We start from the raw sequence: 118,580 nt of genomic DNA, 5'->3' as shown, positions 1-118,580 counted from the left end.
TGGGCTCTTTCTCGGCAACGTTCCTGGTCGTATTCCTGGTGTCAGGCTGGTGGATGTCCTGGCGTATACTGCAGGTACACGAACGTGCTCTCTGGTATGCATACAGATTTACAATGTAGACTAAGTTGGGTACAGCCGCCTCCCGCTAGTACGAAGTTCACTGGAACCGCCAAATACGTCTGCCTTCTTGATTTGGTTATTCGGAATTTTGACTATTGCGGCGAAGTCGACCGTATACGGTTGCCATGATAGTTAGGATCGCAGCTAAAATGGAAGCCTGAAGCGTGCACCAATCAAACTGCTCACACGGCGTCACGTGCGCAACAAAGAAGGTTGAGGACCTCAAAAGATAGAGATGAGGACGCTGGCACGAGTCTCAAGAGGACCCAAGAGGAGGATCTCCAACCTCTTCCTTTTCCCACCGGGCACACAATAAAGTCTCTCTCTCTCTCTCTCTCTCTCTCTCTCTCTCTCTCTCTCTCTCTCTCTCTCTCTCTCTCTCTCTCTCTCTCTCTCTCTCTCTCTCTCTCTCTCTCTCTCTCTCTCTCTCTCTCTCTCTCTCTCTCTCTCTCAACTGGCCTGCCGATTTATCGACTGCGCGCTGCCTCAATTGCAATGGCACCGACATCAGTACAAAACACTTCTCTGTTATTGGACATTTCGGATTTCACCGAGAAAGGACGGTAACCTCGATGCATCTCTAAATTCCAATTAACCGATATAATGGGCTTCAGCTTCGAATTACCGAATAAAATTCTCAACTGGATTGCATGTAAAATTGCCGGGACTACACTACTTCTAATTAACCGAAAAACCCAATTAAGCGACTTTGAATTACAGAGAATTGAATGTATCACAGTTGGTACCGATGTAGTGTAGTAGAATGAGTCGTCCGGTTGAACTCTGCTCAAGCTTCGTGATGTCGATGCGTTCAGCTAGAGTATTCTGCGGACTCCTGTAGCGCGCCAAATCTATCACTGGCCTTGGTGATTTCTTTATTCAGGGCGTGCTTGTGGGCCCTCCTGATCGTGTTAATTTTGATCTTTTCATCGTCCCTAACATAATGGCAGGGGGAGGGTACTTGGACTATCCCGTTCAGAATGAATTAATTCGGCGGGCCGTGCACGCTAGTGGAGAGTGTCTTGATGGAATGGTATTGTGTCCGTTGTCCTGTATGCGGAACCAAATAGATTCTGAGACTGCACAATGGGGATCAGTGTACGCGGGGAGGGATAGAGGTATGTCTTGCACCCTCGGCTGGTTTGTCCATACGTAGTATCTCGGATTCATAGGGTGCGCATGCCAGCCCTCGAGGTTCTGCAATCACTTAATCAATGGTTTGCTGTGGGGTTTCTTGAATTGTACCATCACTACCTATCAGTAACCTCGAGAGTGACATCGTCGGCATAAAGGCTGTGGTGAACGCTTTTGATGCCGCTTAGTCTCTCGGGCAGGCCTAACATCGCTACATTGAAAAAGTAAGGTGAAAGGACTGACTGAGGCTTGGGCATGTTGGTTCATGACTTGAAGGAGGGGAACAGCGCAAACAGCTAGATTTGCGTTACCGGTTTCGGTATATATGACTGTTTCTTTTTTCTGTTTGAAAGTATGACCATGGTCCCAGCATTTGTTCATGTATCTTCACCCAGAATCTTCACCCAAAATTACGGAGGACTCCGTCTGGGCCACGGGCGGAATTAGGTCGAAGAGGCCACGAGTGATGCTGCGCAGCTCCGCTTGTGTGTTCGGGTGGTGAAGGTCAAAATTTGGGGACCCTGTAAATCAAAGAGGGGTTGTTTTCAATTTTTTTTTTGCAACGTAAGGGTTAGCAAGTTCTGTGACGAGGTCGCCATCAGAACCGGGGCATAGGTGCTTATGATGTTATTTAAATTGCGCTTCTGGGTGGCCTTGCTATTTGCAGGGTTAGGAAGGCACCGGAGGATACTCTAGGTCTCGGGCGTCGCAAGGAGCCAGTTTTGGCGGGTCATTTGGTTCAGGTATTCCTCTATTTGCCTATTCAGTAATACTATGCGCCTGCAAAAAATGCGGTTGCGGTGGCGGAGGAATTTTAGTGGGCCGGTCCTTGCCTCCCAAACATGCCTATTCCGCTTCAGCCTCTTGGAGATTCGCCTCCTTTGGTACTGCGACAAGATGTCGACGATGTCGCGTTTGTCATGGGTCATCATTGGGAGTTGCCTGAAAGTGTCCCACTCTGTGATGCGGATATGGGACCGCGATTTGGTTACAGATAGAGCGTTAGCATAGCGGCTAGCGTACACTACACGCTACCGGCTGCGGGTACTGGCACCTGACTGCGCATGTGTGCATTCATTCCGGTGAAGAGTGGCCCTCCTCGCCGTGCCTGCGCGCGCATGCTCAGTCAGATACGGGTACCAGACCCGCCACCCCCCACCCCCCTCCCCCCCTACGTGTAGAGTACGCTAGCCGCTACGCTATGTCAGGTCTTGGGTAGCGTCTGCGCTGACATCGCTGTTGCCTATTCCGAACGTTAATTTTTTTTTTCGTTGTATAGTGAGACGAACCGACAACTGGTGGACAATTAGGGTAACAGAGTGGATACCTAGGGGTGGGTTTAGAATAAGGGGAAGGCTTTTAATCCGATGGAGGGATGACATAAAAAAATTCGGGGATAAACTGTGGACTCGAGCAGCGCAGGACAGGAGTGGTTGGAGGTCAATGGGAGAGGCCTTTGTCCTGCAATGGAGGCTGATGATGAGTGTGGTGCGATTCCGACGCCCGTGTGAAAGCGTTCCATGGTTTCCCATCGTGCGCTAAGTTTCTATTAGGTCTGATCGAAATAATGAGTGGAGTATAGCTGCTTGCTGATAGTGTTAGCAACACGCGCTGCAGCAGAGAACCTTAAAACCGCTACTCAGTCTTTTTTTGCCATTAAAATTCCCTGTGGAAAGTTCACGGAGTGATTGATTGTGGGGTTTAACGCGCCAAAGTATACACCTGGGCTGTAAGGCGTGCTGTAATGCAGGAGCGCTCCAGATTAATTCTGACCACTTCAGTGTCTTTAACGTGCCCCGTCTTTAACAGGTGTTTTCCATTAACATCTACACCGCATATCTCCGACCACCTGCTCCCTAAACTGCACACACTGCAACTCCCCATTGACAACACTCCACTTGGTATGGCAGTGCCCTACTAACCCCTCACCCCCCCCCCCCCCCCCCCCACCCACCCAACCTACGAGCAGTGGGAGTGCGTGCTGCGCAGCTGCCAGCTCAAGGACCAGGCTGCACTGGTCGAACAGGCTAGGTCAGCGGCCGTGGCACGTGGCCTACCGGACTAGGATGGCTGCCCTTGCCCGTCTTCTTTGCACCCTTTTTACCCTCATCCAATTTTCAGAAATAAATGTTTTTTCTCTCTCTCTCTCTCTCTCTCTCTCTCTCTCTCTCTCTCTCTCTCTCTCTCTCTCTCTCTCTCTCTCTCTCCGCCTCCATCTGAAAAGCAGCCACCGCGACCGGGATCGAACCCGCGACCTCGGGCTCAGCACCACACCCCCTTAGCCACTGAGCCACCGCAGCCAGGGTGCAAAGTTCGCACGAGAATATATATTTAGCCGCACGGAAAAGGCATTTCCATGGGGCGAAGTGGGGCTATGAAAAAAAAAAAGAAAAGGACGTAACTGTGGCAGCCTAATTCGCTTGAACTCTAGAGGCAGAGTGTTTGGCTAAGTTGTACGTGCTCCAAATGCGACAAATTCTACCCCATGCGCGGACTGGGGTGCTTTAGAGTACCGCCACTTCGTGTACCCGGAAGCGTCTGGCGGCCATTCTGTTTCTGGCTTGCAGTGTTGCCACTTCTTCCAACGAAACCGCCGCCGGTTGTGACGGGCAGAGTGAGAGACTCCCAGAAACAAAATGGCTGTGCCCACATGTAAACAAATATCACGTGGTGCTGACCGACTAATGAAAATCCTGGCGGCACATAAAAATGAGAGAAAAGAGTGCCGATACTCTAAAAGCCTTTGTTTAGTGAAGGGTGCCTTGTTTCAGCAGACGTCAGCGAATCGGGAAGGACGGAGCAACGGAAACTGGAGCATCTTATTGTCCCTTTCTCGTGAACAAGAAGAAAAATGACTGCAGAGATATGGTGGCCTTGCAATAACTAAGTCACCGCAACAATCTACGCGACCTACATACCCTGCCAGTACCCGCTGCGTCAACTTCTGGGCAGCAGTTGCAAGGCCCACACGTATCGTTTCTGCTGACCCACGCTGTTATCTTCTGCAAACCACGGAAAACCCCGTTGGCGGATCATTGCGTTTCGCATGGAAATTCGGTACTTGTTCGGTAGAGCTGTATCTGGGCCCACTTTCTTTGTCTTAGTAGGTATCGAGGGGCGGGGCGGGAAGCCAGGAACTTTTATCGAACGCAAGCGAGTTTTTTGATACCCTCATTTTCAGACACAAAGAAGCGAAATCGTTACTGACGTTTATCGCATCGCGATGGACGGGCTTCCACGAAACTCACGAAAACATGATATTGCGCTATACTGATAACTTCAATACGACTGGGTGCTTCCCCTGCCGCTAGTCTGCATGGTTCTAGGTTCTGTGTAAGTCGCTAAAGATTTAACCATTACCGTAATTACCCGATTCTAACGCGCCCCCGATTCTAACGTGCACCCGATTTTCCTGGCAAAAAAACCCCGGAAAAACTGCCCCTCCGATTGTAGCGCGCACGGAACTTTGTGAGCAAGAAAAACGAATGCGAGAGAAACGGGCGATTTATTTCTCGAAGTAATGTCACTCATCTCACTCCTCGTCACTCTCCGCTAACCACATCTCGTCCTAGGTGGCGTCAAGCGCGTTCGCGATGCCACACTTCATAACGGACGTTCAACCATGGTCGATGGGATCGTGGCCCACGCCTCGCACACCCATCCTGCGAGCTTCTCCAGAGGTGCACGCTTCAGCCGACCGCTCGTTTTGAACGCGTGAGAGCCGCTGCTGCCACTGCTGTTATCGATCGCGCAAGTGGAACGATTTGACGGTTTGTGTGAACGCCGATAGAAAAGCTTAGGCACCAATGCTTCCTGCATCCGAAAAATCGTTGCTAAAAGCTTTGGCGCCATCTAGAGATGGCGATGGCGATGGGCGACACGAAATTTCCGTTGTTTTGGTAGTTTCGGTTTCGTATCCGATTCTAACGCGCATGCGATTTTACGACCTATTTTTCCGGAAAAAAAGTGCGCGTTAGAATCGGGTAATTACGGTAGTTGCGAGTATATACGCACTGTCGTTCGTTGTTCTCTCTTTACGTTCCGGCACTTGTTGAATTGTCGTCATCCGGCCAGATGTCTGCCAGATCCTAACTTATGTGTTCACGCAATGCCAAATTTGATGTTCCACTTCCGTTAAATAGATGCCGAAGGTGACGCACGAGCAGCCGATGAGCTTGTCGTTGAGCCGCCGTAGCGGAGGGGGGTGGGGGGTGGGGGGGGGGGGGTATGCACCCTTAAAGGTTTCACGTATATGCGACACCTTTAAGGGTGTGTTCTGAACCCTCCCGCCTTCCCCCTCCCAAAGCGTTGCGGCGGCTCAACGAAAAGCTTATCGGCTGCTCGTGGGTCACCTGCATACTCAGTGGGCAGACAAAGGAGCAAGAAGAGGTCACCCTGGCAGAGCAAACATTGAGGCAAGCCGCCTATCTACCACAACTCTTTATCAGGGGAGCAAAAAGTAAGCCCAACCGTTCTCTAAAGAAGTCCCTACCACCCGTACGTCGGCATCAGTGTTGCGGAATGGCCATCCCCATTTCATTCCAATTTCCTTCAGAGGGATTATAACTTGTCCCAATTCCATTCCTTCGAATTTCTCGGAAGGACAAAACTTAGCCCTTCCCACTCCTAAAATGGACAGGCAGTTCAATTCCATTCCTTTAATTCTGCAACGTAAAAACAGCCTCGTGGTGCTGTATCGAGTTACCGAGGAACGCAACATGAATCTAACGTTATCATACACGTTGAAAACTACAACAAAATGCAAAACGTGTCACTTGTCACCGAGGTAGGGGCGTGGTAGCAGCTTGGTGACATATCTTGTGCAGCACAACAATCTTTCCAATAAAAAAAGCGCAAAAATTCACCATGTGAAGGTGGTTGGAAAGCGAAGCTGTAAACGGCACCCACAACGATTACCCATGCGACGTCACCTGAATTCACACACGTGGTTCTACAAAGAGTGATTGATTGATTCATTGATTGTGGGGCTTAACGCGCCGACGCAACGCAGGCGATGATGCGCGCCGTAGTGGAGGGCTCCGGATTAATTTTGACCACCTGAGGATCTTTAACGTGCGCCGAAATCTCGTACACACGGGCGTTTTTGCTTTTCGCCTCCATCAGAAAAGCAGCCGCCGCGGCCGGGAATCGAACCCGCGACCTCGTGCTCAGCAGCGCAACGCCTTTGCCACTGAGCCACCGCGGCGGGTTTCTACAAAGAGTGAAACCAGAGACAAGTGAAATGCACTTAACCACACCCTTTATTACTTCAGAGATATTCTTTCCTAAGGTTAAATCAATGCACAATTCATGAACGGTGGTTCGTCGAGTTGTGAAACTTTTTTTTATATACAAACCCGTTGTTAGACGACCTCACTTCTCCGCCGCTGCCGCCGCCGAGGGAGGCGACGAGATCGGCGGCAGAGACGGAGAAGTGAGATGCCATGCGTTGGTGTGAGCTTTCTTTACTGGCTTTCTACAAGAGGGCCGGTGTGCGGTGGAGGAACACGGGAGAGACGTTGGGTAGTGATCACTGTGTGTTGGAGATGGTGGTGCCGCTGCGTGGGAGGGCACCGCAGTCACGAAAACAGCAGTTGACGGACTGGAGTGCGTACAGGGAAGCTCTGAGCGAAGTGCCGGGGGAGATTGGCGACATCGACGAGTGGGCAAGCGCAATCAACGAGGCGACGCGCAAAGCGACGACGGAGATCGAGGCGGACGACGAGACCCCGCAGGTGGACAGCCGACTTGCGCACCTGATGGAGGCGCGGAACTCGCTGAGTGAAAGATGAAAACGGCAACGACACAACCGGGCGCTGCGCAAGCGGGTGGCCCAGCTGAACCGTGAGATAGAGCGGCACAGCGCGGCTCTCTGCAGGCAGCAGTGGCACGCGGTCTGCCAGTAGGTGGACGGTCAAATTCATAAAAGTCGCACCTGGCAGCTGCTGCGCCATTTGCTGGACGAAAGTAAGACGAAGGGAACGCACCACCACATCTTGGCGCGCATGTTGCACAAGGCGAAGCAGGAGCTCGGCGAGGCCGAGGTCCGGAGGCGATTGAACAGCAAGTACCTGCCGGCCACCCCACCGGACCCCCTCCCGAGCTGGGCACGGCCAACAGCCAGCTCGACGCAGACATCGAGGAGTGGGAGGTCCGCGCGGTGATCCAAACAATCAACGGCAGATCGGCGGCGGGGCCGGACAAGGTGTCGAACAAGGCGCTGCGGAACCTCGGCGATGCGGCGGTGACTGCACTGACGGGCTACTACAACAAGTGCTGGCGCGCAGGCAAGCTGCCCAAGAGTTGGAAGGACGCGCGGAGGGTGCTGATCCCGAAACCGGACAAGCTGCCGCACATTGACAACCTGCGGCCGATCTCGCTGACGTCGTGCGTCGGGAAGGTCTTTGAACACGTGCTACTCAACCGCTGGCAGAGGTACCTGGAAGAAGAAGGGCTCTACCCCGACACAATGCTGGGCTTTCGGGCCAAGTTGAGCACGCAAGACGCGATGCTGTTGATCGAGCACGAGGTCCTGGACCAGCACACCCGTTCCATGGACAACAAGGCGGTGCTGGGCCTGGACTTGCAAAGCGCGTTTGACAAGGTCCATCACTCGGCAATCCTGAAGCAGGTGTCTCGACTGAACATGGGAGAGCGCACGTTCGCCTACATCAAAGACTTCCTGACCGACCGCACGGCGACGATCGTGGCGGGCGACATCGAACTACCGAGCAAGACGCTGGGGAGCGTGGGCACGCCGCAGGGCGCCGTGATCTCGCCGGTGCTGTTCAATCTGGTAATGATCGGAGTGGCCGAGCGTCTGAAGAGCCTCCCGGGAGTCAGCCACACGATATACGCTGATGACATAACGATATGGATGACGGGCGGCAGCGACGGCGAGATCGAGGCGTCGCTGCAGCGGGCAGTCGACGAGATCGAGGACCACCTACGGGGCACGGGACTTGTGTGCTCGCCGACAAAGTCGGAGCTGCTGATCGTGCCACCGCGAGGAGTAAGAAGGAGCAGGACAGCGGAGCCGGACATCACACTACGAACGAGCGACGGAACGACCATCCCGAGGGTGAAAACGCTGCGTGTGCTCGGGCTGCACATGGGCGCCGGGCGCAGCAACGGACTAACGGTTGCAAAGCTAGACGCGAAGGTGACGGCGGCGATCCGACTCATCCGCAGAGTGTCGACGAGATATGCGGGCATGAAGGAAGCCAGTCTGCTGAAGTTGGTGCAATCGTTTGCGGTCAGCCACGTATCCTACGTCGCAGCTTTCCACGACTGGAAGGCGGCGGAGCGCCAGAAGGTGGACGCGCTTATACGCAGGGCGTACAAGGCAGCGCTGGGGCTTTACACGTAGACTAGTACGAAGCGACTCTTGGAGCTTGGGGTCCATAACACGCTGGACGAGGTGGCCGAGGCGCAGTGGACGGCGCAGTGGGTCAGGTTAGCGAGTACCAAGACTGGGCGGTATACATACTGGAAAGAGTGGGATATCGCGGAGGGCTGCAGGGAAGTGCGGGCCGATCGCCGTTGCCGGTGCCGCCGATCCCGCGCCACATGCACCCAGAGGTGGATCGAGGGCGACGGCTGGCGAGGGCGAAGGCCCTCACGGCCACGCATGCGACGGACAACGGAGTACGATACGTCGACGTGGCGAGGTACCCGGACAAGCCGGGAGCCTACGCCGTGGCGGTGTGTGCGGCGACTACCGGAGAGCTATTCGAGCGTCATGCAGCGTGCGGGCGCGAAGCCCGGGACAAGCGGAGGAGCTGGCCATCGCGTTGGCCCTGACGGACCCACAGTGTACCACTGTCCCCGCGCGCGGCCAGGGTGTGCGGGGCCCTAAGACACAGAACGATGCCGGTCACCGTGAAGTGGTTCCCGGCCCACATGGGGCCGGTGAGCACCGGAGAGAACCGCAATGAGGGAGCGGACCGGGCGGCGTGCGCTCCCAAGTCGCGACGCGTGCCCGAGCCCCCGACATGCGGAAGACGAAGACCGCGACGAGGTGCTGCCGATCACCTCCTACCGGGAGGTGTTGGAGTGGTACCGGGAGGGCAGGCGAGTGTACCCGCCGCCCCACCGAAAACTCACGAGGCAGGAGGCGACAACGCTACGTCAACTACAGACCCGAGCGGTGTGGACACCGGTGGTTGCAAAACACGTGTGCCCTGAGGTGTACGCGAGTGATGTGTGCGCGGTGTGCGGCAAGGGCCGGGCGACCATGGCGCACATACTGTGGAACTGCAAAGTGAGCGAAGGGACTACGGACGCGTTGCCACCGAGCCTGGAAAAGGCGGTGGCGAAGGTTGACTACGACGCCCAGATCGAGGCCGTCTAGCAGACGTTGGTGGCCCTCGAACGACAGAGGCCGAAAGCGCAGCCCTGCGAAGGGGCGGTGCGAGTAGGCAGCTGAAGCCGAGCGGCCCGCAAACGTGACGTTTAGGCCGCGTCACAACTTGCCGGAAATAAAGATGTTTCTCTCTCTTTTTAGTTTTTATAACTCCTAGCGCATGCGCAAGGCGCGCACACGGCCGCTACACGTGCCGTGGGTGGAGCGCACAGCGGCGCGAGAGGTCGCGTGACTATATCAGGTGGCGTTTAGCGAGAAAGTCGGGGGTAAACCCGCAGCTGTGCTCGGTGAGTGCACCGTCTGTCTCCCCCGTCTCCGCGTGGGCTCCTAGCTCTATCGGTAAGACAACGGGCTCTCGCTCCGTTTCGCTATTCGTTCCAGGTTCAATTCCTGGCGGTTCCAGTAACTTCTTTTATTTGTTCGCGGGAGTTTTTTGTTGACACTAACGGTTACGATAGAACTCTTGGGGGGTAGAGCCAAAAATCTCCTCTTTAAAAAGGGAAGTATGACACTGCCCCCTTTCACATAAGTAGCGGGAGTACCACTGCTTATAGCTCTTGCATGTTAGCTTCTTCTAATGGTTTGTTCTTGCGCGACGAGAGGTGAAGCAGCTATTACCTTCATATCTGATTTTTCCGTTAATTTGCACTGTCTGTCGCGTGCTATCTTGCTATCCGCTTCACGTACCGTCAGACCAGCGCCTTTAGTATGCCATGGCTAACTCACAAACATGTCGCGCATACTTTGCTCACATGTACACGCACTTGAAATGCTTACTTGAATGATTTCAAATGAATTTAGAGCCATGAGAAGCAATATTCAGTACCAACGCGAGAGGCGGCAGGGCAGCGTCACAGAACACCGTTAACAGTTTTGCACGCACCGTAGGAAAGTCGCCATCGCATCCACGTTGACCTCCATTTCGCTTGCCTATGCCCTGGCATTACTTCAGCCCAATCCGTTCCATACAGGACATAAATTTATGACCCCCTCATTTTTCTGCGAGTAAGGTATGCCCGGAGCCTTCAGTGGACATTTCGGACCCGACAAAGTGCTCGGCTTTTTTTCCACATAACTGCAACTTGAGCGCACAAAAAACGAGGACTGAACGAAAGACACGAAGACCAGCGCAGACTGACTAACAACTGAAATGTTATTCATCACGCAACACACATATACCCTCTTTGACAACACCCGAGAATGATCAAATGTGTACGTATCACGTCATACACACAAGCACAAGAAAAAAAAAAAACAAGGAGAAAACGCTTTAAACTTTGCATTATCTCGTGTCGTCAACAACTTAATTTCCTTATCGGCCAGGGCTACTGACCGATAAGACCGCGTTTTCACAGCCCGCGTTTCAGTGTTATTGCAATTTTTTTTCCACATAACGCAACAAGTTGAACAAACGCACAATCGGCCGGGTTTGCTGATATTAAGCATGGGGCTGCTATATGTGTTAGGCCAAAAGCACTTGGGTAAGCTGCACTAAAGATCACTCATGCGCCACAACGTTTAAAGTGACAGAGCCATGGGCGTCCGGAAGGGGGGGCAAGGGGGGGCAACTGCCCCCCCTTGCAAATTCGGATATTTTTATGCACTACAAAAAAGCTGCACAGCTTGGTTGGCCCATAATAAAATAACTTTGCCCTGAAGGACAGAAGAAAGGAGAGAACGACACCGACGTTCTCTGCTTTGTCCCGTCCTTTAGCGCAGTGTTTTTTTTTAAATTATGTACGTGAACCAACTAGCACAACAATCCGCGCTACACAAATGATTAGCACACTCAGGTCCTGCGTATCCGTATGGAACGCCCTTCAGGACTGCTGTCAACATTGCACTTTAGACACTGACTAACATTGCCGGTCATGTGACGGCAGTGAAACAGGCTACCTGGGCTATTGAAGGTAGCGAACAATTCTGAAAGGTTTGACGTTTTTTCTTTTTTTTTCTTCAAAACTCTAGATTTATGCAGCCTTACCGCAAGAACTTCAGTTTTCGGACAAAGTTGCAGCTATATCTAGCAAAAAATCTTCATCGCTACACCTAGTAGGGAGAGCAGCGTAACATTCTCCCATGCCATCCCATCACCTTGTACACCCTTTCCTTCGAAATTGCGAAATGTCCGCACAACCCAAGCCCAGAAACAAAACCTATAAATCAGCCCCTCAAAACGCTTGTGCATGTACTGCATTGAAAGTCAGGGGGGCCAGTAGTATCTTTATTGTGAGAGTCATTTCAACAGACTTCATCACACATGTCATCTCGCAATTTGGCCAGAAAAACCCGAGGCGCCTGCAGCTGCTATTCAAGGAAGATTGACGGAGTGCAGTTCTATGTATGTGAATGTATTGTGCTGTGTGCTGGTGATCATTTGGCGTGAGTCGAGAACCCTCACGCAGCGAGACTGGCCACTCTTTACAAAGTGACAGTAACTCTTCGCATTTTCTTTATTAATTTTATTTCTTTGTTCGGTAATAAAATCCAATGTATATCCTCCAAGTCTGGTTCTAATTCGCTGTTTTTGCTTTGTGTAACTACAAATAGCGCCTTTTTGGTGCTATCCAACCGTACCTCCCCCCCTCCCCCCCGCTAATGGATGCCCCCCCTTGCAAAAAGTTCTGCGGACGCCCTTGGACAGAGCCATATCGCAAAGGAAGCTCTGGCAAATAAGTATGGTCAGGCAGTTTGTTTCCACTAACGAGCAGCCTATATATATAGTATTAGCCTCTTATCAAAATTTTGAAGTGAGGCCTATACCTGAATAGTGGCGATGCCCCAGCTTTCAAGCTGACGACTATCTTCAGTAATCAGGCGCAAAGGCCGCGTGCACAGAAAAGCAGCAACCAAACCACGAACTAGTTTGCGACAACTGGAGGAGAGGGCCGTAGTACATTCGGATCGAAGCGAAGGACAGTGTGGCATTGCTGAGAGCTGTCAAAGCACTCGCAGGCAAGGGCGCTGATGGAGACGGAACTGTCAGAAACAAACGCCCTTTGGCAGCTGTGTCTATACCAGCTGCCCATTTCCGGAGCAGAGCGGGTGGGTAGAACCGAAGCTCTTGGTTTCGGTTTTGCTCTTCTGATTGTGTATAGGGGACGGCAGGCAATCGGAGAGCGTCGACGTCGTTATCATTTGAACATTATATGCCGATGCCGTTGCTGGAGCCTCGGGGTCCCGCTACCAGGGGTTTATCTAGAATTTCGATTTTAGGGGGGCGTCGAAATCCTCCTAGGGGACTGTTGGGGGTTTGTGTATATAAAGCCCTGGGCGGGGTGATCCCGCGTGGTTGTGGAATCTTTTTTGGGGGTGTTGAAACCCTTCTGGGGTGGTGTTGGGGGGGGGGGGGGGGGACGTTAGGAATGTGTGTATAAATCCGTGCCCGCTGCAACATACAGTCGGCAGGTTGGAGCCGTATTCCCGGGAGACGCCTACCAGGTCGGCTTACAAGTCCCAACACTGCCCACTGGGCATAGAGGTGTGAGGGTGTGAGAAGAACGCCAAGCAGGCTCGTTGTTTCATGTTTCATGGCGGACGCTTTATAAATGTCCAAGGCACACGGCGCCTGCCACTGAGACGCCCGTCTGTCGTCGGCGCCACGGGCAGTTGTACAGTGAAAGCTATGCCCCAAAAAAGCCTGCCAAAGAACGGTGCCACCAGCCAGACGTGACGATTCACACCGAAGGGACATAGACCTGTGTTCATTTGTTCGAGGCAGTTCATCGTGGGTAGCCGGCGGTCCACGGCATGAACGGATTTCGCCCCAGCGACTAAGAGCTCCATGTTGCATCAGCAATCGCTACTGTAACCAAAAAGCTAAAGTAAATCGTTTTCAAACCGCACGTGGAGATAAATTTGCTCACAACTGGCATCGAAATAGTTCTTCACAGGTCCAGTGACCTCACCTTTTTTTTTAGTTAATGAAGCGGAATAATAAAAATTAGCTGTTGCAGAATGTAGGACGGCAGAAAATAGGTAAAAAATGAGAAGACAGTGAACTTGCTGCCCTTAATCAGTTTTATGCAGTATGTACATCAGATGAGGAATCAATGCTCTGACAGCGTTGTACACAAATGTCAAAGGAAGCCGGAATAAAACAACAAATATGAAAGAACTGGTGCTCCAAAAACCCCTTACTTCGAACATATTTCTTGTGGTCCAGCTTCTACACGTCTTCCAAAACACCTGTTCCTTTTCGCGCCCGCTTAAAGGCCAACTGCACTCAAATTTCACCTCAACCAAATTTATTTTTAACGTGTAGTAGGTAGCACGAAATCAGCTGGGACACGAGTGGTAGCCCCGTGAAACGCCTCATTAATCAGCCAGAAGCGTTTAAAAAAGCTCCGCCGCAGACCACGCTGCACCTGCCGACGGATCGCGTAAACAGCCATGACGTGCCTACATGCGACGCTCCGGCCGGCGGGGCTTCTTCCTCTGGCCAGCCACGCAGATGGAGAACCGGCCGAGTTCTGCTGCGCACGCTTCACCCATTTGCCGCCCCGTGCGCGCGTAGAGCTTGCGTGCAGGCTTGCTCCCGAGCTGCTGACCGTCCGGCCGCTCGCTGAGAGGCTGCAACGTCACCTCAATGGCCGCGCTCTCCTCGATTCCGGTTTCAAAATCGTCGATTTTTGCTGTACGCTTGCGGCGTCCACGCGCGTATTTCCGCTGTTGTATTTTGCATCTTGCTTTCTTTTTCAGCAGACAATACGTACGGAAACAGTGTCTTCAAGAGGTCGAAATTTTGAGTGCAGTTGGCCTTTAATTGCATGCGTAGGAGCTACTGTGAGCACTAAAGCACTTTTTTATACAGTACAAAACTTTCACAAGGATAGGAAAAAAAGGGTGTATTAAGGATAACCAAAACACTGAAAAACAGGGTTCAGAATTTGGAGTATGAACAGGCTTCCAAAATGCAAACTTAGTAGTCGGAAGGGGCCAGCGATGGTAATATCGCCGTCTGAAAATCACCATTGCATTCACATTGCGTTCCGAGCAAAAGAGCTTAATTCCATTCCCGCTCCAGTTTTTCAAGCGCTGTTCTCATTCCGTTCCCATTCTATTCCGGTATCTCGAAAAGGTGGAATGAATCCGGAGTCATGCAATTCCGGAGTAGTCACTCTGCAACACAGGTCGGAATTGCATAGCGATACATGCTACTTCATGCATACGACTTGTCTTCATCATTGTACAGTCACTGCTCATAAGAGAGAGAGAGAGAGAGAGAGAGAGAGAGAGAGAGAGAGAGAGAGAGAGAGAGAGAGAGAGAGAGAGAGAGAGAGAGAATACATTTATTGAGCGTCTAAATTCGGAGTGGCTCCTTATTCACTGGAGCCCATATGACGTCATGGCCACCTGCGCCCGGTCGACCAGCACTAGCTGGGCGTCAGTGAGGAGCTGGACATCACTCTCCCGTTGCTCCCTAAAAGAGGGGGTGGGGGAAATGGAGGAGGGGTGGATTTTTTTTAGCTAAAGTCGCATTCCCCAATTATGCGGCGGAGTGATCTTGGTTTTTTTTACAAAATTTGCATTCGGCCGAGTATTGCTCCGGGAACATGAGGTGTAGCCTTGTTGGGTGGGGGAAGGATCCAGATTGAATGAGGCGAAAGACTCTGCTGCTCCTTAGAGAGGCTAAGACATTTGAAAAGAAAAAAGCGGTTAATGCGTCGCAGTCACCTAAGTAAACAACGTCGAGTTGACCTGCCGCGGTGGCTCCACCTAAGTAAACAACGTCGAGTTGACCTGCCGCGGTGGCTCAGTGGCTAAGGCGTTGCGCTGCTGAGCACGAGGTCGCGGGTTCGATTCCCGGCCGCGGCGGCCGCTTTTCTGATGGAGGCGAAAAGCAAAAACGCCCGTGTGTACGATATTTCGGCGCACGTTAAAGATCCCCAGGTGGTCGAAATTAATCCGGAGCCCTCCACTACGGCGCGCCTCATCGCCTGCGCTAGAGTGACCTGCGCTGCGTCGGCGCGTTAAACCCTACAATCAATCAATCAATCAATCAAACAACGTCGAGTTACATAAAACGTGAGTGCCACCAACAACTAGGCGAGCATTATCTCTTCGCAGCAGATAAACAATGTGACATAGCAGGCAAAAATGGTGCCGTGGAAGTGATCAGTACATCAAAAACTTTTAGGGGGCGCTGGCTGCAGCAGGAGTTCTCTGGGAACGCCTGCGATCCATACAATTTTTTCATCGGCCTACCTTCTGTACACTGTGGCGTGGTAAAGCCAGAAAAACGTATGGCTGCACTTCGCCTCTAATGTATAAAACTTTTAAAGCAAACTGTTAAACAGCGGCCGCCAGGGGCACTGCTTACAACAGGAGTTCCTCAGCAGAAATTTTCACTGCAAAAGGGACCCCTCAATCGGCCCCGAACGACACATCACTTGGTTCTAGTCCACTGTAACTACGCTATGGTTAGTCAGAATATACAACGACTAAGTTAATGCGTAAACAACTACAAGGGACCAGCAACGGAGGTCATGTGTAGGCGCCAGTCCGGGATTCCATCAAAGGCCGACTGCACGCAAAATTTCAACCTCTTGAAAACCTAAATCTGTTCAGAGCCCCGGGAGCCACGCCTGCGCAGTGGTGGAGCATGACGTCAGCCGCGATGAACCGGCGCGCGGTGTGCCGTGTGCAAAATAGCCGTTCCACTAATGTGAAAGCTGTCGGAAGAGCAGAGCAGTAGTTCACCATAATGGGCTGTAGCGGCGTTATCCGCTAGCTCAGTTACCACCCCATGCAATCCAAATTTCCCGCCTTCGCAGTGCTTGTGCGCCCCCTGCCTGAAACTGCTCCAGCGAGAGTTGTCTTGTTTATGTGCATACTTTATTTTCGTATTGTTTGGCGTCATTTCGAACGTGCCATTTTTTTTTCTTGCGCGGCTGGAGCCTTTCTACGGCATTTCGAACGCGCCATGTTTTTCTTGCGTGGCTGCTTTAAAAAGCAACCCAACGAGCGTTCCTAACTATAAACTATAACTATAACTATAAATAAATGAACGCGAAGCTGCTGGTTTTTCCTGAAATGTGCCTGCAGTTTTCTTAGCGCTAAACAACGGGGAGTTGTATAAGCGCGAGCGGTTCACGAGGTTCGAACGGTTATGACTATTTAAACCGCGTGGTTTCCGAAGCCTCAGCTAGCATGACACCCTCGCGGCGGTACACGTACAGGCTCTACTTAGGTCGATCCATTATCTCACTGCACCGACTGATTCCGGCAGTCGCTTGATATCGATCGTTAGTGACCTACAACGACAATTAAGGCGAGCCCATGAAGTGCTCTGTATTCAATAGACGATGCCGCATCGCGTGGCGGGTCTTGGTACACATGTTGCGCGAAGGTGAAGTGTTATGAGCAAATCAACGTCTCAACACAACTCCCCGCAATATCATTTTTTTTTTCGGGTCTCCCTCCTCGGATGCCTTGGATGCAGTTTGCCCCTGGAGAAACATTTTTCGCAGTGTACGCATGAGCGCATGTTTTCAAGGCAACTGTAGCTCAGCGCCTACACCAACGAGCCAGAATTATTGAGCAGACGCAACAGGGCTTGCTCCGGCGGCGCGATAACGTCACGGCGCCGGGCACTTACCGGGCACTAAGCCTTGGTCCCAAAAATTACTACCGGGTACGGCACCGTCGCGCCGTCTGTCGCGAGCTAGGCGCCAAAGGGGAAACGCACGCGGCTTAATTTCCGAAAAGGCTCGCCGGTTCAAGGTCAGTCAGTGCAAAGCCAGCTGCCGGCAATGCCGGCTTTCTCTTTTTGCGAACAGAAGACAATAGCTGGGATAACTCAGAAATAATGACGGCACGGCGTCTGGTAACAGGACGCGGGCTTTTTAGGTTTGTCTAGGACTTCGGCACCAAGCTCGCCTATGCCGCTCTCGTGAGCACAATGAGCACGAGCCCACACTTCCAACCGTACCGGGTCACTGAGAACATTAAAGGTAATTACCTTTTCTTTGCAGGACGCGTAGCCACTGTTGCAGTTCGGCTCGACACATTTCCGCCCCATTCCCAGGAGGCACGGACGGAAAACACTTACCTGTTTGCAACATGAAAAGCGCGCGCAAATCTGAGAAGCCGGCTGAGAAGCTGAGAAACCATTCATGGCGGGAAGGCGGTGTCGGCAGACGTCGTCTGCTCGGGGATTCCTTCTAGTACTTCGTTTCAAGCGCGGTGCGGCACGTAACTAGATTAATAACTGCTGCTAGAATGTCCAGCACTTCTGTTTATTTACTTCAGAGGAAGAAATCTGGAAATTGATACGGTATATTCGATGATATTATAAATTTTGTGCGTCGCGTCCGTAGAAGAACAAGTAAACTATGGCAACGCGCTCGACGCGTCATCTGTTGTGCTTGTGCGCAAGCTGCATTTCCCCCTCGCCAAACAGTGACATTAACGTGCCGCTCGCCCGCACTGTCCCAGCCCAGCAGATTCCCCTCCTCAAATACTTCTTTCTCCGTGGACAACACACTACATTCACATGGCACTCTGCTGGCGCCTACAGAGAATATTTTTAGAAAACAACATGCTTTAAATAGAATGTTTGACACGCGCGTTGCAAAGCTGCAAGGAAATGTGTAGGCAAAATGTGTAGGCAGCACCAGCCCTTGCTTGAGCGGGAAATATGCTCTTACTGCAGTGTTTACGGAGTAGATGTAGGGCACACAAGCACACTTGGCAATCCTACCGGCAGCATGTATTTGGCGATTTTAGCTGCCTCAGACGAAAGTGCCGAACGATTTTCGCAGAGAATGAGCACTGTTTGAAACTGTGTCATGGCGCATCACAAGATAGTGCCGACTGGGCACCGCACTTCTAAAGCGACCCACGGTGGCCTGTTTAAGTTGTTTTGGCAATAATATTGTTTATTACGAAAGGACGTGCAGCTAGCGTGATATACAATGAACGCACCCCATTCACCTGGCAGTTAAAGCTCCCGCAGATTTCTCTGCCAGTGACAAGAGTGGTGTAGACTGTGAACAAACATGTAGGCACCCAGCCTGGCTTGCACCCATATCATGCGCTTTCAAACATCTTTTACCAAGACTGAAGGCACAAGACCATCCGCAGCTAGCGCAGTCTTGTCTCTAGCATCTATGGTATTTTCTGCTGCATCATTCTAAAGGTCACAGTGGCACATAACAGTCCTTTTGCAAAATTTTGAAACTGAGTCGCATCCACGTGCAGGTTGTGCCCTTGAAAGACTGCCATTTCATCATAAATACCGTACGCAAATTGCATTGCAATATTGGGGAGATATCTGCGCCTTATACACCGGAACGTATGGTTGTACCCCACATGTCTCACTTAATTTAACAAAACTTGTTGGGGGGCTAGTTGGTTCACGATTCTTAAAAATGTTTAGCGCAAAAAACGAAAGACGGTACACAAGAAAGGAGACAGGACGAGCACTCGTACTGTCTTCTTTCTTGTGTATTGTCTTTGGTTTTTTTTGCACTAAACATTTTTACGGATGTCTCTCTTCTTGTGCTCAACAGCTTGAGTGCGAGAATTCATTGTTTTTTTTTTATTGCTAACGAGAATTTTGTGAAGACTTTGTCTTCGTACGCCACGTCATTATAGCCTAGTGCTAGTTGGAACACTGCTAGCTATGAAAAAACAATTTGCAGACACTTTATTCACCAGGCCGTCTTTTTTTCTTCTACACGCTGTTGTCAGAGCTGACGCCTGCCTCACCACTGCATCCACACATTGGTACAGTCGAGCCCGCTTATAACAAATACATTGGGAAACTGAGGTCAGTTCGTTATATCCGCTTTTCACTATATCTGGAAACAGAATCTATGTAGCCTATACAAATGCTAATGGGAAACGAAGATTTGTTCGTTATAGCCGCAATTTCGTTAAAACCGGATTCGTTATAAGTGGGCTATACTGTACCTCGGAGCCCTGTGTGGCGATATGTAGAAACTGCAGTGCTAAATGTGAACTTAACAGAAAAATAAACACCTTTACAGAGGCCTTCAGGGCTTCTATGTGCAACGCCAAAGTCGTAAAAAGAACGACACTCCTTACACTTCATATCATTATTGGTTTTTGGATGATATTTCATCCAGCTTTAAGACCAACAGTTAGGTTCCCAGTAGTGCCCCAGAAGTCTGTCTTTTTACATAGAACGGGCAATCTGCCTCCAGTTCAGCCATGTTTACTAAGCTGCCAGTGACTACAGTACAGACAGGACTCAGTGACGACACCTCACGAGGTTACGCCCAACAAAATAATAATCTATTTTCCACTCTTACATCACCAATACAGATAGGTCCACAAACAACCCTCTTTCTCCCAACCTGGGAACACACGCTCAATAATTAAGATGCACGCACAATCAACACACTTAGGAGATTTGTCCCGACCTTAAAAAAAAAAAAATGCACGCCCTGCTACAAGGGATGCCACCATAGGAACATAGCACATATTGAAAGCACAAACAAACTGAACAAAGATTTATGTACAACCAATACTTCTGTTTGTCAAGGCCCACCATATATCCAGCATTATGGGAGACATCAGACATCAACGGTGTGTCTAGAAAGCAGCTGCATTTAAAATGGAATGTTCACCTCTCCCATTGTGACGCTTAAGAAAATACGCAAAAATTCACCGCCGTGACGACAAAGTTCAGGTTTGATGACAATAGGAGAGACGGTTTCTCAGCAGTCAGTTTCCTGTTAAAACTGCTCAATTGGTTTCACAAAGCAAAAACTGCTCTGATTAAATCACCAATTGCAGTAGGTGCAGGCTGTCCTAAACATATCAATCTCAAGCATTTGCAAGTTTAAAGGAAATAGTACACAAAAAGAATCACCAGAATTATGTCGAGATGGCTTCATCACTGCAGTGGTAAGTCACGCAAGTAATGACAAGGATGCCGCGATGAATTCAATTTCGCTTTCACGAAAAACCACCATGCTTGCACTTGGGCACAACCGTAAGCTTGTATTAAAATAATATCCATTAACAAAATTTGGGGCATTTACTTTGAATGCGTGAAATAACTGGAAAAAAATTCTCAAAATCCAGGGAACCTTGCCAGAGCTTCGCCAGCAATGCTAACAAAGTGGCAACAAAAATGGCAAATGTTTGTGCACTATCTGCACAGCTACGATTGAATGAATGGACAGTAAGGTCAGTCGGCAGAGCTTCATAATCCATTCACTGTGTACCTCGAGAACATAACAAGAAAATTACTCACAACCACTCTTATACAGCGATAAAAACAAAAAATGAAAAACCATAAAGAAGCAATTTGGAACACAGACTGCTGCTCTGAATGTAGCAATTTGTTCAAAATTTAGGACACTGGCTAATGCAAGTAAATTTGAAGCATTTTGACTAAGAGATGAGATTGCCTCGTCGTAGAATGATGTTGCATTTCGAAGCTTTGTACCATCAACACCAACACTTGAGGGTAGCATCTCTTTGCGATGGGAACAGAGCAAACTAACAAGGTTCATTTTTTCACCGCAACGGCAAGCCATCTGAACTTGACATCATCATAGTGGCGCCTTGCCCAAACATTTTCGGGCAAGCAATTAAACAGATGGTGACAGATGTGAAAGAAAGAAAAATAGAGACAGTGCCAAATGTTAGAAAAGAAAAATTCCAATGCCTTTTAAAGCACACAGTGGGAGTAAAAATATCAGCACAGTACATGTTGGAGTGTCATGCTTTCAGGCGAGATTAAGAACAGGATAAAAATAATAATCGACTATAAAGCAGAAAAAAAAAACAAAAAAAAACAACAGCCCTAATTCAAAACATCAACCAATGTGTCGACTAGCAAGCAGGTCACGCTATTTGCAAACATCTTTGGCAAACTTTCTTACTCCACGCGACAGCTTGCTACAACCCCTGTGGAGCAGCTTAATAAAGACTTCATAATAAAAGAACAAAGCCTTAAACCATTATTGATAAGGTGTACAGCCTTCCACCAGGTTATGAAGTCATGAAGTCGTCGAGAATAAACATTTTGTAAGTGATAAAAAGTAAGTGCGTTTTATTATCTGCCTTGAAAAGGATGTTTGTTCCCACAAATGCTACTAATGTGAGAGACAAGATGCTGAAATGCCAAGCACCAAAACCACTACTCCGAGACGAGCCCTAGGAAGACCTACAGCTTACTCACTATATTATAATACACAGAACCGTCTTATAAACGATTTGTTCTTCATTGGCATCAAATCACTCTGTGGAATCTTCGTCTGGGCTTACACAGCATTTGGCGAACACGGAGGTCCCCTGGAATAAAAACTGCGTCTGACTATCATTTACAATTACATCAGGGCCCCACTTCCAGCAATAATCTTAATTTAAGTCACATCAATTATGCTTGCAGCGAGTCCTGCCCCAAATGATTGTGACGATTTCAGGACTTTTTTCTCGTGTAATTTTTTTCTAAGTGCATGGATGACAAAACACAGCAGCTTAGATATAAATATGGTTGTTACTGTGAATAAACAGTACCAGAAGTAATGGCTGAAATACCCCTGGCTAACCACTTGCCATCTTAAAGGAGCCATGAAGAGAAAATACAACTTTGTTTAATTTGAAAGAATTAGGATTCAGCATCCCACTCAGCTCCATTACAGCCACAAAAGATGTTTTTCTAACGAAAAAAAAAAGCAAGAAGTATTTAAAAGCTCTCAAATTTTGCGCCACAGTGACGTGTTATGAGCAAGAATGACGTCATACGGGCCAACAGTAAAACGTAATTTTCAGTGCGTTAACTGCACGTTAGCATTCAAGTGATGCGGTCAAGTGGAACTAGAGGCCCCATTACAGACGTCCAGTTATGTGTCATCGCGACAAGTCAGTTAGGCGGCCATGTGTCATCGTGACAAGTCAGTTGCGGGAAATCGGCTATGGGGTCGCGACTGCTTCACACGTTTTCTTTCATATCTCCGTTATTTGTTTGAAGAGTGGGACGATATTGGTATCATTGTTATCGGGACTAAGCAGTCTTTCTAATAAACCCAACTTGTATTTTGTCTTCATGGCTCCTTTAAGTGCCACCTGCCGTGCTTACGCGACGCCTAACGGCTCCACAAGTCTATAAGCAACATTTTCTGCCTAGCTACCAAAGTGAACAAAAAGAATGGTAATGCTAACAGCTTTTCTTTCTGTTCAGCTAAAACAGAACTGCATTGCTCTGAAGTTGAAATCACCATGACAAAGGTGAAGCAACTGCCAATCAAACAAATATAACTGCATGAGCAAACCATTTTTTTTAATAAACTTTTTTTTCTAACTGCATTTTTTTAGCTTTGAGCTGCACCTAAGAAACCACCAAAAACTATTTTTTCTCGAAAATGCCAAATTAACCCATCCAGCAACTGAACATCGTGACAAGGACACAAAATGCACATGTGGTAAGACCAGTCAGTCCCCGGAAGATTGGTTTTCACAATGCAAGCTGCCCTGTTTTTAAACCTCATTTTGTCATTCAAACAACGCTTTTGTTAGGACAACGAAATCATGTTTTTTCCGACAGCTGCTGTACGCTGGTGGTGCTTTCAAAAGTGTTGAAATAATAATAATAATAATAACAACAACAAGAAAAGCTTCTGCCAAGAACTTGTCATAGCAAGCCACTGCTCCCCCTCCCCCCTTCATGCTATCAGCACTCTAATACGTGTTGATGCTATCCACATAATCCAACCTCAACTTCAAAGTCAGGGAAGCCCAGGTATAGGCCACGAACTCTTGACAACAAAATACTTCGCAAACTTTTCGCAAAATATCGTGTTTTTGGAGCACCTCAGTTTTAGCCCCCATTTTCTAGAGCTGCCACTGTTTAATAAACTAAAGCTCTGGAAAAACCCTTAGTAGTTCGCTATACTGGACATAGATGGCGCTGAAGTGCCTACGCCTAATCAAGGCATGTTGGGCAAGTTTTTAGGCAAGTCAGTTTTCTAACGGTCTTAACAGCAGCCATCGCCAGTTTATTTTACACGCCCTTTTTGAACACACGGGAGTTACTAGTTGAAAAGATGGCTGCACTGGTTAGCGGTACCGCACTAGCCAATTAAAGTGGGTAAAATTGTTCTCAGTGCTCAAATACAACACTGCCCTGCCATGCCTAATGCTTAAACAAAGTAGCAGCACAAAAGCCAATTTGTTAATTTCCTGTCATGTTAATTGACATGTTAATTGCCTTTGCATCTCACATGATTGAAATTTTGCACTTCCAGTTAACTAAGTTTTTTGCTCTCGTTTTCCAAGCTGTTGTACATCTGTGCGTGCTGTTTTGCACACTCATTATTAAACATTCATAAGCCGAACCAATAAATTAAGGAATGCGCTAATAATTATAACACTAATAAAAAAGCAGTGTGAAACCGGTGATGCCGCTTAACCGTTTCATGGGGAAGACGAAATGCCACCTCAATACTGACATTGGAAATTCGTGTGCCCTTTAAAAACTTGTGCACACTCAGATCATGACTTGATTGCAATAAGCGGCATTGGTCAAGGGCCGAGGACATTGGATTTGATTTTAAGTAGGGAGCCTGCATACATAAAACATTCACCAATTACGAATTTCAGTGCTCTATTAAGTAAACAAATTTAACAAGCCCTGTAATCAGCCATAAGGCAAAGTTCCATGCGGCATTCTATATTTTAAAAGAGATAATTTTATTTACACATGGTGAATTGAGCGCAGAAATAGTTCCCAAACCTCAATTCTTAAGTAAGTTTGGCTCTTAAGTTTGGCTCACCAGTCTGCGGAAAGGCATACCAAAATTTTTACGTCGGGAACTTGTCACAAGCAGCGGTCTTCAACCTTTACAAATTATACATTAATTCAATATTATTTGAGAGCGAGAGAGAAAGCTTAAACTAGGTTCGGAAATTCTCAACCAACCATAGTGGAAAGCAGCATGTTAGTTCTAAACCTCAGAGAAAACTATGCTTACATAATCAGTCACCCACCCGTAAGCTTCACGGCTGCAACGTTCACTTCCAAGTACTGACGCAAAGCCCGCTTTCATGAAGAAAGAAACATCCTCCAAGACACGATCCTCTCACACGATGTCTACAAAGCAAGGAACAGCTTAGAGGGATGCCTTCTTTCGGTGAGCATTGTTGTGCGCAATGATCCGGCGCAGAACCAGAACCTTTTCGAAAGAGCCTGCATCATATTGCACTCAAGTAGCCGACCAGTTGCCAGACTCGGAAGGACGGAACGGCATCTCCCTGTTCCCCACTCGGCCCTCGGACCGGTCGGCGTGGCTGAATTCCTTCGAGAAATGCAGCATGTTGGCAACCACGAAAACAAGATGCCCAACAGTTATCTTTACACACACCTGAATCGCCCAAGCACACCTAGAACATCCTAGCGTGAGCCTCAAATGCTTGGAACCACTTCGATATCCATACGATTGCACTGGGACTGCTGGTGTCGAGAGTACGAGCTTAAGCCTAACGCTTCTCCAAGTAAGTATTTTCGAACCACCGCGAGCATTAATCGTTGTTCAAGAAGTTTAGGGAGACCAACGGCTGACACTACAGTGACCTCAAACGCTTCAGGTACCCTTAACGAAAGAGTGCGCCTGAAACTGTTCGTGAGGAAAGTATGCAACAGCTCTCCGTAGCACCCTAACTCATTCTTATTCCTAATAGCAAAACAAATATTTGTCTGCGTTATCTAACAAAATTGAAATAGTCTAGAACCTTACTGAAAAAAAAAAAGAAAAGAAGGAAGAAGAAAGTGAAGTTGTTTTTTTACGATGAACTACACAAAAACGACAGCAGGTGGCCCTACAGGCCATCTGCAACCAAACTTGTCCCAAAAAACACCACTATTGCATCAAATTACCCATGCTGCATTAAGACCAACGCTGCACTGATTCACAGCAAATTGTCATGCTTTTCTCTGAAAGAGAAGGAATTAAAAATGTCTGGAAGCCTAAGATGCCAGATATTCCAACCAATAGTGCCAAAAGCGGCGGCTAAATGGAGCCCCACACCAGTTTCTTGCAATCCTTGCCTGAGCTCCTCCCGTTCGGTCTACCAGGAACGTTTCAGATTATACTACAGATCAAGCTACTACAAAACTAAAGTCACACCTTCCTTTCCCCTGTGGCCATTATTTAAAGCGTCCCACAGGCAACACTCTTCCTGCTGCCAGAAAAATATGGTGGTCCTCTAGCGGTGTGAGCGACAGCCCACCTTCTGTAGCGCAGCTTTACGCAGAAGTCTCACAGAAGCATCGATACAGGTATGCTATTTAAAATAGTTTGGTAAGCTACAAGCACCTGCACTTTAGAACATGGCTAACCCAGCTGACCAACCAAGCATGGCCCAAACGGCATCCCAGCAAGACGCTGAGTGACACAGTTCAACACAACGTTGAGAGTCTCAATGTCTTCATTTGATGCATCGATTGTTCTGTATACGAATAAAGCTTTGGGAAAACAAGCACAAAGGTTACAGGATTGCTTGTACTGGAACCATCGTGGATAGACCGTCACGGTGACTACCGGTAAGTGCGTCGTCAGGAAGAAAAAAATATGCCTGTCAGTCCAGGGTTTGCAAGCCGAGATGGCTTGCAGACACCTCCGTGGCAAGTAAGTCCAAGCTCCATAGTTCACCCCCGTAAAGAGGGCGTGGTTCGCATCCAACGCAGCGCAACCGCAGATCGTCCCAAAGGAGGCGCCCAAACAGTGTCACACATACACACACGCGCACACACAGGCCCTTTGGAAGCACCCTGCCACGCGAGGGCGCGATGCCTGTGAACTGTTCGTCAATTTCAAACTCCAGTTGGTGTGGATGGTCTTGCGGTGTCCTCGTCGGCTAGTTGACTGGACACTACGTTGCACAAGGTTTCCGATTCTGTCAGCCTACGAAGCAGCCTAGGAAGCCACGCTTTGGGCGAGACTTCATCGAAGAAGAAACGCAAAGCGCAACTAAGCACTGTGCAGTTGCCTTCACCCGAGGGCTAGATTACAAACGATTCCACCCTGGTCTTCATCGCGGTATGCTGCTCCCGGTGAGTGCTGGAGGCACCCCCGCTCCCGCCTGTGGCTGGGGTGGCGCAATGGTGGTCTGGTAGGTGGGCCGCTGCGACGCCCCGCAGTAGTCGAATCCGACGACGCTGTCCGGCGACTGCAGCGACTGGGCGTACAGCGGGTTGATGTTGGCCGCGTCGAAGTGGGTGCTGTCGTAGAGCGAGTTGTTCTGCGCACACACCGCGGGTGACCGGGTTATGCCATTTCTGGACACAGTACACTGTTTGCCGAACTGACTTCATTTGTGCCAAGTTTCAACGCTTCAATGTTTCAATGCACAGGAGGCCGTTCGGCTAGGGGTTCTTAAAGCGATGGTAAATGGTTCCACATTAATTTACACTATTCATCTCAGCGTACAGGACAATGAAATCCAGTATGCACGCATGTCTTCATATCTTGCCTTTCTCAGAAATACAGCCGTAGCAGCCAAAATTCTGACCTCTGACAGCTATACAATGTTTTACATTTAGCCACGTTGGGTCCTGCTCAATGTACTCCCCGTTTAAGCAAACTTTAATGATTAAATCTGAGTGCAATATGTCAAACGCTTCACTAGGGTGATCAGGTGCACCAGAGTGGAAAGAAAAGCCAAGTTCTGGAGAACGCAGGAACTTTGATAATACGTCTCCATCAAAAAAAGTGGCCACTGCAGCAATTCAACCTGGTGACCTCCCTTTTAGGTGCGGAGTACCTTAGGACCGGACAATGTCCGTGTGCGTCCGTGCGCATAGCATTTACAATCGCAAAAAATCACCACACAGGCACCGGCAGGATTCGAGCCTGCGCCTGGTAGACCAGACAGAGTTAGTGTCAGTCGTCTTACCCATTGGGCTACGACCGTGAGTTAGTACCGTAGAGTCATACGGCTTACTCCCTCACCTGTAACGGTGCGGAGTACCTTAGGACAACCTCCCAATGTCCGTCCGCGTCCATCCGTGTGCACGCCACCATCGAACGAAAATCAAGCTAAATTCGATTTGAGCTGTGAGTTGCAGTTTCATTTAGGGAATAATCAAAGTGCAACTCATGGCTCGAATCGAATGACTGTTGGGGCGCAAATCGGATGTCATTTCCAGTCCCCGTACTCTGCACCCTCGCCGTCATCTACGGAGTGGAGATGGGGCCATTTTGCAACGTATTTTTTCCCAAAAACTAAAACAAGCGCAGCACAGGAACATTTTGAGCTAGAACTGAAATCTGTCCAGACCTACTGAAACCCCATTCAAGGCAACAATTAGTAACTCCAAAACATGTAGAAAAGGAACACATCTTTGGCCTTGCGTAGTGTGCAGGTGAGCTGAAATACTAATAAACAACATTTAATCATGAAACATCCAGCTAAAACCTTCAAACGCAAAAAGCAGCAATGTTACAGTGCACTGCCCTTCAGCAAAGCTCAATCTAGATACTTAGGTCTTCACTGCCTCTGCATACTACTCAAAGATCAGTAAAAGAAAAAAAGTGGAGAATTAGCAGTACTAGCACTGCCATGTTTGGGTTTCAGCTAGCACACGTGAAAGCGCTTACTGCCAGCTGCTCGAAAGCAAAAAAGACAACAGCTCCTCACGGTCATAGTATGACAGTGTACTCACAATGTTACTATCACACTACTGCCGATTGCACCATATGTGTAATTCAAGACTGTCCTTTTGCTGTCTCCTCTATTTTCAAGCTGAGGGGGTAACGCAGGCATACAAGCGTAGCCCAGTAAGAGCAAAACAGGTAGCGGCAAACTGCCGGCTGCGACAAATACATGTCAACCTCACACTCCTGTTTTCTAGGCCTCCAAGGCGGTTCAAGTCCACTTTTATACAGAAGGAAACCTGCACGTATAAAACATCCCAGGTGAAAATATACGTTTTTTTCTAGCTTCATTATTGAACCAGAAATTTCTTTTAGCTAGAAATATTCTAGCTAGAAATAGGCAAAATTTCTAGGTAGAAATTCAGTTTCTAGCTCATTTCTAGCTGGACTGAGATTTACATCCAGCTAGCATTTGTCCGTCCAGCTAGAAGAAAAAAAACCCCGCAAGCTGGACATAATCGTCTCTAGCTAGACTAAGAATTTTTCTACTTAGAAGCTGTCGATTCAAGCTAGAATCTACAAATCTAGTCAGAAATGAAGCCGGAAATTATGATTTCTTGTTAAAAATGCTCGTTCCAGTTTCATGCGGTCAGACAAGACTTCCCCGGAAAATGCAACACATTAGGCGTGAAATGGAACTAGGAGAAGTCGAACCTACTAAGTGTAAACAGTTAAACGCACCTGGCCCCCAAACTACAAGTCCACTGAGCTTGTCAGAGCAATACAGTGTGCTCTCAGCAAAGCACTAGATGTGCTTTACTGTGCAGACGACACCAACGCTCCACACTTTGTGCTGCACAAAAACTACGTTGTTAACGTTTCTGCACTTAAGTGCGGCAACGCTTGTTCGCCCCTCTAATTGTTGCCGGGAGTTGAACTTCCGCAACGGAAGCTGTCTATCTGAAAGTGGGCTTCACAAATTGGTCCAACGGCACCGTTGCCCCAGCTGTCTGCCCACAATATATTGTGATGACTATTGTGGACAGCTGTCTATTGTGGACTATTGCATATTGTGGACAGCTGCCTGTTCGCAATAGACTGTCCACAATGTACATCTGACCAACATATTGTGAACGAACGAGAAAGAAGCGCACATCTAGTGTTACCATGACGAAAGGGCAAGTGGTGTGTTGGAATAAGCAACCGCACAGACAAAACCCACTGTTCAATGGTGAGAAATTGGCTGGTTGCCTGCACGAGTGCCATCCAAGCATTGCCACGTGATTATGAGTGACCTTTTTTCCTCTTTTAAACAATCAAATTTTCTTCAAATTTTCTGCAGAAGACTGTAAAGTTGCCCCATCATAGGTGGTTGCTGGCAGAATTAAAGGCATACTTTTCCTCTTCCCTTCGAACCCAACCAGATAAAAGAAGCCACGCTAATGCACCAAACAATCCAATAGCGGTTGCCAGTGTCATTTGTGGCCAGCCCCATCAGAGCATTCAACTAAACACACTAAAGGAATGTGTTTAGCAACCAACTTTGGCTAATGCCCTTCACATTAGTTGGCTGACCAATGGCGTAACCATGTTGCATTGTTGTAAAAAGTACCATATTTACTCGATTATAAGGCGGTCCCGATTATAAGGTGAGGGTGCAGTTTGGAGAGACACCCCACCCTACCAAAACATATATACATATATATATATATTGTGGGAACGCGGCCTTAGCGCGTTCCCTTTGGTTCGGCTTCGCCACACCGCTTGCTCCTCGCGGGAACTTGCTCGGCAAGACGTCGGCGAGGGGGATCTACCTCCTCGCCGTAGGAGTTGTCTTTAAGCCGGCGAGCACGCGCGGGAGGCAAGCTGCGCGGGGGGGAGTTGGAGCTCGGGAAGCGAGGCGAGAGGATGCGCCTTTTGACCTCCCTCCTTCGAGGATCGGGCAAAAAGGAGGGCGACAATGGCTGCCATCGGTGTCCCAGCGAGGCAAACGTGAGCGCGCTGAGGCGGCGCCCCGGCGATGACTGTTGTCGCGGTGAGTCGAACCTCTCGATTCCCTTGAATTGCCCTGGCGAGGAACTAGATCCTCGCCGTCAACCAGCTAGCCTGCATGCTCTGTGGATGTTTATTATCCTGTAATAAATGTCAATGAGCGAAAACACTTGTCGCTTCCTTTGTTCCGTCGAGCCACGGCCCGCCGCGGCTGGCGCGGTACAGCGCGCAGCCGCGGGGTGGGGGCAGATAGCTTGCTAGCGGGGCGAAACGAGAAGACAGACTGATTAGTCTCTCTCGTCGCCGGTTTTGCTATTGCAGGGAAAAGTAAACCAATCTACTTTAACCCCTCTCCTCAACCCCACAATATATATATATATATATATATATATATATATATATATATATATATACAGCTGAGCTTTAAATATAAGGTGGGATATGACTTTGAGACTACGGATTTTGGAAAAAACCTCGCCTTGTATTCGAATAAATATGGTAGTCAAGCCGTAATGTAAAGCAGATAGTACTCTCCAAAATGAAACCACTTTTTTTATATATATAAATCTCATTAAAGTGCTCATTTTAGTTGAGCCAATGAAAAGTCCCATACCAGGAGAACGGCACAGGGACGACGACGAAATAAAAGGTAAAGACAGTACAGCGCTTGCACTCTTTTTCTTTCATACTCGTTGCTGTCCTCGTTAGTTTTCGTTGAAGAATGGGGCAACCATACTGCGCAGCTCGTTCAACTTACACTCAAACAGCGCATCAGCTCAAGCCCACTTGGAATGCTTGGGTTTGCCTCAACGTTTACTTTGACCCTTTCCTGAAAGGTCTCCATTCACAGGCCATGAAACATCGTCAGAGCTACGCTCCTTCTTTTAACATGGATTGCAACATCCTTTTGTGGATGCAGCCCTGTCAGGTGAATGCGCACACGTCACCTGCCTGGTAAGCTTCTGATCTACTTTTCAAACAACTTGGTTCGCCATCCATAACTGAATGAACCACTGCAGGTTGCGCTGAACATGTGCACCTGACATTTCCCCTCTCATCCTTGCCCATGAAACACCCAACTTGACGTCATCCTTTCACCACCTCAACAACAAGCTTGGGCCTCGAAACTGGTGCCATCTAGCTCAAAAGTGCGCTTACGCTGCCCACTTAAAAGAGTACCACTCCCCAACTTCTCTTTGCTCCTTTTTGAACGTTTGATTGAACGTTTATTACCATTTGTCACATGAAGTTTACAAACCCAGATTGTACAAACACCTTTGCTCCAATTTATATTCCCCTACTTGCAACCTTTCAGAATCCTTATCACAACGCCTTTGTGCCCGCAGTCAGTCTTAACAGACTTGATCATTACTACGGAGCCCGCGCAGTGCAACACACTTGAGTTGTCTTAAAGAACTCTCACTGCACGAGGCCTTTATCTATTCCCCCAGCAACACTGCAGTGTGTAATTCCTTTTAAAATAAGTGACCCACTGTGCACAGGCCAACACATGTTACTACCATGCCTCTTGCCCCCACAGAAATCCCATCGCTTATTTAGCGACAGTTTTTTTGCTCCATGGGAAGAACGCACTTTCATTAACATTCTCACATGCCACACCCCAACTACACTCCTTTGTCACTTCCCCATAACCTAGAAGAAAGAAGGAATAAAGAAAACGATAACTGCAACGTAACGAGAAAAATTAGTGCAAAATTGCTGGGCAAACAAAGCTGGGTAAAGCGTGAGCGGTGTAAAAGGCAGGGCTTCCACGAGGGAAGCAAAAAAAAAGGGCAGTTTTAACGACTGCAGCCCTACAGTAAAACTTCGTTACAAGAGACACTGTTACAAGAGACACTTGGTTATAAGAGACATTTGAATGAAGGCGGTTTGGTCGGTTTTCCTATGTTCGCCATGTTAGCAACTTTGCATACAAGAGACCTTGGTTACAAGAGGCACGTTTCCTGGGTCCCTTGAGTGGCTCTTGAAACGAGGTTTTACTGTACCACCAAACACAGGCAGTCAAACAAAGCGATGCAAAAACGCAAGAGTGCCAAACGGGGGGAAACAAAAGAGAAAGGGTGCACTTACTTGCCGCACAGCCGTGCCCCTTGGCCACCGTGGTGGGGAAATCAGGTTTCAGAGGGACAGGAAGTGAGGGGCATGCTGTGGGGAGGAGACGCATGCGAGCGGGCGTGCAACCGGGTTATTAGCCGGGGGAGGGGAGAGGTGCAGGGAAAGGGTTAGGGCACAGCTACTGGGAGCACGTGGCAGTGTAGCACTCGCTTCCTTAGAGGGGCCACGAAGACGAAACACAGGTTTGCTTCATTGAAAGAACTGCTTTGTCCCCGTAACAACAATAGGAATATCATTGCGAAGTTTGGATAAATAACCGAGATATCAAAAACAAATATGAGGCAGTGGCGACTCTTGGGCTACTTTCCAGCGATGTTGCTGTGATGTTACAGAATCGTGTTTGTGTGATTGGTCGCTGCCAACCAAAGCCATGACGAGGAAAGATGACCGGGCAATTGTAGTCGGGCCTTTGGTTGCATTTGGTTGTGTCACTCGGATGCTGACATGCTATTGACACCCTGATAACTACATTTTTAGTGCTGACACGTTTTGCGTCACATCTATCCGTATTACGTCACTATTGCAAAATTCCCGTTTTTCAATATATCTTGCTTTTTTTTTTTCAGTCAAGAAATGTCTTTGATGGCTGGAATAGAGGTGAGGGAGTTACCAAAGGATAGCTCTTTTTCAATTGAACGAAGCTGTATTTTGTCTTCATGGGCCATTCAAGAAAGGAGCAACAGCACTGAGCACAAAAGGTCAGGGAGCAGTGCCTGTCCCGTCGTAGTTTCGCTACAACCCTTTTGTGTCGCAAGATGCTGTCGTCAGGCTCAACGAACTGCTGCCACCAGGGCCACTCAGAGGTGGACTCAGCAACACCACCAAGAAGAGAGGAGGCCGTGGAGAAAGCTCTCGGTGAGGGCTGCCCCAGCCAGTCACCGACGGTCACCGCACCATTGATGCACGGCTTAGTGACCACTTGCGTCTCCCCACTTGCTAAATGGTTTTAATTTGATTGCAGGGTTTAACGCGCCGACGCAGCGCAGGCGATGAGGTGCGCCGTAGTGGAGGGCTCCGGATTAATTTTGATCGCCTGGGGATCTTTAACGTGCGCCGAAATCTCGTACGCACGAGCGTTTTTGATTTTCGCCTTCATCAGAAAAGCGGCCGCTGTGGCCGCGAATCGAACCCATGTCCTCGTGCTCAGCAGCACAACGCCTTAGCCACTGAGCCACCGCGGCAGGTACTTGCTAAATGGGACGATCAATACAGTGTGCCAATGTGCAGTTCATAATGCCTCCACCAATGGCATTAAAACTGAGTCAACTCCACACCTCTCCTCTCTAAAAGGTGATGCTGGGATGAGGGGAGGATAGGTGAGGATTGTGCAGAGAAGCGCTAACACCAACGCCACCAAAACTTTGAAGGAACAAAAGAAAAAAAAGAAATGGTTAGGAACAGCAGCAAATTAATAGTTCTGCCAAAACCAAATGTGCATGCGGGAAGCATAAGTAGTGCGCTTCAAACTTAACTATTAAAAACACGTACTTTTATTTCTGCAATTCGGATGCGTCACTTTGAGTGTGTTGAGTTACACTTGACAACATGGGAACAAAACACCACGGTAAGTTGTCACGAAACTTGTTTGTGAATCCCATCGAAACGTTCAATTAAAACATCTATATGACAACAAAGCTTGTAGGTCCTTTTTTTTTGTATGGCTTTCATAACACTTTGTGTGCAATGGGGGGATTTTCAAAAGAAATGACAGAGTATTTACGACTTTCTGAACTAGCTGCCACTACTGTACACTTTGCTCAGTGCTTTTGACCTTACACAGTGCCGTAACTGTACGCTGTTTTAAAATCTACATGGGCACATATCAGAAGCATTATTTTACCTCCCTCATCATTTAACTAGGAATTGTACCAGCCAGAAACTCCCTTCTACAGTGAAACGCTATGGCCATTTATGCCACTTTCTTCAAACACTTTTCCCTTCTTTTTTTTTGTCAAATTATATACAATAGACTCGCAATAATTCAAACTCGAAGAAACCCCAGGATTTTGTTGGCATCATCAGAAGTTCTAATCATGACTAGGGGCAACATGCAAATTTTGGTTGTTGTGAAACATTCCCATATATTTCAATAATACAACATTTGTACAAGATACTGAAATGCTATTCACACTTTGAAAAAATCACGAATCGATGACTGCTTCATCTTTGCGTGAGAGGAGTTCAAAACAAAGTTTTTGCGCGTGCGGTCTAGCTTCGACACATGCATTCAGGCAATTGACTTTATTTGAGGCAGTTAGTGATAAAACGACGCAAATGCGCAGCTAGAAGCGGCAAAGGTGGCAAATGTTTTCCGGCAAGGACAAGCAAAAAGTACGAACTAACCGAATTTACCCACTGGAGCAGTTTGAATTAAGTGGCTTAAAATACTGTAATGCAGAAGATTGGCGATGGTCCTGATGCTTCCAGAGAACACGGCCAATCTTCTGCATCACAATGCATTTAAAACATAGCGGGCCCACCAAAATTTTGAAATTTCTTCAAGTTAACCGAAAGTTTCAATTACCACGACTCTACTGTATATATTTTTAGTCTTTCATCTATGCTGCAACGTGTTTCAAGGCCAGTGTAATCTGTCCCAATTTTTATCATTCCCTCGATCAGTAGACCGCACGCTTAAGTCGAAACTAGATCCACGGCTAGCATGCTACAAAGAGCAGACTTCTCCCGAACAACTGCAACAAAATTTTCAACATTAACAAGACATCACCAGAGACGCAAGCTACAATAAAGGTGTACATATCAAGCGACATGCACTAGCATAAGCTACCCTTAATGCAAAAGCAAAAAAACAACAAAACAAATAAAATAACAACAACTTAACAATAAACAAGACACTGTGTTGCGATGCAAAGCCAGGGAAGCAATTGTAGCAGCGCACGTGCTTTGCATCAAAGCGAAACGTTAGTAACATTAACAAACTACACCCGTGAAGACGTTAGCGACTGTTAGCAGTCATTAAATGCAAGTGAAAGCAAACCTCCTGAACATTCAATAATCGTTCTCTCTCATTTTTTCCTGACATTTCCTAATAATTTGCCAGGTACTAAGATTTGGGCATCGAGGTGACAAAAATGCACAAGCAGATTATTTCATTATTCACGTTCCTTTAGCTTTGACAATTTTCCTGCGCAAAAAAGAAGAAAGCATCGGTCTTTGGAGTCAGTTTTTCTAAACAGAGATGCGCTGCCGATTTCAATGTTCACTTCAACAAAAGCTAGGTCTTCAAACATTCCAAAACTTACCACTGAACAAGTGCATTTATATAAGTAATAAATATAAATGTTTATTGGTTTTGTCATCAGCTTGCCATAGGCAGATTTAAGTTGAGCGATTAAATGCATGAGAGTAAGGCCTAACAATAGAAAGAAAAAAGGTATACCTATGTGCCACAATGGTAAAATGAACAATGCATGGTGCCCAATATAAATGCATAGAAAAAAATGTGTACCAATAAACAAATATAGTTCTATACAAAAATTGTTTTTGCCATCCATACAGTGTTGCTCGACAGTGTGTTTCTTTTTTTGATGTTCAAATTCGACATGACTCCAGGGGTCCTAATCTGAACAAACAGCAATAGGCTTTGAGAAATGATTTAAAATGAAATACTTTCTCTTGTATGAACTAACATATTCTCCATTAGAAGTGCAGCGCAATTTACCAAACAATCAAGTCAAATTACACTGTTTGTCAACAAACCCCTTTACTAAGTCTTCCTTGTTCATCACCGCAGTTTTAGCTGGGCTTTCAGGAAGCCTGCCAACACACTTCCATTACTATCATATTGTCCAAATACTGCACTAAATTGAATTAGTACAACCAACGCCAACAATCGATCGAAATCTTTTTGTTCTGAATACAAAAACCAGAAGCTTCTAGTTATTGCTTTTGCATAAAATAATTTCTGGTCGTCAGCCTGTATTCTATAAACCAGCCCATCCTTATAAATGAGCACAGTAAAATTCTTGTACTCCTCGAATAGAAATCAAGTTGACCCCAAAGCAGTGTTTGTTCGATCTATGACCTCCGGTCAATTAAAAAAAATTGCAGCAGAATTTCGCCGTCAAGGCTTGCAGAAGTGTGCAGAAGCAGCAATAGAACTTTTGTGTGAACAATGAACAAAAAAGTTTAATCCATACAAGCTATCATTTGAAGAAGCAGCGATAAGTTGGTGTGAACCAACGTTATATTTTCTGTCCTAGTTACCGATTTGCGGTTCTCAACTAAGTAACAAGTGGTTCCTAAACAAAACGACCAAAATATAAAAACTACCACAGGCCCCTACAAAAGTTGAAGTTTGCTCTAGGAAAGAACATTCCTACAGGCGTCATTTTGGGGGCTTACACGAACCAGTTAAGTAAATGGCAGCCAATTAAACCATCTCCTCACGACCGATTTTCTTTACGACAGCGAAACATCGAGGAATGAAGCAGTGCAAGAACGATTTTTCGTGACGAATATAGCGGCGCAGTGTCACAAGCCCTCACAAAATATTTTATGCAGTGCAGAATACAGCAATTTAAAATGAACAAAAAACAAGAAATGAGCAAGCACGTCGACTGCCTCGAAAAACTTCCTTCTAGCAAGTTTTTCAACATTTCTGTCCACCACGCAAACATCGCAGATGACTAGAAATAATGAGTGTGCAGTCACAGCAGTGGCAGCAGCAAAGCGCCGAATGTGTGTGCGGTTAGTCGACATGCAAGCCAGGTCAGGTCGGGTCAAGCCAAGCCAAAGCCGACAAAACGAGTAGGACGATACAAAGGCCGCCCTCAGATGTGCGCAATGTGCACCTGGTAAATGTAGTCCGAGTCGGTCTTGAGCGAGGAGCAGGACAGCTGGTGGGGCAGGCTGACGTTGTCGTCCTCCATGGGGTCGTCCGTCTGCGCCTTGTACGAGAACATGATGCTGGGCTGCGAGATGCTGCACGGTAAACAGATAACCCCCGATAATGTTGGAGACGATAATTACACGGTGAATATCACATATTGTTCACATCGACCGTTCGAAATGTCAAAATGTTCGACCGTTCGAAATGTCATACAAGCCCAACAGGAGTCTTCAAAACGTGTCTGGCTTTCATCTTTGCCACGATGGGTTTTAAGGGAAGAGCACTTTAGCAGCTCGCTTTGTCGTCGTAGCTCGCTCGCTGGACCCAAGTAGATCCACACGGCGTTCCGTCGTAGCGGCTGTCGTCGCGGCGTAATCAAGAGGATTCGAAAGCGAAGTGGTTTATGTAGTCATAAGCGTTCGAAACTTGTGAATCGCTGGTGCTTGTCATACGTTTTTACGTTGTTTAGCGCAAAGAAAACTGCAGGTACATTTGAAGCAAAATATACGTAATTAACCGGCAGCGCCCGCGTTCATTTAGTTAGGAACGCTTTTTGGGTTGGTTTTTGCGGTAATAAGCGAAAAAAAAAAGTGGCAGTGCAACGCCGGCGTGTGTGGGAGAAAAAGCAAGCACAAAAAGAACAGAACTCCTCCCGCTGGCGCAGTTTCAGGCAGGGGGCGCGTGAGCACTGCGAAGGCAAGAAATTTTAATTGCGTTGGACAAATTTACGTTGAATTCATCAGGAGAGGAATGAGACAAGACGGCGAAGAGCGTGATGGGTGGTAAGAGTGAGCGGATAACGGCGCCACAGCCCATAATGGTGAATCACTGCTCTGCACTTCCGTCAGCTTTGACATTGAGTGGAACGGCTTTAATTTTTTGGGTACAGCCCCAGTATGTTCATGCATTACCTTCCACCGGATGTGTGTTAAGTACACATAAAACATAAGACATCATGTGTGTGCTTAGAATGCGGGCTACTGTGTTTGTACTTCAAAAGACTGGGGAAGGCATACTTAGTACGCCAGGTGCCTCCTCCCCCTTCAAAGGCACGTACTCTTCCTTTCCATCTTCAACACTTCCCGCCATTTCTATATCCATAATTTTTGGCTTTGTTACTATTCTTCCATCGCAAGACTGCCAAGATATTTCAATGCAAGCCAACAGCTTGAACAAACAGCATTGGTAGTGGTTGTGGTTTGCAGGAGAGGAAAAGGAAAGGAAATGCGCTAGGGATATTTTGAGCTTCGGCAGGGAGCTCACCTGCATACAATCCAGTGCAGGGGAAGGGAAGTAGAGGGGTAGTGACATATTAAAGTGGAGAGAGAGAGAGAGAAACAGAGAGTGAGTGAGTGAGTTAGATAGATAGATAGATAGATAGATAGATAGATAGAGAGAGAGAGAGAGAGAGAGAGAGAGAGAGAGAGAGAGAGAGAGAGAGAGAGAGAGAGAGAGAGAGAGAGAGAGAGAGAGAGAGAGAGAGAGAGAGAGAGAGAGAGAGAGAGAGAGAGAGAGAGAGAGACCAGACTCACCTGAAGAAGTCAGCGAGGAATGTCTTGTACACGAGGGGGGTGAAGATGGTGAAGTAGAGGTAGCTCGTCACGTCCACCACGCTGTCGGAGAGGCGAGAAACAGAGAAGAAGAAACGGGCACACTATGAGAAGGAGGTCAAAAGGCAAGGGACGGCCATGATGTGCAAACACAAGCGAAAACAGCTCTATCTCAGCCAGAGTTTGCCTCCAAGGCACAGCAGTAACAAAAACTCAAGATGATGTGACACCCATGTGCATCGTTCGCTTCTAGGGAACTGTGCATGACGACGCCTGCCGCTGAAAACATTACGCGCAACAACTGCACGAAAATGTATCCCACACCTCCTCTTTTACGCGCAACAACTGCACAAAAATGTATCCCACACCTCCTCTTTTACATGTGATGAGACTTAACGACGAAAAGTGAGCTCAATGTTTTTAAGAGTTTTCGGCAATCCCAGTTGCGACACTAAACATCAGGCAGGTCTGCTAGTTCAAGTTTCTGTCAACAGATGGTAAGTGAACCCAAAATTTCAAAAACAGGAGAGAACTAACTCATGAGATGATTGATCGATTGATTGTAGGGTTTAACGCACGGACGGTACACAGGAAATGAGGCACGCCATAGTGGAGGGCTCTGGATTAATTTTGACCCCCAAGGATCTTAAAAGGAGCCATGAAGAGAAAATGCAAGTTGGTTTTATTCGAAAGATTTCGTGTTTTATAGTGCCCCCAGCGCTTGTCCGGATACAAACGGTGCTTTATTCACTGAGAAATTAAACAATTTAGGTTAAAATTTTGATTTTCCCGCTCAATCGTGCGTTTTCGTGGTCCCAAGTGACATCACTGAAACCGACCGCTCTGCAGCCTAGAGTACCTTCATTCACGCATCCGTCGTACAGGGTAGAGACACGTATACGCTGGCGCCGCCATTTTCGGTTGCTCGCTCGCCGCCGAAGCAAGTAATTGTGTCAAAACCGCGCTAAAATTATCGCCGCAACGCGGTTTACTGAAGAAGTTTGAATCATATTGTCTGTTTCGCGTTGCTAGGTCTCGTGCGAAACGAAAAGAATAACGCGTTGAGCCCGTTGACCCAATTGCGGCGGCACGGGACCGTTCAAAGGTTGTCTCCACCCTGTACAGCGGTGTTGGTTTGTTCCCGCGTTTCTTTACGTTCCGTAACCTAGATGGCGCCACCATACCGTGGCAAGCGTTTGGTTTGTTTTTGCCCGCATTTAAACCTGGCTTGTTTTTGTTCTGGGAGAAAATATTCGTTCCCTGAAACAGTGCTCGCTCGACAAATGGGGTCACGTAAGACACCGTTGCTTGCGTCAATCGGCCAGTGTCGTCTGAGACAACCCCAAGCCCCGAAGTGCTCTGCAGCGAAACCAAGCATGCTGCGCGCAGTACCAACAGCAGAACGCATCAGTACTTCTATGTTTACATGTGCTTTCGTAACTTCCACTGTTTGTCCCATCATTCTTATTGCTTTGTAAAGAATGTGCCCTAAATTTAAGCGCAAATCGCTCGTTCGTCTAGTTTGTAAGTTCTACCTAATTTGTGTCTGCTTCTGCCAGCCTCCACCAATCGCAGAGCTTAGCTCATGTGACGACATAGGTTCTGTTACGGGAAATGAGCTGGTGGGTCGCATGACCATTCCCGTTTTTCCTAATTATGTAGCTTATTTGAGCGAAGTTTACGTTAAAAGTGGTGTCAGTATGATTCTAACGAGACAATCTTTTGAATGAACTAAACTTGTGTTTTCTCTTCATGGCTCCTTTAATGTGCGTCAAAATCTTGAACACACAGGCATTTTCGCTTTTCGCCTCCATCAGACAATCGGCCGCCGCGGCCGGGAATCGAACTCACGTCCTTGTGCTCAGCAGCCCAATTCCATAGCCACTGAGGAGAACTCATGGGTCACTTTCTGATATGTGATAGGGCTTGAGGGAGTTTTTCAGGTGTATGTATTACGTGCGTCTCTTCCTTTCAGTCTGATCATGGGTGTACTAAGTGGTGGGAGGGTGGTTTCAGCAAAGGAAGCAAAAGAACTTCCAAAAGCAATCAGAAACACGTTACAGCCAATTTATATCGTGTTGTATGCGATTTTATCAAAACAATGTCATCGGCCTTGTCTTTCGGACATCCTCTCACCGCACTTATTGCAAGCTCTTTTGGAGCCTTCGACCATTTTAGCCATGGTAATTGCTTCCTGGTGGCAGTTTCTGCCTCATGAAAAATGCCACCCGCCGCACTCGTTACGAGTGACCTGCCAGTCGTCGTGTGACCTGCAGGCAAGTCCTGACTACCTGCACCAACAGAGATAGGCACTTTTACACTGGCGGTTTCAAAGCATTCACACAAACCAGGCTCTCCTGCCTAGAGAGGTTTAGGTCCACTATTGCAGCTGACACTTGATGGTCCACACACCCGCACTGCATTTTTGCGAGCAGAAATGCTTAGGAAACTTCTTTCGATTGTCACACAAACCCAACAATGATCAGGTTTGTTACGAGTGCGCTCTCGACACAGACTACGAGTACTTCAGCTTATGTGTGAAGCTGTTCCACTACTCCCAGGTTAAGTCAAAGGCACTGATTAATTTTAAACACTGACTTCTTTCACTCGCAGTCCACTTGCCAATGCCCGTCTGCTGCCATGGCTCAAGACTGGTACAAGAAGAAACACTGTCTGGCATGCCAATGCATCACTTTCGCCTTTTGACACACCAAGCTAGGAGCTCCTTTAGTCTTTGTTGAGTCAAAAATTAAATGTTGCAACATTTTTCTCGCACGATTACTGCAAGGGCCACAGAAATGCAGGATTCCCTCAGAGTTGCTTTATCATAAAACTGCCCTGATGAACCTGCCACGCATTTTTTGCCTAGCTTAAAACGTGGTTCTTGGCATCACGTGTGTGTACACTTCTGGGATGCCAGCATTGCTAGGCGATTTCCACCGCTACCGAATCTACCTCACAGAAAAACTTCACCGTCCCTTCCTGAAGAAAGTTGAGAGAAACGTGGAAGATTTCTCACAACAGAACTGCGTCAAAAGTGCGTCAGAACCTTCAGTAAACGTACGTCCAACCTTCACTGAAGGTGCATCCAATCGATCGTCAATTGATTGATTGTGGGGTTTAACGCGTCGACGCAACGCAGGCGATGAGGCGCGCCTGGGGATCTTTATTATGCGCTGAAATCTCGTACACACAGGTGTTTTTACTTTTCACCTCCATCAGAAAAGCGGCCGCCGCGGCTGGGAATCGAACCCGCGACCTCGTGCTCAGCAGCACAACGCCTTAGCCACTGAACCACCATGGCGGGTCAATCAATCGTCAAACCTTCCAGGACACGAATTGCAAATGAAAAATAAACCCATGCAATGACTTCTCGTGCCCTGAGTAAATGCATCTATGAATGATCTAAATGCGCAACGATACATGGTTTACGAGATAAAGGTGTACTATTGTACTCCTCCTTCATGATCGGTGCGTATATCATTGTCTTACTTAGAGCTGTTCCTTTTTTGTGATTCCTGAGTAACCATAGTGACACAACAGAAGCCTGGTTTCACGCACGCACTGCGTGTCCAGACATCCTATGAGAGCTTTTTGGTCCACCAACTTGTGTACGGGGAAATGCTTTAGTTTTTGACAGGACGCCATCAATCCCACTGAGAAACCTTTCGCTTAAAAAAAAATACACCAATTCTTGCGCCTTAACAGCTCTGCCTCAGTGACGCCCCACTGATTGTATGACTGTTTCACTGCAGTGTTTAGATATGCCCACATTATTGCCATGGCAGCACCGTGCAGTACACATTTGGCCTTTTCCTTGCATGACGAATTTCTCCGCCCCTTGCAAGCGTCTTTCAACACATAAAAAAAAAAAAATCGCGGTGGTTCAGTGGCTAAGGCATTGTGCTGCTGAGCACTAGGTTGTGGGTTCGATTCCTGGCAGCAGCGGCATCTTTCCTGATGGTGGCAAAAAGCGAAAACGCCCGTGTATACGAGATTTCGGTGCACGTTAAAGATCCCCAGAGGGTCAAAATTAATCCGGAGCCCTCCACTATGGCGCGCCTCATCGTCTGTGTTGTGTCAATGTGTTAACTCTTTCCTTACCGCGCCTATTCAATTTCGATCAATTTTATCGATGGATTCAAGTTGAAATTCCCGCGCCCCAACGCGCTCCATGGACGTGAGGCGCCATCTGAAATGAAGTTCAGGAAGCACACAACCCGTGTGAGTTTCGGTTTTGGTTTCTGGAGACCCGGTGGTTTTTGACCTTGCTGGGAAGATAAGCGAGCACCTAGCGATAGCGGCAGCCATGGCAGCGTCGTCGGGCGCCGGGTTTGAAAGGAGTCGTCGTGTTTCTCGCGATTCTAGCGTTGCTACAGTCGATTTTTCTGATGAAAGTGGTAGCAGTGGCCCTGAAGAAGATTCCCTATCATCAGAGTTTAGCACAGACAGCGATGAAGCCCTCAATCAACCTGGAACGTCTTCGTCAGCTCGACGGCGAGTTTTTTTTTCGGGATTTATCGCGTTTTTGAGCGCCTGCGAGGGGACCGAGCGTGTTGTCACTGTTATTATCTCTATCCGCAGGGTCTATACGTCCTATGGGCGCGATTCAATGCCTCCAGCTGCACAACGCGTGAAGTTTTGTCCAAGACGGAGACCAGGGGTCGATCTGGGCATGGCGCGACGAGTGCTAACTTTTTTTTTGCTGTGCTAACAATTTTTTAAGTGTACTGTTGAAACTTTTAGGATAGTTAGCTATATAAATGTGCCACAAAACGCATATCTTGAAATTTTTTTACTGACTAATTTGTGCCCCCCACGCTCACTTTTCCAAAAAATTTTTGCGGTAGTTGCAAAAATTTTGTTGTTTGGGATATTTTTTCTGCTACTGTGTTGCACACACACGTTTTATACTCATATCATTAAAAAGCGCATTTATTTGTCTACATTTTGGTATATTACAATAAACATGAAATTTTTTTTTATAAAACAATAAAAAAAAAAAAAATTTCCTGCACCTTATGAAAACGGGTCTTTTCCTGGCGGTAAGGAAAGAGTTAAACCCCACCATCAATCAATCAACCCTTCAAAATGGCTCGCAAGAAATGCGTTCAGAGTGACGCGTTCACATTCACAGGTTGAGCACCCACCAGACCCCCTCGCGGACGTCGTAGTAGTACAGGCCCGACCCGGTCGCCTGGGCCAGGTTGAGGAGGGCCAGGAACAGGGAGTACCAGTAGAAGCTCTGCTTGGCTGCACGTGAGAAAAGAAAAGTAGATGATCACTACTCTTTCCTCTCGCACAGTGCCGGTGAAGTGAGTCTCTGCCTCCACCAAGGTTACAGTGTACTAGAAGGTAAGGTGTGTCGTGCGGGGAAAAACCAATGGAGAGCGCGGGTCCCTTTTGCGATGAAAAAATTGTATGGAGAAGCAGGCATTCCCAAGATAACTCCTGTTGCAGCCAGCGACACCTGTAAGTTTCTAAATCAAATTTTTATAAAGCTTTGTGCCATGAAATAAAGAAATACGACCATTTAGGGCAATAAATAAGGCTTAATTTAACAAACAAAACTTCTGAAACCAACTGATAAGCAGCGGCCACCAGGGGCGCTGCTGACGACAGGAGTTCCTCAGCGGAAATTTTCATCGCAAAAGGAACACCCCTAATCGGCCCCGAATGACACACCTCTCTCTTCTAGTACACTGTACCTACATGCCACAAGATGATCGCAAGCAACTGCAGAGAAGTCTGCGAACCAGCCTTCCCTCCTACCAGACCATAGTTTCTTAGTAAGTATACTAGACAGGAAACTGCACCTGGGAATTCATGCCGTCGTGGGGGGTTATGGGAAGACCCCTGCTTCTGGCTTGGGCTTGGCCCAAAAATTGGATTTTTCAGCGGTTTTGGGGATTTGCTTTCTTCACTATGCATCAGCCCGTCTACGAGCTAAAAGGTAGCCGAAATCCTCCCTGTTCTGCGGTAGCCGTGAGCCGTAACAACTTTGTGTTCACTGAAAGAGCAGGCAGTGCGTGATCGTACCCAACACTGGTCATACCGGAGTTGAAGGAGCGCATGACTGAGCGGGTCATATGGAGCCGCGAATGTTGTAGCTGACAGAAAAAAGAAAGAAACTGTGGCGACCACTGCGCACAAACCTGCGCAGCCTCCGTCTCGTCACTGTTTAGCCCAGCGTGACACGGCCACTCGCTGCAACACGTTTCGGATAAGGGACAGCGACACCGCAGTTTCGCCGGAGGCTTACGTCACCACTGGGGTCGATAAAACCCAAGCCGCTAAGCTCGAGATTATGATTGTTCCTCTAACCTTTCGAGCGCAGGCCGGCATGCTTGCCCCGCTGCTGCTTCCACGTTAATAAACAGTTATGTTTTACGTTGGGATGCTGCCTTCTACCGACGCGGCACCCCACAAAACCAAACGCACTTCGATGAAGTCAAGACACGACAGATGCAGGCGCCTGCATCCGTTCTATCTTGTCTTCGTCCACAACTGTTCTAACGCCATGTTTTCTTTTTTCTTCAAGTGTGGAGCCACTCACTCAGCAACAAGTTTAGTTAAACTGTAGCTGACGGTCGGTGCACCGGTTCACTACGAAGGCGACGTTTTCGTACGCACGCTCAAAAACATTTTCAAGCTCTTCAAACAATTTATTCTTTGAAATAATGGTAAAATGTTCCTAATGAGTTCCCCCCCAAATTTTACCATTTTTGGTAACCACCAGCTTGGTCTGCAGAATAGTAGGCACAACAGTTCGACAAAAATACGCTTTACGTCCTGTTTTCTTAGCTTTAAAAAAGCGTGTTTCATTTTCCTTTTATATAATGACACACCATTGTTTGCATTTTTATGGCACTGTGTTCGAATATAGGGCCACTAAAACGTTTCAATCCAAGCCACTGACGAAACTAAGGCAAGCGCATGATATAATGGCGGCCCATGGTGACTCAGACAGCCTTGATATGAGCAGCACAGACGCTAGCCCAGATTCCTCTCCAGTGTATATAGTAAGAAGCTCTATGTACCAGACCACTCCAAGAGCTGCTCAAGTACTTATGAGCCTCGATAACTACCGTTAACATTTTGACGCGCAAAACTTTTCTCGCTTAACATTGTGAAAACATTTTTATGATTAAAAGGACTTCCGACATCCCAAATATCAAGTCAGAAAAAATTTGGTTCATTAGGACGGACACAATGACCCACTGGGCACTGGCTACCCAGTTGAACAAAAAAGCTAACTTCATCAGCACGATTTATGGTTGAAGTGAAGACAATAATGCAAAGTTTGATTGCTATAATTTGTAATAACAACGAAATTGCACAATTTCGCTTGCCTGTCACTAGGAGCCGCTGCGCTCGATGCGAGTTGTTGACAAGCATAAACAAAACTTTTTTTTTTAGCACATGGAAGCACCGCATTTTCACGCGCATAACCCACCCCTGCATATAATCCGCACCCCCACTTTCATTACGCCAGAAAAGAAAAGAAAAAAAAAATCCTCGCATATTGCCCGCACACTTGATACAGGAAAAGCTGCACCAAAGCTACTGCTCAAGCAACACATCACATACTATGTAGGGAGAAAAAGCGTATATATAGCCAGTAGAATACACTGACTGCAGGGGAGAAGTCACAATTCACTCAGTGTCACTGCTCTTGCTGGAGCAACCACTTGAGCCGCAGTCCTCACTGCTGTACACAAGGTCATCTTCCCGGCCCAACGCGCATTGCCGTGAAGCTGCACTCAAGAAAAAACCCCGCGTATTATCCGCACCCCTACTTTGCAACTGAAATTTTCGCATTTTTGGTGCAGGTTATACGCGCGAAAATACGGTACTGGCTGCCATCTCTTTTTTAATTCCTGAAGGTCCGGGAACCCTTGTCTCTCGACAGATGGTGTTAGACGTTGAAAAAACCCCAAAGTGCTAGAGACAAACGATATTGTTGGAGTTGTTTGCTCCTAAGCAACACTGAACATCAAAGGGCTAAAAAGAAAAACAAAGGCGAAAATGCTGGAGCTACTGTCTTAGGTGGAACAACACTTACGGACATGGGGCCAAGACACCCCCAGGCACTGTATGCACTGGGCATGACTGCGTGGGCTGTGGCAACATTGGCTACAATGAGTGCAAGAATGCAGTGCTTTTTCACTGTCTTTCTACCACATAGGGCCGTACACACCTGAAGAACCTAGAGAACACAGCTGCTCTCAGACTTTGTTGCCATTAGACAGACCAAAACCCCGTTGTGAAGCGATGGGAAGGTGACTTTGGCGAGCAGAGATAACTTATGTGCACATGATGATGGAGGTAGTGGATAGTTATGGTGGAGATATCTCCAGGTGATGGAGATAGTGGTACCACTGAATTGAGTGGCGGCAGTGACCGTAAAATAAAACCAGGGACATGCAGACAACAATTCTGGGCTACACTAAGGGAAATACTCAGACCGGTACCCTGCGCTGGTAACCTGCGCTGGCACCGGTACCCAAAACCAGTACAAAAACCTCAGGTGCTCGAACAGAAACAAAACAAACATACCACGCACCTCTCTTGCCAAGCTTTCTTTTTTCACCAAGGCCATAACTGAAAAAATAGCTTTGAACTAAGATGTTGGCAATGTCGGTAGACATTTTGGGTGAGAAGGGTTACTTCGCACACCAAGAAGTCTAAGTTCTTCACCACGGATCGATTGCTATGCTTGAGGAGGTCCAGCATGGACACCGCAGAAAGCAGGCACTGTGGCTCGCACGCAACAGATCGCATGTCCTTACCTAACCGGGCTGCCGCATAAGTTCAGAGACAATACAGCACACACACACAAAGAAGGGTGAATAGCCAGCTGCATAGCGGTCCACATTACCTGGTAGGGCAACGCGTTCTCGCAGGCCCGTCCAAGGCAGCAGGAACACCACCACATACACCTGCGGATAGGGAGGGGGTCACTAAAGTCACGCACACAACCAGCTTCCCCAAGTCGTCGACGCAGCAACGCCATCTTTAGAACCTCATCCTCAGAACACTTTCTACCAAATGCTCACACTGCGACCAATACCCCAACAATGAACACAGCCTCTGGACATGCCCGAACAAACAAAGCACCCTGAGATCTTCCCTGCAACCAATTCCTGCCACAAAGTGCCCTACTTACTGGGAGGCATGGGTCACACCGCCTAAGGAGCTTGAAGAGCTCTACTGGACCATGCTTGTAAACCACGTTAAAAACACGCCAGGACCATAGATAGCCAGGACTATAGATAGTCAGGACTAAGTCCCTGTAACCTAACCAAGAAGCCGAGCAGTCCTTTGGACACAGGTTTCAAAATAAATCTCTCTCTCTCTCTCTCTCTCTCTCTCTCTCTCTCTCTCTCTCTCTCTCTCTCTCTCTCTCTCTCTCTCTCTCTCTCTCTCTCTCTCTCTCTCCCTCCCTCCCTCCCTCCCTCCCTCCCTCCCTCCACGAGTCTTCAATTTGTTGCCTCGGTAGATCTCAGAGTGGGAGGATTGCGTGAGTTCGCCTTCCGTGGCACTCTTTGAGCGGGAGATTGCTTATCTGGCTGGATAAAAAGAAAGTTGTGTGTGTTTTATCACCTTTTACACCCGACGCCGCTTTTAAGCTTACTGTTTATCTCGTTTTTACTGGCGTATGAATACTTTCGTTTCTTCTATTTATTGCCGACTTTAATAAAATTTCACCAGTTGCTCGTCAGCGCTCGCGTCTGTTTGCCCTCTCTCTGTCCGCGTTTTTTCGCGCTGTTTTTCAAGGCGTCATGTATACCCAACTAGCCCAAAGTCTGGCTTTATTGCTCAGAGTGCGAGGAAGTTGACCTTTGACCTTTCCTCCCCAGTCGATGAAGCGCTGCACTAAGCAGAAAACCATGAACACTCACCGACTGCACCAGGTGGCAGCTGCGTAGTGCTCCAAGTAGTGGCGACCTCCTCTGCTAAGCATTACCCAATCGCGCCGGATTTGAATCACTGCTCATCGATGGCATCACACATGCAAGCTACTGAGCAATTACAGATGCACGACACTTCAAATAAGTGGAGAGACGTTCGTTTTCAGCGCCCACGGCACACTCATATGAACCTGACCGTCCTAACTGACGACCACCAGGAAAGACGAGACCCTGCTTCATGCCATGACAGCAAAATTTATGGGCTGCAGCGGTGTGCAAGCAAGTAATTCTCGCGCTGCTCAACCCTTATGCAATTGAGTTGTGTACCTTCCTGGAAACCTCAGAGAAAACTACTACCCCTTTTTAAAAAAAGAAGAAAAAAAGTGCTGTCACTAGCTAGCCAGCAAAAATTGCAAATAAAGTTGACTCTCGATAATTCGAATTCGGTTAATTGGAAGTGATGCTCCAATCCCAGAAATTTTACCTATACAGTGTAGACCATTTATAACGTAACCACTTATAGTGCGGGACCGGATATAACGCGGGTTTTTGTGACCCCCGGTTTGCCTCCCATAGAACTCAATGTATAAGCATACCGCTTAAGATGCGGTTGGCTGAACCACAATACCGTTTATAGTGCGGTTTTTCGGCGGGTCTGCTGATCGACCGGCGCAGCTGGGGCATCGTTTTAGGGTAGCAAAAGAAAAAAAAAGAAATGATGAAATCGGCCATCTGACGCAGCGTGCACCCCTTGCTCTCCTCTAACTTCGACACAGAAGAAAAAAATAGGCACCCTTCAGTTCGCGCGTACGTGATAACCACAGCTGTCCTTGCTTGATGCACCTCGCAAGATAGCGACCGACTCCCCGTCCGCGCGTGGCAAGTTGTTTGTATCAATCGTGAACTGCATGGCCCGTTTTCGCACACGAATTGTGCACATCGGCGTTGCGCGTGCGTGTTTTTCATGCTCACGTCTACGATTCCGCGCTCGCGGTGGCTTCTTCGCGTGGCAGTGGGAGGAGCCTGACGACTTGCACCAATGGAAAGACGCGCACCTAATGGCGGGAGATTCGAAGCGCCCCGAGCCGGCTAGCCGCGCCAGAGGTGTTTAGGCTAAAGTCCCTCGATCAGATGAAGGGACTTTAGGCTTACCACCGCGGTATTTTTTGATGGGGGCTTTCACAAGCAGCGTGGATGGCAGTTTATATTCCACTTTGCGGTCACATTATCAGCTCTTTTCTTGCATGAGCATCTTCGCTTGCGCCTCGTGCGGCATTTCAGCGAGCGGTTAGAAGTTGTCGCTGGAGCTGCCTGCACCGCTTCAAGGCCAGTGCCGACGCATGTTGCTGCCTCTTACTGCGCCGCACACATTACGCCAGTTGTATCTGCGCCGGCGTCGCCGCGCCTGCGGCGTGCGCTGCACGTTTTCGCGAGAAATCACTCCATGCGGTTCACGCTTTAGAACATTGTGCAGATAAGCCACCGCTCTTTCCGAACAAGCCAGCCGCGCGAAGGTTTCTACCACCAGTACGTTGCGCTGATAAGCAGCCGCCTTCGGCATCCTGAACACAAGGTGGGGTAAAAAAAAAAAAATCCCTCTGGCCTTTCTTATCATGTCCTGCGGCATCTTCATAGACGCAAAAAACGCAGCCATGGTCTTTCAAAACACAAACACAACAGAAGTTAAAGCTGCACTCGCCGTTTGTAAGACCGCGCTTTTGCAATGTGAGACCCTGCAGCAGCGGCTGATGTTAAAAATAATACGAAATAAAGACCCTGCCTTCGTTTTTAGGTGCTGTGCGTTTGGGTGATAAAAAATTTAGGATGACTTGAGAGGTATGGCGATTTGGTTGAATTCACGCACGTTTTGGTTATAGTGCGGATTTTCGCGGCTCCCGCGACATACGTTATAAGCGGTCTACACTGTAATTCATTGAAAAAAATCGTTTGATAATTTGACGCTAAAACCCAATATATCGGTTAATTGGAAGTTCTGAATAAAAACCAAGTTGACCATCATATCTCAATAATGTTCAATATTTTTAAGCGCCACAACACCACCGTGCCCTTCACTATGTCGCCGTCATCCCGACTAGGCAGCGCACAGTCGATAAAGCTGCAGGTCAGCTGAGGCTCGCGCCAGCGCACACATCCCTCTCTTTTCAGGTCCAAACCATTTAGTGCAGAGCACTTTAGGGAAGCGCCTTGTCGTCGTAGCTCGCTTGCTGGACCCAAGTAAAGCCACATGGCGTTCCGTCGTCGTGGCGTCCCACAGAGGCTTCGAAAGCCAAGTGGTTTATATAGTCATAAGTGTTCGAAACTCGTGAACCGCTGGCGCTTGTCATACATCTCCCCGTTGTTTAGCGCAAAGAAAACTGTAGGTACATTTGAGGCAAAATATACGCAATTAACCAGCAGCGTCGCGTTCATTTAGATAGGAATGCTTGTTGAGTTGGTTTTTACAGTAGTAAGCGAAAAAAAGCGGCAGTGCAACGCCAGCACGTGCGGGAGGAAAAGCAAGCACAAAGAGAACACAACTCCCGCTGGTGCAGTTTCAGACAGGGGGTGCACAAGCACTCTGAAGGCGGGAAATTTGAACTGCATTGGGTGGTAGCACTGAGCGGATAACGGCACTACCGCCCATTGTGGCAGATCACTGCTCTGCACTTCTGACAGCTTTCACATTAAGTGGAACGGCTTTAATTTTTTCATTGCGCAGAGCTCCATGTAAGCAGTTTGCTTTGAATTTAGCGATAAGTCTGAACTATCAATACAGCAAACTCTGTCGTACGCTCAAACTGCTGATGAAGTTGAGATTTGGAACAAAATCAAGGGAGACGTGTTGAAAACTTATGCCAATGCTGTTATTGTGCTTTCTGTTTAATTGGAGGTTTGGTTAATTCAAAGTAATTTGCTTCCCCCGTGTACTTCGTATTAGCGGGAGACGGCTGTAATGAGAAGGCTTGCTTGAAAGCCAAACACAAAGGATGCGTGAATACGTGAGTTTTGAATTCAAATCGAACATTCATTGTTTAAGCGACTCGAATCAAAGCCCAAATGCCTAACATTTGAATTTGTCGAGTAATTTTAAATTTTGAACACTGTTACCCTGACTAGAGGTTTGCTGGTCTAGGTAACTACGCAAATGTGAAAGTGACTCACACTAGCCATGTTTGTAAACACTATTGGGTAAAGGCATTTTTTTCCCTATCTAGTGGGTGCACATAATACGTGAAAAATCAGTTGAAACTGCATTCGATGCCGCACCCTCCACATCAACACACATTCTCGAACGGAAATATTTCCCAACTAGGGTACCCCACTGGGAATGCATGGATGCATACAGGGGGACGCAGAGCTTCATTGCAAAACCATTTCTCTTGTTGCCGGCCGACGGCTCAGGCCGGACAACTGCTGCACTGAATGATTCAGAACGATTCAAATTCCAAAGCTTATATTGTATCATTCAATTTTACACACACACACACGCACACCAACGGCGATCATGGCCGTACAGGCCCACGACACTCCGGAGATTTGATTTCAAGCAACCGAAGGAAGAAGAGCCCGTCCTTACCACTGCAAACAGGACTGAGCTGATGAACCAGAAGAGCATGCCGCCGTGCCCGAACAGCTCAAAGTTCTTGTCCGGCACGTAGAACTTGCGGTCGGGCATCACCAACTCTAGGACCCCCTGGTGGGGATGGGAGAAGGAGAGAGAGTGGTGAACACACTTGACAACAGCAAAAAAAAGCCCGGCCAACAGTCAGCAGGCCGTGCTTTTCAATGCTGAAAAACACCGGAGTTAGAGAGTGTCACCTGGGTTCCGGAGTACACCAACGCCACAAAGGACGTCACCATGAGCACCCTCTGGATGCTGGTACGGCTATCGAGGTGGCCTGGACCAGAGGGAGAGAGAGAGGGGAGAGAGATCTGAGATGAGACAAAAAAGCGCACGCCGAGCTCAGCGAGCACGCACCAAAGGCGAGGCCAAAGATGAGCACACTCATCTCGGTGGAGAGGAGGAAGAAGCGCACGGCCACCCACAGGATCTGCAAGGAAAGCACCGGGTGAAGACGTTGGGCGAGAGGAAATGCACACGCTGAATGAAAGGGCGTAGCAGACATACAGTGTGAACCCGACTACTGAAAGGTTTGTACAAAATCAGCGAGGATGCCAGTTTCACTAGAAATGGCCTCATCTTCGACACACACATGCTACAGAGCAGGCGACCTTGAAGTGACCTTGAAGTGACCTCACCACGCAACATTCAGGTGCTCGCCATGTGTGCTCCAAAACCAAGGCTCCAGGATGGTGAGCTAACAGGGCCTACAAATGCTAATCCCACTTAAAGAATCATCAATTTATGAAAACTTATTCTCTCAACGGATAAAGCATATTTTAAACAAATAGGGAACGCTTCCTCTCTTGAAACAAGGCCTACCTTGTCAGCCAACCCGCCAGCGGGAGCAGCAGCATTCACAGTCATGGACACGACGCACCGAATGACACTCATCACAGCATTTAGGGACACCTGCAACGAGATTTCATCCACATCACAAATTGCATGAAAGCACTCTGGCAGTGAAAAAGGTGTGCTGTCCTATTTGTCAAGGGAAAATCAATCTCTCCCACTCACACAGGTTGGTCATAACTAGGCCAAGCCAGCACACTTCATTGCGCGCGCAGTGACGACAACCGCTACTAAGCCACAGCACTTAAAGGGGCCATGCAGACAAAACACAAGTTTAGTTCATTCGAAAGAATGCCTCGTTAGAATCATATAACGCCAACTTTAACGCACAATTCACGCAAATGAGCTATAGAACTAGAAAAAAAGGGAATAGCCATTCGACCCACTAGCTCATTTTCCGCAACAGAACCTAAGATGCCACATGCCCAGCTGTGCGACTGGCTGAGGCCGGCAAAAGCAAACGCAAATTAGGCAGGGCTTATAAAAGCTTGCCAAACGAGCTATTCGTGCCTAAATGTATTGCGTATTCACATTACTGCATAAGAATGGTGGTGTAAACAATGAAAGTTACGAAAATGCACGTAAACATAAAAGTACCGGTGCGCACTGCTGTTGGTACTGGGCGCACTATGCTTGTTTTAGCTGCACAGCAGTCTGCCGCTTTGGAGTTGTCATACACGACACTGGCCGATTGGCGTAAGCAACGTTGTCTTACATGACCCGGTTTGTCCAGCATACCCCATGTTTCACGAAATGATTACTTTCTACTGTAACAATAACAAGTCAGCTGCAAATACGGTCAAAAACAAAGCAACGGCGGACAACGGTCCGCGACTGAGTATGTTGGCGCCGTCTGGGAGGACTGATGGTAAGCAAGGCTGCAGAGCCTGATGACGCACTGGAACTTCGTTTCAATACCCGCCCCGGTGACTTCATGGCAGATGTAACGAAAACACATGATTTGGCTGGAGAATCAAAATTTTAACCTGAATTGATTAATTTCTAAGTGAATACGGCATCGTCTGCTGCCAGAAAAGCACTGAGGGTGCTATAAAGCACGAAATATTTCCAATAAAACAAACTTGTATTTTGTCTGCATGTCCCCTTTAAACCAGGCACGAAATTTATGGGGCTTGCAACGACCAGAAAGATCAGTGCAATTCTGTGCAGTTGCGTTGCACAGCATTACAGCAATTATATCCCACGCACCCAACAGATTTTTGTGTGTGTGGTCTAACGGCAATACCAAACTCCAGCGAAAAAGCGAGCTTCTTGAAAAAGCAGACATTTTAGGCCTGTTAGGTACTTCAGTGTAAGTTCAAGAGCTTTCAGACAAAACCGCAGAACAGTATCCTCCTATATCCTATAACAGTATATCCTATAACAGTAACCAATGAAAAGAATAAGAGGAAATATGGGCTCGTGGGTTGGAATTAATTTTCTGAACAGCATGAAAAGATGAGGCAAAGGAGTGAACATACAGGACCAGAGGTGTTTGGAGGCTGAACACTTCATTCAGGGGAAAAAAACAAAATCCCGAAGGATAGTATGCAAGAGGTAAGTTAAACAAAAATAACAGTCTTGCCACATTCACATGTTCAAAGTAGGTAACTTCACAACTAAGGAGCTCCGTCAATGGGGTACCTACATACGGGTACATACCTATGCAGATGGAAAATACCGTACCTACACCCATATGTGGGTACCATACCTATGCAGATGGAAAAAGCTTCTATTTCTTTAGCATGGGTGCTCAAATATTGTGTTTGTGTAACACAACTCAAGCGCACATCTGCACCTAGAAAAACGGACAGACGTGTGTGAATAACGTATCTGTTTCAGAGTGCACATGTTCTGCTATCAGTCTGAAAAGCTGAACCTTGTCATGCCTAACGTGAACAAAGACGCCAGAGTTTCGGTTCGCTAGGTTTATGTTTTGCTCGGGTGTGGTCGTGGTTAAAAAAAAAATCAAGCAACCCCAAAGACATTGTTAAACAACGCTTAAGAAGAGGATGATAGAAGAGGGAACACACGACGGCGCTTCCCCCCGGAGGTGTCGTCTAGCTTTTCGCCCTCATCTTCAAGTGCTCTTTAACGATTTACGAGAACCAACCAGTGAAACAGTCGATCCTACTCAAAGGCTCCGATGCAGGAAATTTCGAAACCGTAAAGACAGGTACCGCTCCCACATGCATTTTTCTTCACCACTTGTGACATCACAAATTGTGAGCGGTGAATTACAATTGGCTACATCTTGCAATGAGAATGCAACAGAATGCGTTCAAGCTGCAGGTTGCATAACTGATGTCGTCTGCTTCAAATAACAGCCTTTCCTTCCACAGCACCCGTGTAGGTGTTTGTTGGGACTAGGTTCACCAGAATTAGGTGAAGAGTCAGAACTACTGACTCAAATTGTTGAATTCTTTTCAGAAGTGCGATGTCAAACAATAAGACCAAATGTCTAAACTAAACCGCACTTGCCGAACTGTCGTACACTGAACTAAAAGGATGATGACTTTCTTCATAGCCCCCCCTGTTCAACCAATCATCATGTCTCACCACAGAGGAAATACACATTTTGGCACAATGACTTTTCTCAACTTTCAAAATCACTGACAGTCTACCGACTGACTGACAGAGGAGCGATCCACTCACAAGGACGTAGAAGGTGGAGAAGATGGGGCTGCTGGTGGCGCGCAGCTTGAGCCGCGCCCTGTTGAACCGCAGCGCCATGAACAGCAGGAACAGCACGTTGGGGACGAGGATGCTCAGGTCCCATATCCTCACCCTGCAGACAAAAGGACGAGGAAGAAGACGGGGGAGGAAGACTATCAACAAGACGAAGACTAACAACCACCCAACACTTCGCAGTCAAAAAATCCGAGTTCGCGGCACCATAAGGACACTGAAAATAGGAAAATGAGTGTAAACCACTCAGACTATGCCCAAAGGCAAGTGATGACTGAACTGAAGCAGGTGGACCCTTAGATGTCTGAAACCTGAGGCTTCAGAAGTGTCTCCAAGGCAATGGCTCAAGACAATCGCTGCTGCTGTTGCTGCTTGGGGAAGTACCAAACCCCGAGACAAAAATTTCCCTGCCCACAACCCACACTCGGCAAAAATCAGGATATCGTACTCTAACAATTGCAAACAGGAACGTGCTCTCTGACTAGACTCTACTGGTGACCCCGGTGAAGACGGCTAGGGCAACACCTGGATTCGTGGACTAGGGTTCCATTCCCGCTATCATGCTCATTATGTGCTCTCTCCTCTGCTGCTGCTGCTGATGATGATGATAATTCCGTGGTTCTGGAAACCCTGTGGGTGTCCTTTCGGTTTTGCAATGAATATTTTTTAACATGAAAGTGTTTTATGCCGGGGTACAGCAAGACCTCACTGACGTCATATCCGTCATTGAAATGACATCACCAGAAAAGTTGTATTGATGCGGCGGCGCTAGAATTTGAGCACCTGATCACTCTGGCCGCAACGGGAGGTATGAAACGCTCTGCTGCCCGGGCTATTAACTCAAGCTTGAATAGCTGTACGAACGTGCCTTGTGTCCTCCACTATAACACTCTCCATTCAGATGGTGCTGCCATCTAGGAGAGGTGAAGCGAAGAAGTGCGTCATGACGCTAATGAGCGCTGATAGTTGGCGCTGCATTACGCGGTGGTGTTTATCGGCTGCCTATGCTGCGGGTGTGATGGCCCCGTGCACTGTGGAGGAATAACTTATTTCTCCATTGTGGCCCCGTGTAAAAGTACTGTTGCAGTATTGCATAAAGGCAACGATGCCCACTGATGAATGTCGCTCTCCTGACTGCTTTGGTGCGTCGAGAGACACGCCAGACACGCATTCACGGTCCGAGCTACAAACTCTGCCTCTCGCGTCTCACAAGCTGAGCTCGTCGCAACGCAAGCGTCTGCCGTACATGCCACGAAGCAGGACCGAAGTGGTCGCACCTTTGCCGAAGCGACTCACCAGCAGGACGTCGCTCGCCAAGCACACCCACAAGACTGCTGCCGACTCGCAAATCATGCTCCTTTCGCTGTAGCGGACAGCGACTTCACCAAACAGTTTGCAGAAAACCTGTTAAGTTTCGTTTGCACGGTTTGCGAGCGCCTTCGGTTTTAATCGGATTTACGCAATGCTTCGGCGTGTGTAATCCGGTGTGCAATGTTGATGCGTCTAACGGTGCCATACCGACGAAATATAAATAGCGATGTGCAAGTTCATATCTATGCACAATAAACATTCAACTGCTCCTATGAAGGCACATTTCACTTTCGTGTTTTACCTATTCCGACAAAAAGGGGACCAACCACATCTTTATTTTTTTTTTCCAGAGGTCGGCCCTGGCTTTTTAAAGCGTATCTTTGATCAAGCCCCGTTTATGTTAAGTAACACCTTTTTAGCCACTCTAAACATCCCGCATAATGTAAAAAGTAGGCTTATCCTTTTCTGGTTAAGGAAAAGCAATTGTACCCTCTGGGCGTCACTTGAGAGGCACTTCAACTGCCTTCACTAGGGATAAAATCGACGTTGGGAATAAAATTGCAAGAGGGAAATCATTTACTCCCCCTAAAGCAACAGCATATCTTTAATTGTAGTAATGTGTCAGTTACAAGTTATAAGAAAACAAATAAGGTGAATGGGGAATTTAGTAACAGTTAACCTCGGCAGACTTGACATGTGTTCTGTTGAGATGACTCAGTCGAAACTGAGCCTTATGCTTTGAACCATTCTAGCCAGTTTGTTTTGTTTGGAGCCATGGCTTGTCTAATTGCATCAAGTCTAGGAGGGGAATGTTGAGGGGGGGGGGGGGGGGGGCTGAGCTCCTTGTTTTTGACAGCAGAAGATGCTCAAGGCCCCTCTGAACTCCCCTCCCCACTTCCCCCCTTTCTGGAGTCCCTGTCTGCAACAACATTTTTGGAGACCACAGAACATCCATTGCGCTTCATTTGGCAATCAGCTCCTTTAGCGTTATTGTTAGGCCCGTTGGCAGAGGTTTTTCAAAGCACAGGCAACAACAACAACAACAACAACAAAAAAAAATTGGCGAACGCTGGGCAGTGTGTTTTCGAAGGTCGAGCTGGCGATGGCGGGCGCTCGTCACGAGGCGTACGCTCACGTGCGCTCGGTATTTTTTCGTTTTTTTCTTCTGGTAGCGCTCAATGGCAGAATGAAAAGCTTAAAGAAGTACTAAGACGAAATTTTCGTGTTACGTTTTTTTTTTCGCTGCTACGCGTGCCTACCAGCCCACTAATCATAAAATGACAGATTAGACGGTCGATCGCAGCGTAAACATTCATTTACGGCGTCGTTTATTCGTGTCCGTTTCGGTTTCGACAAAACGAACGCCGAGCGGCCGCCATGACAGGAGGTATCACGTGACGTCCCCATTCTTGCCGCACCGCTGCCGCTCTGGACGCGTGCGCCCAGATTACACCATCTTGACCTTTTCTAGATGGTGTTGGCCCAGACCGGCCGAGATCTTCACCGTTCCCACGCCCCCGGGCAGCATGACGTCAGTCCCAACACCATGACGTGTACACACGCCGGAGCAGCGCGCGCCAACCACAGCCAGCGCGTGGGCTTCGTCACGGGAACCCCAGTGACTGTGGCAACGCTTCTTTTTTTCGGCGGTGCCTTAACCTTTTCTCTTTTCTCTCTTTCTCTACCCTATACTATTCACCCCCTTCTATATTCCCTACCCCCCGGACTGGGTTGTATGCTGGTGAGCCCCCAGATGGGCTCAAAACTATCCCCAGTCCATTTCTTTTCTTTTTCAAAGCGAACCACTACCTACCTACCTACCTCGTCACGGGAGCCCCGCGTAGGCAGTTTGCGGCAAGTATCAGATGATGTCATGTCGGCCCGCTTTGGGCTTTCTTGTGCGGGCGAAAATTAAAATGGATTTAAAATATGTTACGCCGAACGGCTGCTGTTGAACCTTGCTGTGAGATATCTCCTGATAAAAATAAAGCATTTTATTTGAAATTTCGTGTAAGGCGCTGCTGTTAAAAGACCTTGTAAGGCGCTGCTGTTAAAAGAGCTATGTGAAAAAGCCAGTCACAAAACTTGCATTTCTAACCACGCCAAACAATTTTCGCCCTTTGCCGTAGCTGACATTAGACCAGCCAGCAGCAAAACTAGAAGACAAAATTAACGAACCAGTTCCACAATTTGGCCTTTAAGGTGTGTTCATAAAGTTCATATTTGAGCTACACACGCCGAAGTTCCACCTGAGTATAAGGTACGACGCGCACCGTTTTTATGGAGTGCTCCGGAATATCGAAATGCGGACACACGGGCGTTTCCGTTTTTAGCCTGCATCAGAAACACCAGCTGCCAAGAGTCAAATCCTAGACCTCGTGCACCCAGCCCTAGCCGGGTCTTCCCAAAATGGCGGGCTTCCGGGAACGCAAGGACGCGAAAATGGACAGCGCCCTTGCCTCCCGGCTGATTAGTTTCGAATTACCCCGTCAACAACCCACAACCAACGCCGCACGCACAGCGCGGTTGCCGCTTCGGCGCATGTCGACACCTCTCTTGAGAAAGGCTGAACGACTTCCGCGCCCAGTCTAGCGTGAAGCCAGCGCGTGCGAGCCCGCCGAAACGAAGCCCGCAGACTCGCAGAGTCGTTCCCGCCACGGACGTACAGACGTCTGGCCGACCGTTAGTTTTCGCTTCGGTACCAAGGGTAATGACGCGCAGGCGACCCAGTTTCGTCGATCGTTGTATAACGTGCTGATATGCGCGCTCGCAATAAGTGCTCCCCCGTCTACAAGACGCAGCGTTCGGGCGATTTATTTCCGTGCAGGGCCGCGGAAGGCATGAGAGCGCTTGGATAAGCAGCGCTAAAGAGCGTTAGACCACGTTCGGACGGCCCGTTCTACCTTCCGAATTGCCGTAAGAAATCCCCCGTTTCGCGCGGCGGTCACGGGGTACCTGCGGGGAACCACGGAGGAAAGAGAAACTCCATGGTGGGGTTTCCCTGCCAACTGTGCTCGGAATACGTACTGCGAATTGGTATCATTACTGAAGTTATCGGTTCTGAAATAGTCCATTCTCAGCGGCGAACGCAATTCGAAAACAGCATGAAATTTAGTTTTCTAAAAACAGATAATTTCCTTCCGTTCCAGCACCCGGCTCGATACCTGCTTGTGGCGCACGCGTCCGTTTCGTCAGCGCCCGTGTTTGTTTCTTGTCTTCCGTTCAATTTTTTTGCACTGTATTTTTTGCTATGGTTTCGTTTCACTCGAGCAGCTGGTGAACCTCAAAACCACGTAACCACTTTATTGCTCCCTCCCGCACGCTAAGTCTGGACTCGCTACCACGAGTCACCGTTCCCCTCGTACCTCAAAACGCAACCTGACAACGTAGCAGCGGAAACTCGGCGTCTTACTACACAACTGGAAAGAAAACTTAGGTCGGCTCAACGAGGCATAGAAAGAAAAATGATAGGGGGTAACGCTCAGGGTAAGAAGGCTCTTGGATCAGGGAGCAAACTCAGGGAGCAAATGTGCAAATATCAGGGAGCAAAGAAGATATCATCGTTGAAGAACGGAAAAAGAAGAGGGCTTGGGTTGGCCTTGTAGTGAGAAGAAATGACAACCGGGTCTAGGAGAAGGCCAATAACTCGATGGAGGGACGGAATAAGGAAATCTGGAGGCAAGGAATGGACTCGGGCAGCGCATGAAAGGAGTGGGTGGAGGTCAGTCGGAGAGGCCTTCGTCCTGCAGTGGACATAAGAGGGCTGTTCATGATGATGATGTGAAAACTACCTCGCCCGTCACAAGGCACCACTACTGAACGTCATAGATGCAGCCACACCTAACCAGCCCAACTACCTTCCGTCTTACGTAATGGCTGCAAAAATCCGCTGACACTGCGCGTATATCCTGCCTTCAACGCCAAACGGTTTCGCTGTCTCGCAGTCAGTCGTTGCAAAACCGCAACGACCGCAATACGGGAAGTGACGATCGACAACTCTGCAACAAGCGGGCTTTCCTGCACGACATCCAGAGCGTACAGTGAAAGTGCACGTTCAAACAAAGCAATGGCAGAGACGACCAGCGAGACCGGAGTGGTATAGTCTGGTATCACGCAGCGCTGCCAACATAAACTTCGGCGGACTGCCTAGCTAACGCCCTCACACTTATCAATGAAGCCCCTTCCAAATGGAGTGCAAAAGGCTTTGTTGAAAACATTCTCCTCTCCCTTGAGAGGGGTGGGGCGCATACCCTGGCAGGGGCTCATGCACTCTGGCTCATTAATTAAGGAATGTACGTCAGGCTATCGCGGATCGGCTGCAGCATCCCGCGCGCTGCACAGAATTAACTGGCCACACGCGCGGCACCGTATGCAGATAGCCAGGCTACTACTGAAGACTGCGGTGTACAGTAGCCGTAGCCCCGTTGGCGCAGCCCTCCGGAGACAATAGCCGGCGGGACTGCAGGGAGAGGAGGTCAACGCGGAGGAGCTCGACAACAACGCTGAAACCGGCCGGAAGAAGCAGCGGCAGCGCTGCTACAGGCCCATAAACGGTACCTCCGGCGGGGTCGTTCCGTCCCGTCCAAAATCATTCCGGCGGCCGGAACGCGGTGCCTTCCGGCCGAAAATCGCTCTCCGCCACAAGTTGGCCAACTTCAACTTTTCGCCGGACCGCGATGATGACGCGTTTCGCCAGCCATCATCCAACGCCCTGATTGGTTCCTACCGACCTCCTACTGGCCAATCAGGGCTATCAGAAGGTTTCAGGCTAAACAACATGGCGGCGTTGCTCAAGCGAAGCGATGCGGAGGAAAATAGTCGCACCGGCTTATAGTACGTCGCGACTATTTTGTGACTGCTTGAATCGAGGTATAAATCCACGAAGCATTTGTTTGTGCCGGCGGAAGCATACCTGCACTGCGCTTAGTTTGAGATCCGCAGTGCCGCGATATTATGGCAGCAAGCATACCCCGATGTGTATGTTGGTGACGGCTGGCCTGTCCTTGTTTTTGGGTGTGCGTGAGTGTGCTTGAAGAAGTTGACAGCGTCATTTGTACTCGCCATCGTCCAAAATGGACCAAGGAGTGACAAACCAGCAAGCTGTCAGTTCTGTGTGCGTCCGTGGGAGTTCGCGGTGCGGCAACGACTACGGCCAGGGTCTCGCGCCGATGCTCTGTGTACGGGCGACTGTTGTGTGCCACTGCTTTCTAAAAGTTCCGACCGTGGCCCGTGGGAGTTCGCGGTGCGGCAACGACTACGGCCAGGGTCTCGCGCCGATGCGCTGTGTACGGGCGACTGTTGTGTGCCACTGGTTGTATGTGATGTGCTGCCGTGATGCTGTTCACCGCAATGACCGCGACAATTCGTGTAAGCGCGCGCACGATTTTAAATTTTATTGCAGTAAGCTAGACATCCACGAAGATTGTTGCAGACAGCAGCCGGCAGCATTTATTTACGCCGACAGCGTCATGTACACTGCGCAACAGTGCTCAACAGCACGCTCGCGCCGAAGTTTGTTTTGCGTGCGGGCGCTGGTGGTGTAATCCTACGGGCAGTGCTTTTCATAGGCGGGGATATGCTTTGTAGCAACACCATGCAGCTGTATAAGTTCACGCAAAACCTCTCTTAACAGCTGACAATTGGCGGTGAGCGCGAACACAGGCGGCGCTGCGAAGCGCGCCTCCATGACGTCAGCTTAGGGATTCTCGCATTTGTCGTCTGCTTCACTCAGGATCGCTCCCCCTGCTGTTTCTTTGCGCTCGGTCAACGTCTGATGCTTGTCCGCACGAGAATTGGCGTGTGGGTAACTTTTTATCATAATAATAGGCTTAAAATCGCATACACTAGCTCATGGTGTCAATTAAAGTATGGTATTGGATACCGCTACGGGAGAAACATTGCCGGCGCCACCCCATTCCTTGCGAAGCCGGTCCTGTGCGGAGCGCGAAGAGTCGGAGCTAGGCGTCAGCTTCTCATGTAAGCATTCGAACAAAAGGAACAGTTAGCTGCTAACAACCGCCAACAGCGAAAATGGAAGACCAAAACAAATTCTAGGCTTTCAGGGCGGTCGGCTATGGCAGAAGGCATCACGATTCCCGGTAATCGTATGTAAGGTAGAACAGTTTTCGCAACCTTGCCGAACGCTCGAACGCGTTTTGTCACACCACTTTACGTTGTCAAGGCATGAAAGTTTGCCGACATGCACTATAGACTGCAAAAACTGTAGGTTGAGTTCTAAATAACCCAGTGTGTATATACGCGCGTGCTGATTCTATACCAGGCATCTAACCAGTATGGAGGTTTATTGAGCAAAACGAGTCACGTATTCGTTAAATTTATAGTAACACATATATGTTTGTTAAGACCTGGAAGGATATTTCGGAACATTTTGCACGGCCATATCTTCCCGATATTCGGATATGCGTTACAGGAAAACTGCACTCAAGAGGAGGAGGAGGAGGGGAAAACTTAGTTTAACAATTAAATCGATCTGGTTAGTGGGCCGAGTCCTCAGTCCAGGAAAAGAGAGTAAAAGTAATTTTCTTCAAATCATAGAACGCCATCCCAAGTAGAATAGGATTTGTTCTTCGCGCCTGGAAGGGCTGAAAAGCAATAAAGAGCTACTTGGAATTCTTCGGTTTCGAGTCTTGTAATATATGCAGGTATACTATTTATTACGTTAGTTAGCGAGTATATCATGCCTTCAGCACCGTAATCATGTCATTATTGTTCCAGTTGAGAGTCAGTTCGTTATGATAACGATATAATTACGATAGAAATTCGGAGCACAAAAGCCGCCTTCGAGTACTGTGGACCACGTTGTTTAGGGCGTGATCGCGGTGGCGTAGCACAAACCTTCTCATTGTATTTGCATGTGAATAAACAAAGCACGCTGCGGATATGCACCTTCTTGCACGCAGCCGTAATGAAAGCAAATTTGTGAAGAAGGGAATGTATGCCATACAAAATGAAGGAAATATCCACACGACCTTTGTGAGGCTCCCAAACATCCCGCAACCTCCTAATGAGAAGTTGGTGACGGCGCAGAAAAATTAATGTGTTGAGCAGAAACAAAAGCAGGGGACATACAGGAAGCATACAGGATGCATACAGGACATACAGGACAAAAAGCAGGACAGGACAAAAATCATACAGGACAACAACGAAAGAAACAAGAAAGCCGCTTTATTTCCTACTGTGCGATGAGCGTGTAGAGGCCGCTGCTTGGTACGTAGTATTAGACTGTTGAGTCTTCATAGGAGCACCTGAAAAATACTGCAGGGAAGCCTACGCATTTTGAATACTTATCGAGAAGCTCTGATCGCTGATCCTCGCGAATAAGCAAGAAAGGACGAGTTACACACGATATTCTGACCGACACTCTGAAGAAAGTTGTTCTCTACTCTTCGTGTGTTGCAAGCTTGTGGGGGATACAGCTTCAAATTATTCAGATGCGTCATAAGCTGGAAAAATAACTGAGTCGCTAGAAATACGCTTTTTAACGCACTACAGCAACGAAGCGGGCGATTTCTAGCCCAGGCACTGTTGCCCCTCACAAGCGGAGTGTAGCAGACGACAGCGGCGCGAATCCCTAAGCCGACGTCAGAGCCAGGGGGCGCCACTCAAAGATCTCACCGCCAATAGGAGTTTCAAGAGCTGTGTATTGAAACATTAGTGAGTGACCCAGTCTACTCATTTGTCTGGGTTGGGTGTGTGCTAGGCTGATTGAGTGTGCTCTTGTTTGTGTCAGGAGTGTTCAAGCAGTCAGAGTGCACGCTCGTTGGGGTAAAGCAGATATACTGTTCTGTGTTGCTTCTGGGGTACACCCACTGTATACAATAGGCTCGTCACCTGCTGAGTATACTGGTGTTTGTGTGAAACTGACTCATTCTTTGAAATCAATCGATAACCATTCCACATAGCCGAATGTGTACTGTCGGGAGCTAAAGTCTGGATTCCACGCAAGCACCAACCAAAACACACTGCAGTGCCACCTTGGGGAAGGGCGACTGCTGCCGAGATAAAGGCTGTGTCGCTTATTTTAACTGCATGCATCATAGTTTGCACCTATGCGTTGATGCAGTGTTGGTAAGCAGAGTGACTGAACAGTGTTGCTTCAGCTGCACATGTTGTGCCTCTTTTCAAAGGTGGCCCCAGTGAGTGGCTGAATTTGCAGTTGCTATATGTGTGCGCATTAATTGTCATCTGTGTTTCTGTTCTTTATTGTTACTCCGTCTTCTTCAGTCATCGTTGCACTTCCTATACAATCTGGGACTCAAGAGTAAAATAATGCATACTCTGGCCTTGTTTGAATGAAGCATGTCGTGTGCTTGAGTTCGTCATAAGGAGTAACAAGAGCGGCCCACTGGTTCAGCATATCATTCTACGCTAATTACATCGTTCATCATTGCTCAGCGAGAACACTTAGAGAAGGTGTGACACATGGGCAACCGAAGCGAAACAGCTCAGTCCTTTTTCGTAATAAAAGCGTATCAACTCAGGCGAGCCAACGAAGGTGCATGCAGTTAAAATGGGACGCACAACCAGTGTGTCGACAGCAGAAGCTCTTTCGCATGGTGGCCCTGCAATACATTTTGGCCGCCACTTGTGTGGACTCCATACTTTTGCTCCCGACATTAATGAAATGGAAAAAGTTGGCTTGTTGCCATTTAGGAATCGTCATAGCACAGCTGCAACCTCGTGTAGTCTTCAGTGTTCCAGCTTTGTGTCTGCCTTGGAATTGCTGTGCTTAATTGAAGGAGTGGGCACTTTGGCTTCTTTCTGTGACTTCAAATTAAGGGAACGGCCGTTGTATACACAAAGGAGCCATGAAGACCGAATACAAGTTTGTTTTATTGGAAAGATTTCGCGTTTTATAGTGCCCCCAGCGCTTGTCCGGCATCAAATGATGCCGTATTCACTGAAAAATTGATCACTTTAGATTAAATTTTGAATCTTCATCCAAATCGTAGGTTTTCGTAATTTCAGCAATGATGTCATGAGCGCGTGTATTCAAGCGAAATTCCACTGCGTCATTCGGGTTTGCGGCCTTGCTGCCCATCAGCCCTCCCAGGTGGTACTACTATAGTCATCCACGAACTGTTGTCCGCCGTTGCTTTGTTTTTGAGCGTATTTGCACCTGGCTTGTTTTCGTTACTGTAATAAGTGATCGTCTCGTGAAACCTGGGGTATCCTTGACAAACGGGGTCACGTAAGACAACGCCGCTTACGCCAATCGGCCAGTGTCCTGTAAGACAACTTCAAAGCGGCAGAGTGCTGTGCACCTAAAACAAGCATAGTGCGCCCAGTATCAACAGCTGCGCATCGGTACTTCTATGCTTACGTCTGTTTCCGTAACTTCCATTGTTTACTGCACCATTCTTACTGCTGTAAAATGAATATGCATTACACTTAAGCGCAAATAGTTCGTTCGGAAAGCCTATAAGCCGTGCCTAATTTGCGTTTGCTTTTTCCGTCCTCGGCCAATCGCGCAGCTGGGCTGATCTGACATCATAGGTTCTGTTGCGGGAAATGAGCTAGTGAGTCGCATGGCCATTCCGTTTTTCCTAATTATGTAGCTTATTTAAGCGAAGTGTGCGTTAACAGTGGTGGCATTATGATTCTAACGAGGCAATCTTTCGAATGAATCGAATTTGTGTTTTGTCCTCATGACTCCTTTAACTAGGATCATGATTGCTTGGCTGCCTTCTGGCCATCATGTCTTAACACACTCCTACTGAGAAACATTTTTCGGCAAAAGTGGTTTCCTCCTCGGTTGCCACCTGGACATTAATGAGCGTTACAAGTGTGTAAGCAGTGCCTGCAACCTGATAAAAGCAGACTTGAATTTCGAGTTGTCAACTTTCCATGTGATGTGAGTGGTGGTGGCACAATGCACTTCTGACAGATGTAACAGCAGTAGCTATGCTGATGTAACAGCAATAACTATTCGCCGCGAGCTCGACATGTAGGTGGCGACAGCGTCGCGCTGCTAGTGTGGATGCTCCACTGAGCGGCCCGTAAGATTGCACACTGTGGGCGCGCTTCGTGCCTTTTTCCCGCCGTATGTGCGCCCGAAAGGTGCAAACAAGAGTGGTATGCTGTAGTTCGGTTCCTCAACGTTCAATGTATAACATGGAAGCGGCAGTCAGTTTTCATTACTACGCAAAAAAAAAAAAAAAAAAAAAGCGACGACTCATCGGGAATCTCAGAATGGCCGTAATTGTGGCAATGAACTTGTACGCTGTGGCTCGTAGCAAGCTCGATCTTTCCAGACTATGGCTTTGAGTCTTCAATAAAAGCATAAATAGAAACAAATCAGGAAGCCTCGATCTCTGAAATTCAGTTTACAACGGCAATCTCAATCGCTTTCACTGGTAGCATGACGCATTCTTGCATTTGTGGGATGCCCTGAAATGGTAACACTACTTAACTGCCCCGAAATTCTTTCTAAGAGCTGACGATATTTTTTGTGTGTTCAAAAGGCAACATAAAATTACTGAATTTTGATCAGCGCAGAGATATAAATGTAACCGCTCTAACGGGTCCTTTAAATGAAATTTTAACGACTCTGAAGTTAAGGTTTGATGAATAACGGTTTCGGATCACTTATTTACGGCTTTCGTCGCAAGTGAACTTGCGAATTGAATTGTCAACGAACGCAGTACAATCAACATCTCGTGTTTAGCTAGGTTTTCGCAAAGTGACAAGCAGGTTTACAGTGTGCAAACCGGACCTCACAGTGAGCACAAATTTTCTGTTACGGCTGCTCTGTTGACCATTTGCGTTCCTTTTAAAATCTAACAGGGGCGTGCAACAGCGAGATGTGTTTGCATTCTTGGGTCGCTTACGAACCCTAAAGATGGCAAATCAAGTTGCGCTGTTGCAGATGTAGTAAAACGTTACCTTTTTATTTCTCGTTGCGAATCAGCGCAACGGGTTCCCGGTAACTACTTTGTTTTGTAAACTGAACATCGCATTTGTCTTGGCATTTAATTCTTGAGGATTGATTAAAAAATGCAAGGATAAAAGATGTCGGTGCATTTCGTTTTTTCTTTTTTCGGGGGAAGGGGGGGGGGGGGGGGGTCTGCAACGTTGCAGGAGCAGCGTGAAGAGAACGCATGTAACGCGAAAAGCCAAACTACGGTTATCACTATTACTTACAATCGAAACTACACTAGGCGTCGTGTTCTGTAGCGGTGAAAAAGCAGTACGTATTTTCAAAACTGATTGGTCCGAGATTGTCCAGGAATTGTGGCTCGCCTTTTTCGAAATTGTATTGAAAGCAAGCATTATGGGAAAAAATTATAAAAAAAAAAAAACAGCGAGTCATGGCACACCCCCCTCACACATGTGGGCAACAACGTGCATTATATTACGCGTTTTCTCCTCTTTTTTTTAAACTTAGGTCCACCTCAAGAGGTTAAGACGTGACCATATTAGGCATTTGGTTATGCTGAGTGAGACACGTTTCTGGACAAGGTGATTCATGTCGGATTTGAAAATGATATATATGAAAATGACACACAAAATGCCACATGACTGACGCAAACTCACAACTAGCTGCTTAATTTTACCGAAAAATCCCCCTAAATACTCTTGCGCATCCATAGAAACGTATTTTAAATAATACGTAAAATTAGCTACTCGATACAGTTGAATAAATGTTTATTGCTCCTCCTCGGTATAAACAACGACTGTCCAAAAATGATATTTATTTTAGAAATGGTACGGGAAGGACACGATCACACAGGCGCTTGCGGGTGTAAAATACGGTCCGGTAATGTATGGGCGGTAGCGCACGGGTCGTGTGCAATGTGTTTTTGTTTGTTTCTTCTTTCTATAAGGACACAGTGCAATTTTACAAGGGTGTGGAATTTGCACGCGTATGCACAGGTCTTGTCGCTTCTTACCCATTTTGCGTACTAAACTTTTATCCTTTAAATAATCACCACGCCACCTTCAAAAAGCACCCTTCTACGTTCCCGAAACGGCAGACGGCTGCATTCAACAATAAGAAAAGTGCAATGTGTGGAAGCAATGTTTATAACACGTTTCACACTCAAGCGGTGACCAGGGCGAAGATGTTTCGTGGAATTAAACCAGCGCATTAACCCGCAACGGCCGCTGATTATTGCGTTTCTAGAGGAAATGCGCAAGCAGAGGTAACTATGTCATTGCTTACTGCCAAACGAGTACACATATTGGTTGTTTTGTCGTGTGCAGCACGCGTCTTGCGCCGCACGCAACGTGAAAAAGCAGACGACGCGAGAGCGCCATCCACACTAGGAGCGGTTCGTCCCGCCGCTGCCAGGGGCCGACTGTGTTCGCGCTCGGGGCGAATACTGTCGCTCATGAATATAAAGCTCTGGTTTGGTTTGTGAATCAAACACTGCTGATTGCACTTGGCAGTTGCATGGTCAATTGCGATAATGCAGCTTTATGCCATATTTATTGTTTAAACTCGGTGAGTGATATGTTGAGGATGGCCCTCACACCCACTGTTGTACCCAGCTGTTCAAGGTGAAACAATTATCGTTTTCAGCATAACTGTTAAGAGTGGAATGCTGTCTCGGCTAGTGCTTGGTGCGAAGCTGGATCATTCTTGCTTGCCCAAGACCACTTGTCAAAGCTTGCTTCAGCCACCACGATGTCATTACAGTGAAAAACTCGTTTATTTACAAAGGGGTGGCGAGCCAAGATGGCGGACTGGGCTACCAGCCAGCTTCATCGTCTTCCTCCTCAGTATTGTAACGTGACATCTTTCTCGCTGGTGTCAAAATTTAAGGCGGCCAATATCGCAAGGCCCTGGAGGCCATAACATTTCCCCCATCAAAGATGCAGCCATCTCTGCAAGTCAGTGAGTGTCACGGGGTTCAAAGCGTTTCAAGCAAGGTACGCGAGCCACTTCAGTTCTGCGACTACGCCGTCCTCAAGCAGTAAGCTGAACATGACATAGTTCAGACAACTAAGTCAGTCAAGGTCCACAAATGGGCTGTCTTAATGTGACAGCAGTTTCTTGCACAGTCCATGCTGTCGCTGAGGTGTCCAGAGCAAAACCAGGTCTCCCCACGAGTACGAATTTCCTGATGTCAGCTGTTGTAGCGGAGTTTCTAGCGGTCTTGTGACGGCAGTATGTGGAGACTAGTGAGTTTCTGAGCTTCATCAGCAACGCAGAGGGTGTTTGATAGGCTGGCCTCGTCTTGAAAGAAGGGGAAGATGGTGTTGAGGTAGTTGGGGGAACACGTGCGTCAACTGGGTAGAATTGTCTCATTGTCTCATGCTTGGCAGTGTGGTAAGCATGGGGAATAAACGGCAAGATGTCGTCCCAGTTGTGGTCAGAAGCAACAGGCATGGCATTCATGTGAGACCGTTTGTTTGTTTATATGGCACTGAATGGCAGAATTGAGAATCGGACAGATGAAGTAGCTCCTTAACGACGTCAGCAGTGAACTGGCGCCCACGGTCACTGATGAGGACACAAGGTGGGCCATGTTGAAGTATACGGCGACTGAGAATGAAGTTCGTCACTTCGGCAGCTGTTGCAGATGACAATGCAGCTGTATCACTATGGCGTGAAAGGTAGTCGATGCACACGATCATCCAATGGTTCCCATTCTTTGACCGAGGTTAAGGGACCATCAAATCTATGCCCACTTTTTAAACTGGTAAAGGGGGGGGAGGGGGATTCGCAGGGTGGAGTCTTCCCGGCTGAGCAGGCGTGGCACATTTGTTGCGTTGACACTGGGGGCAACTCACCACGTACAGCTCGGTCGACTGTCACATTTTCGGGCAAAAATTAATGCTGTTGTGTGCGGTGAAGAGTGCATGCACAGTACCGATGCCCAGCTGTGGCGTAGTCGTGCATAGCATGAATTACAGAAGAACAATTTTTCTCCCATTACTAGGAGGTGCCAGGATCCCGTCGGCGAGTAGCTCTTCTTGTGTTGCAGACCATTGTGAACACAGGAGGATTGGGTCTGACCGTACAGCAGTAAACAGTGCTTTCACTGAACCCGAACTGGAACTAAACCAAAAAAAGAGAATAGCATTTACTGGCTCACGGCAAAGAAGTTAGAACATTTGTTGTTGGTAATCCGCAGTCAATGTCATTTGGTGCCGTCAATCTGGTAATCACCAATGCACTTTTCCCCCCGCAGACCAATCGCAACACTACAAGCCCGCTATCTATGGTCGCTAATTGTCACATTTGTGGTCTTAATTCTTGTGTGTCACTTCAACATGAAGCCGAATGAAGTCTTGAATAGCCATACATACATTTGCTTCTCCTGAACAAGTGCAGTATATTTTTTCCCCATTGCTTAAATTTTTCTTGTTGATCTGTGGTAAAGAATGTAACAGGTTATCTGCTGTTCCTTTTATTCATTTTGTTCCTTTTGCTGTTATCTGCTGTTACTTTTTTAGCTTGCCTGGATCAGTCCTGAGAATTGGTTACATCTTGTGAGAAAAATAAGGCATGCAAAGAAGGTAGCACTAGCAGAAAAATATCCCCGGTTTGCCTGCAGTGTGTACTGCACGTCCCATTCCGACTTTCCTGTTGGCAAAACATCATGTAGAAAGCTTCTACTGTTGACATCACTGTGCGACAGATATAAACATGAAGTTGCCTCCCCATACTGAATTCAGATGTCATTTGAATAGCTTCAACTTCCACAACTGAACTAATTATCAAGTGTTTTCATCATAAGAGATTCTGTCAGAGAAGTACCTATTTGAAAAGAGCTACAGTTATGTCCAGTAATAAGCTAAAACAGCTTCTGCATTGAAATTATTTGCCACAAACATGATGAAACATAGACCATCAGTTTGAATGGTTTGATTGTCAGCTGTACACCACAACATATAGGTCTGTGATTTTCCCCAAAAATAGTACCCGGGGTAAATTTGTATGTGCACATAGCACTGTTACTAGTAGTGATGCCACAGGTTACCTACACTTTGCCCTGTAAGTGTATGTCAGTGAACAAAAATTTTGTTTCGCTTAAATGTGTTAAAGTGTGCACACCTATATGTTGTGTAAGTGACAGGAGAAGAAGTTCGAGGACACCGAAGCATTTCTTATGGGTTTGGAATGCAAAACCACTAGTGTCCCATTGCATGCATGGTTTTCTCCACAAGCAGCTGTTGGAATTTCTTGCCGAGACTGGCCTATACACTATTCTGTAGGTCATGAAGCCGCTTGCATCCCCTCACTTTCCTTTTTTTACCCCTCTATTGCTTCGATGCCCTGTGTCAAAATTGTGCAATAAATAAATAAAAAGAATGCCGCAGAGTGTTCCTTCCAGTGGGTATGTTCACATCACAGCCTATAGGAACTGGTGAATTCACCGTGAATTTTGAAAGCACCTTTCATTATCAGTCGCCAGTCCCACTCTGTCGGTATGTGAGAATTTAGTTTGTTATGAGAGTAAGGGAATTGGCCATGAGCTTCTAACAGCAGTCATTGTCATTGTCACCTTTTGAGAGAGTAAATGTTTATTGAAAGGGAGAAGAGGCCGGCCTAAGAAACTACTTCGGCCTGCTATTTCTCATTGGGGGAATGGAACTGGGGACAAAAAGAGAACGGAATGAATATGGAAGGTATGAGGAATGACAGTGAAATCGGCAAATGAACTATGTACAAGCAGTACAACCAATAAACGCCTCATGTACAATGGGTCGCTGAATCAGATTATTACAGGGCGAGTGTCCAAGTGTAGTATTAATGCTGCCTCGAGGATCTTTCGCTCACTAGAGTACTTTGGACAAGCGCTAAGCAAATGTTCGATAGTTTCAGGACAACCACACAGAAGGCAGTCTGGGCAGTCCTCGCGTCCGATTGTGTGGAGACTTTTAGGTCAATGCTACTCCAAGACGCAGCCAGTGTAGCAATGTCTCTTCACTTCTGCGAAGCCGAAGAGCGTGAGCGAGCTAGAACTTTTGCTCTGCATCGAGCCGGTGAAGCCGTTCATGTCGTCCGTTCATGTCGATTCTGCGGGCCAAACGAATGCAAGGCTGTAGCTTGTTTACGTGCTCGGTAGAGTATCGTGTTGGCATCTTGCCATGTGATGGGTATAGCCAAGAGAGTTCCATTGTGGTGTGTCTGCTGGGCTTCTGCATCTGCCAATGGGTTTGTGAGAATTATGGGTGGGTATGTGAAGTTGCAGCCAAATGCGATTTGGTGGACCAGCCAATTGGTTCTGATGGCAGCTGTAGTCGTTGCTGGCTAATCCACCTGAGTTGGTATGTCGTCATGCCAATATTCATTTTACCCTGTCATTACTACCGTAATGTCGACCCTCTTTACGTGCCAAGCAATGTCGCAATCACTGTACATTGAGCTTAATGTACCAGTTGTCCGTGTTTTCCAAGTAGAAAGCCACAACGCATTCACAAGACCCACTTTCACTTGGAACAATAAAACACTGGCGACGGGGATACATACTGGGATCACATTTTAGACGTGTATTATTCCCATCCAATCCCGAATTTTAATAAAAAAAATCTGAGAGCTGACACTATAGCTGATTAGCGATCGCAGTGACATATAGTTTGCCTCGGGTGATAGACAGAAGTCAATCTGGCATAAAGCATGTACAGACCTACAGATGTGCATTTAATGTTGAGTTTAAGTGCAAGGAAAATCAACCTTTGTCAGCCTGCAACCTTCAGTTGTTAAAATTTTGGGAAATATGAAAGCCTAAAATTCTTAAGTTGAATGAAAAGCAGTAGAACTTACACTGATTGTTGTCTTGAAAAGTGTTTTTGCTCCTCCTGCTAGTTTCTACCTTTAATTTTATGTGTGGTGAACAAAACTTCACTTCATGTAAAGTTCATTTCAATAGCCAACACGCCCCTCCACCATGTGTGTAATCATTTCCTTAGCCGGTGCAGTATTGCATTCTGGGTCAATTTTCCTGCTTGGAACTTCTGATTATGCTAGGTGGCAAGTTGAAGGTGAACTTGAGTGAGTTTGTGTTGTGGGTGCCCAAGAGTTTTTGTGAGGGTGTAAAGGTGGGCAGGTGAAGGGCCGTTTTGTAGGCTTTCCATGGAAACACTGGTTCCAGAAACTTTTTTTTTTTTCTTTCCAACCATTCCTGATGAAACTTCATGGGCTTGTTCAGTTTTTTTAGCTGATTTCAAATATCTAATTAGTTTTGATGTGAGGCAACTAGTTTCTGTGTTAATTAAAAGAATTTCTTGATTGTTTTTGAGAACAGTGGAAAAAAAAACTATTCAACAAAAGATTGCCAGCAAGACATGAATAGATACCAGAAGTGGTGGAGAATGAAACGTGAAGCAGTTTTTTTGTTTTGCAATCACATACAAGTTTACACCAACTCTAACTTGTAGGTTTGAACTACTACTGCTAACCAATTAAAAATAATGCTAATTAAACAACTACTGAAACACAAAATGCAAAATCTGCTTCCCATATCGCATGGCTTACACATTCAGCTTCACAGTGCGAAAGAAACGATCATTTCTAGCTGCACTACATGCTGGGATGTACTATTGGCATCAAATGAAACGCGAACATTAAAATATGAACCAGAACGTGCAAAATTGAAAAGTACTGTTTGTAGAGTTCATAAAATGGCTTGCTATTGTTATGTTTGGAAATCCCCTGTTTCGAACTTTGTTTTTGTAACTAAGCGACGCGTCATTTAACTTGCATGGAAAGAAATCGTGCTATTTGTGTGTTCAGGTTCATATTTTCGTGTTAGCGTTTCATTTGATGCTGATAGTACCTCTCGAGAGTTTTGTATCACTGCGATACCACTCGAGGCGAAAAAGTGTGGAATTATGGGAAAATAATTATTTGTTAATTAAAATTGGGCTTCTATGGCTTTTATAAGTCGGTGGCACTGTTCCACATATGGAATTCTTGGAGGAAAAACTGCAAATCAAGAGAAAAGTGATACCTGAAAAAATGCTTTTTTGGGCAATTTTTTGGTCCCAAAGACCCATGTTCCCCCTTAACATATCAAATTTTCTTAATTCAGGGGGGTTCGACTGGAGTATAAGTCACCCTGTAGGTGATGCGACTAAGCAGCAGGGCCTGTTTGAGCTTGCTTGCAAGATTCGTTCTCTCAGAGTACTGCGTGTTGGTGTCTTAGACGTTGAGTGAGGCATGTAAGTTGCGAACATGCTTTAGTGAGTTGGAGGCTAAGGGCAGCACTCGGGCCATCACGATGCAAAGGAACGCCAAGATTACACAGAGCAGAAACTTGGGGGATAGGAGTGTTTTTAATCGCCAGAGTAGAATTTGATGGGGTTTCGGCAGGTCTTTCTCGCGTGCGTAAGCGAAGCATTAGTAGTGTAGACTTCTCGGATTGGCAGCGTAGCCCTTTTGGTATGAAATACGTGTTGATTGTATCTATAGCTTGCTGTAGGGTGTCGTGTCGGCTCCAACTGACCTTGAATTGTCCACAGTATGATGTTGTCGGCATAGAGAGTGTAATGAAGGTCTGAGATTTGGTGAAGGTCTGAGATTTGGTGAAGTCTTATGGGTGAGTGGAGTAATTAGCATTGAAAAAGAGAGGTGATGTAACGGAGCCTCCAGAATTTTTTCTTCGCCTTGTTTGGCTGTAACAGCGCGTGTTGAGCCAACAGTCTGGTACAAAAGCCAAACATGGCATAAGGATACTGTCCGCTTGTTCAAGGTGCGTGGTGATTTTTGTATGTACCAAGTGTTCAAATGTTTTGCCAACAGAAGAGGTACAGGCGTAGTTGGAGGTTTGTGGATCTTTGGTATGAGGGTGATATCTGCTCGTCCACTGTGCAGGCAATTCAAACAGTGCTTGTGCGGGCTGTTGAGTTAGATAACAAAGCTGTTTTTCTTTGTAATGAATTCCTTGCTCTGGCTTGTATTTTTTTTGTGTGCACTTTCATCCTTTCATGCTCTTTTATTACCTTTTTTGGCCCCAATCTTCCCCCGAAATGAAATCCTGGATACGTAACTGGTGGGTGGATGATGTTGCACCAAGAGATGTTTTTTTGCACCCCCACGCTCACGTGTCTTTCCTTTGTGCTCCCATGCCACTATAAACTTGTAGTCCCTGTTTCGCAAACAATGCTGCGTGCATTTGCAGAATTCCAACCTTCAAAGGTCGTCATCAGTGGTACAACTGACAGCTGGGCATTTGGGCACATGTGGACATTAAATTTGGGTTTTGTTGAATTTATTTTGAGTGTTCTATTATCCTTCTCTGTCACTGAAGTTTTCTGAAATATGCCCAATTAGCAATTAACTCGTGATATTTTGCAGCACTAAATTCACTTCAAGTAAATCCTATGGCTAGTTTAGAAAATGTTGAACTCCGATCGATCCGTAGGAGGAGGAAATAACTTTACGCGGTCGATAGGGGAGGCCTATTCAGGCCTGTGGCATTCTAGACGACAGCCAAGATGCCTTAACACCTGGCGATGTCTTCCTTTGGATGGCCCACTGTTGGATTTCAGGCTTTTCGCTGTGCGGCACTGTTTCTCATTGCTTCTTACTAGTGATAATAAATGTTTCTTTTGAATTTTCGAGCCCATGTTTCTGTATACTGGGGCGTTCTCATAGCATGCGAGCCAAGGTCGCAAGCTTTGGGCAGTGTTTACATCCAGCGTTGTCTATTTCCAAATGGAAGGGCCAGTACAGCCTTGGGTTTGGATAAGTGATCATCTTGAGACGTCTACACGCCACTTCTTGTTTCTTGGTGAGCGAGGGGCCAGCAGCCGGGTGGCTTCGTCTTTCCCCTTTGTAGTGAACAAGCACGTCTCGGCGAGAACAGACGCGATCTTTGGAGTTGTCTGTGGAATGTGTGCTGGGGCTCTTGGTGGGTGAGATCTCGGGCAGCCTCGTTGGCCCGTTCGTTGCCTTGTAGTGCCACATGTGCGGGGGTCTGGTGTTTTGGTTCGTCTCATGGCGGGTAAAGATCCTGCGCCTTCCGCTGGAAATTCTTCCTTTTGCAGATCGCTTGATGGGAATCGCTAATCGTTTTCCGCACTTGGGTAGCTGCTATATAGGGCTAGGGCAAAGGCCAGTTCTTCGTCCTCCTTCGGGTGTTTGGTTTGGGTGGAGCAGGGTTCAAGAACTTTTCTCGAGCAGTCGGTAGCGGCTGAAACCATAGCTCTACGTGGCTGTGTCAATACAAACAACGTGCGGATTTCCTCAAGTTCCTGGACTCACAGCCCTCTCCGCAGGGGTGGAGATGTTGTCGCCGACGGTATTCTCGTATAAAATGCGCAGGCTGTCTAATAGGTGTCTGCTCGCGGCTGTCTTGGTGAGGTGCTCTAGGTGCGCATTGTGTTGCACGGCTTGCGCCTTGATTTGTTCTTCGAAAGTGTTGCGCACACCCAACGCGTCATATTTTTCGTTTGGAGCGTACATGGGTATTCCTAGGGCTTAGTCATGCTCATTTCTTGATGAGGCTGCTTGGTTTGCAGTCATTTTAAAATATTTACGGAATTGTGGAGTTGTTAGGGGTTTGTGTGAGGGAGAGGCTGGAAGATGGGTACTTGTTGTTAAGGGGGGGATATGGCGATCCACCCGCCCCAGTTGACTGAACAGTTCGCAAACTGGGGTCACTTAAAATCTAAGCTGAATAAACTTGCGCAAGCGCTGTTGGGTAATGAAATTGTAGGTTTAAAACTGTACTGTGACCCTTGATCTAAATTCCTGCGGAGGCTAAATAAGTGATGGGAAGCGGCAGCGTCTCGCGGTGTCCTACGGCTACGGGTTGAATGTGACAAGCGGGAGGTCGGCGGGGGAGCGGGGGCGATGCTACGATATGAATTACTACACACTTCTAGCTTCACTGTACTATCAGTTCCGTTCGCCCCTAACGAGATCCGCGGCTTGTTTGGTTTTAATAATCAGTATCCTGGAGTAGCTGCCTAGCGATGATAAATAAGGGTATCTAAACAAATGGCGTAAACATGCACAGCAAACCGCGGTATGTACGTGCGTTGCTTAAAATCAGCTGCCGACCGTTTTTACCTATGATTGCCTTTGTGCAGTCGCGCGGGCGCCTGCTGGCAGCTTGTTATGTAGCTTTGTGCTTTACACAAATATTGACGCCCAGATGCAACACACGACGCGGGGTGCTGCGCGTTTCTCGCGCAAGCACGACCATTGCCCAGGTCAGGTTAGTTTTTCCAGACTGCTCTCACACTACTGAAGTTCGCGTAAATCCATATCGCGGCCTCTCAACGCCGAAAGTACACAACAAACGTCTTCGAATCGAGCACGCATTAATAAAAAAAAAAGTAAAAGCATTGCACGCACGTCATTGGACTCGCCGGCCAATAAGATGGCTCTAGCGGCGCCGGAGTGCGCGGTGTGACGGAGAGACCGTTTCAACCCCTTCCGCCATCCGCCGGGCGTTCCGGCCGCCGGAATGATTTTGGCCGGAACGGAACGACCTCGCCGGAGGTACCGTTTATGGGCCTACAAGAGCCGACAGCCGCGACGGGCCCGGCCCGTGTTTTCCCCGCGTTCCGCCTTTTGTGACTGCGCGGGCCTTCAAAAGGACGGCGACACAGTGCAGTGACTCAGGCGGAAGGAACGGCTATGCAGGGCCGGACGTTGGGGCCGGGTGCCGCCCGCTTTTTAATGCTCGTTTGTTCAAGGCTTTTCGCCGTCCCGCCGCCGCCGTTCTTGACTCCTGCGGCGGGACGTTCACACGAACTGCGAGGTTACCATTTTCTCCGCCCTTCCTGAAATGTTACGTGAGCGCAACGGTAAAATTAGACCCCCCCCCCCCCCCAAAAAAAAAAAACGATTTATTTTTTGGTAGTTTTACTTATCACTTCTACTCCCATTTACTAATTTACACAGGGGGGGGAGACAAACGCAGCCTTTCACTCATCCTCTGCACCCCCCCCCCCCTCAATTTTCTCAACCATGTTTCCATGCACCGTTTTTTATATTTTTTTTCTAAAAATGAACAAAGAAAATAACCGAAAGTTCCGAAAGAATGCCCTCTCCCGTTAAGGTCAAAATATTAAATTTATTGAAAGACCTTCATGATTGCCCACCCCATAAAGTCGCTCTAGCTTCAATACCTTCGGAAGCACCAAGTTTACGCACAGGCAGTGGAACAGTGAGCTTGCCAGCTGGGAGCCGAGTAAGCTAATAGTGCGAAGACGGAGGGCCGCACCAATGGAATCCTGGACTAGGGACACTACCCATTCAGCAGTCCGACTGCACTGTTGAATAAAGTTTTGCACCTCTCCCTCTTCCTTCCTTCACAGAAACATCTTATGGCTCGATAACTGGGTACTGAACAAGAGACCCCTCGAATCCGGCTTGAATGGTAGACAAGGGGGGAGAGGCAACAGATATAAAGAATAGAAGAGTGGCATAATAAGCGTGCAGTTTGGCCTTAAAGGGCCCTGCAGACAAAATATAAGCTCGTGTTATCCGAAAGATTTGGCGTTTTATAGTGCCACCCAGCAATTGTACACAAGAATAAGATGCTTTATTTATTAAGTTGAAATTTCGATTCTTCCGCCAAATCGTGTTTTGTGACATCTGTGATGACGCAACAAGGACAGGCCTTCAAGCGAACGTTAGTGCGCTGTTTAGCATGCAGTGGGCTCCAGAACGCCTTGTTTGCCGTCAGTCCTCCTAGATGGCGTCACCATACTGCGCAGGACCGCTGTCTGCCTTTGCTCTGCTTCTGACCGTATTTGCACCTGGCTTGTTTTTGTTACGGTAGGTAGTAATGGTTTCGCGAAACATCGACAAACAGGGTCACGTAAGACAATGTCACTTACGCCAACCGACCAGTGTCGTGTAAGACAACTCCAAAGCACCAGGCTGCTGTGCAGCTATAACAACCATAGTGAGCCCAGTACCAACAACAGTACGCATCAGTACTTCTACGTTTACATGTACTTTCGAAACTTCTATTGTTTACCCCACCATTCTTACTGCTATAAAATGAATATGCATTACACCTAAGCGAAAATAGCTTGTTCTGCAAGCTTGTAAACCGTGCCTAATTTGAATTCGCTTTTGCAGCCTCATCCAATTGCCCAGCTGTGCATATTACGTCATAGGCTCTAGTGTGAGAAATGAGCTAGTGAGTCGCTTGGCCATTTCCTTTTTCCCTAATTACATAGCTTATTGGAGTGAAGTTAAGTAGTGTCAGTATGATTCTAGCGAGGCAATCTTTCGAACAAACCAAACGTGTAGGGACCGTTGGTCCTTTTGAGCTCACACCGAAAAGTGGGAACTTGAAGAAGCCACTGCACCATAAGCATCGTGTCGGAGGCAAGGGCGTCTCTGTCTGAAGATATTGTTTTGGCATTTTTCAAGCAGTGCAGCACCTCTACAAGTATCGACGGTTCTGAAGACAGAGTTTAACCAGCTCTTCGTCTCTCTGAGCAGTGACTTGAAGCACGGCAAAGCATGATGCACGAAGCACTACTGCAGCTTCAGCTTGATCTCGATTGATTGATTGATTGATTGATTGATTGATTGTAGGGTTTAACGCGCCGATGCAACGCAGGCGATAAGGCGCGCCGTAGTGCAGGGCTCCGGATTAATTTTGACCACCTGGGGATCTTTAACGTGCGCCGAAATCTCGTACACACGGGAGTTCTTGCTTTTCGCCTCCATCAGAAAAGTGGTCGCCACGGACAGGAATCGAACCCGCAACCTCGTGCTCAGCAGCGCAACGCCTTAGCCACTGAGCTACTGCGGTGGGTTCAGCTTGATCTCGACAGCGATGCATCGTTTGATGGCTTCGGCGATAATCAGTAAGAAAATAAATGAGAATGCTCTATTTATGTGTCGATTCAGGCCACATTTTGTGTTTTTGGCACTTACAGTGCCAACTGCACGGAAATTTTTGACAACATAAAAATAACGTGTCATGTAATAGTACACATAAGAAGCGTGTGAAATGCAAAATACTGCATTTCAAACATGAACGCGTGCGGCGCAAATTGGTCGTGAAAATTCAGTTTTCCAAACTGAAAAACAAAACAACAACAAAAAAGGTGACCAGTACTAGCGGCTGCTCACAGCAGCCTTCAAATGAGCGTAGTCGCGTTGCATGTCGCATTGTTATTTTCACAGAATAACTACCACTACTGTTTGCCAGTGCGGTCGGGCTGCTGAATGGTTGGTATCCCTAGTCCGGGATTCCATTGGTGCGGCCCTCAGTGTTCGCACTTTCAGCTTACTCAGCTCCCAGCTGGCAAGCTGACTGTTCCACTGCTTGTGTGTAAAATTGGGCCTTCCAAAGGTATTGAAGCTAGAGCGACTTTATGGAGTGGGCAATCATTAAGGTCGTCTTTCAATAAAAATTAAGGCCATCCATAGACCTCTGCCCTGTGCGCGCGCCATCTCCACACACTGTGATGACAAAGAGGTTGTCTTCCAGGCACCTTCCCCTACGGAAACCGTTCTGCAGCTCTCCCAGGACGCCGATCTTTTCTGCCCAGGCAAACACAGCCTCGCAACCACTACTGTTTGCCCAGACAAATGGGGTTAGGTGCATTTCCGACATGGCGTTGCTATTGCTCGTGATCAAGTAGACTGTACGACAGCTATTTTTGCACCAGAATAACTACCACAGTAGCAAACCTTGGCATTGCGAGTAAAAAAGCAGGTCCGAATTAACAAAGCTACTTGCTTGTGCGATATCGTAAAGCAACTTTGGTTAGCCGGCCCCTTGGCTATCATGTTGCTCTGTTTGAAAGGAACAAACTGCGCACGAGCGGAGATCAATCACATGTCATTACGTCAGAGTCCTTCAATGCCTTTCTGGTCATGAAACTTCGCCGTCACGCTATGCGAGAGTTTCGTTTGCTGCCGCGCCGCGGCGCTGGTGTTGATCGGAGGGCAGCCGGGGCCGTGGTCAGAGCGCGTTTGCAGGGAACGGACCACGGAGTAAGATAAAACAGACGCTCGCGGCCTTATCAGCAGTGGGCTTTTGCTTTATGTGTTGTGGGTCGCTCAAATGGACTTATCATTTCGTGAGTGGCGAAAAAATCTGCTGCGTACGGGCATGCTGCTACTGCGTTCCTGCCTCCCGCTGCCCTCCAATCTTCGGTGGCGCCACTCGCGGTAGCCTTTGTCCCCGTACGAAACTTGGCTGGGAGTTTCATGACCAGAGAAGCATTGAAGGACTCTGATTACGTGCAGACACCCTTATGAATAAAAGCCCAGTATTTTTAACCTCAGCGCACATCAAAGCTTGAATTGCAAAATTGGTCGGAAACCATATGTCAGCTTCCACAGCTAGATGATGCCCTACAACATGAAAAAAAGTTACCTATACCACTGTTTTCTACTTTCACCAAAGACATCTGCAGCTGATAACATTTCACTTTCAAGTAAAATGTAAATTACCACCCTACAAAAGTAAATACACACTTTATTTCGGGACTCAAAGCCCCGCAATGTGCTTTGCCGCCTCCTCTGTGCTTTACGCATGCTTTAAGCACACAACGCTTAAAACTTAACCAACAAGTACACATTCGCTTGCTCGGAAGGAAAGAAAAGGCAGTGGGCAAAGGAGCGCGACCACGTGATCCCCATGTTACACACACAACTGGGTGACCGTGCTATGTTCAGCAGAAGTGTGAGGGTATTCCGTGCGCAGCTGCTGTGCCTGCCTTCTGGCACCAAGGGTGCCTGTGACAAGAGCATTGGCACAGTTTTGTTTTCGGTGGATGTAAGGTTTTCCCAGTGCAACAAACATGACGAATACCGCTGATGATTTCATTTAAAAAAAAAAACTCTGGTTGATTCCCCTGTCATAGGAATTGGTAAAACACGAAAGGGAAATGTGCAGCGAAATCTGCAGCTGAGCATGATTTGCAAGTCGGCGGCTGTTTCGTGGGTATGCTTGGCGAGCGACGTCATGCTGGCGGGTCGCTTCGGCAAAGGTGTACTGGCGTCATTTTCATGACGGATATGACGTCAGTGAAATCTTGGTGTATCCCGGCATTAAACATTGTCGTATTGAAATACAAAACCCGGAAATGAACAACCCGAAGTATAACGTACTCCTTAGTACTTAAGGTTGCTTCCCCGCACGAACACCCTGTGTGAAGGGATGCACCTTTTACAGGCCACTTGCTTTGTTGTACTGGCATCACTGCCGTGATGGATATGACGTAAGCAAAATCTTCATGAATCCCGGAATAAAACACTTTCATGTAAAAATCTAGTGAGGAGGCCACATGGTCACATAGGCTGCATGTCGCTTCTGTTTGCCACTTCAAAACGCCTATGTCAGAGTTTCTTTTTCCGACGTCGTCTGAATAACGCATGTAACCGTGCAAATTGTGGTCACACCACAGGCAAGTCCTGCAACATCCGCTAGGCTAATAACAATAACTACAATAAACGTGAAAAGTTCTAACTCTAAACAAGAATGAACTCAGGGTGGCCCCAGAATAAGGTGGACTGGTGCACCCATGCTTGGAAGGAACTCTGCAGCACGCTTTTAGCAATGCAAATAAACCTGCACGACGCTTAGATTACACTGCCAGGAACACCTGAGTCAAATACTACATGTGCACTTGAAGTGGTACACTCGCAAATCTCTGTGAAAGATGTGGGAAAACCAACCATGCTAGCTCCAATTTCTCTTATTATGCGCCACTTTACGTCATTACAATGGTGGACGTCCTAATGGGTGTTGCTGGTCTATGTCACGGTTTATTTCTCGCACTTTCGGTTGCACTTGCACCGTCGTCGGCACTGTGCCCTAACCTCTTGTACGCCTGAACCTGTACGTACAGTTTTGGCGTTTCTTTGCGTTTTGAGTGCACGTAGTTGAAGTGATGAACTCAATACTTCACTTCTAACCAGGCCACTAACGAGCATTCATCGCTTCAAAAGGCCCTACCAGCCTGAGCGCGCGTTTGCAAGCAGGCACCGATGCCTGCTTTGTGTGGAAGCACACCGGAAATAGACAACCCCACGTTGCCGAGAACCAGAGAAAACTCCCCGGTCTGTGATATATCAAAGGCTACCAAAGAGAACGCCACAAGCCGCCCTGCTCTCCGGGTGAGAGTGTGCAGCCTTCATCGTGTACTACACAGACGAGTTTAGAGGCAACAATGGACCTTTTTCCAGTACCTGTCCACCTAGCGCCTGCCAGGGCGAACTAAAAATGGCATAAGGCGGGCTTTCGGAGAACTCATGCACAAAATATCCTGGTCCTGCAGTCCCTCTCACCTTTCACATGAATGTCACGGTAGCAGGCGCAAGTTCCCGAGACTAACCTGCAGTGGTCTGCAGTGGCCCTTTTTCCTGTACTTTTTTTATTACTCCCTTACAGGCAGGCATGTGCTCGCAGTGCGGTCAGCCTCGAACGCCTTTGCCCCTTTCCTTAGAAACCCTGTTTTTGTGTGCACAAACGAACCCACCACGAGCTGTTGAAAGAAAAATGATGAAAACGCGCAGCACTAGACAGCATAGCCGCTCCCCAAGCAGAAAGCTGTGGGGAACGGCTATTTATTTATTTTGCTGGAGGCACCTGCCAAGAATGGCTGACCGGCAGCCCGCGCATTGCGCAGATCGCTACTGGAAAAAGGTCAATTATGTACGATTTTTTATCTTGTGTAGCTATGGAGATGCAGGACGGATTTTTATAATTCTTGTAGGAGGAGGATTGCCGGGACAATAGACCTTAGCCCAAAATGCATTCGGATTAGTCATTGGTAAGTGCTGCATGGCCCCTTTAATAACAGAACTCAGTGTATACCAGCCCAGTTCCTCTACAGTTGACTTTCCCACGTTGCTTCTATACCCTGCAGTGGAGTCTCACAACAGTAAATGTGCTCAGCAGAGTATTGGTCTGCGCGAGTTGGTACATAGCGAAGTATCGATGTGCAGCACAAGATGAGGGACAGAAACACAGAAGACGACACACAGAGTGCTTCGTGTGTCGTCTTCTGTGTTTTTGTCCCTCGTCTTGTGCTGTGCTTCGAAGAAAACTTCGGAGAGTCCTGCATAAGTGCGACGGATGCGGCCAGAATGTTTACGCACACACCATTGTTGCAAGGTGTGAGAATAGATGGCATGAACCATGTAGTAGCGATGAAACGATGCATTTACGTGATGAGACAAACTTCACACGCAGCCATAACGGAGCCTGTGCTGCTGGCTGCCTGCGCACACAGCTTCTTCTTCAGCGATTGTCAGGGCCACAGAAGTATGCCTTACTGCCCGCTTCTTTGTCTTCTCGTGACACCATTAGGGAATTCCTCATAGGAGCTCCCGCAACGTTTTTTTTATAAACCCCTTTACTTCCGCAAGTGTCCTAGTAGAGTGAATGAAGTCTGCCCCAAAAGCAAACAAGTCCTGCTGGTCAGATGATGAAATAATATTATTCCAAGTCGTCAAGGCCGAAATGTAAGACTGTCAGCCCGTGAAAGTGGAATTGATGCTTAGATGCACATTTAAAGAGGCACTAAAGGCCAAAGGCATATATATTGGTAGATTGGACTGTCGTGAATCAAGAATACAAATATAGCACTGACGGCAGAAGCAGTTGTTCAGTACTAAAGAAAATGCCAAAAGTGTAAAAACAGGTGTCGCCCCCTTCATTCCCTTTCCCACACTACAAGTTGTGACAAATCTTGAAGACTGCTACGCAATTACAAGGCGACAAGAAGGCTGGTGGGTAAAGAAGCAAACTATGTTTATTGACATTTACTGAGTGGTAGCAAGGTAGCCTATATCGTTGCAGACTTACAATAGTGTCTTCTTGAGCTATCCACTGTTCTCATCATTACCATCATCATCATCAGCCTGGTATGCAACCAATGTGTTCTTCCAGTAATGACGTACGGGGCAGAAACTTGGGGTCTCACTGAGCGACTTGAAAGAAAACTTATATCGGCCCAACGGGCTATGGATGGAAGAATGGTTGGGGTCATGCTTAGGGATAAGATTATAGCTGCGTATGGATTACGGAACAGACTCATGCGGAAGACCTTCCCATTTTAGTCCACTTTTCTTTCTATCTCAAAAATTAGAACACAGCTCCATATGAGAGCGACCCCACAAACTTGAAGTTCACCGTCAGTGTGGCTAATTGGAATACATCCTTGTAGAGTGTGGCCCAAGCAGTGCTAACTCACCGAGAGCTCGGGATCTCGTGGTAGAGGATCCATTTGCAGAAGTACTCGGGCACGATTACAGCCGGCGTTGGAGATGGGGTGAAGTTTGAGGGCGTGGTGATGGTGGCACTGGGCGTCTCGTCGCCCAGGAAGTCGTCAGTCATCTTGACCGGGTGGCGGCCACAGTGACGAGGCACTCAGGTTAGGGGCGACGTCATGGCTTTGGTGCTAGGAAAAAGCAGAGGTTGGGAACGAGCATTATAGCCCTGTCACACGGCAGATCTAATGACATTTAGAGCAAATGTCATTCGCTCTAAATGAGATTAATTCGGCGCCACAAGAGAATACCGAATGACATTTGAGGCGAATGACATTTAGCGGCTAACTGAGGTCTCGGACCTCAGTTAGTGGCCAAACAAGTAGCCTTGACAGCAGTAGCGTGTGCCTCGACAGAAAAATTCACCAATAATCCCGAGAATATTGTTTCTAAATACTGTCAGTAAACTTATATTTTCTTTCTTGTGCTGTTGTTCAAATAAAGAAAGACAAACAAGTACTAACAAAAAAGAAAATCTTGTACCCAGTGTGCACGCTAGCCTAATCCAGATTTTTTGCAGACTTGTCACGGCTAGTAAGGTCTACTGATGTCACTTAAATCGGTGGTTTTCTTGTTATTTATTATGAAAAATAATCATTTGTTACGTTTTTTTTTAAATATTGCGTGTGAAAACATTCTAGATGCGCTTGAAATGTAATTTTTGCGGTTTTGCGAGCTTGCTAATCGTCACCGCTATCACAATCAAATGACATTTGTTTCACCGTGTAGACCCGCACGGCCGAGACGAATGTCATTAACAGTAAATGTCATTCACTTTGAATGACATTAGATTTGCCGTGTGACAGGGGTATTAGTTCAGTTATCCTTGGGGCACTACTACCAGGGGCAACTGTAATGCTTTGTGAATCGGCAGATGACTGTCTCAATTTTGTCCCCGAAGGGAGTGTGACATGTACAACTTTCCCTATTTTGAAAGACCAGGCAATCCACACCTCATTACAACTTCTCTAGTGAGAAACGATGCTTTCACTATAAAAAAATTAATGTAGAATTTTACTGGCTGTCTTGGAGCAGGTTTTCTCACTTGCAACCAGAAAATCAATGTAAGGTTTTACTTTTTGGAGGAAATGAACCTGCTCCAGGGCGATCAGTGGATTTCTCCAGCACATCTGAAGACAGATCTCAAAATGCCCGTTACCTAACTATGCCTTATGATGTGCCGAAGTTCCAGACGACGCATTTGTGCAGAGGACAAAAATGCGCCATCAGTGTGTCAACTGCCTACAAATGGATACAGTTGGCCAAGAACTAAAAAACCAAGCAAAACATTTCCCTTGTCAATTGGTGTGGCCACGGGTTCTGTGTTTGTTTCAGACAGTAAAGCTCAAATACTGGTTTATATATGGCTAAAATTCAATGACTTGATGCCAACTGGTCACAGGCACCATAATTTTTTGATATCCCTTTCAATTCTGTTGTGCCATTAAATGGCCTGCACAACAGTGGTGCGACGTCCTTGGCTCAATTCTCTCAAATTTGTGGTGCATATTTAATGGAATCAGCCAACCCATTGAGGTCTCGAGTGACGTCGTTTGGCGACTGCATGAAACGCCACAACGCATTGCTGTACTATCTTCTTTCCCAATTATCTAGCCTGATTAAATGCAGTTTCAGTTAGAAAGTTACATGCTGTCTCAAACAATCCTTCCTGTAAAGCATGCAGGCCTTGAAAGTATTATAAATAAATGAATAGATAATGTGTACAGTCGAACACGGATATATTGAACTCCAAGGGGACCGCGAAAAAATTCGATATATCAATAATTCGATATATAAAATACGCCTATCTGAAGATTATCTGACAAATCCGCACATCACTGAGAGTTTTCTTAAGTCGTGGAAAACTGTAGTTTGCCGTTTTCACCCTCAAATCACGGAAACTCCGAATTGCAGCATGATGACCACCGCACTTTATCATTGAAATGTCTTTGAGCTTCGCTTGTTTTTTCTTCTGCGTCGTAAAGGTTGCCAAATTGTCTTCAAGATTACAAACGCGCACAAATGAGAAAATCAACGCTGTACACTGTGCCACAACAGAGGCGAATAGCGCTGACAGAACCTCGGCTCCAGTAGGCGGTTGGGAATGTTGTCAGGCACTGAGTGCCGTTATCTTCAGTATCCGAACCGAACACCTTCCCCATCTGGAGGCGTGCAACGAAGTCACTTTGCACCCGACACGCTCCGGAATAGCCGGGGCGGGTTGTGCTGCATTCGCCTATACGTCAACATTGATGCATGCTTCGCCCTCAAAACTACTGCGAGGAATTCCGAACGCCTTTTCAACCAACATCTTTTCAGCAGCCTGCGTCGGACGAATTCCCGCCTTCGTTGCTCCGAAATGAATGCCTTGGACAAAACAAACATACAACGCCGCATCAGTCCCCCTGCACGAGCCACCAAACAGCTAAATCACAGAAAAAGAGTGCCTCCGGTCAATTTCTTTCGCTCCTTTATGTCCTTTCGTCCCAACCACTATCCGCGTTCTAGCTATCATAGAGCTGCCCCTCGTGCTAGCAAGAAAACAGCTGTTGAAGGCCATCAAACGACATAATGCCGCGTACGCCGCCTCTGTCTCACCAAGCGAGGCAGCTCCTGTGATGAGTCAACATTATCATCAACTCCACCCCATCACAGGAAGAAAACTTTCAGGGGCACCTTCGGCACGGAATTCGATATATCGAATTTGCCCCTGATCAGGAGTTCGATACACGCGCACAACAGCCCTATACTTTTGCATGGGTCAAGGGGATGTTTGCACTGTTCGATATAGACAATAATTCGATATATCCGTGTTTGATATATCCGTGTTCAACTGTATAACCGAGATTATCTTCCGTTGAATAGTATCCCTTAGAAGTAAGGAACTCACCCCATGTTTCGAGCTTGCACAAACAAAAATAAAAGCTCTGTCGGCATAAAGAATTATCAGTTGAGTGCAACCACTCAACTTTCACAAGTTTACATAGGTTACTCCGCCAAAATCATCCTCAATCTAGTTTTTTTTAGAGAAAACAGCCACTAATTAGGCCCAATACTCTTTAAAAATGCTTCTAACTTCACCAGTCCACTGTGCAATGATGTGTCGCTCACCGCAGTAAGCTGCTGCAGGTGATATAAACCCACAGGAACCCCCCCTCCCCCCCGTCAAACTACAACGAAGGTTGAAACACGCAGCTTTCTTGCACCCAAAAATCAAATGACGAAATGCCAAAGTCAAAGCCCATGAAATCAAAGTCAAAGCATCAACGATCAAAGTGCAAACTGCCTACGAATCAGTACAAGCGTCTGCGATCAAAGTGCAAACTGCCTACGAGTCAAAGTCCAAGCTCAGACTATGGCAAAGGAATCCCTCACAAAAAAGCTAACCCCCCACCCCCCACCCATCATCGTGGTCCAAAAATCCAAAGTGCCAAAGTCCGTTCCACCTCAGCCAAAATCCAAAGCCACTGCCCATGCAATGAACCCAAAGAAAATGCTGGGCAACCCGAATGCGATAATGGCACAATTGGATAGACTTAGGCTTCACAACGCGAGGAGCCCAGGTGCAATTCCGACCACGGGAAACATTTTTTTCTTGTTTTATCATCATCGTCTCCATGTGCCCCCCAACAGTGTAGAATTGGCTTTCCTGCAGTGCGTTTTGGTTACGACACTGCCATCGGTGAGACCAAGAAAGCGTCACTTCAAAAATGACCCCTGACTCTTCTGTAAAAAAAGTTGCCCGGTCTAAATGTGAAAATAAGCTGACCGAGCAAGCATGAAAGCCAGCATTCAGACCATGGTGCACGTAGACTTAACCCCTTATTGACCTATCTCCCAAGTAGTTATTCATTGTCAGCAAATTTTTTTTACGAGGGTATCAGCCACGTGTGGTGTGGAGCAGAGGTTCTCTTTTTTCCACGTGATGTAAGCCGCTAAACCTGTCTAGCAGTCGATAGGCGTTGGCATTCCATTGGATCGTCCCCTCAATAGATATATATATATATATGACATGTGTGCGTAAGGGCCTGGATCGCCTCTTGAGACCCCACATGATTCTCCAGATTTACCTGGCAACAGCCTGCATTTTTGCCCTTTTGGAGTTCCATTTAGATGCAAAGTATATCCCTTTCAGTCACCGTGTCTCCATTGGAGACGCGACTTTCTTCGTTGTTTTCCTCGTGAAAACGAAAAGAGTTCATGCTGCAGAGCGGTGCGGCTGATGTTCGAAACCTACGGAAGTGAAAGGTAGCACCATGTGATGTGGAATGGCGGAACCGCACTCATAAACATTGTTTCGAAATGGACGCCACCAAGTTTTGTGGGAGCTCCGGTGCGATGCCGTCCTAAGTTCTCTCTTACTGCGGCGCAAATCATTTATAAAGGCTAAAAACACCTCTTTCATGTGCAGAAATAATTTTACCTCCTTGTTTGTAAACTGCCTCAGGATATTTATTATGTTTATAGGGAAAAGCAGGATTGAGTAATCGTGTCTCCATATGAGGACATGACGCCATTTGCGTAATAGGTATTCTAGAGAGACTGAACCTTTTTTTTCTTACCTCTAGATACTTGACACTGCTAAACCTCCAAGTATGGAACTTTTCTACAGTGAATATAATAATTCGTGATTGAAAGGGATATGAAACACCATGAATTGTCGTTGTGACTCTTTAATGACAAAAACCATTGCGTGTAAAGCTCAATTCCAACCAGTGGAATAGTTGTGGATGGGTGGTTATGAGTACCCCTTCAAAAACAACCATGGGTACTGGGATCGACCACCAGCCCTGAGAGTTGCATTCCATTTTTCAATTCTGTGTTAAAGGTTCCCACGCAAACACGCGCAAATTTTGCTGATTGTTTGCGTGCTGGGAAAACGCCATTTTACTTCAAAAAGCGACAACATCCACAAATGTCACACCCCCTGCTACTGCCAAAATTCTAGGCAGCTTGTGGGGCCAATTTTGTGCTACACTACCAGTCAGCTGTGTGATCCACACATAACCACAAATGTGTAAATAGTACGTGTTTCCAAAGGTATCAGGACCGGCTGACAATGACTTAAAGATGCTCCCAAAGCTAACACAATGCGAAAGGCAAACAAGCCAGCCCAAACGCCCTGTTGACAACTATTGGTAGAATCTGTCGTTGCGGATTTAAGTGCCAATCAATTAGCAGCTCGATATGGGATGAACATGAAATTAAAAAGTTCAGCCTTGACAATGGCTGTTCTGTCCTGAATCGCTCACAACAAATGTAAACAACGTATGCTTTTAGGCTTGACATGCTATTAGACAACGTATGCCATTAGGCACATGATATCAGTTTCATCGTTGCACTCTGACGAACAGACTTTAACCAACCAGGTGTGAGGGACCGTGAATGACACGGGAGCACAACTGTCACAACAGACACAGTCGACAATTAAAGAGAGTCCCCGGGCATTGTTGATGCGTGCATACCAAGTTACCATACAAGAACAAAACCTGCTGTATGCGAAGTACTGCACTTAGCGAATTCTGAACCAATTCTCAGCAACGCCCTCACCTGACACCCCACAAAAAAATCTGTCTCACTGATATTTTAGTGCAATAAACACACTGCATTCCTTGAACCACCCAAGCTAGAAACTGCTTGCTCACATGAAGTCACAAAAACGTCAGTGCAAAACGTAATTCTGTATAGCGCAAAAGTCTGAAAGTGGTGCTCAGAACAGTGCACTACCCTACTCGAAATGCCGGGAAAGTCCCCTTTCTCGAAACACTGGGTTTTACAGATGACAGAGACATTATATGGCCTGCAGCGGATATTAACAGGCGATTAGAGTTTTGGTAGAAAAAAAGGTTGGGAAAAAGATAATGGTGACAGCCTGCCCCAACCATACTTTGAATGCACGATCAAATGGTAAATTTACAAGAACAACTTTGAAATACCAGCAGCAACAGATAACTAACCTACCCTGGCTGTGCGTATTTGCCACGCCCTCTGATTCACCATCATCAATACAACCACATCGCAATGCTACCAGTACTAAAAGCTAACCAACTAGCCTGGTGGATCTAACAGATGCCAATTCTTTTCAAACCGCACACCTCGAATTTTTAGCAATTCAAAATACTCTTACTTGTCTTTACCATGGTCATCTTTTCTAGGCTGCAAATGTGTGTTCCTGCTTTAAAATATCAGATTCTCTGCCACTTTTACACCTTGTTCTTGGATACAATGTTTAACGCTGTATTTTGCAATTGTATTGCATACTTTTTGTGCTTTTATAGGATTTCAATGTTACTTGTGTTGTGCTGGTTCTTTTCTTCTGCAATATTGTATGTTTCGTCGGTTTTCAACTAATCCCCCAAGCCGTGTAATGCCCACTTGGGCCCTTACGGTAGCTGAATAAATAAAAAATAAAATAAAACCCTTCTGCAGACTGACACGTGAGTGCCCGACTTAACGTATGCCTCGACTTCCAGCTATCACTTTCCGAGAAAAGTATCTTCGACAAGGAACTACGATATTTACAGGACAATGGAAACACAGGCAAACAACAACACGCGGACACAAGTGACCCGTGGTTATCACCCAGACGGAGACGCACAAAGGACAGCTCGGACTGGTAGTAAAAACGCCCCGCAGTTTTAGGCACGCCTTATCTGCGCATTCACAATGAAACTCAATGAGTTACGCCGGATCGGATAAAGTCACGCGCTCGGCGCAAGTTTGACGTCATCGGCCATCGCCAGTGCGTTCGGCAGGGGCGGATTTCGCGGGCAGATGAAAAAAAAAAGTGAAAGGAATCCCGGGCAGTGGCTCTCACCAGCTTCACAGCTGTTATCGGCGTCCGACACCAATTCCCGAACTTGTAGCGGGCAGCCAAAACTTGTCAAGTGAAGGCCACTAAAAAGTCGATACCTCGGGCTTCGCTCAGATAACAATGCTCTAAGGTGTCGTCCAAACCGAAAGCAAAAAAGAAAAAGGAAAGAAAGAAAACCTCGTCAATGCAAACAGCAGCAGCTAACGCGATGAAACAGCCCAAATGTAAACAGCCGTGCCTACAGTAACCGCCGTTCGTAAAGGTCGGGAAATAAACCTGGCGGAAATCCGCGGTTCAGAAAGCGATCCCGACAGTCCGTATGTATAAACACAGTTCGAACAAGCTTGCGTTCGACTCCTCACACGACGCGTTGAGCAGTCAGCTGTCATACTAACGAACCGAAGGATTGTTGACGGCCCTTTGCCAAGGGTGCTTCCGGCGCAAACAACGCTCCAAGAAACGATCAAGCATGGCTTCCCTCCCCGTATCAATGAGAATGAATTACGCACGTTTTTAAACAAGGAACAGACGCGCATAAAGCGGAACCTTCCAGGGAAAAAAAAACAGGGTCGGGTGACGCCACTTGTCGCAAAGTGCCCGCAGCGGATGCGTAGGCTTAAGTTCGTTGCATAGCGAGAAATTGTAAGCAGCGTGGTACTGGTGCAAAGTAAGAATCAAACAGAGCGGATACGTACCGTTAAGAAGACTCGGTTGACTCCTACTGTCCGAAGGGTGTTCTTTTCGGCACAACGAAGCGGAACACAGCACACGATCAACAAGGGAAGCTCCGAAACTGAACAGCTGAAAGCAAACGCCAAGAGCTCGCACAGTGTTTGCAACTGATGCGCGATGCCGCGCTGTACGCCGCGGGGGAAAAAAGGTAAGCTAATCGCCACTACAAACCTTTTGGGCGCTTTTTGGAGTACAACATAAGAACATTTTGTGAATTACAGGCGACAGCTCAATTGCTGAGGTGCAACAATAATCTAATCGCAGGCTGAAGAACAGAAAAACAAGCAGCTGTGTGCAATGCAGGCAAGCGCAACTCCAGTTATTCTGTTGTACGCTCAGGGTGGACTAATCATGGTGAATTGTAATTTTTAGCTTGCAACCAACTTTTACAATAAAAAGTGTTTGTTTTGTGCAGTATAAAATTTATTTACAATATTTTAAAACACGGTTCTGCTAAAACACAGTTCTGACAAAGGAAAGTGAACAGAACAGAAGGTAAACTTCACGGCAACATTCACAATAAACAACCCCAACCAAATTATAACACTGGCACCATTGTGCGCATTTTCCAGTTTCTGGCTTTCTTTGTAGAGCCCCGTGTGTCATTGGTGTGGGTGTCGTTTACAGCTTCGCACTCCAACCACCTTCACAGCGTTGATTGGAGCTTTTTTTTTTTTTTAATAAACGCTTGTTATCACACGTCAACAGGCCAAACTTTTCATACGAACTGTAGCTAGGTCTGTGCATTTCGAAGTAATCTCTCTCGGAGAAGCAGAACAGCCTTCGACACATCAATAATCAAACCTCACCCGCCACCCTTTGAAGACAAGGTGAAGCTAATACAATCTGGGGGATTGGAGGTCTCGAGGAGAAATTACTCCTTGAATTATGAGGATATAGGTATTTTTGTAAAGTGCTAGTATTCCAGCAACTTCTAGAATGAATGCGGGTTTTACACGGAAACTAAAACAAAGCTCACTTGTGGAACACCGCACACAGTCTGACACAGTGGCCCTGTACTACTCGCTTCCGGCCGACTATATTGGCGTGTATATCTTCCAAGTCCACCAATGATATGTCTTCAGCCTCATGGGTACTCGCAACTTCGTTGTCAGGTGGCAAAGAAGAGTGTCGCACACGCAGCACCTGTTGTGAACACCGACTTATCCCCGTAAGCACGAAGGCGCGCGCCAGGGTCAGCAGCTCAGCCGGCTCAGCCACGGAACAGGGAGGATTGCGCAACTCGCTCTTCGTTGTCTCAAGTCGGGACAAAATTATTTGGGCTTACTTCCGGAATAACGGAGCGGAAGTCACGTGATGTTGACTGGGCCGCTGCCCCGTCAACATCACTCCATGGGGCAGCGTAAACGTTGCGTCTGATACTATGCATTAACAGCTAGTGTTAGAAAAAACGTATAACAAAAATTTATCTCTGTTTGTGATATTTTGCGGCCATAACCATGAAGTTACCGTAACACTGTAACTTTGATGTTCCGAGATACGAAACTGACTATAAACTCTGGCTCTCATCCGCTACCTCGCAAGCTCGAGGCAACGCCGTCTGCTCGAGGTTTCGGCGGTTTCGGTTGTGGTCGTGTGCTGTCGAAAAAAAAAAGTGCGATCGGCTAACGGCGGCGCTACCAATACGCCCAAAAAAGGTGGTAGCCAAAAGTCACGGCGGGCTTTCAAGGAATGAGGTGGAGCTGTTCCTCAGCTGTCGGAAAAGTGTCCTCGCCGGTGTGTAGTACGACTGTGCCGCGCCCATTCACACCGGTCAGCGTAGTTGCGGTTAGTGCTGTAGGCACAGTTTTCTTGCTTTTGTCGCAGGTATCTACCTGATTGAGGAGTAGGAAAGCAAGCTAAACGTATACGGGACAGATGGGGCGGTACACCCCTGCAAGTAGTCGCACACATGAGTGTTTTGGCATCGTCCAATACGTTGTTTTGTTTGTTACCTTTTGGGCGCTTTTGGAGCACAACATAAGAAAATTTTGTGAATTAGAGGTGAAAGCTCAAATGGTGATGCGCAACAATAGTCGCAGGCTGAAGAACAGAAAAACAAGCAGCTGTGTGCGATGCAGGCAAGCGCAACTCCAGTTATTCTGTTGTACGCTCAGGGTGTGCTAATCATGGTGAATTGTAATTTTTAGCTTGCAACCAACTTTTACAATAAAAAGTATTTGTTTTGTGCAGTTTAAAATTTATTTACAGTATTTTAAAACACGGTTCTGCTAAAACACGGTTCTGACAGAAGAAAGTGAACAGAACAGAAGGCAAACTTCACGGCAACATTCACAATAAACAACCTAAACAAAATTATAACACTGGCACCATTGTGCGCATTTTCCAGTTTCTGGCTTAGTCAGGCTTAGTCTTTGTAGAGCTCCGTGTGTCATCGGTGTGGGTGTCGTTTACATGCTTCCCAGTGTTCGCAGTCCGACCACCTTCACAGCGTTGATTGGGGACATTTTTTTTTTTTAAATAAACGCTTGTTATCACACGTCAACAGGCCAAACTTTTCACACGAACTGTTGCTAAGTGTGTGCATTTCGAAGTAATCTCTCTCGGAGAAGCAGAACAGCCTTCAACACATCGATAATCAAACCTCACCCGCCACCCTTTGAAGACAAGGTGAAGCTAATACAATCTGGGGGATTGGACAAGGTCTCGAGGAGAAATTGCTCCTTGAATTAAGAGGATATAGGTATTTTTGTAAAGTCCTAGTATTCCAGCAACTTCTATGAATGCGGGTTTTACACGGAAACTCAAAGCAAAGCTCACTTGTGGAACACCGCACACAGTCTGACACAGTGGCCCTGTACTACTCGCTTATATCTTCCAAGTCCACCAATGATATGTCTTCAGCCTCATGGGTACTCGCAACTTCATTGTCAGGCGGCAAAGAAGAGTGTCGCACACGCAGCACCCATTGTGAACACCGACTTATCCCCGTGAGCACACAAACTTCGCAATGGGAAGGCGCACGCCAGGGTCAGCAGCTCGGCCGGCTCAGCCACGGAACAGGGAGGATTGCGCAACTCGCTCTTCGTTGTCTCAAGTCGGGACAAAATTATTTGGGCTCACTTCCGGAATAACAGAGCGGAAGTCACGTGATGTTGACTGGGCCGCTGCCCTGTCAACATCGCTCCATGGGGCAGCGTAAACGTTCCGTCTGATACTATGCATTAACAGTGTTAGAAAAAACTTATAACAAAAATTTCTCTCTTTTTGTGATATTTTACGGCCATAACCATAAAGTTACCGTAACACTGTAACTTTGATGTTCCTAGATACGAAACCGACTATAAACTCTGGCTCTCATCCGCTACCTCGCAAGCTCGAGGCAACGCCGTCTACTCGAGGTTTCGGCGGTTTCGGTTGTGATCGTGTGCTGTCGAAAAAAAAAAGTGCGATCGGCTGACGGCGGCGCTACCAATACGCCCAAAAAAGGCGTTTTGGTATCCAAAAGTCACGGCGGGCTTTCAAGGAATGAGGTGGAGCTGTTCCGCAGCTGTCGGAAAAGTGACCTCGCCGGTGTGTATACGACTGTGCCGCGCCCATTCACGCCGGTCAGCGTAGTTGCGGTTAGTGCTGTTGGCGGAGTTTTCTTGCTTTTGTCGCAGGTATCTACCTGATTGAGGAGTAGGAAAGCAAGCTAAACGTAAGGGACAGATGGGGCGGTACACCCCTGCAAGTAGTCGCACACGAGTGTTTTGGCGTCGTCCAATACGTTGTTTTGTTTGTTACCTGGTGCCCCCCCTACCCCACGTATAGTACGCGTGCCTGTGTGGACACAAGGTCGTTGTAGAGTATCTCACTGTATCTGCTCTTCGAAGGTAGTAACTCTGAACTTCTGTGACTTGGCCCACCACTGGAGAGGCCGGCGCTGCGATCGTTTTGACGTCACTTGTAGGATCAGCGTTCTTATCTTGCTGCGTAGTTGTGTGGTAGTTGGCTTGCAGCGAGCGGCACTTCGCTTAGGAAGCAGGTTCTAAAAGTATTTTTGTGCTAATTCTCGTCGTTTGAAGTTATTTCTCAGTGCGTCAAGCGCAGTTTGACGTCATGGGTACTTTATAACCGTATTAACTGTGGTACATTATCCGCAAACAACATGAGCGTGGTGGTGTATGAAGTATGCGACCGAAGTGTAAGCAGCAGCTTGTTTCCACAATCAATAATGTGGACTACGACGTTCGCCGCACCGTGTTAAGTTTCTAGATTTCCTTTGTTTGCAAGAAATATATAAAGCAGGAAATCATGAAGCGTTTACTGCTCGCAGAAGCACGCGCACCCGCCGTGTTTGCCCGCACGGCCCACGGTGCGGCTCGAACCGACGCAGGTTGTTGGAACCAAACGAAGAGTTGGAACTTTAGGCGTCGCTGCCTGCAGGAATTCGAGTTTGCTGGTAGCACGCTGCATCGAATTCTCTTATTCTTTAAAGATTGCACGCACCGCCGACCTCGCTAGGGCAATGGAAAGGTTTTTTTTTTACTCCAGGCTTCCACAAATGCCGAAGACGTCTGTATTGTGAAGTGGCATATTTCTTTTTTCAAGCTCGGTCCATTTCCTTTGCCGACTTGACCAGATAAGCGTACAGCCTTGCCTTTTATGCACAGCGAATATTGGCAATAACTATAATTGTCCTGTTGTCTTGTACTGAGCCTCAGGAATTGGTTTTTCAGGCGTACGCCTCGCGGGCAATCTTCTTAGATAGGGAAAGGGTGTCCCCCTGTCGTCACTACCCTAGAGTGTTGTTCACTGATCCCGAATGTTCTCGATCTGATTCGATGGTAATAGAAGGAGCAGCGTCCCGAAATAAATGCATGCTTCGGTTCTGTATGCTTCGGCCAACCGGGAGTTCCTGGCACGCGCTGGAGCCTCTGGTGGTCAGCAGTCTTTTTAGATGCGACTGCATCTCATTCACTCGCCTTGTCCCTGCATCCGGCGTCGGCGTTGTTGTCAGCGTCCGTCCCTCCCCCATTCTCCTCGCCGCGCCAGCTGCGTTCTCCGCCGCTCACCCCATCTCCTCCCCGATAGCGAACACTCTCTCGCGAGGGGAGGAGGGGGGCATTTGATTGGATTCGATTGGCTTGGCGTGGCTTGGCTTGGATTTGGATGGGATTGGATTAAAGTGGATTGTGTTGGATCGTGTTGCGTCATAGCCGCGGCAGACGCACTGGCGCCGGCGCGTCCCCTCACCGTTATGAGGACATACCGTGGCGCCACCTACGAGTGACGTCACTTGTAGGACGCCGAATCGTGTTGTCGTCTGCTACAGCAGATTTCCCGTGCGTATGCGGAAGCGTGTTTTTTTCTTGTGGCCACCGTCTCGCGCGCTCCTTGTGGATTTGATGCAAATTACCAAAAAAGTTGTCTGTAAACCAAATAATTTGGGCAAGCAATCAGTTCCCGGCGACACCGCCGCGTTTAGGTAGTTGCTACCATCGCGACCCACAGCTCTTACATACGCAGCCAGCTAACGCCAAGGACGATGCAACTGATGCCGAGAAAAGTACGCTGTAAATTCATTATGAAATACTTGTGACGGGACATGTGTGTGCAAGCAAACACCTTGTAACAGCGACGAAAAAACGTCGCTCACTTATGATCTCACCGCGCGAACTGCTCGTATTGCCTGGTAAATGAATGACGCGAGAACGCTGATCAGATTGCTTCGCCGCACATGCTTAAAAGTATTGTTATGACCTGCAGTTTGGCTTGATCAGTGCCTATTTCCCCTACGATGTTTTTATAGTCATGCCCGGATTTGATTAACGATCACTGCCACAGCCTGTACTCCGCACGGCTCATGTTTACTTTACGCGACTTGTCCGCAATGTATGAACGGTATGAACGGGAGTTTTTAACGCCTTCGAGCGGGTTCGGACAAGGCTATATTTAGTTTTCATTAGGTGCTCGGAGGGGTAATTTATAATTGCAGCGTGTTTTGTATGTTTACAGTAAGCCGGCATTTCTCAAGCATCAATTTCGAAACTCACGACTGCTCACAGAAGGCGAGGCTGCGTACGAGGCTCCGCAGGAGTCTTCAATAAAGTCATTTTCTCTCTCTCTACGAGGAGAAACACGTCGTTAATGATTTCGGGTAATGGGGATATTTAGAATAGGAGAACCGAGCGTTGGGGGCCCCCAAGAAGTTAGAGGAACCCAAACGCAACACGCGCGTGCGCGACGGGAGGGCCTTCGCCAACAGCTCGCAGCCGGCTTCGGATGCACGTAATCGGATGTTAGGAACTGTAGGCTTGGCGTCGCAGCAGATATTTCATCGCCGTTAGAGTTGCGAGTGACAGTCCCTAACAGAACGTTTCACCGCGCTGGGAACTCTGCAAGCGCGGTGATTTCCGTTGAAGCGATCGACGATCAAGATACCTGCACGGCCTCGGCCGATTCTTGCGCGCAAGCATAGCCATCCTTCGGCCGCTCGCCGCACCGTGCGTGAACGGGCCGGCGCTGCCGGGACCGACCTCCGCGGCCGGTCGGCGTAAATCGCGGCAGATATTTGAGCATCGCTTTGAAAACCACAGCTGATGACACTACCTATCAGAATTTTTCATCACACTAACATCGACTTTCACCAATCTGGAACTTCTTTTCCACGACTTGTGTGATTTTAAAAAAGCGGCGACAAGTTGTTGCTGCCGCGACCTGCGTCGGTTCGAGCCGCACCGTCGGCTGTGCGGGCAGGCCCGGCGGCTGCGTGTGCTTCTGCGAGCAGTTAACGCTTCACGATTTCCTGCTTTATACATTTTTTGCAAACAAGGGAAACCTAGAAACTTCACTCGGCGATCGTCGTAGTCCACATTGTTGATCGGGGAAACAAGCCGCTGCTTATGCTTCGGTCGCATGCGTAATACACCACCACGCTCATGGTGTTTGCGGATAATCTACCACAGTTGACACGGTTATACAGTAACATTAGGTCGAACTGCGCTTGGCGCACTGAGAATTAACTTCAAACGAAGGAAATTAACACGAAAATACTTTTAGAACGCGCTTCCTAAGCGAAGTGTCACGCGCTGCAAGCCAACTACGCAGCAAGATAGGTAGGTGATCCTACAAGTGACGTCAAAACGATCGCAGCGCCGGCCTCTCCAGTGGTGGGCCTCGCGGCCAATAAAACGCGGTGCCTGCGCCGCTCCGCTCCATCGTTCCAGCGCCGTTCCCCCGCTGTCCAACGCTGCAACGTGAACCCCCATGCATCGCATCTACACAGGGGTTCCCGCGAGGGGAGGTGGGAGTTTTTTCTTTTTGCTTTCCATCCCCCGTGTCCATAATAATCAGACAAAAATGCCTGTATTTACCCGTTTCGTCCCTAAAGTAGCCGTCCATAGTCCGGACTGCGGGTTTCTATATTAACGGGGCAGAATTTCATGGCGAGAGACCGGTCGCCAGAAATTTCGTCCATATTGCGAGGTTTCCATATTAATGAGGTCCATATCGAGAAATGACTGTACCACGTCTGTCACACTGACACGTCGCAGAAGTTTTATTAGCGCACCCAAGATTTCTGTCTAGTGGGGTGAGTGGTGGGGAATTCGGACAAATACAAAGTATAAAAAATACGCAAAAAGAATTTAAAAGAATAACTTTAAATGTAAATAAAAATATAAATAAATAAAAATAAATGTGAAGAATGAAACTATATAAAGGATATGAAATAGTAGTTGTCAATAAACAAAGCTGTCGGGCCAGTTGGTGCGCTATGATCGAAAAAAGACAACGACACAAGGAAGAACGACGGCACAAGCGCTCCAGAAGTTGTCAAGTTTTTCTTATTTTTACACAAAAATACTGAGCGTCAAAGCAGCCGCCACAACATAAAATTCGCCTGCAGGAGGAATATTGCAGGAGGAATATATTAAGAAACACACCTTTACTTGAAGCTTGAAGCCATTGCTTGGCCATTGCTTGAGGCCAAGCTGTGACCCCAGATCCCAACCATGAGGCAGAGATAATTAGAAGGATAAGAATGGGGTGGGGTGCATATGACAGGCATTCTCAGATAATGAATAGCAGCCTATCATTGTCGCTGAAGAAGAAAGTGTACGGCAGCTGCATCTTACCGGTACTCACCTACGGGGCAGAAACCTGGAGGCTCACTAAGAGGGTTCAACTTAATTTGAGAACGACTCAGCGTGCAATGGAGCGGAAAACAATAGGTGTAACATTAAGGGACAAGATGAGAGTGGAGTGGGTCAGGGAACAAACACGTGTTAAGGACATATTAGTAGAAATTAAGAAAAAGAAATGGACGTGGGCAGGGCATGTAATGCGAAGGCAAGATAACCGCTGGTCATTAACGGTAACAGAGTGGATCCCCAGAGAAGGCAAGCGTTGCAGGGGGCGGCAGAAGGTTAGATGGGCAGATGAGATCAAGAAGTTTGCGGGGATAAATTGGTCACAGTTGGCACAGGATCGAGGTAATTGGAGAATAATGGGAGAGGCCTTTGCCCTGCAGTGGGCGTAGATATGATGATGATGATGATGATGATCATGATGATGATGCGTAAAATTAACGTCATCGCAGTGATCCCAGATTGAGCGGCTCCTCCGGCCTGCCACCCGCTTGGCTCTAGGGGTACCTAGATACACCCCCCTCGCTAAATTAGAGGCTGCGGATCCGTTCGCGTCGCTGTCAGGTCAGGTTGATCTTCATTCGGCGGCACAACGCACTCGTCTCCAGCTTACTTGACATGGCCGTCTTCTCCTACCCTCACTTCATTACGAGGTATACATCTTCCTTACCCGACATTACAGTGACATACCCCCTCGGTATCCCCTCCCTCACATAACAGTTCTTACCATTCCAATCAACGTATCCGCAACCTCACATCCAGGACGTCGATGAGCTCGAATATGCACTCTTCGCAACCGCTACGGTGATCTAACAACAGCTACGTACACAGATGCCTCCTTCTCCACCGAAGACGCACGCGGGGTCACAGTAGTTGTTCGTCCTGCCCACCCGCCCTTGCAGAAAAGATACTCGGGCGTTCCTTCCGTCCTGTCTCTCGAGGCTCAAGCAATCACTGACGCCATCTTATCCTTAGACACTTCCGGTAACCGCGTGATTCTCAGCGACAGTCAGGATGCTCTCCGCTTGTTCCAGGAGCAGTTGCTTCCCATCAATATGATGCGTACGCTCCACACTCATCTGGCCAAACACACTGGTACTAGCTACGTGCTGGACTGGGTTCCTGGTCACGCAGGCGTTCCGGGCAACGAGCTGGCGCACCAGCTCTCCCGTGCTCCATCCCTACCGGGAGACTCGGAAAAGCCCTGGTCAACCCCTTTCCACCCACCCACGCAGGTGCGACAAGCCCGTCTACATCGACGCAAGACTGTGCAACAGTTGGTCAAAGATAGGTAGACTCTACCGCCCCCCTCTCACCTGTTACCTCGGGCAGACGCTTGTCTTATCCGGCAAGCGCAAACGGACAGCCTTCCAACCCCACACATACTACATCGATTAGAAGGCCATCGCAGTCCTGCCCGGTGCTCTAAGCGTTCTGGCTTTCCCAATACGCCGCATGTTCTTTGGGGCTGTCCCGCTTCGCAACCACCACTCTCAACTCATCTTAAATCTCTTTCACCTCCTCCCTCTTCTCTCCAAGACTGGCTCGCGCCGCCGGAGGGAGCAGACCGAGTGGCCTGGTGGCGAGCTCTCGTGGCTCACGTTCGTCAGGTCCTCCCGTCTGTATAGATTTTTTTTTCCCTTTCAGAACCCCGGACTTCGGGGTCGTTTTTTTTTTGTCTGTGTCAATAAAGTTTATCAGCAACAACAACAACTTCGGGATAGATAAATAAGCCTGCGGACAAAACGTTCCGGGCCTGCCAGTCATGGAGAACTTTCAGTGGCAAGTTCGGAAATCCATGTGAGGTGCAACAGCGGGGTCTTCGAACAAGGGAGAGGGTCCGTCAGCTCTGCTGTTTCTCCAACCTTGCACCACTAGTGCAATCCTCTTGCTGAAGAAGACCGGAAAGGCAGTAACTAAAAACGAATTTTGTTCTGTTGTCGTACAGCCCGCATACGAGCATAAACCTAAAGTTTTGGTTTACGATAAGCCATTTTCTTCGTAATTTAGTGTATGGAAATTAGCGACATAGTTACCTATGTTTGCCGCTCTTTTTGGTAGAATCAATATCAGCATTTATTGCAACTGCTAGGTGCTGAAAACAATACACAAGGAGCACAGTTCACTTCAAAATTAAGTGGAAGCACGAAATGGACACACAAAGCCACCTGAACTGACGAGGGTTGAGATGCGGCGTCGAAGCGACTAGGTTAAAAGCCCGCCACGGGGCCGAGCGATGAGCACGCCTTCACGTCGGCTCTCCATTTGAACGCCAGTTTCATCGCTTAAAGTGCCCCACTGCTCACCAGCCGTGCACGCCGCGTCCGTAAAGCTCTACGGATCGCCCAGACACCAACGTCAGGAAAATCGGGACATTCAACGGTCAGTTACAGCCTTTTGAAGTTCCAGCTACGCCGCACAGCGAGCTATGCCTACTCGGGCCTAGCACGCCGGGCCGGGCCCCGTCGCCGGCGTAGGAACGCAGGTGCACGCACAAGCCGCGGCACGCCGTTTGAACACCCTTCGACCATGGAGGTTACTGTGGCCGGAGAAGAAATTGACCCCACGGAACTCAGCCAACCTGGATGGGAGGAAATTTGTCGCAGACAGCGAGCCTTCCACGACGCTGCAAATGCCCCACCAAGAACACCCACTCACTCGGCCCCTGCCTCGCCCCAAAAAAGATCCGGCTCTCGACCGCCACCCCGCCAACCTCCCACTTCGCCACTACCGGCCGTCGACATCAAAATCGTTCTGCGCCCGCGTGGTGGACTGGACCTGAGGTCAGTGGCACAAGCTTCTCTCGCGGATGCCGTCATGCACCAAGCCGGCATACCCTTTAACCCCGTCGATCAAGTCCGCATCCAGCAGACTGCCAACTACATGCTCATCAGCACCCCATCCAAGGAACACGCGAAGAAGTATGCTGCGGTAAGCTCCCTCACGATTCGGGGGAAGTGCTACGAAGTGGCGGCACATATGTCGGCACCCGACATTACCGTTTCCGGGGTGATTTTTAACATCCCGGAAGAAGACACGCCAGAGCAGGTGCGGGACAGCATCTGCAACTTCAATCCAGACGTTCGCATCCAGGCGAAACGCCTAAACACATCGAATATGGCGCAAATCCTATTTGATGGCACAAAGTTCCCCTTCTGGATTCGTTATCGATCTACCACGTACAGATGCAAACCCCTACGGCGCAAGACCGAAGCGTGCGCCCTTTGCTGGAAAACCGGACACCGAAAAGATGTCTGTCCCAGTGCACAAGCGTCCCCAAGGTGCTCCCGCTGCGGTACTTTGAACCCCCCAGATGACCATCCGTGCATCGTGTGCGAAGGCCCACACGCAATGGGCTCTGCGGACTGCCCCCGACGGTTCCAGCCTCGTAAGCGGTCGCCCACACATGCCCAGCTGGTCTCCAACGGCCAAGATTCGCGGAATGCCACCCTCCAAGACCCCCATCGACAACCAAGGGGACCCGGCACCTACAGTCAAGCCGTCCGAGGACAGGTGAGCTCCGCAGGCCTGCTCCCTACACCTCCCCCACCCACACTTCCTCATAATACCTCCCAACCACCTCCTTCATGGCACATTCAAATGCAAAACATGCTTACAGAGATACAAGACCTCCGTACCCAACTCCTCCAAACCAAACATGAGAATGGGCGACTCGCCGGAGAAAATGCCCTTCTTAAAGCCGAAGCCACCACCCCAACCTCCCTACCTGATGCACCACAAGCGGAGCCGCCTCTTAAACGTGTGGGGATCGCGACTTTCACGCGAACCCCTTTTCTGGCTAGCTTCCCGTTGCGGCCGGCGTGCACACGCGCCTCGCTCACGCGACGGGAACCATACGGGAGGGCGCCAGCGACCGGACGGTTTGTTTCCGCCCTGGTGGAAGCGTTGACCCTTTTCTCCTCTGCCTTACCCGAGAACCAGTTCTTCCTCGATACTAGCGCCACCGTAAGGCGAAGTCTGGTGGGACGTAGCATGACGAGAGGACGCTCTCTTGTCTTGGGGATCCGGTAGCGCGCGGACGTTTCGGCGCGCTGGTCCTGAGCTGGGGGAACGCGCCACAAAGGACGCGTCCGGACGAGCTGGGAGACTGCACCCGCGCTCGCACGAGCAGCGCTCCACTGCTCCGGTATGCAATCGGTGAGTCGAACCATCTCGATCTCTAGCGTTGTTTAATGTCTCGCTCCCAGTGTTACCGTTATGGCCTACAATTAGTCTGTATGCAGTATATTTGATTTGCACATTGCAATAAATGCTGCCATTGATGTTTTGCCCTCGCCGCCTCCTGCCTTTGTCTGTCTCCGCAAACAACGGACCCGTCCGCAGCCGGCGCTCGCAAGGCATGTTTGCTGAGCGCGGATGGCTGCGGGGTGGGAAATCACTAGTGTGTGAAATGTAGAATCCCACAAACGTAAGGCCCTTATACAAACCTCTAATACCCCACCCGCGCCCGGAATGCAGTCCCTCCGCACGGATTTTGAAAATGCTTTCACTACACTAAAACAGCAAACACATGATGAAATAGTCGCTATAAAACAGACAATACAGGACTTACACAGCGAGCTCCTGAAATGGGCCAGGCATTTAATGACCATCACTCCAACATCCCCCCCTGTCTCACCAGAGAGCCTGCCCTTAGCAGCCAATATCGATCATGACGCAGATCTATAAAAAACAGCACAGTGGAACTGCCGCGGCTTCAAACAAAAGCGTATGAATTTCCAAGCACTTCAATCCCTCACCTCCCCTCCATCACTTATTGCACTACAAGAGGTAAATACCCTCCCTGAACTGCTCAATTACACTGCCCATAAATCTCTATTGCACCCCTCTGTCGCCATCTTTACCCACCGTAATCTCGTAGAAACCCCTCATACCCTTACCTCACCAATCCCGCACCTCCTCGTCACCGGCCTACCGCCAAAACCATCCCAGACCAAAATGCACATCCTCAACATATACAGCCCCCCCCCCCCCCCCCCTAAAGACCCGCACACTAGCTTAGCCTCTCTTTTCAAACAGGCACTAACGTTTGCTCGGAAGGACCCTATTGTAATATGCGGAGTTTTTGACAAAGTGCCTCTTGTGAGACGCTGCTTGTTTCGTCTGCGATATTTTGCGCTTTTTTCGCGGTCAACCTACAGGACACCGCTTTTGTTCGAGGGGTGATGGACGGGGACCCCCAGGAGGAACCGTGCGACGTCGATCCGCCGGCGGGCACCTCCTCCAGGAAGCGCGCCAGCCTCCCAGCTGACGCTGACAGCGAGGACACCGAGCTCTACTCGGCACCCAGTGACGAGGACTCCGACGATGGGTTTCAACTGCACCTGGGGAAAAAGGCGAAAAGAAGGCTCCTCACGACTTCTTCGCGATCGAGCACCTAGACTGTGAAACCCATGCCTAAGCACCCTGTGCACACGATACTGTTCGTGCCAGAGGCCAAGACGGACAATTTGAGGCTGCTCAACAAGCAAGCAGTCTCCGCTTTCCTCGAAGCTACTGTTCCTGGTGAGGTCAAGGACGTGAGGATAAATTCCCGGCGGAACATCTTGGCGATCGACGTGGAGCATCGGAGTGCACTGGAGGTTTTGCGGAAGATCACATCACTGCAGGACATAAAAGTGCGAGCCCATGTCACTCCGTATGGAGACACAACGATAGGCGTCATTTACGACGTCGATACGTCTATCCCCGAGAAGGACCTACCAATACTGATAAAACCTGCGGATGAAGGTATTGTCATCAGACAAGTAAGCCGCATTGATACATCAAGGTGCCTGAAGATTGTTATTAGGGGCTACAGCCTTCGCGCCCATGTTAAGGTGGGTCACTTCCGTCAGCCTGTCCGACCTTATGTGCCGAAACCCCTCCAGTGCTGCAAGTGCATGAAGATTGGCCATGTCGCTGCAGTCTGCGGAAGCGCCACTGTATGTCCCAAATGCGCTGGGCCGCACAAGGCTAGCGACTGCAGTGAAGATACCCTGAAGTGCGCTAACTGTGAGGGACCTCACGATGCCTCATCGAAGAAGTGTCCACGCATGAAGAGGGAGGTCGCTGTCTTGAAGCAGATGGTGAGGGACCACTCCACGCACAAGGAGGCTGCTGCGACGGTACGACAGCGGCGTCGTCACCGTTCTCGACGCAGGAGATCTTCAAACAAGGCTGGCCATTCTCCATCGAACGCCTCTACGCAAGCGGGTCCGCCACTAGTTCAACTACTTCCACCACCGCTACCCCCGCAGCCGCCGGCACCCCCACCACCTCCGCCGCCTCCGGCCTCGCAGGATTCGCCGAGTTGTCGCAACGAGGTACAACAAACCTCGCCGGTTGACGCGTGGCCCCCGCTGTCACCGAGTGTACTTCCTTCTGAGCCCCAACGCTCAGTACTGAAGACAGTCACGAGATCTCCCGCACCGGCTTCGTCTTCAGATCGGCAAGTCGTCGCGGTCCTGAGGTCCCTCATGAATGCCATTCGCACATTGCTACCAGTCTGAATACACCTTCTGCGTTGAGTGCACTTCAGATACTGGAGGACGTGGATCCAGTACTTGCAAATCTCGGATAAGCAAGGACCATGGCGAACGTACGTTCTTCATTGAGTACGGATATCAAGGAGGCTTCCATTTTTCAGTGGAACGCCAGAGGACTAATGTCGCGTATTTCATATCTTCGCCAGTTTGTCTTTATGAAATCTATTCCTATACTTGTCATCTGCGAATCGAACATATCCAAACCTATTCGGACACCTGGCTATGAACTTTTTTTATCAGCCACACTAGGGGAGCCCAGCGAAGTCGCAGTCTTCATCAGGCGTGAACTGTCCTACGTTCACCATTTTGTGCAACCTTACAGGGGTAATGAGTACGTCTGTCTTACCATCAGAAAGCGCCAGCTCACTTTCACTCTGGTGGGTGTATACCTAGACCCGACATCTCGCTTTCAACGGAAGAGGCTGGATGACAGATTAAGCACAACAACGGGTCCGTGGGTAATTACCGGTGATTTCAATGCACACCACATGCTTTGGGGAAGCCCAAACACCAACAGGCGAGGTCGGAGCTTAATAGCTTTTGCCTCAGACCATGGGCTGTGCCTACTAAACGACGGAAGCCCCACTTATTTACGTGGAACGAACTACGGCAGTTGTTTAGACTTGACGTTTGTGTCTCGATGTTTATCAGCCCGTGCACAGTGGTTCCCAGACATAGAAACTCGTGGAAACGACCACATTCCAACCTACTTAAAGATAAATGGATTACGAAGTTCCTTCGATCCTAATGTTATTCGGGTAACCGATTGGTCGAAATTCCAATCAAGGATGGACGAAATTTGCCGGAGCGATGAGCTTGAACATCTAGAGTCCGTCATTGAAAGCACACTCCAAGCCTGCAAGCGTTCCGTTCGGCGGTCCCCAAAAGTGACCGAGTTTGACGTGGAGCTGGAGCGCCTTCGTGCTGTTCGTCGCCGCGCCGAACGCAGATACCGGCGAACGAAATGTCTCGAAGATTTGAGAATTTGCAGACGAACGCAAAAGAAGATCCAGCGACGCATTGCCCAAGTGCAAGCACAACGTTGGAAATCTTTTTGTGACACGCTGGACCCTCGCAAGCCTTTGTCGATGATATGGAAAACTGTGCAAGGGCTAATGACTCCTGTACAGCAGCGCTCCCAATCGAAGGCCCTGGCTATTCACCAGAACCGCCGAGAGCTCGCAGTGGCCGAGGACTTCTGCGTGAGGATAGCGAGTGGAGCAGGCCCTTCTGGACTACTGCTCGGCAGTGACATCCCTGGATCGCGGGATTCAAGGATGGACGTTCCATTTAGCATGGAAGAACTGCAGGCGGCATTGGCTGCATGCAAGCGATCTTTGTCTCCTGGGCCTGATGGAGTCACATATGCTGCTCTCCGTCACCTTGGCAAGGATGCCCGACAAGCCTTGCTGGAATATTTCAACCACCTATGGTGTGATGGTTCCATTCCTCAAAAATGGAAGACCACCCGCCTCGTTCCGCTCCTGAAGCCCGGAAAATCTATGCTGGATCCAATGGCATACCGACCAATTTCACTTGCGAGTTGCGTTGGAAAGCTGATGGAGCGAATCATTCTCGCACGTATACTGGTTCCTGGAGCGTTACAGTGTCTACCCTGATGTCATGGCTGGAGTCCGTCGTGGATGCTCATCCATTGACTGCGTTATTGATTTGGTGACTTTTGTGCAGCAGCGGAAAAGTGCGACGACGGTCACTGTGCAGCAAATTCAAGGTAGCCAATCTTACAACATCCACGGCTACAGAACTTACGGCCATCCGTAGCGCTCTTCACACCATCGAGCAAAGTTCGTGCCGCAGATGGGCTATCTTCTGTGATTCGAAGCCTGCACTTCAGTCACTCCAGTCAGCGCTGTGCCAGGGACCTCACGAACAGCTCCGGTCAGAAAAAAAATTTCCCCGCATTTCCCCGAGGGGAAGAATGTGAAAGTGCGAATGCACGAGTTGAATTTGCGCGGTTCGGTAATGTTCGCGAAAGAGAGATCACACACACACACAACTACAAAGAAAGAAAGATGCATTTATTCACAGACACCTATTTGTGTTGTCGTTGTACTTGATTGCTAGAGCGGATCTCAGCTTTGAAATTTCGTGTCAGTACTCCTTTAAGCGGGTGCATTAGCCCTTCTCACGCCCGATTCCTGGCCAATCCCCCACGTGGGTATGTGCCATGCACAGACACCTATTTGTCTTGTCGTTGTACTCGATTGCTAGAGCGGATCTCAGCTTTGAAATTTCGTGTCAGTACTCCTTTAAGCGGGTGCATTAGCCCTTCTCACGCCCGATTCCTGGCCAATCCCCCACGTGGGTATGTGCCATGTCAGCGGCCAGGCAGCGCGCGCCCATCTCCCCCCGTTGCCAAGGAAGACGAGGAGATTCCTGGCCAATCCCCCACGTGGGTATGTGCCATGTCAGCGGCCAGGCAGCGCGCGCCCATCTCCCCCCGTTGCCAAGGAAGACGAGGAGCGCGCGCACCCGCAGCTGTTGCTATGTGGACGGACGGCGGTCGCCGGAATTCAGGGTCGCTTATAAAGTGCATTCGCACTTAAAATAAGAATGGTGTACGACCATGCTGCCGAGGCGGGTCATGATGTCACCCTACAGTGGCTTTCTAGCCACTGCGGCATTGTCGGCAACAAAAGTGCGGACGCTGCCGCCCGGCTGGCGCATCAAACAGCGACAACTGTACTCGTCCCATTGTCTAGGACGGACGCAGCTAGGGCCCTCCGCATTCTTGCCCGGGAAACAGCTATCTCCCAATGGTCTCCAGAAGATTTCACATGTGCACGCATTGGTGCCTTTGACCCGCACCTGCAACGATCCCCTTCCACTAGGCCTCTCACGGTCTGACGCAACTCTTTGCCGTCTCTGGCTGGGGGTGGCATTCACAAATGGTTACTCATACTTAATAGGAATGGCAGCAAGGGCGGAGTGCGAAACGTGCGGCACATCGGAGACGGTACGCCACGTTTTATGCGAGTGCCCACGCTACTCGCCTGCAAGGAAGAAGCTGTCATCAGCACTGAGGAACTTAGACTCTCGGCGGCCATTTTCGGAGGAGAAGATTCTGTGCCACTGGCCTTCTCAGTCATCCGCTCAGAAGGCGACTAAGGAACTATTACGTTTTCTACGGGCGACGAACTTGAACACTATGCTATAGACTTAGAGCCTCCAGTGTCAATCACTGTCAGTGCCTCAGTGCTGGGCATACGTGTCTGGTCCAACTTTTCCTCTTTTTTTCCTCTCTCTTTTTTGCCCATTTACACTTTACCACGTGCAGGATAGCAAACTAGGCTCTAGCCAGGTTAACTTTCCTGCCTTTCTTCTACATTCTTCCTTCCTTCCTTAACGCCCCCCACCTTGCTTGGGGCTACGTGAGAACCACTCGCAAAGGTCGACTTCTATGGGAACTCGCGCAACAACTACAACTCACCACATACTCTGACCCTTCTACCCCTACCCGCATAGGCAATAGCATACAAAAAGACACCCACCCAGACCTCACCTTTTCATATAACATGCACTCAGCAGACTGGCAAATACTACCACATACACTAGGCAGCGACCACTATGTTATTGAAGTCGCCCTTCCCTCTCTAACCAACCGGCCCCCTAAATCTAAACAACCCTCAATTACGAACTGGGATGCGTTCCGCCAGGACAGCCGCAAAATCCCAGCCCCCTCTTCCGCGGATCCCGACGCCCTGGAAGAATGGCTTGGAGCACTACTTACCACCCGCACCAAACATGAACACCCTGTAGACCCCGCTACCCCATCACCTTATGTTGACTCCCGCATGCAATACCTATGGGAAGCTTACTGCGGCACAGAAAAATGCTGGAGGAAGCAGAAGCACAATCGTACCCTCAAACGTAAACTAGCTCGTCTCCAACTGGACATGCAGCAACACAGCTGTGTGACTCCATCAACGGAACGGTTTCTACTAAACGCACTTGGGCCAGTCTACGGTCACCTCCTCAATCCGGAAAACTCCAAACACCACACCAACGGCCGGGTACAACTGATGCACTCCCTCAATCAGGACCCCGACGAACTTCTTAGCACGCTTAAACAACTCTATATCCCCCTGCTCCCGACGTACCTGAGCAGCCTGAATACACTGGCCCAACCAATGGCGAACTCGATGCCTCCATCACTTTCGAAGAAGTGAAAGCCGCGTTATTCACACTGCGTCGCCATACTGCTCCCGGAGCGGATGGGATCACAAATACACTCCTCCGACATCTTGACGACCTCACTATTGACCACCTCACTACCGTACTCAACACACACTGGCACAACCACACTCTCCCCAGTAGCTAGACCCACTACGATATAACACTTATCCCCAAACCTAATAAACCTCTGGGCACCCTGCACCTCCATCCAATCTCTCTGACCTCTTGTCTCGGCAAATTATTGGAACATGTTATACACGCCAGAATCACCCACTACCTTGAATACAACAACATTTCCCCCCCAAATATCCTAGGATTTAGACAGCATATTTAAACCCAGGACGCTCTTATGCAGGTCCACCACGACATTCTACATCACCACCCTACACGTTACAATGCGGCCATTCTCTCTTTAGATGTGCACAAAGCATTTGATAACATTTCCCACACCGCCATACCACGTAAACTCACTTCACTCGGCCTCGGTCCCAACACCTACGCCTATATCCGGAACTTTCTCTCCCCCCGTACGGCAACGATACGCCTGAGCACCCTGCAGTCCCCCCTTTCTCTATGCCAGCTCGCGGCACACCCCAAGGGGCTGTCCTATCACCTCTTCTTTTCAACATAGCTCTTATCCCCCTAGCTACAGTCCTCCACACTATCCCACACCTCGGCAGCACTCTCTGTGCAGACGACATAACTCTCTGGGTTCCTTCAGGCAGCGACGCACACATCGAGGAAACCTTACAGACAGGTCTCATTACCACCCTGCAATGCATCCAACCCCTCACGCTCAACTGCTCCCCCACCAAGTCAGCCCTACTCGTCCTTCCACCACACAAAACAGCCCCTCCACCTAAAATATGCTTATTTGCACACAACACACCTATCCCCCAAACCACCCATCTCCGTATTCTAGGGATCCACATCACCTCCACTCGCTCCCCTCACATAGCACTCACATAAAACAATACGTAGCCGAAACCTCTCACCTTATCCGCCGGGTGGCAAACCGCCAACACGGCATGGGAGATACCGACCGCATACGTCTTCTCCAAAACTTTCTAATCAGCCGATTAACCTACCACCTTCCTTTCACCCCTCTCACACAAACCCAGCACGCACAACCAGACGGCCTTATACGAAAAGCCTACCGCCACGCGTTGCTTTTACCTCCCCATACCTCTACCACGTGCCTTGCAGCTATGGGACTCTACAACACTACACAGGAGCTCGTCGAAGCGCAGCACTCCTCCCAAATCCTCCATCTCTCCCGCTCCTCCACTGGACACCACATCCTGGCCTCCCTCAATATCAAACCAAATCAAACTCCATTCCCCCATTGCTTATACCCCCACTCATACGACGCCTACTCCTCCTCAGACCCCTCCCTCGCAACATGGACCCTCTCCACCATGCAGGCCGCCGCATGGCACGTGCCAAGCGCCACGCCATCTCCCACCCACCATTCCCCACAACCATCTATGTGGACGCGGCTCAGTACCCAAACAATCATGCTTACGCCACTTCTATGCACGGTCCTCCCCACCCTACAACCATGTCTATCCTCACCCCCTCTCCTACGGTGGCAGAGGAAGTTGCCATTGCCCTCGCCATAGTTCAACAGCCCCAACCCACCACCATCATCTCCGACTCCCAGCATGGCCTCTCCAACTACCTTAAGGGACGTATCTCGCCACAAGCTCTCCGTATCATCCTCCGACACCCTCCCCAGGATCCTGTGGAGCTACTGTGGACTCCGGCCCACACTGGCTTAGGAGGCAATGAGGCAGTACATTCACATGCTCGAGAACTCATTAACCGGGATCCTGCTTCTTTTGCTCATAACCACAGCATCCCCAGCCCCCTGTACACATGCACCGACATTACACTGCACCACAGACTGAACCGTCGAACCCTCCCACCCTCCCACAGCTCCCTATCACCAGAGGAGGCCCGCATGTGGCGCATCGACCAAGCGCACGCGTTCCCTCACCACACTATCCTACAGCACTCCCCCCCCCCTCCCTGTTTCCCTCACCTCACTGCCAGCACTGTGGTGCACTGGACACGCACTTTCATTCCCCCAGCCGGTGCCCCAAGAATCCCTAACCACCCCTCCCCACCCCCCAGGCCTGGGAGCAGGCCATGCGGAGCTCCAAGGTTTCGGACCAGGTGCTAGTCACCTCCCGAAGCCTCCAGGTCGCTGCGGCCCTGTGGGCCGCAGCGACCTGGATGGGAGCAAGGGGAGCTTTTTAAATAAATGTTATTTCTCTCTCTTTCTCTCGAAGTGACTGTGGCACGTGTTCCAAGAAGACAGCATTATAACGCTGAGCGTTAAAAGCCATGTGTCGCATAAAACAGTCGGCGTTGACCGCGAGCAAAAAAATCGGCTTGGGCGAGAAATGTAGCAAAGTGGCGGCAGCTTTAAAGATTCCACCGTTTTTGCAGCGCTGACCAAGGCATCCTGCGTGATCTTGGCTTCTCTGCGGACCCAACACTATCCGCATCATGGGAGGTAGACTCCTCGAACTCCTAGCACGTATCATCATCGCCCCCCCCCGCAAAAGGACATGAACGCCGACCGGCATTCTGAACGGCGCCGAATCAGGGACAACGTCATTTCCGGAGTCCTGAAGCGCCTGGGCTCCGTGAAACCCATTTACTACGAAGACGCACATCCTGGGGAAGACGAGGGAAGCATCACGGCGGTCGTTGGACCTCTAAACTACGAGGTCGTTACCATCGAACCAGGCGTACATGCTACTGTTGGTTTGGAAACCTGTTCCATTGTGAGAGCCACGTATGCGGCCGCCACGCATCGTTCGTTGGGAAACTCCCATAACCATCGTCATCGATGCACAAGCTGCCTGCCGACAATTCATCCGAAATGACCTGCACCACTGGACAGCCAGGCTAATCCAAGACGCACTCAACAGCCGCACCTTGCACATCATTTGGACTTACCGCATCGTACACCAACTAACCAATAGTCCATCCTCCTCCAACAAATACAGACTAATACCTCGTCTACACTGGGGTCCGAATGTCATTTCAACCAAATGTCATTCGACTCAAATGGGGTGCTTTGAAGCCATTCAGAATCCGCCGTGCTACACTACAATTTTGATGGCATTTGAAAGCTTTCACAAGTGCTCGCCGTGCTGTAGTGGTACTGTTGTCGCCCCGCTCCGTTTTTGTACACTAATACAACAATCAAATTCAAGAGCAGCCTAAGGCAGTATAATGATATCAAATTAGAAGAGACACCAGTTCTGACTCTAATGTGGCGGCTGTCTTGCGTAGTTTTTTTCCCGACTGACCCACTGGTTTTGAGAGTATGAAAATTAAATATGTTGATTTCATATTTTAAGTAAATGAACAATGAAAGAAGTTGGACAAACAAAAATATTTTGTTTGTTTTACGTACGGAAGTATTATAATTTTTATTTCCGATCGAAAACGCTGCATGCGAGAGGGCTAGAAATGCCATTTAAAATCCCAAATGTTCCTCTCGGTGGTCATTTGGCTCGAATGTCATTTGAGCCGAATGGCATTTCAAGACCTAGTGTAGCCGCACAACTTGGCATTTGAGTCAAATTACATTTGGGTCAAATAACATACGGACGCTAGTGTAGCAGGGGTATAACACATTGCCCACCGAACATCTCTCACATTGCTTTCGAAATTTACCCGGCACCACCATTTGATCGTTCTGCAGAGGTTACCACAACATATTTCCTAGGCCTCAATTTAAACCCTTTAATAGCCTCCAAGTTTGTGCCCCGTAGGTGAGTACCGTTAAGGTGCAGCTGGCATACCCTTTACTCTTCAGGGACAATGGTGGGCTGCCATTCATTATCTGAGAATGACTACCGAATGCGCTCCACCACATTCTAAGCCTTCTAATTATCTCTGTCTCATGGTTGGGATCCGGGGTCACAACTTGGCCTAAGTAGATATATTCGCTTACCACTTCCACTGCCTCGCCACCTATCTAAAACCGCTGTGCTGTCCCGAGGTTATCGATCATTACTTTAGTTTTCTGCGTATTAATTTTCAGGCACACGGTTCTACTCTGTTTGTCCAGTGCGGAAAGCATGCTTTGCAATTCGTCCCCCGAGTTACTTAGCAAGGCAACGTCATCAGCAAATCTGAGGTTACTGACGTATTCTCCATTAACCTTTACGCCCACCTGTCTCCAATCTAATGTTATCATTACCTCTGTAAACATGCTGTGAATAACATCGGAGAGATTGTGTCTTCTCGTCTGACGCGCGTCCTTATAGGTATTTTACTGTTCTCCTATGGAGGTCTATGATAGCTGCGGACCCATTGTAGATTTCATTTAGCATTCTTACGTAATGCTCCCAATCAGTGCATGACTGCTGAGGTTTAGACCGAGTCAAATGCTTTCTAATAATCTATGAAAGCTATATATAGGGGTTGAGTATACTCCGCGCATTTCTCTATCACCCGATTGATCGTGTGAATACGGTTCATTGTTGTCCTTTTCGAAATCTTTCGAATGTGGCCTTTTCTAAACCCTGCTTGATCATTCGGTGGACTGAAACCTAAGGTTGCAGAAATTCTGTAATCCATTACCCTTGTAAGTACTTTGCAGACTACTCACAGAAAGCTGATCGGCTTGTAATTTTTCCAACCCTTCCTGTCACCTTTCTTATGGATCATGGACTCAGCCAGCAATTGAACGGGAGGTGATAGGTGCAACGTAAAGGAACAAGAAGAGAGCGGAGTGGGTCGGGGAACAAACGCGTGTTAAGGACATATTAGTCGATACTAAGAAGAAATGGGTGAGGGCAGGGCATGTAATGCGAAGGCAAGATAGCCGTCGGTCATTAGCGGTAACAGAGTGGATCCCTAGAGACGGCAAGCGTGGCAGGGGGTGGCAGAAAGTTAAATGGACAGATGAGATCACGAAGTTTGCGGGGATAAATTGGTCGGAGTTAGCACAGGACCGGGATAATTGGAGAATAATGGGAGATGCCTTTTCCCTGCAGTGGGCGTAGACAGGCTGATGATAAGGATTTTTTAGGCCTGTGGCCGGTTCCCAACGTTGACCCGCCCATCCAAGCCAACTCTGATATCCTGGGAGGCGAGGTTGGCTGACCCCAGCGCAGCGACGCATCTCGTGCTGACGTCCAGGGCGAAGGAAGCCTTGGCCGCGGCTTCCAAAGAAGGGACCCTGGACTAAAGGTGATTGGAAAAATAAGGTTTATTAAAGACGATAGGTTTATTAAAGGTTTTATTAAAGAAATTTTGGTCTGTCTGTATGTCTGTCTGTCTGTAACTCGATTCAGCCAGCCCGCCAAAGTAAAATGCTTACTGCGCAATAGTCTTATATACTCACAGCCAAATGTAAACGTCTAAGCCCGGTTTATATGTTCATACTTGTCAACTTTGTTGAACAAGAACTAGACATTACGCAAATATAAGACAGAAAATTAGTACACAAAGGATATTTACAGTGTTCCTTTATTAAAAAAATCCTCCATGCTTGGTTTTTCGATAGAAAATGATATTCTACCTCTACTGCAGAACAACGCGTACCGCCTGCTGTTGCCCGCGCCACCTCCTGGCGGCATATGGGGCATTTCTTCGACAAATGTCTACAAAGACTATCGTCTTTTGACGAAATTTGCAACGAAAGGAGCAGATACGCGGCCAATTTTCCCTTCCTTCCTTCCTTCCTTCCTTCCTTCCTTCCTTTCTTCAAAGAGAACGAAAAACAGTTGGGTTCCCGTGGGATTTGAGACCGAGTCTCCATAACAGGAAGCCACTATTACCACAGAACTAAATCGTCCAGAGAAGGAAGAAGACCTTTCCTGGCGCATTCCAATTGCTGAATATTTAATGACGCGTAATTGCAGCTAATTACA

The 118,580-nt window shown here is 48.1% G+C and overlaps 1 protein-coding gene across 2 annotated transcripts; it reads right to left on the bottom strand.

The window, feature by feature from the left end:
* Positions 1 to 19,860: 19,860 nt before the first annotated feature.
* LOC144158946 (transmembrane protein adipocyte-associated 1 homolog) lies at positions 19,861 to 95,036 on the bottom strand. 2 transcript variants are annotated; one of them, XM_077690149.1, is made up of 13 exons: positions 94,819 to 95,036; positions 93,803 to 93,908; positions 86,218 to 86,424; positions 55,768 to 55,900; positions 53,083 to 53,172; positions 52,618 to 52,690; positions 52,458 to 52,537; positions 52,216 to 52,332; positions 47,606 to 47,666; positions 43,875 to 43,977; positions 38,707 to 38,787; positions 37,137 to 37,266; positions 19,861 to 26,839 (listed from the first exon to the last, which is right to left on the bottom strand). In XM_077690149.1, exons 3-13 carry the CDS (start codon positions 86,358 to 86,360, stop codon positions 26,630 to 26,632), a joined length of 1,221 nt encoding a protein of 406 aa, XP_077546275.1. In that variant the 5' UTR covers positions 86,361 to 86,424; positions 93,803 to 93,908; positions 94,819 to 95,036; the 3' UTR covers positions 19,861 to 26,629. The 2 variants fall into 2 exon arrangements, with proteins under 2 accessions (XP_077546275.1, XP_077546276.1); XM_077690150.1 differs by lacking the exons at positions 19,861 to 26,839; positions 94,819 to 95,036 and adding an exon at positions 32,278 to 32,352 and having other exon boundaries at positions 93,803 to 93,950.
* Between the last annotated feature and the right edge of the window lie 23,544 nt (positions 95,037 to 118,580).

The sequence above is a fragment of the Haemaphysalis longicornis genome, unplaced genomic scaffold (assembly GCF_048455015.1).
Source record: "Haemaphysalis longicornis isolate Haplotype H1 unplaced genomic scaffold, Haemaphysalis longicornis Haplotype H1 scaffold_10, whole genome shotgun sequence".
Lineage (NCBI taxonomy): Eukaryota > Metazoa > Arthropoda > Arachnida > Ixodida > Ixodidae > Haemaphysalis > Haemaphysalis longicornis.
Note: the sequence above shows the minus strand (reverse complement) of the source record. Positions and strands in the feature narration are given on the sequence as shown.

Excerpts from the sequence above, each read along its gene's own strand:
- LOC144158946 (XM_077690149.1), bottom strand. The coding sequence starts at position 86,360 with ATGACTGACGACTTCCTGGGCGACGAGACGCCCAGTGCCACCATCACC. Across the intron at positions 55,901-86,217 it reads CACGAGATCCCGAGCTCTCG|GGTGAGGATATGGGACCTGA; the intron begins GTGAGTTAGCAC and ends TTTTGTCTGCAG. Across the intron at positions 38,788-43,874 it reads GACGTCCGCGAGGGGGTCTG|CGTGGTGGACGTGACGAGCT; the intron begins GTGGGTGCTCAA and ends CCTCTCCGACAG.